The following is a 126,364-nucleotide window of genomic DNA, read 5'->3' as shown; positions in this document are numbered from 1 at the left end:
CTATTATGAAAATTGAATTCAACAATGCCAATGTTTTAAATTCGACTTTTGCTTTCAAAAGCAGCTCAAAAATAGAACATGTAAGAATGAACTCCATAGTGTTATAGGGAAATAAGCTAACATATGGAATTGTTTTAAGATCTTACCAAGGATCATTTAGCTATTTGATTTCGAATTTTAGGACCCCTTTAGGTATAAAAAATAAAATTGATTAAACATTGAATTTGGGCTTACTGCTATTAGCACATAGAAATGCATTGAATAACATAACAGATTCATGGAAAAACAGTGAAAATATACAGTGAGGGAAATAAGAATTTGATCCCCTGCTGATTTTGTACATTTGCCCACTGACAAAGACATGATCAGTTTATAATTTTAATGGTAGGTTTATTTGAACATTGAGAGACAGAATAACAAAAAAATCCAGAAAAACACATGTCAAAAATGTTATAAATTGATTTGCATTTTAATGAGGGAAATAAATATTTGACCCCTCTGCAAAACATGACTTAGTACTTGGTGGCAAAACCCTTGTTGGCAATCACAGAGGTCAGACGTTTCTTGTAGTTGGCCACCAGGTTTGCACACATCTCAGGAGGGATTTTGTTCCACTCCTCTTTGCAGATCTTCTCCAAGTCATTAAGGTTTCGAGGCTGACGTTTGGCAACTCAAACCTTCAGCTCCCTCCACATATTTTCTATGGTATTAAGGTCTGGAGACTGGCTAGGCCACTCCAGGACCTTAATGTGCTTCTTCTTGAGCCACTCCTTTGTTGCCTTGGCCGTGTGTTTTGGGTCATTGTCATGCTGGAATACCCATCCACGACCCATTTTCAATGCCCTGGCTGAGGGAAGGAGGTTCTCACCCAAGATTTGACAGTACATTGCCCCGTCCATCGTCGCTTTGATGCGGTGAAGTTGTCCTGTCCCCTTAGCAGAAAAACACCCCCAAAGCATAATGTTTCCACCTCCATGTTTGACGGTGGGGATGGTGTTCTTGGAGTCATAGGCAGCATTCCTCCTCCTCCAAACATGGCGAGTTGAGTTGATGCCAAAGAGCTCGATTTTGGTCTCATCTGACCACAACACTTTCACCCAGTTCTCCTCTGAATCATTCAGATGTTCATTGGCAAACATCAGACTGCCCTGTATATGTGCTTTCTTGAACAGGGGGACCTTGTGGGCGCTGCAGGATTTCAGTCCTTCACGGCGTAGTGTGTTACCAATTGTTTTCTTGGTGACTATGGTCCCAGCTGCCTTGAGATCATTGACAAGATCCTCCCGTGTAGTTCTGGGCTGATTCCTCACCGTTCTCATGATCATTGCAACTCCACGAGGTGAGATCTTGCATGGAGACCCAGGCCGAGGGAGATTGACAGTTCTTTTGTGTTTCTTCCATTTGCGAATAATCGCACCAACTGTTGTCACCTTCTCACCATGCTGCTTGGCGATGGTCTTGTAGCCCATTCCAGCCTTGTGTAGGTCTACAATCTTGTCCCTGACATCCTTGGAGAGCTCTTTGGTCTTGGCCATGGTGGAGAGTTTGGAATCTGATTGATTGATTGATTGCTTCTGTGGACAGGTGTCTTTTATACAGGTAACAAGCTGAGATTAGGAGCACTCCCTTTAAGAGTGTGCTCCTAATCTCAGCTCGTTACCTGTATAAAAGACACCTGGGAGCCAGAAATCTTTCTGATTGAGAGGGGGTCAAATACTTATTTCCCTCATTAAAATGCAAATCAATTTATAACATTTTTGACATGCGTTTTTCTGGATTTTTTTGTTGTTATTCTGTCTCTCACTGTTCAAATAAACCTACCATTAAAATTATAGACTGATCATTTCTTTGTCAGTGGGCAAACGTACAAAATCAGCAGGGAATCAAATACTTGTTTCCCTCACTGTATATATATCAAAGGGAAGTTTGTTTTGAAGTGTCTGTCCTATATCTGAGACTGGTTTATTCATAGCGGATGAGTTGCTGACCATAAAGCATCACATTCACTTTACATTTTCTAAGGGCCACAACAAGTGTAAAAGTCTTGTCTCGAGACAGCACACATGAAAGGGTCAATAGGGCATAGGGGTGAGAGGAAATTGTGGTTAAAGACAAAAGCGCGCACCAGAGGTGACCAGTCACAGGAAAAACTGAAGATGAAAGGTTGTAATGTTGAGGTGACCGTGTATTCAACTCTCTCTTACTCTCTATGTGCAAAGGGCATGTGGAGGCCAACTCATTAATCAAGCCTTCTTACCTTCAGTAGGTCTACTAAACAACGGGGCAAAGCAAGGCAGAGGGGCTTACATTTAGTTGGTTCATCATGTTAAAAATGTTCAGAGCGATAGGATTTTAGTTTGCATTCTGACTCTCATATGTATCTTATGTTTGAATAGGTTGGAGATGACCACTGTAAGGCGTCCGCATACTTCCAAACGGAAACAGTTCTGTAGAGTTCGTGCATATACAGTATTATGACGGCATTTTGTTTCCGGCTGTTCTGGCACACCAACAATGTTCTGGAGGCAAGCCAAAGTTCGTAGCCGAAGTCTACGCCCCTTCGTCGGTGATTGGTCAACAGTACGGATTCAGTAGCAAGCAGATCCCACACTCCAAATGACCTCAGTGTTGCCACCTCTCCAGCCGACTGTACCCACCACCTTCCTCTCAAAACCCCATACAGAGACCCCCTCGCCTCCTCTCTCACCCGCTCACCTCTGGTCCCTAGTTCACGCAGACCCCCAGTCTCCAGACATAATTTGTACCCAGATGATAAGTGCCCCTATTCTTCATCATCTAGTCCAGTGACTAAACCGCTAACCCCAGTTATCATCCCCTTCTCTTTGGCCAAGCTAACTTGGAACTTAGAAAATTACACTCACTATGAAAAACACAACACACACACAATGTAATGTTTAAATATAAATTTGTATTTACATCAATATTAACATCAAGAAACAAGTAAGAAAAAATGCAACAGTAATTTACATCCTGAAATTATGACCGTATATTTTCCCAAGTGTTTTATATTTTCTACCCCTCTCTTTTCATTGAAATCAAAAGGAGAAATCGAGAGGGATACTTAAAAAAAAAGCAAAAGCACAGAACAGTCATTTTGAATATTCGGTAGGTCAATCTTTTTCAATATATTTAATCAAGACTGAAAATAAAAATTCCCTCTAGGCTATTCCAAGATGTAATGAAGTTTCCATAAAACAACTTAAAAGACATTCTCCATTGTGTTAAAAGATAGATAGCGATCCGTCATCTTCAGCATTGAAGCCATTATAAATCGTTCAGTCCATGGGATAGTTTTGTATCACCACACGATAATCTTCTATCTCAGGTTAGTGCCACTAAAGAACTTCTTCTCTGAGTGGTCAATCTCATGAAATAACCGTTTCCAGCACCACAACTTAGAACTGGCCATAGATTTTAAGAGACAAAACAAGGAAAATAAAAAACAACAATCACAAACAAGATTAAAATCACTTCAGCAGAACCAGACCCCTGTTAACTCTGTTGTGTATGAATGGAAATACATACTTTAAAAAAAACATATTCTATGTAGCGTGCGCAGCAGAGAAATGCACACATGAATAGCTTACTTGCACCATCTAGGACTGGGTTCTAAGCACTGCAGAATGACAAAACAAACATCTTTGGATTGAGCACATCTTAAAAAGATTTCTCACAAAGCTTCACAGAAAATGTTACAAAATAAAGGCAAAATCAACATAAAATCATGTACTGTGCCTTGCAAAAGTATTAATCCCCTTGGCTTTTTCCTGTTTTGTTGCATTACAACCTGTAATTTTAAATTGATTTTTATTTGGATTTCATGTAATGGACATACACAAAATAGTCCAAATTGGTGAAGTGAAATGAAAAAAATAACTTGTTTCAAAAAATTATAAAAAATAAATAACGGAAAAGTGGTGCGTGCATATGTATTCACCCCCTTTGCTATGAAGCCCCTAAATAAGATCTGGTGCAACCAATTCCCTTCAGAAGTCACATAATTAGTCCACCTGTGTGCAATCTAAGTGTCACATGATCTCAGTATATATACACCTGTTCTGAAAGGCCCCAGAGTCTGCAACACCACTAAGCAAGGGGCACCACCAAGCAAGCGGCACCATGAAGACCAAGGAGCTCTCCAAACAGGTCAGGGACAAAGTTGTGGAGAAGTACAGATCAGGGTTGGGTTATAAACAAATATCAGAAACTTTGAACATCCCACGGAGCACCATTAAATCCATTATTCAAAAATGGAAAGAATATGGCACCACAACAAACCTGCCAAGAGAGGGCCGCCCACCAAAACTCACGGACCAGGCAAGGAGGGCATTAATCAGAGAGGCAACAAAGAGAACAAAGATAACCCTGAAGGAGCTGCAAAGCTCCACAGCGGAGATTGGAGTATCTGTCCATAGGACCACTTTAAGCCGTACACTTCACAGAGCTGGGCTTTACGGAAGAGTGGCCAGAAAAAAGCCATTGCTTAAATATTCACCAAAAGGCATGTGGGAGACTCCCCAAACATATGGAAGAAGGTACTCTGGTCAGATGAGACTAAAATTGAGCTTTTTGGCCATCAAGGAAAACGCTATGTCTGGCGCAAACCCATCACCCCGAGATCACCATCCCCACAGTGAAGCATGGTGGTGACAGCATCATGCTGTGGGGATGTTTTTCATCGGCAGGGACTGGGAAACTGGTCAGAATTGAAGGAATGATGGATGGCGCTAAATACAGGGAAATTCTTGAGGGAAACCTGTTTCAGTCTTCCAGAGATTTGAGACTGGGACGGAGGTTCACCTTCCAGCAGGACAATGACCCTAAGCATACTGCTAAAGCAACACTCAAGTGGTTTAAGGGGAAACATTTAAATGTCTTGGAATGGCCTAGTCAAAGCCCAGACCTCAATCCAATTGAGAATCTGTGGTATGACTTAAAGATTGCTGTACACCAGCAGAACCCATCCAACTTGAAGAAGCTGGAGCAGTTTTGCCTTGAAGAATGGGCAAAAATCCCAGTGGCTAGATGTGCCAAGCTTATAGAGACATACCCCAAGAGACTTGCAGCTGTAATTGATGAAAAAGGTGGCTCTATAAAGTATTGACTTTGGGGGGGTGAATAGTTATGCACGCTCAAGTTTTTTTCTTATTTCTTGTTTGTTTCACAATAAAACATATTTTGCATCTTCAAAGTGATTGGCATGTTGTGTAAGTCAAATGATACAAACCCCCAAAAAATCATTTTTAATTCCAGGTTGTAAGGCAACAAAATAGGAAAAATGCCAAGGGGGGTGAATACTTTCGCAAGCCACTGTAAAATGTCCCCAAATAACCTTCAAGGACCAGACAGAGGGAGGGAATCCAAATCACCATCTAGTGTAGCCAGACAGCCTCCCTAAATATGAGCTGACTTCAAAAAGCAAAGCCACAAATAGAACCAACCGCAGTGATCAAGACCGTAACTCAAAAACCTACATACAGTAAAACTGACCACCACAACCCAGTATCTCTGCCCAATGGAAGGGAAGAAAACCAGAAAAGCAGTTTTGATATTGCAATGGCTTTAGGTGGTCTATAATAGCCTATCTGTGAGCACATAGTTGCTGTTAAGTAGCCTAGCCAATAACAGAGTATGGAATTATAAGGAATGGAACTAGAGCCATTGGACTCATAGGGCCCTATCTAAAAATATCAATCCACACACTGGTATGAAACATGGACCCCCCTAAGCCTAACACAATCACGTCACCTCTTTTAGGCATCGTGTGTGTTTGTTTGCTCTTTTGAATTAAACATCTATTGATAGAAAATGACAGGATCACACAAGCACCTCTAAATCTACGCAAATGTCTTTGAAAATGAGAAATGTATGATTTATAGATCACAAATTTAAAAAAGTGCTTTCTGAAAGAACAAAAGTGGCAGTTGTAGCTTTCTGAGAGAAACTGAACCTGAACCAAAGTATTTCAGTATTGATCAAAGAAAGACCCCCTTCCTTTTCGCCCATGGTTGAAGTATTGAAAATAAAAGTTGTTTGACCTATGATAGAATAAGAAAATTATACTTTAAATATCAAGCCTTACAATCTCTGCAAAAACAGTATGTGACCTACAAAAGCATATATATATATAATACATTTGAAGCATATTTACAATTTGTATTCACAGACAAAAGCAAAAATTCCAAACGAGACGAGTCACATCCTAATACTGCAGTACCATCGCTTTGAGTAAATGGTCCTTCACTTTGCCCTCACAGGAGAACCAAGAGGAAGGATTATTGCTAGAAATCTGCATAAACATACACTAAAATCGGGGGAAACACTTTCTTTCACAGTGTGTGGATTAATTTAGGAATCAACTCATTCAATAACTGGCAACAAATTGCTATTAAGTGTTCCATGAGGTAACCAAGACGTAAATCTTACAAATTCCTCCTTAAAAATACAATATACACATTCGTTTTTAAAATGCTCATTTACATTTATGAATAGTTGTATAAATATGAGGGTAACTGTGCACTCTGAAATAGGTCAGTACATTTTAAGGATCTGCTTTAATAATCGGAACCTTTTTCATCCACTAACTTCCCCATAATCAACACACTGCAGAAGAAAGTGTTCTATAAAATCTGTGCTTACTGCCTTTCCATTTGTTAACCATTTAGAATAATGATCGTCACAGTAATCCATTTCCAATCAAAATAATCCCCATCCTTTGACAAACACAAAAACAAAACAAAAACTTAAGAAGATTTGCTGTTCTGCATTAATTATTGGCCAATAAATATTGCCACAATCCTTTTGAGGACAGCCTTTCTGTAAAGTGCAACCACAGCCAACTAGTATTTATTTCTGTCGTACCTTAACCCAGTCTCCTGCAGGACCACTGTGTATGGATGCTGACTCTTAATTACTTACTTCTGAGTTGACTACATGCCATTGACTACATGCCTGCTCATCAGTACAGTAATATACCTTATAGAGGTAGAAGTTGCTCCTAACCACAGATCTAGGATCAGGGTTCCCTAATCTTAACCATTAGGGGGATGTGAAAATAGCTGACCATGTATCTATCAGTGATTACAATCAACTCCCACCTTCTCCAGCAATGGACTATATATGTCATTCATTAAGTGTGGATTCTGAGACTGGATGGGATGCGTGGTCTGCATACACAGTGGTCCTCCAGGACCAGAACTAGGAAACACTGTCTTCTCCCATAGCGTTCCGAAGCAGAGAGAGAATTCCCACGGCCAGGGGTGAACACGGCATGATGGTAGTCACATCCCACGAGATAGAGGATGTCTTCTAATGGCTATCCGTCAGTTTGTGTCTGTGTGTCACAATGTCTCTTTAGATACATGGATGTTTTGGGGTGTGTGCATTGGTGTGTCATAGTGTGTCTCATGTACAGTAAGTGAGAGTAGAATAGTGTATTCTCTGTCTGTTTTCCTCCAGCTGTGAGACTGCCGACACTGGCCTCGAGTCCAGAGGAGCAGCAGCCCCAACTGGTGGGAGTAGAGTGCTACACAGACACACACACACACACACACAGACAAACACACAGACACAATACACACACAGAGCACTGCACTCATCTCTCTGAAAGGATCACAGTGAGTCTGTTTCTGTTCCACCACACGCCTCTGTCTCAGGTTCAGCAATATTTCTGTAAGGAAGAGAGGTAATGGGGTTAGTTGTGCAGACATCGTGTGTGTGTGTGCGTGCGTACATAAATATTGATAACACTCATGCTTACTGTACGTGCCAGCCAGGTTACCCTTGATACAAGTCAGTATTCGACGTCCATCCATGTCTGAGGACGTCAGGAGTTGACATGGAAACCGGCCACTATGGGCAACAATGAGCGCTGTTACCTTCAAGTAGGTTTCAGTTGTGGACGGGGATGGTGGATTGGCATTAGCATCTGCCTCTGATTCCCAAGGTTGCAGGTTCTAATCCAGCTATAGAAAGTTGTTTTTGATATTTTTGATTTAAGCCTATCCCAAACCTTAACCCTTACCTTAACCATTCAGAGTTAATGCCTGAACTTAACCTTAAACACTTCTAAATTTGACTTTTGGAACAACTTTGAAATTTGACGTTTGAGAAACATGGATGAACGTCTAATTCTGATGTGAGACAGAGCTGGTAGGTACGTGCACGCACACACACACACCCCATCTACAACAGCGGTGTACCTGATCAGGCCCCATCGGCATACGTCCCATCACCATGGGGTTCATCCCCATCTGCCCCATATGGCCCCCCCCTCCGTTGGAAGGCATGCCCCCGTTCATCATCATGCCCCCGTACTGTCCTGGGTTGCCCTGCTGGGCAAACTGCTGCTGCCCCGGGTTGCCCTGTTGGGAAAACTGCTGCTGGGGGTACGAGCTGGAGAGACAGGGAGGGAAGGAGGTGGGTTAGTTGGTTACGAATGTTGTCACTGGTTGTTGTAGGTTATTTCTCTCTCCCTCCCTGTTACACACACACCTGTTGCGGGCCATGCCTCCCTGCGACCAGCCCTTCATGTCTGCGCTCTGGTACATGGGTCCACCCTGGGGATGCGGTTGCATCATAGGATTCTGAGGACCCAGGCGGCCTGACATCATGGCGTTGGGGGGGCTGCTGCCCGCAGGGCCGAACGACGGGTCACCCTGCTGAGCCATACCTGAAGGAACATATTACATGAGCAATGGCATGTGAACGCACACACCCACACACTTAAGTGATAATGCCCGAGAAGCCGGTGTTTGGAGGATATATTGGCACAAGTGTTGTTGAGCACCGTCCCAATATATCCTCCAAACACCGGCTTTGAGGACATTATCACTTTTATTCAACGGGTTACCAACATATTCAAATAATGATTGACATATTTTCATTAAAAACTTTTTATGAAAAATGTATTTGTTCTATTGGTTCGGTTGCCAGAGATGCAACCTAGTCGTTCAGTTTTTTGTTCTGCAACCCAGTCGTTCCTTCTAAATGTTCCATTGCCATACTGGCTGGCAACGTTCTTATCCCTTGCTTGCTAGCTAGCCAACTACGGCTAACTTACAGTCACGTCAAACAGTGCAGCCAGAATAACAACAGTAGCTGCATTTGCATTTGTTTAAGCTGTTTTCTAGTGACATTTATTTGTATATATCCATAAAATTAATGCCAGCTGATTCATGATTTTGACTGGCTGAGAAACGCTGCCTGCCTGTCTGTCTCGTCCCGACATGTTTATTACTATGGGACAGCTGGAGATTGAATTTGAATATTGAAACAATGTTGCAAATGTCGGAGAGACAGACAGCAAGGTTTATACAAATCTCCGCTGTTGAAAACTAAATGCTAGTCTAAAATAATCTAGATGCTTTTTATAGTGGAGATCAGTTTTATAAATTGTCTGGGTTTGCTGATGAGATAGTGGATTGCGCAGTCAGATGGAACAGAGTAAATAGGCATTTTAACGTCATAGATTTAGCCGGTGGTATCTTGTGGAATAGACACCGGCTGGAATGCGGTTTTAACCAATCAGCATTCAGGATTAGACCCACCCTTGTTTAACACACACACACTTTCCATGTCCCATTGCAAGTACAAAACTCACCACTAGGGAGCAGAAACACTGTGGCCCTTCAGGTCAAACCAACCCAAACTCACCGTAGTTTCCCCCGTAGCCAAACTGCTGGGGGCCCAGGTTGGGGCCTCCCATAGGGGTGTCCATGCCGACGGGGGCGGTGACGTTGGGAGGGGGGCTGAACCCCCCTGCGGCGGCTGCTGCTGCTGCTGCCTGCTGCTGTTGCTGCTGCATTAGCATCATCATCCTCTGTCTCCTCATCTGCATGGTCACCATCTCCCTGCTACGCTGGGCCATCATCTGGGCATTCAGGAAGCCAGGCTGGGGACAGAGAAGGGGTATAGTGAGTGTGTGTATTTAGAGTTTTGGCTGTGTGTAATGTACAACAAGGAAAGGTTAGGCCTAAGTGGCTCCCATATGCTAGGTTGTGTGTGTGTGTGTGTGTGTGTGTGGAGGAAAGGGGAGTGCCTACCTGTCCCCCCATGCCAGGCTGCATACCCGGCCTCATGCCAGGGTTGCCCGCTCCAGGGTTCTCCATCTTCATGGCCATCCCCTGCCGAGTCTGACTCATAAACTGAGGGAGGAAAGAAGAAGTTGTCAGCATAAAGTCCTGTGTGAGTTTATTGGTCTCTGTGTGTGTGTCTCCTACCTGTTGGCCCTGTAGTCTCTGCGCCAGTTGGAGCCTCATGGGTTTGGTGGCACTCATCATCCTGGGTCTCATCATGTTAGCACGGGGGTGACCCATACCCCCCATGCCTCCCATCCCTGGGAATCTGCCCCCTTGGCCCATCTGGGAGAGCATGGGGCCGAAGCCCCCTTGTTGGGGCTGGCCCTGCATAGGGCTCCCCCGTAGGCTGACTGCATGGCCATTGAGGGGGGTCCGGGGTACCCCTGGCCGTACAGAGGCTTCTGCTCCAGCACTATGGAGGGATCCTGGCCGGGGAAGGGCTCACCATGCTGCTCTGGCCCCTGGCCCTGGCTGACCAAGTCGGGGATGCCCAGGGCCCGGTCGATCTCCTCCAGTGCGATGCCATCCGTGTTGTTGAGCAGAGAGTCCAGCTGGTCCAGCAGCGCCCGCTCGTCACTCTGGCCCTCGCTGGTGGTGGGCGGAGCCAGGAGCTCATCCAGGGCATTCCCAAACTGACGCCTGAAACACGCACAGAGAACCGTTAATTGTATGACATGATAGCATTGGCTGCCAATTGTCCTGGTATAAATCATATTTTATAAAAAATATTATTTAGATATAAGAGCAGGGGTCAGTGTATTTTAATGGAAGGCAAGAGGGTTAGTTTACCTGCTGTGGTTTCCCTCCATACCCATCACACTGTCAGACCAGGACGGAGACTGGTTAGGCTGGCCCTGTTGACTGAACGGACTCATCCCCATCCCCACCTCACCAGAACCTCCTGCACACATACAACACAAAACAAATATTAACCAGAGACTATATATCTCAGAATCAATTACTACAGATTACATACACATATAGACACATGCATACAAACAGACACATGCAAGACATCCCAGAGATTACATCCGCCATCTTCATTTTTTGGACTAACGCACAACCACACACACAGACACGTACCCATGTCCATTAGCTGTTGCTGCAGCATTGATCTGGTGCCAGGAACACTGTTGGACCTGCCCACCATGGGCCCTCCCATCATGCCTTTGGAGTTGTAGTCCATGCCAGGACGGCTCATGGAGGGGTGACCGGCTGAGCCCACGGGGCTGGCGCAGGAGCGAGGCATCCCCCAATCCCCTGACCCCCCCATGGGAGAGCGCTGGGGAACCCCCATGCCCCTGTTCATCGGCCCTGGGGGACACAAAACACACACAGATTAGCTCTTTTTAAAAAGCAGCAATGACATAGACTGAAACCCAGACCTAGATAGTAGGGGAAAGAGCAAGACAGAGGAAAGACAGATGTCAGAGCATGAAAGAAAGTGAAATAACTAAATGAGTTACTTGTTCCAACGCCTCGCGGACACACACCCATGTTCCCTGGGTATCCGTCTGTGCTGCCCATCATGTTCTCCTGTTTGATGAGCATGGGGCGCCTCCCTGCCGCTCCAGGACCCCCAGGAGGCTTGGCGTCTGCTGACATGGCCCTCTGGAAGGGCCCACGTGGGCCAGGGGCCATCCCCGGACTCCCTGAACACACACACAGAGGGACACAACAGATAGAGAAGGTACATGTTAGTCTGGTGTCCAGATTCTCTGAGGTTACTTTGCGGCTAGGGCTAAAACGTTTTTCATCAACACGCTCAATGTGACAGGTCCTACCTTGCAGGTTCTCATCGAGGCAACCCTGGGCCTTGTTCCCTCCTCCTCCCTGCTCGGGGTAGAACTCAGAGCCAGAACCCCTCAAACCTCCCAGGATGGACTCCAGGTTGTCCAACTGGGAAGAGATAGATACACATGTATCAGCAACAACACAGTATCACACAACCTACAGAGGTTAAGCATTTCATAGTAATGAAACTGTTCACAGTGAAGGCCAATGGGCAACGTATGTCAGTAGGTATACTCATGTAATTGTAATAATCTACCAGTAATGTAATGATCTGACCACCACACTGTGTGGTTACCTCATCAGGCGGCTCTGACTTGATCTTGTTCTCTGTGTGTTCAGTTGTGTGGCTGGGTCCAGCGCCAGGTCCTCTGGGTGGGAGGCCGGCAGGTGCTCCTGGGGGCCCCTTTCCCTCCAGCTCCTCAGGCTTGGGCTTCACATCCACTGGCTCTTTAGTGTCATCCTTGTTGAGGAGGTAGTGGAGGAGCGCGTGGGTCTTCTCCTTCTTGGGGCTGTGCTGCTCCTGCTTGGGCTCTGTCACTCCTCCTGCTCCTCCAGCCCCCACCTCCCGTGGGACCTCCTGGCCCCCCAGGGTCACCTTCCCAGTGGCCTCGGCCGTGATCTTGGCCACCTCGTCGGGCGTGTTGCTGTTCTGTAGCAGCTTGTGGAGGATCTTGTGCTTCTCCTGCAGTGACGCCGTGTAGTGGGCAGAGGCCAGAGCATTGGCCAGAGCCGCGCCCGACGCCTGGCCCTGACTGGTGGAGGCTGAGGAAGAGGAGGAGACTGCAGCAGAGGAAGGGCTGGCCATGCCTCCTGTGGGGTCCTTAATGTCGGACCCTGCTGGGGTGTTGCTGCTGCCTGGTGGGGGAGGTATAGAGGGCAAGGCGGGGCCAGTTCCCCCTAACCCCAGCTCCTCAGTGGGGGAGGTCAGCAGCTGCAGCAGCTTCTTATGGCCCTTACTGTCTGGGACTCTCTGGGTGGGTTCTAAGCTGGCCACCCCGGCCTCGCTGGCCCCCTCTCTGGGCTCCTTGCTGCCTGCCATGGCCTGGCTGTCCAACCTGTCTCCGGAGCTCTCGGACTGGGGGTGTGGGTGGTGGTGTTGGTGGAGTGGGTGGTGGTGCACGCCGGGCGCAGGACCCAGGCCTCCTGTTGGACTTTTGGAGCCGTCCGGGCCTGATTTGGCCGGCTGACTGGGCTGAGAGGACTGAGAGGAGGAATGTACGCTGGGGGAGCTGTCTGGTTTGTTGGTCGGGGAGGGGGAGGTGAGGGTGGAGGGGAGGGAGCTCCCGACCCCCTCGCTGATGGCCTGCAGGGCGTTGAGGGAGCTGCTGGAGAAAGAGGTGCTACCTCCTCCCCCACCTCCTCCTCCTCCATGAGGGCCCATGGGGGAGTGCATGCCTGGGACAGAAACAAAACCCACTGTCAGAAACTGTACTACAACTTTTACAAACAAAAAACATTAAACATTTTTCAAAAACCTAAGATTGATCATCTTGTGTTTTATGAAGCACACAGTCGTGGTCAAAAGTTTTGAGAATGACACAAATATTGGTCTTCACAAAGTTTGCTGCTTCAGTGTTATGAGATATTTTTGTCAGATGTTACTATGGTATACTGAAGTATAATTACAAGCATTCCATAAGTGTCAAAGGCTTTTATTGACAATTACATTAAGTTTATGCAAAGAGTCAATATTTGCAGTGTTGACCCTTCTTTTTCAAGACCTCTGCAATCCGCCCTGGCATGCTGTCAATTAACTTCTGGACAACATCCTGACTGATGGCAGCCCATTCTTGCATAATCAATGCTTGGAGTTTGTGGGTTTTTGTTTGTCCACCCGCCTCTTGAGGATTGACCACAAGTTCTCAATGGGATTAAGGTCTGGGGAGTTTCCTGGCCATGGACCCAAAATGTCGATGTTTTGTTCCCCGAGCCACTTAGTTATCACTTTTGCCTTATGGCAAGGTGCTCCATCATGCTGGAAAAGGCATTGGTCGTCACCAAACTGTTCTTGGATGGTTGGGAGAAGTTGCTCTCGGAGGATGTGTTGGTACCATTCTTTATTCATGGCTGTGTTCTTAGGCTAAATTGTGAGTGAGCCCATTCCCTTGGCTGAGAAGCAACCCCACACATGAATGGTCTCAGGATGCTTTACTGTTGGCATGACACAGGACTGATGGTAGCGCTCACCTTGTCTTCTCCGGACAAGCTTTTTTCCGGATGCCCCAAACAATCGGAAAGGGGATTCATCAGAGAAAATGACTTTACCCCAGTCCTCAGCAGTCCAATCCCTGTATCTTTTGCAGAATATCAGTCTGTCCCTGATGTTTTTCCTGGAGAGAAGTGGCTTCCTCTCTGCCCTTCTTGACACCAGCCATCCTCCAAAAGTCTTCGCCTCACTGTGCGTGCAGATGCACTCACACCTGCCTGCTGCCATTCCTGAGCAAGTTCTGCACTGGTGGTGCACAGCTGAATCAACTTTAGGAGACGGTCCTGGCACTTGCTGGACTTTCTTGGGTGCCCTGAATCCTTCTTCACAACAATTGAACCTCTCTTCTTGAAGTTCTTGATGACCCGATAAATGGTTGATTTAGGTGCAATCTTACTTGCAGCAATATCCTTGCCTGTGAAGCACTTTTTGTGCAAAGCAATGATGACGGCACGTGTTTCCTTGCAGGTAACCATGGTTAACAGAGGAAGAACAATGATTTCAAGCACCACCCTCCTTTTAAAGCTTCCAGTATGTTATTCTAACTCAATCAGCATGACAGAGTGATCTCCAGCCTTGTCCTCGTCAACACTCTCACCTGTGTTAACGAGAGCATCACTGACATGATGTCAGCTGGTCCTTTTGTGGCAGGGCTGAAATGCAGTGGAAATGTTTTTGGGGGATTAAGTTCATTTTCATGGCAAAGAGGGACTTTGCAATTAATTGCAATTCATATGATCACTCTTCATAACATTCTGGAGTATATGCAAATTGCCATCATAAAAACTGAGGCAGCAGACTTTGTGAAAATTAATATTTGTGTCATTCTCAAAACTTTTGACCACGACTGTACACCCCTGATTGACGTACCTCCAGGTGAGTACTGACTGGCACCCATCTTGGGGCTGCCTCGGTTTCGGGGGGACATCAGGAGCCCCTGCTGGGGGCCAATCATCCGGGGGCTCCCCAAGGGGCTGTTCATACCCCCCATTCCATACCCCCCACTGCTCTGGAAAGGGGGCTGCTGGGGGTGCTGATGTTGCTGCTGGGGTTGCTGATGTTGCTGCTGGGGTAGCTGATGTTGCTGCATGCCAGGGTGGTTCCCTGGACCTGGGTGGTTCATCTGATGACCCATCTGATTCATTTGGTTCATCTGGCCCATCTGATTCATCTGCATCATTCTGTTGCCCATGCCTCCCCTGCCGCTACCACCACCTCCATTCCCTCCGTACATTGAACCCCCTCCAATCTGTCCCATGTGGCTCTGTTCATTCATGGGCCCGTAGCCCCGGTTCATACCCCCCATGCCTCCACCAGGGGGCATGTTCATCTGGGTGTTGGGGTTGGGGGCCCCCATGCCCTGCTGCCTCATAGGCCCTGGCATCAGGCCCCCGCCCTGGGCAGAGCGATAGCCATGCTGCTCCCTGGAAGAGAGGACGAGGAGGCGAGAAGGAGGAGGAGAAAAGAGCATGTGAGAGAAGTGAGGTTATCATGACATCCTTGGCGCTCTATTCTGGTAAACACTCAGATCCAGTCTAGCAGAAGAGTCTCTTGAATAGTCATAAGATGGAACTGAAGTACATACACACTGAAGAAAGTAATTTAACGAAAAAAAATTAAGAAAAAAAAGTCAATTCACTACTCAACCTTCTAAACCTTACTTCTTCCAAGTGTTCTTTGAGACTTGTCAAGCACAATAATTGTACCTATTCCTCTTACTGAGAATGGAACAAAACCACCAGGTGGCCTGTAGGCATTCTCCACTGTGTGAAACATCAATACAAGCCTTCAGAGCCATCTGCCATAGAGAGGATGTTGTGGATATCAGCAGGCATCAGTTACCTCAGCTGTGTGTGTTTGTGTACTCTGTGTCTTGCAAAGTTAGCAAGAATGTGTGTAACTCGTTTTCTACCTCAGAAGGTGTGTGTGTGTACCTCTGTAGCAGGTGGGTGGATATGAAGCCCTGGGCCTCGTTGCTCATGGGGTGGCGGTAAAGCTTGCTCTTGGTCTGGGCCGTGACAGGGGTGCCGTCCGAGAGAGAGAAACGGTACAGGGGGGTCTCAGCGTGACCCTGTAGGAAGGCTGTGGGGCCAAGGACAAGGGGGCAAATACAATGGGTTCATATCAAGATATGGAAGTGAAATATATATCAAAGATGAGGTATAGGGTTGGTGGTATCATGACAAAAGTGGCTCTTTGTGATGCCATTCATGCGTGTTTTTGGACAGGTATGTGTGTTTTGGGAAAGGTACCGTGTGTGCGACTGCGTGTAACACATGTGTGTATTGGTACAGGTGTGTGTGTGGCGTACCCTCGTGATAGTGGCGTTTGTGGGACCAGGGCTGTCCGTCACTGTGCTGTAGGAACATCTGGATACAGCGCCTCAGCAGGTCCTCCCAGCCAGGACGCATGGACGCACGCAAAGAGTTCTGGTCTATCTGGATCAGCTTACCTGGAGGAAAGAAGAGGAGCTGGAGATTGTGGAGCATGGATTGTATATACAGTGAGGGAAAAAAGTATTTGATCCCCTGCTGATTTTGTACGTTTGCCCACTGACAAAGACATGATCAGTCTATAATTTTAATGGTAGGTTTATTTGAACAGTGAGAGACAGAATAACAACAAAAAAATCTAGAAAAACGCATGTCAAAAATGTTATACATTTATTTGCATTTTAATGAGAGAAATAAGTATTTGACCCCTCTGCAAAACATGAGTACTTGGTGGCAAAACCCTTGTTGGCAATAATATGCCATTTAGCAGACGCTTTTATCCAAAGCGACTTACAGTCATGTGTGCATACATTTTTACATATGGGTGGTCCCGGGGATCGAACCCACTACCATGGCATTACAAGCGCCATACTCTACCAATTGAGCTACAGAGGACCACAATCACAATCACAGAGGTCAGACGTCTCTTGTAGTTGGCCACCAGGTTTGCACACATCTCAGGAGGGATTTTGTTCCACTCCTCTTTGCAGATCTTCTCGAAGTCATTAAGGTTTCGAGGCTGACGTTTGGCAACTCGAACCTTCAGCTCCCTCCACAGACTTTCTATGGGATTAAGGTCTGGAGACTGGCTAGGCCACTCCAGGACCTTAATGTGCTTCTTCTTGAGCCACTCCTTTGTTGCCTTGGCCGTGTGTTTTGGGTCATTGTCATGCTGGAATACCCATCCACGACCCATTTTCAATGCCCTGGCTGAGGGAAGGAGGTTCTCACCCAAGATTTGACGGTACATGGCCCCGTCCATCGTCCCTTTGATGCGGTGAAGTTGTCCTGTCCCCTTAGCAGAAAAACACCCCCAAAGCATAATGTTTCCACCTCCATGTTTGACGGTGGGGATGGTGTTCTTGGGGTCATAGGCAGCATTCCTCCTCCTCCAAACACAGCGAGTTGAGTTGATGCCAAAGAGCTCGATTTTGGTCTCATCTGACCACAACACTTTCATCCAGTTCTCCTCTGAATCATTCAGATGTTCATTGGCTAACTTCAGACGGCCCTGTATATGTGCTTTCTTGAGCAGGGGGACCTTGCGGGCGCTGCAGGATTTCAGTCCTTCACGGCGTAGTGTGTTACCAATTGTTTTCTTGGTGACTATGGTCCCAGCTGCCTTGAGATCATTGACAAGATCCTCCCGTGTAGTTCTGGGCTGATTCCTCACCGTTCATGATCATTGCAACTCCACGAGGTGAGATCTTGCATGGAGCCCCATGCCGAGGGAGATTGACAGTTATTTTGTGTTTCTTCCATTTGCGAATAATCGCACCAACTGTTGTCACCTTCTCACCAAGCTGCTTGGCGATGGTCTTGTAGCCCATTCCAGCCTTGTGTAGGTCTACAATCTTGTCCCTGACATCCTTGGAGAGCTCTTTGGTCTTGGCCATGGTGGAGAGTTTGGAATCTGATTGATTGATTGCTTCTGTGGACAGGTGTCTTTTATACAGGTAACAAGCTGAGATTAGGTGCACTCCCTTTAAGAGTGTGCTCCTAATCTCAGTTCGTTACCTGTATAAAAGACACCTGGGAGCCAGAAATCTTTCTGATTGAGAGGGGGTCAAATACTTATTTCCCTCATTAAAATGCAAATCAATTTATAACATTTTTGACATGCGTTTTTCTGGATTTTGCTGTTCAAATAAACCTACCATTAAAATTATTGACTGCTCATTTCTTTGTCAGTGGGCAAATTTACAAAATCAGCAGGGGATCAAATACTTTTTTCCCTCACTGTACCTATTGAAAGACCTCCATTTTTGTAAAATGTATATACCCATTTAAGGATATTGTACACTTTATGTACACACAAGGCCCTATTAAATCAAACTCTGCAACCAGGTTTGCGGGATATGTCAAAAACATAAATTGTGTTGCGGTCAGTTTCACCTGAAAGCTCGTGCCGGGTGTTGAAGCTCTCTGTTCTCTCCACAGCAGTCACACGACGGGCCACACAGATCATACACGACTGCAGGTCTGAGGAAGAAGGGAAATAGTTAGTTTAGCTACACATACATTACGTTTGGGCTCGTGTGTGTGTGTGATTGTGTGTGTATGTGTGTAAGATTGTGTGTGTGTGTCGTTTGTATGTGAGTGTGTCTGTGTGTGCGTGTGTCCATACCTTCCCCCTCTTCTATCATGGCCTTGGGCTGGGTCAAGGCGAAGCATTGCATGATCTCGTAGCGCGGCCCTCCTGGTCCCTCCTCCACATGTCCGTGGGTGTGGCCAAACTTGACCAGCATGCGGCAGGTGAAGGTGTGGCTCTTCTGACGTGGCGCCTCCCCCCCCCAGGACACCCCATTAACTGTGGAGGACGAGACACCCACATCAATATACATGTAGTACATACAAATATTTTATTTTAACAGGGAGTCCCATTGAGACCAACGTCTCTTTTGCAAGGGAGCCCTGCATGCACACAATTTACAAAATACAATAGAATACAAACACAGTGCCTTCAGAAAGTATTCACACCCCTTGACTTATTTCACATTTTGTTGTGTTACAGCCTGAATTCAAAATGGATTAAATAGATTTTTTTTCTCACCCATCTACACACAATACCCCATAATGACAAAGTGTTTTTAGAAATTTTAGAAATATCTAATCTAATTTACATAAGTATTCATACCCGAGTCAATACTGTAGAAGCGCCTTTGTCAGCGATTACAGCTGTGAGTCTTTCTAGATAAGTCTCTAAGAGCTTTCCAAGGCGGCAGGTAGCTTAGTGGTTAAGAGCGTTGTGCCAGTAACCGAAAGGTCGCTGGTTCTAATCCCCGAGCCGACTAGGTGAAAAATCTGTCGATGTGCCCTTGAGCAAGGCACTTAACCCTAATTGCTCCTGTAAGTCGCTCTGGATAAGAGCGTCTGCTAAATGACTAAAATGTAAATTTTTCCACACCTGGATTGTGCAACATTTGCCCATTATTCTTTAAGCTCTGTTAGACAACCATTTTCAGGTCTTGCCATAGATTTTCAAGTAGATTTAATTAAAAACTAACTCAGCCACTCAGGAACATTCACTGTCTTCTTGGTAAGCAACTCCAGTGTATATTTGGCCTTGTGTTTTAGGTTATTGTCCTGCTGAAAGGTGAATTAATCTCCAAGTGTCTGGTGGAAAACAGACTGAACCAGGTTTTCTTCTAGGATTTTGCCTGTGCTTAACACCATTCCATTTATTTTTTATCCTGAAAAACTCCCCAGTCCTTAACGATTACAAGCATACCCATAACATGATGCAGCCACCACTATGCTTGAAAATATGGAGAGTGGTACTCAGTAATGTGTTGCATTGGATTTGCCCCAAACATAACACTTTGTATTCAGGACAAAACATTAATTGCTTTGCCACATTTTTTTCAGTATTACTTTAGTGCCTTGTAGAAAACAGGATGCATGTTTTGGAATATTTGTATTCTGTACAGGCTTCCTTCTTTTCACTCTGTCAATTAGGTTACTATTGTGGAGTAACTACAATGTTCTTGATCCATCCTCCATTTTCTCCTATCACAGCCATTAAACTCTGTAACTGTTTTAAAGTCACCATTGGCCTCATGGTGAAATCCCTGAGCGTTTTCCTTCCTCTCCGGCAACTGAGTTAGGAAGGACGCCTGTATATTTGTAGTGTCTGGGTATATTGATACACCATCCAAGGTGTAATTAATAAATTCACCATGCTCAAAGGAATATTCAATGTTGTTGTTTTTTACCCATCTACCAATAGGTGCCCTTCTGGTCTTTGTGGTTGAATCTGTGTTTGAAATTCACTGCTCGACTGAGGGACCTTACAGATAATTGTATGTGTGGGGTACAGAGATGACGTAGTCATTCAAAAATCATGTTAAATACTAGTATTGCACACAGAGTGAGTTCATGCAACTTATTATGTGACTTGTTAAGCAAAGTTTTACTCCTGAACTTATTTAGGATTGCCATAAGGGGTTAAATACTTATTGACTCAAGACATTTCAGCTTTAAATGTTTTACTAATTTACTAAATGTTTTACACTTTGACATTATGGGGTATTTGTGTGTAGGCCAGTGACCAAAAATGTTTTTGCAATATAATCCATTATATATTAAGGCTGTAACACAACAAAATGTGGAAAGAGTCAAGGGGTGTGAATACTTTCTGAAGGCACTGTATAAAAAATTACTAACACACTCAAGAAAAACAATCCCATTCCTCATAAAAAAAGAGGTCCCCAATCAACATGTTGAACTGCCTGAGAGGCATCAGTACATCCAGTTGTAGGGAACTTTGTAGATTGTTTCATACATGGGATGGGGTGCAAAGAAACAAAAATATGTATGTACAAACAAACACGGATAGAGAGCCTCAGACCTACAGTATGTACAGTATACGCACAAACATATTTTGTCAGTGTCAAACATAACATTATGTAATTTAGCTAACACTCTTATCCGGAGCGACTTGCAGTCGGAGAATAAAACAAGGACACACGGCACAACCAGAGACAAACATGATATGAGATTAATTCAAGAAAGATGCATTGTATAATCTTCTAAATCGTTCAAATATCGGGACACACACACACACCACACACACATACCACACACACACACCACACACCACACACGCGACAGAGGAACCAGCCCTGCTTGCTAGAGTATTACTACTTTCCTTCTTAAATCTAAAAGCAGAAGTATTCCCTCTCATTCTGATTCCTGGCTAAATGGACCATGGGATTAATGTAGCTGAAGTGTCGATTTCCAATATCCCTCCAGCACTGTGCAGCTGCCGAGGGCAGGGGGGAAGCAGAGCAGCCAGGTAGGCAGGGACACCCAGCCATCTATCCCGATTTGGGCCCTGACTCCTCATCAAAGCACAGCCACCCAAGAGGGTCACCTTCACAAGAAAGGGGATGGGGTGGGGGAGGGGTGCTCAACTAAACTTTACAGAGAGAGATCCTACTGTAGGCCTTGTGAAAATACTTTTAGCATTCATCCTACATTCTCTTGTCTGACACAAACACAATTAAAAAGGTGTTAAAATAGCACAGGTTCCATTACATTGCCTCTCTCCTATTCAGTCATGTGAGATCAATGATTAGGACGTGAGTGAGGAAGGTTTGGAACAGGGCCCCAGTCTCCCCCAAGGTCTGCCTTATCAGGGACCAAGGCCTCCAGTCTGTCTGAAGCCTTTTCAGGGACCAAGGCCTCCATCTGTCTGAAGCCTTATCAGGGACCAAGGCCTCCAGTCTGTCTGAAGCCTTATCAGGGACCAAGGCCTCCAGTCTGTCTGATGCCTTATCAGGGACCAAGGCCTCCAGTCTGTCTGATGCCTTATCAGGGACCAAGGCCTCCAGTCTGTCTGATGCCTTATCAGGGACCAAGGCCTCCAGTCTGTCTGTTTCTGACAGGGCAGGTGGAGGGACTGAGGGAACATGTGTCTGTACAGAGAGGGGGCCCTAGGGCATGGGGGTTTCTAACTGATACTGAGAGATGATTTAAAAAGGTCTTAGACCATTAGGATCCTTTCTCCAGCCTGACAGAGACAACAACACCGCCTGGCCGTGAGGCCCGACATTTCCCCTCAGACACAATTGACCAGCACTTAGGCTGGACAGAGGGGTCGATTCAGGGAGAAAACACACACACACGAGAAACAAAAACATCCCACCCCCTATACACACACAGGGGGTTGTGAAAGTAAGAGAAAATGTGTGTTGTGTGTGTGTGTGTGGTGTGCATATGTGTGTGTGTGTGTGTGTGTGTGTGAAGCCCCAGTTGGCGTGGTCAGTGGTCATCCCACAGGAATGTGCAGAGAGAGCGTATTTCATTCATGGAGTCAGAGATAATGATGGGGGAGAGGCGCGGGGAGGAGAGAGAATAAAAAAGAAATATAGAGAAAGGGAAAGCAAAAGAAAGAAACTAGAGTCCTACCAACCACATTATTCAACACTAAGTTAAGTATAAAAATAGACAAGAGAATAGGTGAAAAAGACAGAAAGTACAAAACAGAGCGAGAGAGAGAGAGAGACGATGACACTTTGGAGCCGCTGCTTAGGAACACTGCTGGGGAGTAAATCAGGGAGCAGGTTCAGCTGAGCACACGTATCCATAATTAATCAGCTTTATAAATAGACACACACACACAGAGAATGAAAGCTGGTGAAGTGCAGCAGTGCATTATTCAGTAGTGAGTAGTTTCCAGATGGCTGCCATGAGATCTGAATAGAGCACAGGTCTGTTTTACACTGTCTGGACCACTGAGTGTGACTGACAGCTCTGCCACGCTCTGTCTGCTTAGAACTAGCTCTTTGTGTGTGAGCAGGTGGGTCACAGTGTGTGTGTGTGTGTGTGTGTGTGTGTGTGGTACCATTGGTCTTGGGCAGGTTCTTGTGGAACTCCTCCCTGTCATCCTCATGGAGGATGTTGTAGACGGAAGTGTTGATGAGCTCCTCCTGTTTGTACTGCAGGTACTGGGTCACGTTGTCAGACACAAACACTATGCTGCCCTCCCGGTTCACCACAAACAGAAAACCATCCAGGGCCTGAGGACAGAGGGAAAACACATGAAGAGTCAGTACAAAGGCCAATAAGAGGCCAGAGTCAGCACAGCCAGCCAATCAAAGAGGAGAGTCGTGACCTTTGACCTCACCTGCAGCAGGAGCGGCCCGAGGTGGTCTTTGTCTATGACCCCCTGTCCCGTGGAGGACACGTCCGACTTCTGTACATCGTCATCGTTGGAGGACGCTTTGCCTGAACGGAGGAGACCGTACAGTCAGATATGCCTCATTCTACAATCAAGTACACAGTAACACACATCTCCTGTACAATCTCCTGTGCAAGTGTGTGTGCAAATAAGAAAACATTTCAAGTATGAAGAGCTGAGCTGTGAAAGGCGTAAACTCTTTAAACACAGATCTGTGTAACTCTACATCCCCATCCACTTATTAGAGCTCCAACAACCACCAGGGGTCAGCGTTTCCCAACCTTCCCTCCACACAAAGCACCAGGTAAAGGGAGCAACATCCATATGCAGGCTTCTCTGTCTGAGGAGCGATGGGGCTGAGACCAGACCAGGGCTGGATGTAGACCAGAGCAGTCTAGTGTATGGTGTGGACTAGGTAACAGCCTGCCTTGCTGCCTCCATGCTTTATATTTAGTGTGAGATTTAAGAGGGACTGGCTGGCTGGCAGAGACCCAGGCAGGCACTAGGCAGCAGCAGTATTAATGCAGAAGCTATCTGGAGCTGGACTACAGGAATCACTCCATCTGATTAGGTCCAAGGGGGGAAAAGATACAGCAAACACAAAGAAAAACAGCCAGGCCTGCTCTGAAGAGAGAGAGAGAGAGAGAGAGAGAGAGAGAGAGAGAGAGAGAGAGAGAGAGAGAGAGAGAGAGAGAGAGAGAGAGAGAGAGAGAGAGAGCTCTGTAGCACGCTGGGTATGTACATAGTCAATGGTAGACTTCAAGGGGACTCCTATGGTAGGTACACATATAGCTCATCTATTGGCAGTAGTACTGTAGACTACTTTATCACTGACCTCAACCCAGAGTCTCTCAGAGCGTTCACAGTCAGCCCACTGACACCCCTATCAGATCACAGCAAAATCACAGTCTACTTGAACAGAGCAATACCCAAATACCCACTATGGTGAATCAATAAAACACAAAAGGAAAAGAAGGAACAGCACGTCAGAAATCAGCTCAATGTATTTGAAGAATCCATAGACTAACCACTTCTGGGAAAATTGGAAAACACTAGAACAACAACACGAAGAGTAATCTATCCAAAACGGAGATGTATGGGTAAACCACTTCTCCAATCTTTTTGGCCCTATAATAATGAACAAACAGCAAAAACATATACATGATCAAATACAAATCTTAGAATCAACTATTAAACACTACCAGAACCCACTGGATTCTCCAATTACATTGAATGAACTACAGGACAAAATACAAACCCTCCAACCCAAAAAGGCCTGTGGTGTTCATGGTATCCTCAATGAAATTATAAAATATACAGACCACAAATTCCAATTGGCTATACTTAAACCCTTTAACATCAACCTTAGCTCTGGCATCTTCCCCAATATTTGGAACCAAGGACTGATCACCTCAATCCACAAAAGTGGAGACAAATTTGACCCCAATAACTACCGTGGGATATGCGTCAACAGCAACCTTGGGAAAATCCTCTGCATTATCATTAACAGCAGACTCGTACATTTCCTCAGTGAAAACAATGTACTGAGCAAATGTCAAATTCGCTTTTTATCAAATTACCGTATGACAGACCACGTATTCACCCTGCACACCCTAATTGACAAACAAACAAACCAAAACAAAGGCAAAGTCTTCTCATGCTTTGTTGATTTCAAAAAAGCGTTTGACTCGATTTGGAATGAGGGTCTGCTATACAAATTGATGGAAAGTGGTGTTGGGGGAAAAACATACAACATTATAAAATCCAACAAATGTGCGGTAAAAATGGGCAAAAAACACACACATTTCTTTCCACAGGGCCGTGGGGTGAGACAGGGATGCAACCTAAGCCCCACCCTATTCAACGAATTGGCGAGGGCACTAGAACAGTCTGCAGCACCCGGCCTCACCCTACTAGAATCTGAAGTCAAATATCTACTGTTTGCTGATGATCTGGTGCTTCTGTCCCCAACCAAGGAGGGCCTACAGCAGCACCTAGATCTTCTGCACAGATTCTGTCAGACCTGGGCCCTGACAGTAAATCACAGTAAGACAAAAATAATGGTGTTTCCAAAAAGGTCCAGTTGCCAGGACCACAAATATAAATTCCATTTAGACACTGTTGCCCTAGAGCACACAAAAAAACTATACATACCTCGGCCTAAACATCAGCGCCACAGGTAACTTCCACAAAGCTGTGAATGATCTGAGAGACAAGGCAAGAAGGGCCTTCTATGCCATCAAAATGAACATAAAATGTGACATACCAATTAGGATCTGGCTAAAAATACTTGAATCAGTTATAGAACCCATTGCCCTTTATGGTTGTGAGGTCTGGGGTCCGCTCACCAACCAAGAATTCACAAAATGGGACAAACAACAAATTGAGACTGCATGCAGAATTCTGCTAAAATATCCTCAGTGTACAACGTAAAACACCAAATAATGCAGGCTGAGCAGAATTAGGCCGATACCTGCTAATGATCAAAATCCAGAAAAGAGCCGTTAAATTCTATAACCACCTAAAAGGAAGCGATTCCCAAACCTTCCATAACAAAACCATCACCTACAGAGAGATTCACTTGGAGAAGAGCCCCCTAAGCAAGCTGGTCCTGGGGCTCTGTTTACAAACACAAAACAAACAGACCCTACAGAGCCCCAGGATAGCAACACAATAAGACCCAACCAAATCATGAGAAAACAAAAAGAGAATTACTTGACACATTGGAAAGAATTTACAAAAAAACAGAGCAAACTAGAATGCTATTTGGCCCTAAACAGAGAGTACACAGTGGCAGAATACCTGACCACTGTGACTGACTCAAACTTAAGGAAAGCTTTGACTATGTACAGACTCAGTGAGCATAGCCTTGCTATTGAGAAAGGCCGCCGTAGGTAGACCTGGCTCTCAAGAGAAGACTGGCTATGTGCACACTGCCCACAAAATGAGGTGGACACTGAGCTGCACTTCCTAACCTCCTGCCAAATGTATGAGCATATTAGAGACCCATATTTCCCTCAGATTACACAGAAACAAACCCAATTTTGATAAACTCCCATATATATATATATATATATATATATATATATATATATATATATATATATTGGGTGAAATACCACAGTGTGCAATCACAGCAGCAAGATTTGTGACCTGTTACCACTAGAAAAGGGAAACCAGTGAAGAACAAACACCATTGTAAATACAAGCTATATTTATGTTTATTAATCTTCACTTTTGTACCTTAACTATTTGCACATAATATGACTTTTGAAATTTCTTTATTCTTTTGGAACTTTTGTGAGTGTAATGTTTACTGTTAATTTATATTGTTTATTTCACTTTTGTTTATTATATACTTCACTTGCTTTGGCAATGTTAACATATGTTTCCCATGCCAATAAAGCCCTTAAATTGAAATTGAATTGAGAGGGGGGTAGACAGAGAAGATGGGTGGGGGCAGAGGGAGAAAGAAAGAAGGGGGTGGAGGAGAGGTAATGACAGAGGGAGGAGGATACGCTCCAGTGGTTCCCTCAATATCTTAAGATGCTAGGAGCAACCTGAGGATGCTGCATTTTATTGGACTGAAATACAGATGAAGCCAAAATGGCAAGCTAGAAAGAGAAGGAAGGAGAGAGTGAACTAGTGAAGAAGAGATACCGAGAAAGAGGAAAGGGGGAGGGTGGGACTGGGAGAGAGACACAGAGAGAAAAAATAAATAGATACAGAGAAATTGAGAGACAGAGAGAAAGTGAAATAGTGTGGGAGCAAGGGAGAGAGAGAAAGAAAGAAAGAAAGAAAGAAAGAAAGAAAGAAAGAAAGAAAGAAAGAAAGAAAGAAAGAAAGAAAGAAAGAAAGAAAGAAAGAAAGAAAGAAAGAAAGAAAGAAAGAAAGAAAGAAAGAAAGAAAGAAAGAAAGAAAGAAAGAAAGAAAGAGAGAGAGAGAGAGAAAGAAAGAAAGAGAGCCAGACAGAGTTGTAAAGAGTGAAATCTAATGCCTTTATTATTCACTTCCGGTAACTATGGCAACCTGTTTCCGGAGAGTCAGTGCCAGCTGTACTTCCCCTTCCTGTCGAGGTGGCAGAGACTAACTGTCACCTCCCCTTGCCTTAGTCTCTGTCTCTGTTCAGACTGACTGTCACCTCCCCCTGCCTCAGTCTCAGTCTCTGTTCAGACTAACTGTCACCTTCCCCTGCCTCAGTCTCTGTTCAGACTAACTGTCACCTTCCCCTGCCTCAGTCTCTGTCTCTGTTCAGACTAACTGTCACCTTCCCCTGCCTCAGTCTCTGTTCAGACTAACTGTCACCTTCCCCTGCCTCAGCCTCTGTTCAGACTAACTGTCACCTCCCCCTGCCTCAGTCTCTGTCTCTGTTCAGACTAAATGTCACCTCCCCCTGCCTCAGTCTCTGTTCAGACTAACTGTCACCTTCCCCTGCCTCAGTCTCTGTTCAGACTAACTGTCACCTTCCCCTGCCTCAGCCTCTGTTCAGACTAACTGTCACCTCCCCCTGCCTCAGTCTCTGTTCAGACTAACGGTCACCTCCCCCTGCCTCAGTCTCGGTCTCTGTTCAGACTAAATGTCACCTCCCCCTGCCTCAGCCTCTGTTCAGACTATACAGTGGGGAAAAAAAGTATTTAGTCAGCCACCAATTGTGCAAGTTCTCCCACTTAAAAAGATGAGAGAGGCCTGTAATTTTCATCATAGGTACACGTCAACTATGACAGACAAAATGAGAAAAAAAAATCCAGAAAATCACATTGTAGAATTTTTAATGAATTTATTGGCATATGATGGTGGAAAATAAGTATTTGGTCAATAACAAAAGTTTCTCAATACTTTGTTATATACCCTTTGTTGGCAATGACACAGGTCAAACATTTTCTGTAAGTCTTCACAAGGTTTTCACACACTGTTGCTGGTATTTTGGCCCATTCCTCCATGCAGATCTCCTCTAGAGCAGTGATGTTTTGGGGCTGTCGCTGGGCAACACAGACTTTCAACTCCCTCCAAAGATTTTCTATGGGGTTGAGATCTGGAGACTGGCTAGGCCACTCCAGGACCTTGAAATGCTTCTTACGAAGCCACTCCTTCGTTGCCCGGGCGGTGTGTTTGGGATCATTGTCATGCTGAAAGACCCAGCCACGTTTCATCATCAATGCCCTTGCTGATGGAAGGAGGGTTTCACTCAAAATCTCACGATACATGGCCCCATTCATTCTTTCCTTTACACGGATCAGTCGTCCTGGTCCCTTTGCAGAAAAACAGCCCCAAAGCATGATGTTTCCAACCCCATGCTTCACAGTAGGTATGGTGTTCTTTGGATGCAACTCAGCATTCTTTGTCCTCCAAACATGACGAGTTGAGTTTTTACCAAAAAGTTATATTTTGGTTTCATCTGACCATATGACATTCTCCCAATCCTCTTCTGGATCATCCAAATGCACTTCAGACGGGCCTGGACATGTACTGGCTTAAGCAGGGGGACACGTCTCGCACTGCAGGATTTGAGTCCCTGGCGGCGTAGTGTGTTACTGATGGTTGGCTTTGTTACTTTGGTCCCAGCTCTCAGCAGGTCATTCACTAGGTACCCCCGTGTGGTTCTGGGATTTTGCTCACCGTTCTTGTGATCATTTTGACCCCACGGGGTGAGATCTTGCGTGGAGCCCCAGATCGAGGGGAGATTATCAGTGGTCTTGTATGTCTTCCATTTCCTAATAATTGCTCCCACAGTTGATTTCTTCAAACCAAGCTGCTTACCTATTGCAGATTCAGTCTTCCCAGCCTGGTGCAGGTCTACAATTTTGTTTTTGGTGTCCTTTGACAGCTCTTTGGTCTTGGCCATTGTGAAGTTTGGAGTGTGACTGTTTGAGGTTGTGGACAGGTGTCTTTTATACTGATAACAAGTTCAAACAGGTGCCATTAATACAGGTAACGAGTGGAGGACAGAGGAGCCTCTTAAAGAAGTTGTTACAGGTCTGTGAGAGCCAGAAATCTTGCTTGTTTGTAGGTGACCAAATACTTATTTTCCACCATAATTTGCAAATAAATTCATTAAAAATCCTACAATGGGATTTTCTGGAATTTTTTTTCTCAATTTGTCTGTCATAGTTGACGTGTACCTATGATGAAAATTACAGGCCTCTCTCATCTTTTTGAGTGGGAGAACTTGCACAATTGGTGGCTGACTAAATACTTTTTTTCCCCACTGTAATCCTCCCACTCCATTAGGCTCAGCTAGATCTAGGACACTAAACTGATCTTAGATCAATGTCTAGGGCCAACTTCAGCCTACTACTCCCTGCCGGTCCCCCTACCAATGCCCATCACAGAAGGCTGCCGAGAGGAGGACTGCTCATAATAATGGCTGGAATGGAGTGAATGGAATGGTATCAAACACATGGAAACCATGAGGTTGATGTGTTCGATACCATTTCATTTATTCCGTTCCAGCCGCTACAATGAGCCCGTCCTCCCCAATTAAGGTACCACCAACCTCTGGTGCCTCCAAGCCATTGTGAACACCAGTGGTGCCCAGCCAAAGGGGGAATGAAACATGCTCAAAAGTACTGTAAAATATTCACAATGTAACACCTAATCTACAACAACTTCCACAAGATCGTACCTGACAATAACGGAGGCTAAGCAGTCCACTTTGATTACCTGTAACGGCAGTTACACAACCAATGACATGCACACAAAGGCAGTGACATGCACACAAAGCCCTGCCAAAGTTCCCCCAAACAATCACCAATAGCCCAGGCTGTGAAATGGTGTGGCGATGAATGAGTGATGGATGAGTCTGTAGCTCTGTGCACCTGGGCCCACAGCTCTCCCTCCCCTACCCTCCTCTCCCTGGCCCAGCTGCTCTGGGGGAAAGACACACAGCCAGGGCTCCAGCCCTCTCACAGACCTGCTCCATACTATCAGCTCTAACTGCCTCCCTTTTAGCCCATCTTGCTTTCCAGTGCCACTCCAGTGCTAATCCAGTGCCACTCCAGTGCTAATCCAGTGCTACTCCAGTGCTAATCCAGTGCTATCTTCACATCTGTTAGGCTATCATCAAGGCCAATAACACTCCAAATGTTTTAGGTGCACTAACAACATTGGGAGCCACAGATTTAAGGGGTGATATGATGAAAGTAATGGTGATGGGTTTACTATTAGTCCTGTCCACAGGCTGACCAAACGTAGTATCCCAAATAGGGAATAGGGTGTCATTTCTGACATAGCCACAGTACTGGTTCTGAGACAGCCATGTCTAGCAGTGGTACTGTGTAGTCAGTGATAAAGTGACAGATATTACTAATGGGTTAGCCACCGCTACAGTGTGTGTGTGTGTCTACTGACCCTGCTCTTTGATCTGTCTGATCTGGCGCACCGTCTCCTTGAGGATGGCACACTTGTCTGGCTTGACGTTGAAGCTGTCGATGTCACCGAGGTTGGCAGAGATCAGTTCGGCCAGCTCCTCTATGTATTTAGTCTCCTGCTCCCGCCGCCTCCGCTCACACCTACAGGGGGTACCACTGTGTGTTATTACCGGTATTCACCATTATTATTTACCGTTGTTTTACCAGGGTTCTATTCATTAGGCACCAAACTGAAGAAAATGGACTGAAACAGGGAGGGACTACCTGAAATTGTACAATAAGAAATTCTTATATTTGTTTTCCATTGCAAAACGCTTTAAAACGTTTTTCATTCCATGCCCGACTGAATATGACCCTGGTAGTTTGACTAGGAAAACACTCAGCATATTCAAGAAAATCAGCCTATTTCCATGTTTAAGGTTAGCGAATCTGCCCAGTGTCTTTAATGTGCCGAATGTCATTTACAGTATAGCATTCTGGGATGTGGCTCAATCACTGTAATAACAACCTTTCATTCTCTAGTTCAGGTACTCTGAGCATTGACTCAACCATGCTTGGACATGCACATTCAACCTTCCATGACTTTGAGGATGCATTTACAGACTATTCAAACAGAAACCGGTTTACAACAGGTCAATGTTGAGCTTAACCCAATATCCCACCCAAATAATCAAATGGTCAAATATTGTGAAACCGGTTTCAAACTGGTTCAAACTGGCTGTGTTTACACAGGCAGCCCAATTCTGATCTTTTTTTTACTAATTGGTCTTTTGACCAATCAGATCAGCTCTGAAAAAGATCTGATGTGAAAAGATCTGATGTGATAGATCAAAAGACCAATACTTTTAAGGTGAATGACTACAGCTACTAGTGATCTCCAGAGTCAGTAGCCAGGGTTGACCTACAGTAGAATACAGTAAAAAGGCTCAACCCTGTTGTAATTCAAAATGTATGATTACAAATGTGTATTATCTCACTTGACAAAATATATGTGTATGTTTTATCACCAGCCCCCTACTCACCCCAGACTGGGCGTGTCGCAGGTGGAGAGCTTGCGTTTTCGGTTTTCCGAGCTCAGAGGCTCCATGGAGTTGTCCCCCAGTCCGCTCATCGTGTACACATATCAGCACCTGACAAGGATAGGAAACACAAACACTTAGACAACAGGTGAGATGATGGGAGGGACGGCTAATAATATGTTAATGTGGCTGGGTGGGGAAGACAAAAACAGGTGTAGGAACCTCCATATACAGTGGGGGGAAAAAGTATTTAGTCAGCCACCAATTGTGCAAGTTCTCCCACTTAAAAAGATGAGAGAGGCCTGTAATTTTCATCATAGGTACACGTCAACTATGACAGACAAAATGAGAAAAAGAAAATCCAGAAAATCACATTGTAGGATTTTTAATGAATTTATTTGCAAATTATGGTGGAAAATAAGTATTTGGTCAATAACAAAAGTTTTGTTATATACCCTTTGTTGGCAATGACACAGGTCAAACGTTTTCTGTAAATCTTCACAAGGGTTTCACACACTGTTGCTGGTATTTTGGCCCATTCCTCCATGCAGATCTCCTCTAGAGCAGTGATGTTTTGGGGCTGTCGCTGGGCAACACAGACTTTCAACTCCCTCCAAATATTTTCTATGGGGTTGAGATCTGGCTAGGCCACTCCAGGACCTTGAAATGCTTCTTACGAAGCCACTCCTTCGTTGCCCGGGCGGTGTGTTTGGGATCATTGTCATGCTGAAAGACCCAGCCACGTTTCATCTTCAATGCCCTTGCTGATGGAAGGAGGTTTTCACTCAAAATCTCACGATACATGGCCCCATTCATTCTTTCCTTTACACGGATCAGTCGTCCTGGTCCCTTTGCAGAAAAACAGCCCCAAAGCATGATGTTTCCACCCCCATGCTTCACAGTAGGTATGGTGTTCTTTGGATGCAACTCAGCATTCTTTGTCCTCCAAACACGACGAGTTGAGTTTTTACCAAAAAGTTCTATTTTGGTTTCATCTGACCATATGACATTCTCCCAATCCTCTTCTGGATCATCCAAATGCACTCTAGCACACTTCAGACGGGCCTGGACATGTACTGGCTTAAGCAGGGGGACACGTCTGGCACTGCAGGATTTGAGTCCCTGGCGGCGTAGTGTGTTACTGATGGTAGGCTTTGTTACTTTGGTCCCAGCTCTCTGCAGGTCATTCACTAGGTCCCCCCGTGTGGTTCTGGGATTTTTGCTCACCGTTCTTGTGATCATTTTGACCCCACAGGGTGAGATCTTGCGTGGAGCCCCAGATCGAGGGAGATTATCAGTGGTCTTGTATGTCTTCCATTTCCTAATAATTGCTCCCACAGTTGATTTCTTCAAACCAAGCTGCTTACCTATTGCAGATTCAGTCTTCCCAGCCTGGTGCAGGTCTACAATTTTGTTTCTGGTGTCCTTTGACAGCTCTTTGGTCTTGGCCATAGTGGAGTTTGGAGTGTGACTGTTTGAGGTTGTGGACAGGTGTCTTTTATACTGATAACAAGTTCAAACAGGTGCCATTAATACAGGTAACGAGTGGAGGACAGAGGAGCCTCTTAAAGAAGAAGTTACAGGTCTGTGAGAGCCAGAAATCTTGCTTGTTTGTAGGTGACCAAATACTTATTTTCCACCATAATTTGCAAATAAATTCATTAAAAATCCTACAATGTGATTTTCTGGAAAAAAAATTCTCAATTTGTCTGTCATAGTTGACATGTACCTATGATGATAATTACAGGCCTCTCTCATCTTTTTAAGTGGGAGAACTTGCACAATTGGTGGCTGACTGAATACGTTTTTCCCCCACTGTATAAACACATCTAACCTTATGGCTATTGTTTAAACCCAGAGACAGACATGTAGGAGAAGCTTTATGTTAAATATACATATACAACCAGGGTACTCTTAAGCTTATATTATGCAAATAAGACACTCTTGGCACAATATGAAGAATCGATATTGCATTTTGCATCGTCTGCTTCTTTCTCTCCTTGGGTAGAGTGTGTTTAGGACCGGGCACACACACACACACACACACACACACACACACACACACACACACACACACATACACACACAGCAGGATTAGCAGTGTCTCTGACAGTAAGCCACGCTGCATGACTAACCCAGTTAAGACAGCCGTCTGTCTCCCACAATGCATCACACTCGGTATACAGGAAGTGGGCTGACAAAGGTGGGGGGGAGAGGAGAGCGAGAAGTCAGCAGCATGAAGTCTGCTGATTAGTTCATTTCTTTACCAGTGATGCTGGGGAAAGGTGAGAGGGGGCAGGGGGAGAGGGAGAGAATGCAAAAGGAGGTAGAGTGAATGAGGTGAGAGACAGAGAAAGGGAGAGGACATAGAGGGGGGAGATGCAGGAAGAGAGGAGGAGGATAAGAGAGGTGAGAGCGGTGGGAGACGGAGGAGAGAGGGATGCAGAGAGGGAGAGGGAAAAGCGTGGTGAAGGGGAGGGAGCAAGGGGGAGAGCAGGAAGAGAGTGAGAGAAGGAGTGGAAGAGAGAGGGAGGAGAGAGGGAGAAGAAAAGGAAGCATGTAGACAGGCCCATGAGCTTTGAGTCTCTGTGGTGCACGATCGGGAGGAGAACCACACTCCAGTGCCCTTCTTAACCTTCACAGCAAGTGCATCATTTTTATTCCATTGATTACATGGTTACCCTCTGACCGACATGCATGAAGCCTCTACTGAATAGAAAAGAAGGCCACCTGAGGGAAAGGAAGCACTGTTGCCATTCTCTCATTCTATCAATTTATTTTACAGATATTTTTAGTTATATTTATTAGGGGTAGCCTAATGTTTATCCATCACTCGGATACATATTTTAATTTCAATCATTTCAAGGACATACGATCGGCTTGACAGAGAGACTGAGTTTGACGCTACATTATCCCAGATATTGCATTTTAACGTTTTAAAGATAGCCCACTAGAACGGCTCATGAACAGACGTTCTACCCAGCCTATGCATTCGATCATGCCTGCTGGTCCGGCAATATCACCTAAATGAAAGTGTCCTCTGGTATAACCAAATAAAATCAATCAAATTGAAAAGCAGCCAATGGAGCTTGATGATGTTGGATGATGGCGTGATGCTCTTCCTCCCTTGGTGTGGACCAGGGTTTCCGTTAGCCGGTAATAGCCATCTTTTGGCCGATAAAAAAATTGAAAAGCTGACAATTATTTAGGTTAATATGCATAATTTAGTTAAATTAAATTGGCGCGTGTACAGTGTATTCGGTATGTACATTTGAAGTCGGAAGTTTACATACACCTTAGCCAAATACATTTAAACTCAGTTTTTCACAATTCCTGACATTTAATCCTAGTAAAAATTCCCTGTTTTAGGTCAGTTAGGATCACCACTTTATTTTAAGAATGTGAAATGTCAGAATATTAGTAGAGAGAATGATTTATTTCAGCTTTTATTTCTTTCATCGCATTCCCAGTGGGTCAGAAGTTTACATACACTCAATTAGTATTTGGTAGCATTGCCTTTAAATTGTTTAACTTGGGTCAAACGTTTCGGGTAGCCTTCCACAAGCTTCCCACAATAAGTTGGGTGAATTTTGGCCCATTCCTCCTGACAGAGCTGGTGTAACTGAGTCAGGTTTGTAGGCCTCCTTGCTTGCACACGCTTTTTCAGTTCTGCCCACACATTTTCTATAGGATTGAGGTCAAGGCTTTGTGATGGCCACTCCAATACCTTGACTTTGTTGTCCTTAAGCCATTTTGCCACAACTTTGGAAGTATGCTTGGGGTCTTGTCCATTTGGAAGACCCATTTGCGACCAAGCTTTAACTTCCTGACTGATGTCTTGAGATGTTGCTTCAAAATATCCACATAATTTTCCTTCCTCATGATGCCATCTATTTTGTGAAGTGCACCAGTCCCTCCTGCAGCAAAGCACCCCCACAGCATGATGCTGCTTCACGGTTGGGATGGTGTTCTTCAGCTTGCAAGCCACCCCCTTTTTCCTCCAAACAAAACGATGGTCATTATGGCCAAACAGTTCTATTTTTGTTTTATCAGACCAGAGGACATTTCTCCAAAAAGTACGATCTTTGTCCCCATGTGCAGTTACAAACCGTAGTCTGGCTTTTATATGGCGGTTTTGGAGCAGTGGCTTCTTCCTTGCTGAGTGGCCTTTCAGGTTATGTTGATATAGGATTCTTTACTGTGGATATAGACACTTTTGAACCTGTTTCCTCCAGCATCTTTACAAGGTCCTTTGCTGTTGTTCTGGGATTGATTTGCACTTTTCGCACCAAAGTACGGTCATCTCTAGGAGACAGAACGTGTCTCCTTCCTGAGCGGTATGACGGCTGCGTGGTCCCATGGTGTTTATACTTGCGTACTATTGTTTGTACAGATGAATGTGGTACCTTCAGGTGTTTGGAAATTGCTCCCAAGGATGAACCAGACTTGTGGAGGTCTACAATTATTTTTCTGAGGTCTTGGCTTATTTCTTTTGATTTTCTCATGAGGCAAGCAAAGAGGCACTGAGTTTGAAGGTAGGCCTTGAAATACATCCACAGGTACACCTCCAATTGACTCAAATGATGTCAATTAGCCTATCAGAAGCTTCTAAAGCCATGACATCATTTTCTGGAATTTTCCAAGCTGTTTAAAGGCACAGTCAACTTAGTGTATGTAAACTTCTGACCCACTGGAATTGTGATACAGTGAATTATAAGTGAAATAATCTGTCTGCAAACAATTGTTGGAAGAATTACTTGTGTTATGCACAAAGTAGATGTCCTAACCGACTTGCCAAAACTATAGTTTGTTAAAAATACATTTGTGGAGTGGTTGAAAAACGGGTTTGAATGACTCCAACCTAAGTGTATGTAAACTTCCCACTTCAACTGTAAATATATGGATGCAGTGTCATTGAATGTACAGCATACAGAGCCTTTGAGCGACAAATCTGTCCGAAAGCGCGAAAGCTGCTGCTACAGCAGCATCTCAAACAGCAAATGCAGAGGCAACGGAAAGCAGGCTTCATCAGCACGTCATACACCACTTTGCAATGAGCTGGAGGCAGTAAGCATTTTATTTAACATATACTTAATTGTTTTAAACTTAAAAGTTTTACTACATATTATGAGGCATGTCTTACCTTACTTCAAAGTAGCCTAGCCAAAATCAGACCATATCCGTGGAGGAAATTATTTTATATGAACTTTCTTTCATTGTCCAGTAGCCAAAGGTACAATCCTAGTCATATTAGCAACCCATGCTAGTTGTTGCATATTAGATCTCCCCTCTTTCAACATTTCTAATAGATATTTTAATCTCTGTCACATGAAACCGCTTGCATGTGCGGTGCGCTTTTGACAACTGTGTTTTTCCGGCAAACTGCATTATGGAACGAACATTCGCGTGTACCTACTGCCTTGTGCGCATTGCTGCGCTTAAAGAAATAATAGTTTATCAACATTTTAAACTAACGTTCTGATCTGTTGCATTTTTAAAATGTGTTTTAAATGAAATACCCCAGGGATCTATTGTCCCACAACTGCCCCAGAGTCTCGAACAAGCTGACCAAAATAATACGTCAACTTTTATACTATAGGGGATATCAGATTGACATAAACTAGTGATTTTGCTGTTCGTTACACATCTTGTTGGCTGAGGAAAAGTAAACGTGGAACGTTATTCTAACAGCTTCAAAGTGTGCATCAGAATTCGATAAGAAGGACGGCACATCATTGCAATCTTCGATTTGCATGTTCTGTTAATATGAATTACCATAATCTAAATGTGATTTCTGTCATTCTGAGCACCGTGGGTGGACGCCCTAATCAGATTACGCACCCAATGCATATGGTTCCTGTAACGTTCTCAAATGTCCGGTAAATTAAAATGCTGCCGATCAAATGTCCTTCGCCACATTTTCCTAACGGAAATCCTGGTGTGGACCCACAGGAGTTTCCACCCGACAACAACACTTAATTGAGAAGCATCATACAGTAGCTCTGTATGTAGGGAAACACACGCAGCTTTTTTTCAAACACGCTCCCTCACTCCCTCTTTCCCTCCCACCCAAACGCGTTTCTTTCAAATCTATCCATCTCTGTCAATCTTTCCTAAGAGTACAATCTCCTGCCTGCTTGTCTGTCTGTACTGTAATTCATCTTTGCATGAAACTACTAGACTACCCTTCCACTGTCTGATGACACCCGCCATTCCAGGGTGGAAAGGGGGAGAGAGAGAAAGACAGAGAGAGAGAGAAAGAGATAGAGAGGGAGAGAGATGGCTCCAGCGCTCTAATTGCAGAGTGAATGAGGCAGCCCCAGAGAATGGCTGATTAGGAGGGCTGCTGAAAACCCCAGGGAAATGGGTCACCTCCAGTTTGGTGCGAGCCACTTCTCCAGCGCAGCGCAGGGTGAAAAGTCAATTACACGCCACAGGCAGTGGGGCCTGGTAGGACACTGGGAGGCAGGGGGGCTGTGGTGGGTACTGGGTACGGTACAGGAGGGGGTAGAGGGTGGGACGAGGAGGGGGTAAGAGGGTGGGACGGGGGGGAGGGAGGGAGGGGAGGGGAGGGGGAGGGGAGGGGAGGGGACGATGTCGCGCCTCCAGAGAGATCTACAATGAGTGTAAGTAAACGTTGATGGAGTTGTGGTCCACCTCTTTCTCTCCGAGTTTTCTTTCTCAATTAACATTCTGCCCACTTCCATTTGCCAAGGGTTGTGACCAATGTTCCCTCTAATATTTTTCGGCACTGAGCAAATTTCTGGTCTGCTGAGTGCAAACTTGAACTTGAAATTTCTGTGCAACTTACTGCGAGCATTTATTGTGAACACTGTGGCTGTACCCGCTTTAATTTACTGTTTTGGTGGCCAAGTAGGCTACTGTGGCTATTTGATCATAATGTAGGCCTACCAGAGTGGCCTACCATAAAAAACGTAACTTAACATGGAAATTGCGGTTCTATCATTCAGCCTACAGTAGCAGCCAATGTGTGGTGTTCAATATAGGCCTACATTCCAAAAAAAACATGCAGGGCTTGACATTAACCTGTTTATCCACTTGTCCTTCAGACAAGGAGATGACTGAACATTTTGTTGTTGTTTGATGCAAGAAACCACTTTACAAAATAAAATGCATTATTATTCCCATTATGCTAACCTATTGGTTACTTAGCTTATTCAATCCTATCTCAAAATACAACACTGCCACTTTAAGACATAAAAAAAAGCTCTTTACCTGATTTGCTTTTCAAAGATGGCTAGAAATGCTCTTGTAGGAAGCAATCACTCCCACATTGCTGAATACAGATGAGCTATAACTGGGCTATAACTCCCTAACTAGCAAAGAATATGAACAAATGTGCACAAGTGGCTACATGCAGCTCTTGCTTTGATCTCAAAACAAGCACATCTACTATTGACGCTCATGCTGTAAAACAGTCTAGTTCAAAGTGAATGGCACAAATCCATATATGGCAATGGTTTATTTGCATATACTGTTGGTCTACTGCAGCTCTGAGTGGTTATGGCGCACCAGTCTGTGTAGAGTACAGCCCTGAGTCGTGCCTGTCAATGCAATAGAATCCTACTCAGATGCGCTCTGCCTACAACTAAATCTCTTGCATAGTTTGTTTTGTTTTGGTATGTTGCATTGAAAGTGGCTAATATTGCGTTGATTCGATCACAATTCCCACAGTAAAAGGAAACGTTGATAGTGTTAACTAATGGGGAAAACTCTAGTAAGTTGAGTGAAGTTCAATCTCGTGCTTCTCTGCGCGGGCTGATATTTCTTCTGCGCGGCAGTCCCTGGGGAGCTGTGCGCAGCTTAGAGGGAACATTGGTTGTGACTCACCAAGGCTAAGAGAGCTCCAGAAATCCCTGAGGTTGAACCACCTCCCTGAACTGCTCTCCAGCATACCAACCAACCAAGTAACCAGCCAGTCTACCAGCTAGTAGCCTAATGGTCCCATAGTACCTACATGAAATCCAACTTCATTCAACTTCACATCCTGCAAGCCAAAAAATTAGAAAATAGTAAAATATGGCATGGAATACATTGATGTACAGCAGCCACAAACTGTTAGGGTATTGATGCAGTTTAGAGACGACATGTTTATGCAGATCAAAAGAGAGAGGAACAGACCGAGAAATACGAGAGACAGACAGACAGAGAAAGGATGCCCAGGGACAGTGTTGGAGATGCAGTCAAAATTGTAATAGCACGGCTGTGTGTGCGTGTGTTTGTGGTATGTGTGTGCGTTGAGAAAATTTGCATGAATTATTTAGGGTGGAGGATGGGAACCAAACGAACAGCTCTCTAATGACTGATGATGCTTGTGTGTTTGAGAGCCATTAGGCAGCTGTTTACAGGCATGACGCTATGCAGGCAGAGGAGGAAGGGATGGGGGAGGGGGCGGGAGAGAGAGAGTAGTGTGTGTCGTGTGCATAGGTAGGTCTGAGTGAACCTTGATCATGTGTCTGTGTATGGGAGCCAAAACGTATTACTGTTTACCCAACCCATGGTATGACACTTAGCAATGAGGACTTTGTACTGAGGGACATTCTCTGACTTTCCACTCAATCAGATCCGTAACATTAGTTGTGTGTGTGTGTGTGTGTGTGTGTGTGTGTGTGTGTGTGTGTGTGTGTGTGTGTGTGTGTGTGTAAGGTAGCACAACAAGTTCAGTCAGAAACAACAACAGAGAAATAGAGAGAGACTATCTCAGTTCTGACTCAAAACAAAACAGCCTCAAACCAGCCTCCCACGATAACATGAGTCATATAAAGAATGCCCCAGTGCAACAAACAAACAAGTGTCTAGAATGGCTTACTGGGCAGAGACAGACAGACAGACAGACAACACACTGAGGCAGAAAATGAATAATAGAAACTAAACTATATATGGAGATTTCTCTTGGCCCGTCTACATTTATGTCTCAACAGTGTCCGACTGATCTCTGTGACTTGATACTGTAATGAGGTATATCTGTACTATACTATATCTGTACTAAAAAGCACTATCAGGTTTTTTTTTATGGAGTCAAGCACTCCACTGATACCACCCATTTTGAATGCATTTCACCAGGAGAAGCACACCATCAATGACCTACCTACCTACACTACTGGTTTACAGGATTTCACTGCAAAAAGTGGGGCTACAGTACATTACCTTTTTAGAGTTCAATTGAGTCTTATCGATATAATCTGAGTTCTGAGTGAAAATGAGAGCCAGTTAACGCAGAGGGACCTGAGCTTGGCAACAAGGAGAGGGTTAATAATGGCCGCTGGTTCCCTGTCCCTTTAACAACTAGCCTAACGCTGGGAGAGACAAACAGACGAGACAGACTGAGGCTTCCTTGTTTCAGATAAGTGTCTCTCTTCTCGTTGTTTTTCAGGTGCGAGAGGGGGTGGGCAGGGGGCGGGGCGGTGGTTTGTGGTGAGCGGGGGCAGGGAGTTGTGAGGCTAGGTGATACAGACAGAGACAGACTGCCCCGGTTTCATAATCTCTGTTGACAAAACAGAAGAGCAGCGCGGCCCGGCCAGATCATGTAAACTCCCAGTAGGAACACAAGACAGACCTGCAGTCTACAGTCATGCTGACGTTTAGCTCACTGCTCTGACAATGACTGGCTGTAGTCAGGTTGGTGTCATCCACTGTAATTAGCCCATTCTGGGACAAAGTTAGGAAAAATACACAATCAATAAATAATGCATTGGGTCGATACTAGAGAATGGTTGATATACAGGACTGACTGAGGCATCATGGGTAGAGGAGTCTTCATGCTGATCTAAGTCATTGTGACACGATGCGGCAGAATCCCAGACTCACCTGCAGATCCCCCACTCCTCTCCTCTACCCTCTCCTTTCCATAACCATCCTTCCCTCCTCCCTATCCCCCTCCTCTCCTCTAAATAACATCATTCTCTCCTCCCCTGATCTACTCATCTCCTCCCCTCCTCTCTCTATACCACCTCTTTACTATAGGCATAATCTCACTCAACCCCACCTCTTCCTATACCACCACTATCCCTCTCTTCTCCATAATCATCCTTCCCCCGCCTCCCCTCCACCTGTGTGTGTGTGTGTGTGTGTGTGTGTGTGTGTGTGTGTGTGTGTGTGTGTGTGTGTGTGTGTGTGTGTGTGTGTGTGTGCTGTCACCTACAGATAAATGCTTTGTTTCTGTCTCTATGGCAGGCAGAGCAGGGGGAATAATTTGATTTCTCCTGCTGTCTCCCCAGCAGCCTCTTTCTCGCTCGCTCTCCACCTTTCCATCTCAGCCTCTCTCAACTCCCTCTCTCTCTACCTCTAAATCTGCTCTCCCTCGCTCTTCCCTCTTTACCTCTCTACCCACTACATCTCTCACCCCCTGCATTCTCTTACTTAAACCTGTACCATCAAAATTCAATATGACAAATTCAAAATGTCTCTCAAAGCAATGGACCTTCGCTCGAAATGACCATGTCTGTTATAGTTGCTCAATTTCTATGGTCTGACCAGGGGGGTCAGAAATAATGTTGTGTTCCAGAACAGATGAGCAAAAAGAAAACATTTGTTCCACAACAGATGAGCAAAAAGTAAAAAAGAGATCCTACTCCATTTTAACTCTGTCTACAACACATTATAGTCCACCAAAACAGGTAACCATACCAACAACCGTGTGATGACATGTGACCCACCTTGTGACGGAGCCTGGAGTGGATGAGACAATTTCTCTCCTGGAGATAATGGTGCTGGACTGGTCTACTGGTCTTCTACCCTGGAGTCTATAGAACACACAGACACAGACACAGACACAGACACACACAGAGAACGATAATAAGCACTTCTGCTGGACATTGCATATTCGTTATATTCATATTGGTGAATAACAGGGCTTGGTATTAATCAAGTTGTTAATGACAGCCCAGGAAAGAGCATTAACATGAAGAGCAGAAGACATGAGGGAGGCTGCCTGGGTCTGGGAACAGGGACATTTCACTGTATGTTTTCAGTTAGAGAATGTGCACATGCTAATGTACGTACACACACACACAACATCCTTATTCTGAAAAAGGATGTTGTGATATGAGTTGGACAGGAAGTCCAGAAGTATTAGAGCTAGACTATGACATGTTGACTAGACCGGCCATGCGCATGTCCGCGTGTGCCATCGCGTGCATGTTGATTTTGTCCAGCCACACCAGACGTGATCATGACACGCAGGTTAAAATATCAAAACCAACTGTGAACTAACTTTCTTAATTTGGGGACAGGTCGAAACACACATGAAACTAGGGCTGACCCCATTTTGCCGACTGTTGGTTTGGTCGATAGGCTGTTGGTCGACCGGTCGAGCAGTGGCAAATATACACTACCGTTCAAAAGTTTGGGGTCACTTAGAAATGTCCTTGTTTTCCTTGAAAACATACAGTTGAAGTCGGAAGTTTACATACACCTTAGCCAAATACATTTAAACTCAGTTTTTCACAATTCCTGACATTTAATCCTAGTAAAAATTCCCTGTCTTAGGTCAGTTAGGATCACCACTTTATTTTAAGAATGTGAAATGTCAGAATAATAGTAGAGAGAATGATTTATTTAAGCTTTTATTTATTTCATCACATTCACTCAATTAGTATTTGGTAGCATTGCCTTTAAATGGTTTAACTTGGGTCAAACGTTTCGGGTAGCCTTCCACAAACTTCCCACAATAAGTTGGGTGAATTTTGGCCCATTCCTCCTGACAGAGCTGGTGTAACTGAGTCAGGTTTGTAGGCCTCCTTGCTTGCACACACTTTTTCAGTTCTACCCACACATTTTCTATAGGATTGAGGTCAGGGCTTTGTGATGGCCACTCCAATACCTTGACTTTGTTGTCCTTAAGCCATTTTGCCACAACTTTGGAAGTATGCTTGGGGTCATTGTCCATTTGGAAGACCCATTTGCGACCAAGCTTTAACTTCCTGACTGATGTCTTGAGATGTTGCTTCAATATATCCACATAATTTTCCTTCCTCATGATGCCATCTATTTTGTGAAGTGCACCAGTCCCTCCTGCAGCAAAGCATCCCCACAGCATGATGCTGCCACCCCCGTGCTTCACGGTTGGGATGGTGTTCTTCGGCTTGCAAGATACCCCCTTTTTCCTCCAAACATAACGATGGCCATTATGGCCAAACAGTTATATTTTTGTTTCATCAGACCAGAGGACATTTCTCAAAAAAGTACAATCTTTGTCCCCATGTGCAGTTGCAAACCGTAGTGTGGCTTTTTTATGGCGGTTTTGGAGCAGTGGCTTCTTCCTTGCTGAGCGGCCTTTCAGGTTATGTCGATATAGGACTCGTTTTACTGTGGATATAGATACCTTTGTACCTGCATCTTCACAAGGTCCTTTGCTGTTGTTCTGGGATTGATTTGCACTTTTCGCACCAAAGTACGTTCATCTCTAGGAGACAGAACGCGTCTCCTTCCTGAGCGGTATGACGGCTGCGTGGTCCCATGGTGTTTATACTTGCGTACTATTGTTTATACAGATGAACGTGGTACCTTCAGGCGTTTGGAAATTGCTCCCAAGGATGAACCAGACTTGTGGAGGTCTACAATTATTTTTCTGAGGTCTTGGCTGATTTATTTTGATTTTCCCATCATGTCAAGCAAAGAGGTACTGAGTTTGAAGGTAGGCCTTGAAATACATCCACATGTACACCTCCAATTGACTCAAATTATGTCAATTAGCCTATCAGAAGCTTCTAAAGCCATGACATCATTTTCTGGAATTTTCCAAGCTGTTTAAAGGCACAGTCAACTTAGTGTCTGTAAACTTCTGACCCACTAGAATTGTGATACTGTGAATTATAAGTGAAATAATCTGTCTGTAAACAATTGTTGGAAGAATTACTTGTGTCATGCACAAAGTGGATGTCCTAACCGACTTTCCAAAACTATAGTTTGTTAACAAGAAATTTGTGGAGTGGTTGAAAAACGAGTTTTAATGACTCCAACCTAAGTGTATGTAAACTTCCGACTTCAACTGTACATTCAATTAATTTGAATTGGAAATATAGCAAAAATGAATAGGAAATGTAGTCATTGACAAGGTTAGAAATAATGATTTTTAATAGAAATAATAATTGTGTCCTTCAAACTTTGCTTTCGTCAAAGAATCCTCCATTTGCAGCAATTACAGCCTTGCAGACCTTTGGCATTCTAGTTGTCAATTTGTTGAGGTAATCTGAAGAGATTTCACCCCATGCTTCCTGAAGCACCTCCAACAAATTGGTTTGGCTTGATGGGCACTTCTTACGTACCATACGGTCAAGCTGCTCCCACAACAGCTCAATAGGGTTGAGATCCGGTGACTGTGCTGGCCACTCCATTATAGACAGAATACCAGCTGACTGCTTCTTCCCTAAATAGTTATTGCATTGTTTGGAGCTGTGCTTTGGGTCATTGTCCTGTTGTAGGAAGAAACAAGCTCTAATCAAGCGCCATCCACAGGGTATGGCATGGCGTTGCAAAATGGAATGATTCAAGATCCCTTTTACCCTGTAAAAATCTCCCACTTTACCACCACCAAAGCACCCCCAGACCATCACATTGCCTCCAACATGCTTGACAGATGGCATCAAGCACTCCTCCAGCATCTTTTCATTCAAATGTTATTCTTTGTGATCCAGTCTGAGATATGGCTTTTTCTTTGCAACTCTGCCTAGGTCAGCATCCCGGAGTCGCCTCTTCACTGTTGACGTTGAGACTGGTGTTTTGTGGGTACTATTTAATGAAGCTGCCAGTTGAGGACCTGTGAGGCGTCTGTTTCTAAAACTAGACACTAATGTATTTTTCCTCTTGCTCAGTTGTGCACCGGGGCCTCCCACTCCTCTTTCTATTCTGGTTAGAGACAGTTTGCGCTGTTCTGTGAAGGGAGTAGTACACAGTGTTGTACGAGATTTTCAGTTTCTTGGCAATTTCTTGCATGGAATAGCCTTCATTTCTCAGAACAAGAATAGACTCACGAGTTTCAGAAGAAAGTTATTTGTTTCTGGCCATTTTGAGCCTGTAATCGAACCCATAATTGCTGATGCTCCAGATACTCAACTAGTCTCAAGAAGGCCAGTTTTCGGCTGTGCTAACATAATTGCAAAAGGGTTTTCTAATGATCAATTAGCCTTTTAAAATGATAAACTTGGATTAGCAAACACAACGTGCCATTGGAACACAGGACTGATGGTTGCTGATAATGGGCCTCTGTACGCCTATGTAGATATTCCATTAAAAATCAGCCGTTTCCAGCTACAATAGCCATTTACAACATTAACAATGTCTACACTGTATTTCTGATCAATTTGACAAAAAAATTGCTTTTCTTTCGAAAACAAGGACATTTCTAAGTGACCCCAAACTTTTGAACGGTAGTGTATACAGTGGGGAGAACAAGTATTTGATACACTGCCGATTTTGCAGGTTTTCCTACTTACAAAGCATGTAGAGGTCTGTAATTGTTATCATAGGTACACTTCCACTGTGAGAGACGGAATCTAAAACAAAAATCCAGAAAATCACATTGTATGATTTTAAGTAATTAATTTGCATTTTATTGCATGACATAAGTATTTGATAAATCAGAAAAGCAGAACTTAATATTTGGTACAGAAACCTTTGTTTGCAATTACAGAGATCATATGTTTCCTGTAGGTCTTGACCAGGTTTGCACACACTGCAGCAGGGATTTTGGCCCACTCCTCCATACAGACCTTCTCCAGATCCTTCAGGTTTCGGGGCTGTCGCTGGGCAATACGGACTTTCAGCTCCCTCCAAATATTTTCTATTGGGTTCAGGTCTGGAGACTGGCTAGGCCACTCCAGGACCTTGAGATGCTTCTTACAGAGCCACTCCTTAGTTGCCCTGGCTGTGTGTTTCGGGTCGTTGTCATGCTGGAAGACTCAGCCACGACCCATCTTCAATGCTCTTACTGAGGGAAGGATCTCGCGATACATGGCCCCATCCATCCTCCCCTCAATACGGTGCAGTTGTCCTGTCCCCTTTGCAGAAAAGCATCCCCAAATAATGATGTTTCCACCTCCATGCTTCACGGTTGGGATGGTGTTCTTGGGGTTGTACTCATCCTTCTTCTTCCTCCAAACACGGCGGGTGGAGTTTAGACCAAAAAGCTATATTTTTGTCTCATCAGACCACATGACCTTCTCCCATTCCTCCTCTGGATCATCCAGATGGTCATTGGCAAACTTCAGACGGGCCTGGACATGCGCTGGCTTGAGCAAGGGGACCTTGCATGCACTGCAGGATTTTAATCTATGACGGCGTAGTGTGTTACTAATGGTTTTCTTTGAGACTGTGGTCCCAGCTCTCTTCAGGTCATTGACCAGGTCCTGCCGTGTAGTTCTGGGCTGATCCCTCACCTTCCTCATGATCATTGATGCCCCACGAGGTGAGATCTTGCATGGAGCCCCAGACCGAGGGTGATTGACCGTCATCTTGAACTTCTTCCATTTTCTAATAATTGCGCCAACAGTTGTTGCCTTCTCACCAAGCTGCTTGCCTATTGTCCTGTAGCCCATCCCAGCCTTGTGCAGGTCTAAAATTGTATCCCTGATGTCCTTACACAGCTCTCTAGTCTCCCGAGTGGCGCAGTGGTCTAAGGCACTGCCTCGCAGTGCTAGCTGTGCCACTAGAGATCCTGGTTTGAATCCAGGCTCTGTCGTAGCCGGCCGTGACCGGGAGACCCATGGGGCGGCGCACAATTGGCCCAGCGTCGTCTAGGGTAGGGGAGGGAATGGCCGGCAGGGGATGTAGCTCAGTTTGTAGAGCATGGCGTTTGCAACGCCAGGGTTATGGGTTTGATTCCCACGGGGGGTATGAAAAATAAATGTAAAAAAATAAAAAATAATAATAATAATGTATGCACTAACTGTAAGTCGCTCTGGATAAGAGCGTCTGCTAAATGACTTAAAATGTCTTGGCCATTGTGGAGAGGTTGGAGTCTGTTTGATTGAGTGTGTGGACAGGTGTCTTTTATACAGGTAACGAGTTCAAACAGGTGCAGTTAATACAGGTAATGAGTGGAGAACAGGAGGGCTTCTTAAAGAAAAACTAACAGGTCTGTGAGAGCCGGAATTCTTACTGGTTGGTAGGTGATCAAATACTTTGCTTAAAAATCATACAATGTGATTTTCTGGATTTTTTTTAGATTCTGTCTCTCACAGTTGAAGTGTACCTATGATAAAAATTACAGACCTCTACATGCTTTGTAAGTAGGAAAACCTGCAAAATCGGCAGTGTATCAAATACTTGTTCTCCCCACTGTATATAAAGATGACAATAGCTGGAATAATTTAATAGCAATAGCTTGTAGTGAATGTGTACAGTAGTGTATTAAAAAAAATTATGGTACATTCACGACTGTCTGAGTGGACTAATCCATTGCGGAGGCCGCGGGGATTGCACATCAGTATCACCAGTAGTACATTTACTGTTAATTCCCATAATTTCTAATCTATGTTTGTTTGGTTATGGTCATTTCTGTTAATGCATTCAATATATTCCTTTTACAGTCTAACCGTTGTCATTGTAGGAGTGGACACGTTGTTTACATTTGGTTTATTTAATTTTGTTTGGAGTGCTCCTGTCAAGCTTGAGTAAGGACACACACTTGATTACACATAGAAGTAGGCCTATAAATGTGCCCATTTGGGGATTAGATAGTATTTCTGATTGTCTTAACTCACCATCACCGTGGAGCTTCTCAAAGTAATTTGTTCTTCGCCTCTAACAGTAAGTAAACAGTCTGTTTTTACATCCTTTGAGAATGACAATAGTTCTTCAATGTAGCCTATTTGGAAAAAAAATCCAGCTCTCTCCCTTTCGATAACCACTCAGCATGAAAGGGGGGAAAAAATGTCATGCTCTGGTCGGTGGAAACGTCATAAAATAGGCCTACCTAATTACTTCTTATCCCTTGCGTTAATAGCCTACAGTTTTGTCTGTCTGGCGCTCACTTGCACAGGAAACTCTGAGGGCCCAGAATATAATAATAATAATAATATTTTATACAATGTTGCAAGTTTGCTAGCAGGAGCTTAGTGTTGACCAAGTTAATAGTTGATACAATGTTTCAAATTCCTTGCAGACAGGCCATGCATAGCCAATATGATTTATATGATATTTTTTTTTTTTTTTTTTTTTTATAATATGTTTATTATTTTCCAATAAAAATAAAGTAAAAGAGACAGCAATACAAACAATGACATTCATTGTACTGTTGGATGGGATGGCCAGTTTAGAGGACAAAACAAAAGTTAACTCACACATACACAAAATAAAACAAAATCCTATTAGGTGGTACGTGTATAAGAAGACAGCATATAGTCATTACAAGCAGTGTAGTTCAGCCAAAAATAAATATTGAGTGGAGTACAGCACAGAGTAGCAGCAGATCGTCAGCCCAGTTATGAAGCGGGACTAGACCATTTATCCAGTATCGGCTGCCATATTTTGTAAAACAATGGACTTCTATTGGAGGTGTTGTATCGAATCTTTTCCATATGGATTACATTCCCTAAATCCCGTAACCACATTTCAAAGGTAGGTACAGTCTCCAATTTCCAAAATTGCAATATGAGCCTTTTGGCTAATAGAGTACAAAGAGAGACAGCTTTCCCCTCCTGGTTATTCCCATCAACTGTACCAAACAGAGCGATCAATGGGTCTGGGGCTAGAACTCTATCAAAGGCCTTAGATAAGTAATCAAAAATGAGAGCCCAGTAAGCCTGTAATTTAGGGCATGTCCAGAATAAGTGGGACAACGTCCCCTCCTCCTGCTTGCACCTCTCACACAGTGGTGAGGTGTCCGGGAATATTTTATGCAGTTTTACTTTTGAGTAGTGTAACCTGTGTATCACCTTAAACTGTACAAGGTTGTGTCTGGCATTCACTGAACTGTGGTTTATATTCCTGAGAGCTTCTATCCAGTCCTCATTTGAGATTTCTGAACCAAGTTCTTGTTCCCAAGCCCTTTTAATGGTGTCTGTGGATACCTCTATGTGGGCCTGTAGCACATCATACAGTCTGGAGACCGACCCTTTTGAATGGGGTTTGACAAGGATCAAGCTATCTAATGTAGGACTATTTGGCTTCATGCCATACTGTGGGATGTGTGTCCTTAAGAAATTCCTGATTTGGAGGTATCTGAAAAAATGTGTTGTTGGCATGTTGAACTTTGCCTGTAGTTGTTGAAATGAAGCTAACTGACCATCTATGTATAGATTACCAATTGTTGTGAGCCCCTTCTCCCTCCACTGTGAAAACACCACATCATCCATTGCAGGGTGGAAAGCATGATTCCGGCTAATCGGGCTGTCTATGTACACAGTGGGTATGTTAAGAAAATCCCTAATCTGTTTCCAGATCCTAAGAGTATGACAAATGACTGGATTGGAGTCATAAGTGGCTTTTTTCACATATGATGGGCTATTAACAAGTGCAGGGAGTGAGGAACGTTGACAGGAGGCCTGCTCAATCAAAAGCCATGAAGGCATATCCTTCCGTCTCATCTCAGGTAAACTTTCCCTCCAGAAAGACACAATGTTCAGATTAGCAGCCCAATAATACAGTTTGAAGTGAGGAAGGCCAAAGCCCCCCTCTATCTTGTACTTGCATAAATGCTTCTTTGCAATTCTGGCTGCCTTGTTATCCCATAAAAATGGAGTTACTATTGAATCCAGTTTCTTAAAATAGCTTTGTGGTATGAAATTGGGTAGACATTGGAAGAGGTAAAGAAACCTGGGTAGGACAACCATTTTAATAGCGTTTATACGACCAACCAAGGAAATAGGCAGAGTTTTCCAGAACTCTATATTTTGTTTAAGCTGATATATTTTCATGTCCCAATTCACTTTCAATAGCTGGTCAAGGTCTCTTGTCACTACAATGCCAAGGCTTGTGAACTTGTCCCTCACTGTTCTAAGCGGGGTAGATTGCAGAAATTGCATATCCACAGGCCGTGATATTGGCATCATCTCACTTTTTTGCCAGTTTATCTTGTAGCCAGAGAAGGAGCCGAATGTGTTTATCAAGTTAAGTAATGGTGGAATAGACGTTTTAGGCTTGGACAAAAACAAAAGAACATCGTCTGCATATAGGGAAATTTTGTGCTGTGTGTCTTTTATTTTAACAGAAGCTATATCGGCACATGCCCGAATGCGCGTAGCAAGGGGTTCCATGGCTATAGCGAAGAGAGCAGGCGAAATAGGGCACCCCTGTCGGCACCCCTTGAACAGGCGGAATGACTGCGACATTTCCTGATTGGTCACCACGGACGCCATTGGGTGTGCATAAATAATTCTTATCCAATTAATAAATTCCTTTCCAAATCCGAAATGCTCCAGAACCGACATCATATACTTCCACTCAATCTGATCAAACGCCTTCTCTGCATCAAGAGCTATTACCACTGCCTCAACTTTATGATCATGATACATTACGTTGAAAAGGCGTCTCAAATTGTAGTATATATGATAAAACCTGTCTGGTCAGGGTGTATGATGTCGGAAATATATTTTTTCAATCGGTTTGCCAATATCTTTGTCAACACCTTGTTTTCTATGGGGAGTAACGACACGGGCGATACGACGACATCTCCATGGAATCTCTATCTTTTTTCAAGATCAGGGCTATTGTAGCCTCATACAGTGTTTGCGGGAGTTTGGTATTTTCTTTGGATTGTTGAAACATTCGCAGCATAAGTGGAGATAGACTAGCGCAGTACTTCTTATAGAATTCTATTACATATCCATCGGGCCCAGGGGCCTTGCTGTTTGGAAATTGTGCTATCGCTGTGTTAATTTCATCTAAGGTTATCCCTGCATCGAGTGCGGCAGCTGCCCCCTGTCTAGTTTAGGAAGTTCACAATCAGCGAGAAAGCGTTCCATAGTTTGTGGATCAGTAGCATCGCATTTTGATTGGTATAGCTCTGAGTAAAACTGTGCAAAGCATTTATTAATGTCCTACGGATCTGTTACTATTTTACCCTTCTTGTCTTTTATTTTGTGAATAGCTCTAGATGCTTGTACATGCCTTAGCTGTCTTGCTAATAATTTATGTGGTTTGTCCCCCAGTTCAAAATAACTTTGTTGCGTTCTAGCAAGTAAAGAGCCCACCCGTTTCGAAAGGATGGTATTGTATTCATACTTTAACTTTGTGATCTTCTCAAGGACTGTATACGAGGAATTTGTCCTAAAACGTTCTCCTGTTCCCCTAACTCTCTTTCAATTTCTCTCAGCCTAGTATTGGCACGTTTCTTCCTCTCTGATGTATAAGAAATAATGTAACCTCTAATCACAGCCTTTAGAGATTCCCAAAGGGTGGAGTCGTCAACATCCCCCGTGTCGTTAGTACTGAGGAAAAAGGCAATCTGCTCCTCCAAATACTGACAAAAAGCCTCATCTTTCAACAGGTATGCGTCTAAGCGCCACGGTCGCCGACCTGTCGACATTGATATTTTTTTTTTATTTTTTTTTTTATATACTTTGTTTATTGAATTTTCAGTACCAGCATTTAGTAAATAATTGCACTTGAAAGTTATATGGTATGAATATGGAACAACAATTTGAAGACAACGATACAGCAAAACATAGAGAGACAGACCTGAAAGAAAAAATAGACATTAAATACATAAATAAGATAAAACACAAAAAAAAAAAAAAAAAAAAAAAAAGAAAAATATCTGTTTTGATCCAGTTGTTATAGGTCAGCTAGCACAGTTATTACCGTCCTTAACATCCGAGATGTCGTATATGCACATACCAGGCTTCTTACATCACCAATATATAAATATACATCACTCTGGAACTGCAGGGAAATGTATTCTTTTAACATAAGAAAAGAAGGGAGCCCACTTTGCATAGAATTTGTCTACAGACCCATTGAGTGTCTGTTTTATTTTCTCCAACTTTATGCAATTCAAAATAGATTTAATCCAAAGAGCATGAGAAGGGGCTGCAGAGGATTTCCATCTAAGTAAAATTAATCGTCTACGCTAACAACGTGACAAAGGCAATTACATCCTTATTCATTTTGGTCAATTGTATTGTGGGTAAGGAAACTCCAAATAATGCAATGAGAGGGTCTGGCTCGATCTGTGTGCCGCTTAATTCTGAGAGTGTGTTAAAGATGTCTTTCCAGAAACAAACAAGAGATGGGCAGCACCAAAACATGTGCACATGATTAGCAGGGGACTGGTTACATCGAACACAATTAGGGTTCACATCCTTGTAAATTTTTGATAGTCTTGCTTTGGTCCAGTGGGCCCTATGAATGAGTTTGCATTGGATGAGGCCGTGTCGGCGCAAATAGAAGAGCTATGTACCCTTTTGAGTGCCCCTTCCCATAGTTCATCAGATATTTCCTCACCCAGTTCCTCCTCCCAAGAGGATTTGATATTGTTTAATGAGATGGCTTGTAGTGAGCAAATTTGACTATAGATTATTGACAATGTGCCTTTCTGATTAGGTAGTGGGGTGAGAAATGTGTCGAACTGTGTTCCACCAGAAAGGTTGGGGAATCCTGGATCTATGCTGCGGACGTAACTCCGGACTTGTAAGAACCTAAAAAAATGATGTCTGGGGAGACCAAATTTAGCTGATAATTGTTGAAACGTACTAAATGTATTGTTAGTATACAGATCTCTGAAACTTTTAATACCGAGATTAGACCATGTTGAGAAAGCACCATCAATCATAGATGGGGGAAAAGCTGGGTTTGAGGCTACCGGAGCCAAGGAAGAGGTTGTTTGAAACCCAAAGTGGCGCCCTAAATTGATTCCAGATCTTCAATGTTGTTTTGACACATGTATTATTGGTGAAGGAGGAGTAAGGGCCTGTAATAGAGGAGTGAGCGAGGGAAGACAGTGATGCCGGTGTAGACGAGGCAGCCTCCATCTCCAGCCAAGTTGGGGGTGGGAATATCACTCTGCTCTGCAACCAGTACTGAATGATCCTAAGGTTAGCGGCCCAATAATAGAATCTGAAATCTGGTAGAGCTAGACCGCCGTCTGGTTTGGGCCTCTGCAAGAGCTGTTTTCGCATCCTAGGAGGCTTTTTGTCCCATATAAAGGGTAGAATTAGGGCCGTCGATCTTTTTGAAAAATGTATTGGGTAGAAATATTGGAAGGCACTGATAGAGGTATAAGAATTTAGGGAGAGTATTCATTTTAATAGAGTTAATTCTAGCAACTAAGGAGAGGTGTAGCAAAGACCACCGTTCCAAATCGTCCTTAGTACGGGTTAAGAGAGGAGCAAAGTTGGCTTGAAAAAGGTTTTCAAACCTAATTGTGACATGTACCCCGAGATAAATAAAACTACTGTGAGCTATTTTAAATGGCAAGTTATGTAAAGGGGATTTTTTGCAGCCATGTTAAGTGGCATCAATTCACTTTTACTGAGATTTAGTTTATACCCTGATAAGTGACCGAAGGATGCGAAAGTGGCAAGGGCAGCAGGGACAGAGACAGAAAGATTGGATGTGTATATTAATAAATCATCTGCATATAAAGACAGTTTGTGTTCGTGCCCGTATCTGACTATGCCTTTGATGAGGGGTTGGAGCGAAGTGCTATTGCAAGTGGCTCTATGGCGAGGGCAAACAGTAAGGGACTTAAAGGGCAACCCTGACGTGTCGATCTTTGCAAAGGGAAGCGATCTGATTGAGTGTTATTAGTCCTGACAGAGGCTTGGGGGGATGAGTACAGAAGTTTTATCCAGGTCATGAATTTGGAGCCAAAGCCAAATTTATTTAGAGTGTAAAAAGGTATTTCCATTCCACCCGATCAAACGCTTTCTCCGCGTCCAGGGATATAATGGCTTCAGAGGTATTGTCGACAGAAGGATTGTATATAATATTAAATAATCTTCGGAGATTGAAGAATGAGTGTCTATTTTTTATAAATCCTGTTTGATCCGGAGAGATAATTGATGGGAGGACTGTTTCTAGCCGCGTTGCCAGAATTTTGGCTAGAATTTTATAGTCCACATTTAGCAGGCTAATTGGACGGTATGATGCACAGTCAAGAGGGTCTTTGTTTTTTTTAGAATAACACAAATGGTTGCTTGAGTGAGAGTATGTGGGAGAGCACCATTTACAAATGCATCATTGTACATTTCAATTAGAATAGGGGCTATTTTGGTGATAAACTTTTTATAAAACTCTGTCGGGTAGCCATCAGGCCCTGGGCTTCTCCCAGATTGAAGGGATTCTAACAGCGTTAGACAGTTCTTCAACAGTGATCGGCTGCTCTAATTTTTTAACCAAATCCCGGCCGACCGAAGGCACAGATAGTGAGTGGAAGAAATTATCCAATTCCAGTGTATCCGCTTTACTTTCAGAGGTATATAGAGACTGGTAAAATCTCTTGAACTCCTCATTGATCCCCCAGGATCTAATGATATCCCAGATGATGTACGAATTTTTGTAATCTGAGATGATGATGATTGTTGACGTAACTTGTGAGCTAATAATTTACTGGCTTTATCTCCTTGTTCATAGTAAGTGCTCCTAGACTTGACAAGCATTTCAGTAACCTGGTCTGTTAATAGTGTGTCAAATTCTGCTTGCAGAGTTAAGCGTTCCTTATAAATATCCGGGGGATGGTGAAAGCGGCATAAATGTCATCTAATTGGGCAATACAGCGTGTTAGCATAGATAACCTATTCCTTTTCAATTTGTTCTCATGTGCGGTGTAGGAGATAATTTCACCTCTGATATAAGCTTTCAAAGTTTCCCAGAGAGTAGACGCAGAGATGTTTGGGGTTCTATTTGTAATCATGAAAAAGTCGATTTGACTCAAAACAAAATTGACAAAGTGTTCATTGCTGAGCAGTTGAGTTTTTAGTCGCCAAGGCGGTCGCTGATTGTCAACATTTTGAAAAGCTACTTCCATAGTAACAGGGGCGTGGTCAGATACAACAATTGGGTTATATGAACATGAAGTTATGGAGTGGAGGAGCCGGTCATCAACAAGGAAGTAGTCTATGCGCGTAAAAGTGTGGTGAACCGATGAGAAAAAAGAGTATGCTTTCCCAGCTGGATTAACCATTCTCCAAGGATCTGAGACTGCGAATTCAGACATAAAGGTTCGAACAACTCTAGCTGAGGTTGATAAGGTGGTAGGTTTAGTGGAGGATCGATCCAATTGTGGGTCTAACCAACAGTTAAAGTCACCTCCTAAAATCAACATATGGGTGGACATATCTGGGAGTGTAGAGAAAACCGATTTGAAAAAATCACCATTGTCCCAATTAGGAGCATAGATATTAACAAGAAGAACCTTTGTATTGAGCAGCCTACCACTGACAATTATATATCTACCATGGGGATCTGCGATCACCTTAGAACATGTAAAAGGTACCGATCTGTGAAGTAAAATAGCCACCCCTCTCGCCTTACTCTGAAATGAGGAATGGAACACCTGACCCACCCATCTGCACCTAAGACTTGAGTGTTGTGATACCTTCAGATGAGTTTCTTGGAGAAAGATGATGTGAGCTTTCAAATGATGAAGATGGTGTAGCACCTTACTACGTTTAACTGGGTTATTTATGCCCCTGCAGTTCCAAGTAAGAAAATTAAAGCCATTCCCTCCAGCAGTATGGGCTACACTAGGCTGAGTCATATCTTAAGAGAGAGAGGATGTGTAAAGGACAAGGTACAATGTAAACTGAAGATCTTAGTTGAACCTAAAAGCGCAAATGTAAAAAACAAAGACAAACGAAGAGGCACAAAAAACATATACAAACTATATACAAATAGAGAGTGAACAAACCCTTCCCTCACACCCGCCCTTGCCGAAGCATCTCCCCAAATGAGATGCAAGCAAAACCCTAAATACGAAGAAAGTTTAGAGCTAAGCATGATAACTCTTACTCTGTGCTACCTAAGATTAGTGACCATTTAACTAGAGTAAGCCAAACATGGATAGAATGGTCCCCAATAGAGTCTAAGGAAAACTATCCTCGATTAAGAGAGGTTTAACCTCGACGCAGATGGTAAATGATCAAACTGAAACAGCCATGCAGACCCCCAGATATTGGCATTAGAGGCGGCAAACCTGGGCTGGAAATAAAGAGATAAAAAGAGAATGACATTCATATGTCGATGAATCCAGCAAAGATGGCTTCGTTAGTCACCCATTCGGCCTGCTAACTAGCCTGCTAGGAAGACCAGCTAGCCAACCATTTGTTACACACCATGTGGTACAACAGCCGCTTTCACGTTCTTGTTGATGAAATCTGCCGCTATAGCCGGGTCCTCGAATCTGTGCATGGAGCCGTCCGGTAAAGTCAGTCTCAAAACCGCAGGGTAGATGAGGCCGAACTTCACGCCCGGGCAGGCGTGTAGTTGGCGTTCACAGCTCCAAAGCTAGCCCGCCTCTTAGCCACAGCTGTTGTGTAGTCCGCAAATATCGAGACTCTTTTACCCTTATGTAGAAGAGGGGATGCTTCTCCCGATCTTCTCAGTATGTCGTTGCGGACGTGAAAGAAATGCACCCTGATGACAAATGGTCGTGGGGGTTCTCCATCCCTGGGTCGGCTCGCAGAGTGCGGTGAGCCCGGTCTAGCAATGGCTTCTCCTCTAGCCCGAGCAGCTCCTGAAGTAGCTGGGCCATGTACTCCGTGGGCCTTGGGCCCTCCACTCCCCTCCGGTATTCCCAGTAGACGAATGTTGTTCCTCCGCATTCTACTTTCCATATCTTCGCATCTATTATCGAGGAATGCCACCCTAGTTGTCAATGAGCCGACGTTAGCCTCTAGCTCGCTAATGCGAGTGCTGTGGTCTGTAGCACCTCGCTCCAAATCCGATAAAGTCACCCCATGTGCGTCGAGCTTATTCTGTATACTCTCGATAGATTTTTTAAGCTCGTCTTTGATCGTTGATATCTCTGACCTGAGATTGGTAGAGAGACAGTCAATTTTTCCGAAAATGTCGGCTTTGAGGGTGCCTATCACGGATTGCAGCATCTCCACAGTCAGTGTTTCCGTGGGGCCGGCATTGGCAGCGTTCGGTGGCGGGGGTGAGTCGGGAGAAGTTGCAGGCTTGTTGCGGTCTGCTCTTGCAGACTCTGTTTTTGGTCGGGTTGATGTCATTACGAATTTAAATTTATTAAACTTGAACTGAGTTGTTTATGGGTCTCTTCAGACGCCTGGGCAAACAGAAATGTATGCAGTTTTGCAAAGTTAAATATATAAATTTGGTCACTAACCCAGGAGCGATAGGGAGACTCGTGCTACATCCTTGGCTTCCAACAGCGCCCCCCTGATATTTATTTTTTAATCAGAATGTTTTTCTACCTGCGGGCTGCAATGGAGATAATGTCTAGATGCTTTTTACAGTGGAGATCAAGTTTATAAATTGTCTGGGTGGGCTGATGAGACAGTGGATTGTGCAGTGCGATGGAACAGAGTAAATAGGCATTTCAACGTCTTGCTTTAGCCGGTGGTAACTTGTGGAATAGACACCGGCTGGAATGCAGTTTTAACCAATCAGCGTCCAGAATTAGACCCACCCGTTGTATAAAGGCTAAATAATAATTTGTTTTATCCGATTGTTGTTTACTTTTATATAAATGCACAATTTGTTTGCTATTCAAAATAAAGTTGTTTGTGAAACAACTCTGACACCGACTCATCATTAATTTTTTTTATGTTCCTGCTTATTGAAAGTGCTGCTGTGGAAGCTTTTGCCCGATTGCCCGTTGCGCAATTCAATGACATTAATAAACACTTTGACAATATTATAAATATTAGTTTATAAGTTTAACTTGTCAAAGTAACATTTACTGCAACTTTTATTGACAGTAGCCTATATGTAGTCCTATTTTACTGGCTGTTTGGGTTGCAAGAAGGGATTTTTCGAAGGCACAATTTATTTTGCGTACACTTTGGTCAAGTAAAGCATAAACGTGCCACGTTTGTTTATACTTTGTATTCGATTAGTGCATCTTGCAATTGTTTGTTCTCTCTCTCTATTCGCAAATAACATTCTGAGATGGGACTCTGTTAGATCTATAGATTCATTCGATGGTTGATCATGAAAGAGTAGGCTATGCCTAGGCGAACAAGTCACATTCAAATCAAATGGGGATTAGGGAAAAGAAGGGGAAATTAAGATTTTAAAACAGTAAGACAGGCAATGGAGTGTCCGCTGCAAAAGACCCATGATCATCCGACATTGGAGAGGAGGGGAAAAAAACACGTTAGGCCTCATCGGACACTTTGCGCTGCTTTGGTGCTCTCTGCTCTTTCTACAATCTACATTGTCCTCTTGCATTAGGTTAATAGTCTAACCACCACAAATGTATTGAAAATGTACGCAATGGCAATTAGGGAATAGTCCATTTGTCATGTCGTCCTGCTGTGTGCTCACTGCGCTGCGCTTTTGTGTACTGCCAGACTCCGGCGGTGCAGTCAAGTTCAAATATACTAAACCATCGTTTGTGTCATCACGATGTCGTCACCATCGACGATGGCTGTCAAACATCGTTGATAGACGATGCAATCGTAAAATCGGCCAACCCTAGAGTGTACGTGTGTGCGTATGTATGTGAGCGCGTGCCTGTGTGATTGTATGTGTGTGTGTGTGTTTGTGAGCGCGTGCCTGTGTGATTGTATGTGTGTGTGTGTGTGTGAGCGCGTGCCTGTGTGCCATGCATCATCCAGCCTGACCGTTGGCTGCACCCCGTGATGAGGACCAGATGGGGGCTGTCAAGGGGTCGCTAGTTTGGGTGATGTATGGGCCCTCACAAACCAACAAAGGCCCTCCTTCAGCCGATGTGTTTCCTACTAATTGAGATGGGAGAAAGAGAGAAAAAGAGCGAGAGAAAGAGCGATTGCTTAAACAGAGTGGATTTATAGCATGTCCGTGACAAGGGGGAACTTCCAGTGAGTGTTTAAGGGGTGGGGCCAGAAAGGGGACAGATAGGCCTTCAGTGGGATCATTAATGCATCATTGTGCTCGAATTAGCAAAGCCATAAAGAACAGTGCTAATAATGCTAGTTAACTGCATGTGGTGCTTGTATAAACATTAGGCCTTGAATATTAGAGCACTGAGAATGAGGTTAAGATGCGTTGAGTATGTGTGTTCAACTCACAGGCACCGAGGCACGCTCTCGCCGAGGCCTGTTCCAGTCCCTCTCTCCTGCCCTCATCTCCTCTTCTCTACACTCTCTGTTTAACTCGCGCTACTCCTCAATTACACCTTGCAGAAAAAAGAGCCTTTGATTTAACTATAAAACAGACTGTGTGTGCGCGCGTATGTGCATGAAGCCGCCGCAGCAGCATATAACCAGACAAATCACTCAATTATTCACATCATCTCACCTTGGTCTCGTTAAACAAACACCATTAAAGTCCAAAGTGATTTGAAGACAGATCAATTATTGTTCCCCTCAATAATGACAGTCTTTATTTCCAGTGGGTCTGCCTGTCATCCACGTCTGGCCTCAACAACACACCCCAAGGCTCAACTAAATAATGGAGAGAATGTGGAAGAGGAGGGAAAGAGGAGAGAGTGATGACTTGGATCTCAGACTGGGACTGAGGGGAAATCTGGAGAGTCAATTGGAAAGTCAGACAGTAAGTGGCAGGCAGGCTACAGATGCAACAGGAAAGCATAGTCTGTCTGCCTGTCTGTCCCTGGAAAGGAGCCAGTGGTAGAATGGGGAGATCAGTCTCAGTCAATGGAAGTCTATGTGCTGTTTACACCTGGGGAGTCTTTCTGGTGTCAGGGAGCTACAGTGCGTATGGAGAGCGAAAGGTGAAGCCTGTGGCATGAAGTCGCATAACGGCAGGCAGGCAGCAGACACACCCTCATTCAAAACACATTCATACCATAACAGTCACTCTGGTCAATGCAACTGCAGCTTTAGGGCAGAGCACATTTGTGTAGAGCGCAAACTACATAGGAAGAGGGGGCAATGATACTCTAGCACATACAGTAACAAACTCACCCATTCTGTCTTTCTGCTAACTCACTGTTTGTTTCTTTTTCTCATTTGCCTTCTACCTCTTTCACAGAGTATTTTTTCCCTGTTCCACTGTCCATCCTTCCCTTTCTGCATTTATCTCTTTCTTCTCTCCTACTCGCCATCTTGTGTCTGTCTTTTATAGTGGAACTCTGTCTTTTTCTCTTTTTGTCAGTCTTTTTGTGTTCTCTCTGTGTTCTGGCCCAGAATAAGGGAGACAGTGTCTGCATCAGCCAGCACACACAAACAGCCCAGTACAGCTACAGTGTGTGTGTGAGTTCTCTGGGTGACTCTTCTTTAGCGGAGCCCCAGTCCCCTCCAACAGAACCGGCACTTACACACTAGCAGAATAGGAAATAATAATAATAATATGCCATTTATCAGACGCTTTTATCCAAAGCGACTTACAGTCATGCGTGCATACATTTTTTTTGTGTATGGGTGGTCCCGGGGATCGAACCCACTACCTTGGCGTTACAAGCACCTCGCCTCCACTTAAAAAAATCACACCACAGAGGCTAATAAAAAAAATGTATCCACAGCCCAGCTCAGCTCCACAAAAGCATTCTTAAAATCAATGCTCTCCCCCGTTCATAAAAAAAAGGAGCTTGTACAAAACGGACCACTGACTCTCAATTCACCACACGAGACGCGGGTGACTGTCTCCATGGTACTGTGTCCCTAATCCCGGCCAATCAGAAAGGGAGTAGCAACATTTGGCGAGACAGTTAGTGCCTTCATTGGATGCTTTCCTTGAGAAGCCTATTCAGTGAGAACAAATGAACACTGCAGAGAGCAAATATTTGGTTCTGACTCTAACTCCAGAAGAGCCACTCCTCAGAGAAAGAGCAGGGGGAGATAAAAGGGACTCAAAACTGGTCCCAGATCTGTATGCGCCTTAGTCAACTTCTCTGACCGTCGTTGCTATGCCATAAGATCTGATCTAGGACCTGGTTAAAATAACTCCTCTCTCCCAGGCGGTCCTGAGAACAGAAATAACTCTGCTAGCAGGCAGCAACCCAGGGTGTCTACTGTGGCTGCCATCAACCATCAATTTACACTGCATTTGGAAAGTATTCCGACCCCTTGACTTTTTCCAACTTTTGATACTTTACACCCTTATTCTAAAATGGATTGTTTCCCCCCCCCTCATCAATCTACACACAATACCCCATAATGACAAAGTAGAAACAGGTCTTTAGAAATGTTAATAAAAAACATTTACATAAATATTCAGACCCTTTACTCAGTACTTTGTTGAAGCAACATTGGCAGCGATTACAAGCTTGGCACACCTGTATTTGGGGAGTTTCTCCCATTCTTCTCTGCAGATCCTCTCAAGCTCTGTCAGGTTGGATGGGGAGCGTCGCTGCACAGCTATTTTCAGGTCTCTCCAGAGATGTTCGATCGGGTTCAAGTCCGGGCTCTGGCTGGGCCACAAGGACATTCAGAGACTTGTCCTGAAGCAACTCCTGTGTTGTCTTGGCTGTGTGCTTAGGGTCGTTGTCCTGTTGGAAGGTGAACCATCGCCCCAGTCGGAGGTCCTGAGCACTCTGGAGCAGGTTTTCACCAAGGATCTCTCTGTACTTTGCTCCATTCAGCTTTCCCTCTATCCTGACTAGTCTCCCAGGCCATGTTGCTGAAAAACATCCACACAGCATGATGCTGCCACCACCATGCTTCACCGTAGGTGCCATGTTTCCTCCAGACGTGACGCTTGGCATTCGGGCCAAAGAGTTCAATCTTGGTTTCATCAGACCAGAGAATCTTGTTTCTCATGGTCTGAGAGTCCTTTAGGTGCCTTTTGGCAAACTCCAAGCGGGCTGTCATGTGCCTTTTACTGAAGAGGGGCTTCCGTCTGGCCACTCTACCATAAAGGCCTGATTGTGGAGTGCTGCAGAGATGGTTGTCCTTCTGGAAGGTTCTCCCATCTCCACAGATGAACTCTGGAGCTCTGTCAGAGTGACCATCGGGTTCTTGGTCACCTCCCTGACCAAGGCCCTTCTCCCCCGATTGCTCAGTTTGGCTGGGCGGCCAGCTCTACGAAGAGTCTTGGTGGTTCCAAACTTCTTCCATTTAAGAATGATGGAGGCCACTGTGTTCTTCGGGACCTTCAATGCTGCGGAATTATTTTGTACCCTTCCCCAGATCTGTTCCAAATCATGTCCAATCAATTGAATTTACAACATATGGACTCCAATCAAGTTGTAGAAACATCTCAAGGATTATCAATAGAAACAGGATACACCGGAGCTCAATTTCGAGTCTCATCGCAAAGGGTCTGAATACTTATGTAAATAAGGTATTTCTGTTATTATCTTTGTATATATACCCCACCAGTCAAAAGTTTGGACACACAGACTCATTCAAGGGTTCTTCTTTATTTTTTACTATATTTCACATTGTAGAATAATAGTGAAGACATCGAAACTATGAAATAACACATATGGAATCATGTAGTAACCAAAAAAGTGTTAAACAAATCAAAATATATTTTATATTTGAGATTCTTCAAATAGCCACCCTTTGCCTTGATGACAGCTTTGCACAATCTTGGCATTCTCTCAACCAGCTTCATGAGGCAGTCACCTGGAATGCATTTCAACTAACAGGTGTGCCTTCTTAAAAGTTCATTTGTGAATTTCTTTCCTTCTTAATGCGTTTGAGCCAATCAGTTGTGTTGTGACAAGGCATACAGAAGATAGCCCTACTTGGTAAAAGACCAAGTCCATATTAATGGCAAGAACAGCTAAAATTATCAAAGAGAAATGACAGTCCATCATTACTTTAAGACATGAAGGTCAGTCAATACGGAACATTTAAAAAACTTTGAACGTTTCTTCAAGTGCAGTCGCAAAAACCATCAAGCGCTATGATGAAACTGGCTCTCATGAGGACCGCCACAGGAATGAAAGACCCAGAGTTACCTCTGCTGCAGAGGATAAGTTCATTAGAGTTACCAGCCTCAGAAATTGCAGGCCAAATAAATGCTTCACAGAGTTCAAGTCACAGACACTTCTCAACATCAACTGTTCAGAGGGGACTGTGTGAATCAGGCCTTCATGGTCGAATTGCTGCAAAGAAACCACTACTAAAGGACACCAATAATAAGAAGAAACCTGCTTGGGCCAAGAAACACGAGCAATGGACATTAGACCGGTGGAAAGTTGTCCTTTGGTCTGGAGTCCAAATTTGAGATTTTTGGTTCCAACTGCCGTGTCTTTGTGAGACGCGGTGTGGGTGAACGGATGATTTCCGCATGTGTAGTTCCCATGGAGGAGGAGGTGTTATGGTGTTGGGGTGCTTTGCTGGTGACACTGTCTGTGATTTATTTAGAATTCAAGGCACACTTAATTCTGCAGCGATACGCCATCCCATCTGGTTTGGGCTTAGTGGGACTATAATTTGTTTTCCAACAGGACAATGACCCAACACACCTCCAGGCTGTGTAAGGGCTATTTGACCAAGAAGGAGTGTGATGGAGTGCTGCATCAGATGACCTGACCTCCACAATCCCCCGACCTCAACCCAATTGAGATGGTTTGGGATGAGTCGGACGGCAGAGTGAAAGAAAAGCAGCCAACAAGTGCTCAGCATATGTGGGAACTCCTTCAAGACTGTTGGAAAAGCATTCCAGGTGAAGCTGGTTGAGAGAATGCCAAGAGTGTGCAAAGCTGTCATCAAGGCAAAGGGTGGCTATTTGAAGAATCTCAAATATAAAATATATTTGGATTTGTTTAACACTTTTTTGGTTACTACATGATTCTATATGTGTTATTTCATAGTTTTTATATCTTCACTATTATTCTACAATGTAGAAAATAGTAAAAAATAAAGAAAAACCCTGGAATTAGTAGGTGTGTCCAAACTTTTGACTGGTACTGTATATTTTGCTTTTTCTCCCCAATTTCAATCTCTGCAACTCCCCAATGGGCTTGGGAGGCGAAGGTCGAGTTATGCGTCCTCTGAAACATGACCCGCCTAACCGCGCTTCTTAACACCCGCCCCCTTAACCCGGAAGCCAGCCGCACCAATGTGTCGGAAGAAACACTGACACTGACGACCCTAACCCAGACGACGCTGGGCCAAATTGTGCACCGCCCTATGGGACTCCCGATCACGGACGGTTGTAATACAGCCCAAGATCGAACCCGGGTCTGTAGTGACGCCTCTAGCACTGCGATGCAGTGCTTTAGACCGCTGCGCCACTCGGGAGGCTACTGTTATACATTTTTTATACATTTGCAAAAATTTCTAAAAACCTGTTTTCACTTTGTCATTATGGGGTATTGTGTGTAGATTGATCAGGAAAAAATGTAATTTAATCCATTTTAGAATAAGGCTGTAACATAACAAAAAATAATCTGAATGCACTGTACATATTCAAAAAAAATGCCCTAACCCTTCCAAGAACATACAGTACCTACTGCAACTCCAACAACCCTAACCCTTCCAAGAACATACAGTACCTACTGCAACTCCAACAGCCCTAACCCTTCCAAGAACATACAGTACCTACTGCAACTCCAACAGCCCTAACCCTTCCAAGAACATACAGTACCTACTGAAACTCCAACAGCCCTAACCCTTCCAAGAACATACAGTACCTACTGCAACTCCAACAGCCCTAACCTAACTCAACAGTCAAGTTTTTTTATACAGTGGGGTCCAAAACTATTAAACCCACCATTGGTGAGCTCTATTTCCATGTCATCTGACCATAGCACTGCCTGGAGTTTGCTGAACGGCATCATGATCTTTACCAAGTAACAGGACATTTTTGCCGAAAACCTGGTTGCCTAAAACTTGGCCGCAAGTGAATCTTCCAGCACATATCAAAATCCACAAAGAAATGGTTAATTGACCACAAAATCAACATTTCTCAATGGCCATCTCAGTCTCCGGACTTGAACCCCATTGAAAACATGTGGTTTGAATTGAAGAGGGCAGTCCATAAGCGCAGACAAAGGTTATCAAGGATCTGGAAAGATTCTGTATGGAGGAATGGTCTAAGATCCCTCACAATGTGTTCTCCAATCTCATAAAACATTTAGGAAAAAGCCTCAGTGTCGTTATCCTTGCAAGCGGAGGGTGATGTATTGAGATTTTCTTGTATTACTTTTTTAACAAAATCTCTTTCTCTGAGCAATTGTATTAATATAACATAATATAATATATAAATGTTTTGAGCATACTATATAGATCAGTATTTGCATTATTTATTGTATAGTCTTTTTTGCTCATCTTTATCAAGGGATCCAAAAATGTTGGACCCCACTGTATATACAGAGAAGACTCCAAGCGTATCTATCAGTCCTAAGTAGCAAAACAGTTTGGTAGTAGAAACTCTTCTGCAGAACTAGAGTAGTTTTGTAGTAAGATATAACTGTTGTCATCCTACACGCCAAAGCAAAAAGGTCTATACACAACAGGATAAGTAAGTAATTGAGCTAATCTACAATCCGATTGGCTAGTTTACCAGCCACCTTGGCTTCCCTATAATGGGCCAACTGGAGTTCAACTGGCACAAGAGTAGCTGAAGCCACTGACTGCGGTCCAAACTAATCCAGTGTGTAGAGTAGTGCAACAATAGAACTGCACTGAGCCAAACCTTAGGCTAGCCATGTGCTGAGCATTTGAATGTGCACAGTGCTGCTAGTGCCAACGCCTGCACTGTTACAAACTGAGGAAGGGGGGAGAGAGAGAGAGAGAGAGAGAGAGAGAGAGAGAGAGAGAGAGAGAGAGAGAGAGAGAGAGAGAGAGAGAGAGAGAGAGAGAGAGAGAGAGAGAGAGAGAGAGAGAGAGAGAGAGAGAGAGAGAGAGAGAGAGAGAGAGAGAGAGATAATAACTGTTGTAAGAAAGGACACATTCCAGTGTGTAATTTGGGACTGTCTGGCTGTAAAGTTGCTCAGGAGCCACAAGCAGAGCCGAGATAAGATAAGGAGGGTAAAAACACACACGTCCTCAGCTGTCACCTTCAGCTGAACCCTGAAGAACATCAACCGAGAGTGTGACGAGACACGTGTGGAGCTTGTGTGATATAACACACATCACCTTTATCACCTGGCTGGAGGTAAGAGACAGACACTTCTATATCATATCATAAACCAAAAGAAAGGGTTATCAAAAAACCAAGTTGAACTTCATGAGTCATGTATACATAATCCTTCCGAACACAATGTCTAAGTGTATTGTGTAGCAGGCCTACAGTAAAGCCTTGACCAGGCAACAGTGTTACACATGGCTTTCCTTTTGCCTGCACATTGAGGGATGGAAGGGAGAAGGTATGAAGAAAGAGGGAGTGGGAGACAGAAAGAGAGCGACTGAACGCTGTAATTTAGGGAGTAAGTTAACGATTTTCAAATGGAGAAAAAAAGGATAATGATATCCCTCCCTGGGAAAATTACCCAGTGTCCAAACATTCTGGTAGGCCTATTAATAATATAATTAAGCATATGCAGGCGGGCGGCTGTTTTATAGCTCCACGGGTGGTGTGTGTGTGCACGCACGCACACACACACACACACACACACACACACACACACACACACACACACACACACACACACACACACACACACACACACACACACACACACACACACACACACACACACACACACACACACACACACACACACACACACACACACACACACACACACACACACACACACAGAGAGAAGGCTACTCAGACCTCATTAATGTAATAGGTCAATCAATAAGCCACCCCCCCCTAACCTTGCCTTGATGGTCCCTCTGCCCTCCATCCCTCTCTCTGTGTATTGTCTTTCTCTCTTATCTTCCACCTAACAGCTAAACCAAACCCAAGTCACAACAACTTTAAGAAATCCACCCTCCAAAATCACACCATTCCCCTACATTCCTTTTACACCTGAGTGAGACGTGAGAGAGAGCATCAGACAGCGTTGTGTAACATTGTTATTTCACTAGCTAAGCATAGTTGTGTCACTGATGAAACCACTTAGGATTTTCCACGATCCAAACTTTCTGAGAATGTGGGTTATTTAAAGAGCAGTGAGCTACACTATATCTTTCTAAAAGGATTAACAGAGCATCCTACCCTGCCTCCTACAGCCTAGCATCATCAAGTGATTAACTTTGACAACAGGACAAACACTGAAAGGTTGATATGCTACCATTGAATGTGATCTGACATGAGGATTCATGGTGAATGTGAAGCTGATCAGACGGGCAGTCTGCCTTTCCACAGACGAATAATCTGCTCCTGTTCACCCTTTGTCCTAACCCGGCAGCCTAACACACACATTCATCATAAAGACGTGGTTTACTTTCCTTAGATTAGAGAATTGAAATGTAAGATGAGGAAACCGGATACTGTTACTATCCAAATACAATAATAAGGCTCCTGATCTGTCAGTGAGATATCATGATATGTCCTGTTTATAACCACAGTCAGTTAAATGTTGGCTAAGGTCCCAAAAAAAGTTGGAACTCACAGTAAAGTTCAGAGAAAGAAAATGAGAGACAGAGCAAGACAGAAGGGTGGAACCGTAAGAGAGAAAAAAAGGGTTCAGGTTGGGTGAACCAGCTCTATTTTAAGCCATATCTGACGAACGTTGAGCGTATCAGATCAGCATACAGAACTCTGAGCCATCCGTTCAGAGACACTGGGTCCACCATATATAGCTTATGTAACTACACTGCATTTTTACATTTGAGTCATTTAGTAGACACTCTTTTCCAGATAAGAGCGACTTAAAGTAGTTAGTGCATACATTTTCGTACTGGTACCCCGTGGGAATCGAACCCACAACTCTGGCGTTGCAAGGGCCATGCTCTACCAACTGAGCCACACAGGACCTGCAATACAACAGTCATATGACATAGGTTGTTAGGAACAGATACTGTCCAGTCAACCAGTCAAGTGCACGTTAGTGCAAACTTTCAGTCCAACAGCTTCAATTGCTCCCGATAACTGTATTGTCCAGTTAAGTGCGCGGTGCACACTGACGACAGAACTACACAACGTTTGGGAACTAGTAATAGTACAATCCTAGAACTTCCTCCAGGTCCAATGCTTAATGCATGACCAGAGACATGGAGGTAATTGTATGCCACCCACAGCCAGAGTTGCTCAGGAGCCAGAGGACGTAAACTGGCTCACAATAACCATCACCAAGGACTTAGAGAGAGCACCGTCCCTCCCTCCTCTGGCAGGCCAGGGAGCAGATTCACCTTTACAAAAACATTCACATCCTCCCTATTTTCTCCACCATCAAAAAACTGCAAAGCACAGTCAAATAAAATGGAGAGAGAGAGGAAAAAGAGAGGGAGGTAGAGGAGGGTGTACATTGCAGATTCAGCTATCTACAGACGTAGGGCAGAAAGCCTTCAACAGCCTGACACACACACACACACACACACACACACACACACACACACACACACACACACACACACACACACAGGCATGCAAGAGGCGTACAGACACACAGTCAGGCGCGCGCACACAACAAACACTTTTCTCCTGGTGGAGCATCCAAATCACATTAGCTTCCTGCCTGCCATCCATCATTACCACAGACAAAAGCACACGCTGCTGGAGAGCCACAAAAACTGCATAGCAACCCGCAAAACCACACATAAGCGTGTACACACAGGCACACACACACTTTTGGAAAATTAATAGCCTATACATCAATACACACACACATCAAGAGAAAAGAACACACACCAATCTGTATTTAAAACACAAATAGCCCACATCTACCCTACCTGCATGCATTTGACTTTTCCCCAGCTCTACCATCTCAGCAGACACACATTAACATCAGAGAAAATAAACAATTCCATGACTGCACAATGGAAAGAAAAATATCATCTTGGCTTTAAATATTTAAACCCGGGCCGAGCTAAGCAAGGGGAGAGAGACATCTTGAGAAATATTTTTTTCTGTCGGTATTAATCTCCTTCCCATTAGAGGGGGGATGGGGCCCTTATCTAACAGGCTGTGTGTGTGTTTGTGTGCATGTGCAATATATGTTTGTGGGGGTGAGCCTTATCTCATGGGGGACACGTGTGTGTGCACACGTGTCGGTGGTGGGGGTGCTGCTTACCTAATGGGATGTGTGTGTTTGTGTTTGCTCCTTATCTAATGGGCTGTGAGGTAATTGGCTGGGAGAGGGGGAGCTGTAGAGAGGTGGAGGAGAGGAAAACAGTCTGGCAAGAGAGAGAGAGAAGAGTGTGAGAGCTTTATACGTTATGACCATATGGTGCCATTGTGCTGGGGGAACAGGAAGAGAAAATATCTCTCTGTCTGTGTCTGTGTGTGAATCCCAAACCACCCCCTCGCCCCTACCAACTTAATCGGTTGTCACATGTTGCTGATGAAACTCTGAGGGTGACTTCCAGAGAATGGCGAGGGGATCAATAAACCCATCAACTTCGGCATAGACTTCTGACTTGAATGATGCAATTCATGTACCACTTTTAAATAATAAAACAAGCATGAAATTCGAATGAACAAATCCCCCGTCGTTTTACAAGATATAAACCTCAGTAACAGTTAAACATTTAATTTGGGAGCTATTTAATCTTTTACATGTGTCAAGTCTCGAAATCTGACAAACAAATGCACGTGACATATAATTAGGCACGCCCCTCCATTCTTTTGTGTGAAATTGCGCAAACTCAAAAATAACGCAGTGCCTTATGGGATTCCACTTCGCTCTGAAGCCGGCAGTGTTGCTGGCTCGGTCGAAGTTGTTATCGGGGGGGGGTCTAATTAGCTACACCCTCCATAATTTTCACTCCCTCAGCTTTGGGACACTTGTGCATATGGCGGAGGCGCGTGTAAACGTGCAAATGGAGGGCCGAGGGGCAAGGGGTTGATTTGGGATTCAGCCTCTCTCATTCTCTCCCTCCGTCTCTCAGATCTGCATCCCTTTTTGTTTCACTCTCCCTCTGTTTAACTCGACATTCCTCTCTGCCCACCAGTATTATTTTCTCCATTCGTCTCGCTCTTTCTCTTCATATTTCCCCCTCACCATCCTTTCCTCTCGTTTCCTCTATAGATACTATCTTCTCACCTGTAACCCTTTCCTCCTTTGGGCTCCCGAGTGGCGCAGCGGTCTAAGGCACTGCATCTCAGTGCTTGAGGCGTCACTACAGACCCCCTGGTTCGATTCCAGGCTGTATCACAACCGGCTGTGATTGGGAGTCCCATAGGGCGGTGCACAATTGGCCCAGCGTCGTCCGGGTTTGGCCGGTGTAGGCCGTCATTGTAAATAAGAATTTGTTCTTAACTGACTTGCCTAGTTAAATAAAAAACCAAATCCCATCCAGCTTGTGCCCCCTCCATCCTCTCTTCATCCCCCCTCTGCCTCTTCATCTACCTGGTCTCCCTCCAGTCTCGCTCATCCCTTTCTCCCACCTGTACCATAGTGAATATCACAACAATTCTCAGCTCATACCACTGCTTCATCCAAACCAAAACGTGCCATCCTCCCTGTGCGAAGAGCAGCAGACAGTTAAAGCCCTCTGCCTGCGTGCCTTACACATGGAATCAAAGCAGCCAGTGAGAGAGAGGGAGGGAGAGGGCTGCTCTTCTAGTTAAATCGGCCGACTCGAGACCCCCTCAAACCGTTTGAGGTGTAATGAGAGAAAACATTAGGAGTAAAAATGTACCCGCTCTGGCGCTCTACTCGCCAGTTCCACTTCTATTTATACATTCATTGCCTTCTCCTCTTCCCTTTAGATTATTTCTGTTTTAATAGGGACCAGTTTGTGTCATTATGGCACATAGTCAAAAAGGCTGCATTCCTCTTCTCTGCCTTGCTCTGTCCTTTCTCCTGTTCTCCCTCGCTCTCCCTCCCCATCCCCCCTCTCCTCCCTCTCTACCCCTCCCCCAGCTCTTTCCTTCTCTCTGTGCCTCTCGCTCCCTCCCTCCCTCTTGCTTGTAGGGCTGCATGCAGCGTGCCACCAATTCATGGAGGAGAGAGGGAGAGAGAGAGAGAAGCCAGAGAGAGAGAGAGAGAGAGAGAGAGAGGGAGACAGAAGGATGGGGGTGACTGGAAAAGAGCAAAGCCAGAGAGAGTGAGACAGACAGACGGTGAATGAGAGAACAGAGAGAGAACAAGGGAGAGGAAGGGACAGAGAGAGAGAGAAGCGCGCTCCCGCTTCAGTGTTGGGCGTTCCTCTCCAGTTCCTGCGCGGTCAAAAGTTTACAGTGGTTTTCATTTCACCTTTCCGCAGCCAATCAGAACACGGCGAAGGCTGCTGGTGAACTTTGATCCATTCCAAGAATTTGACTGTAAAGATCTGAGGCTAGCCTCTCCGTTTCTAGGGTTTTCCCTCTCCTTTTTCCACCTCTTCTCAACATATTTTTTCTTTCTGTCTTTGCATGTCCCTGATCACAAAGGACAAGAACAACAGTGTTGTTGATCTAAGACGGAGTGTGTAGCGCCTTTATTCTGATTTCATTATCCAACTGTCTCTAGATCAGTGAGAAAGAAAGAAAGAAAGAAAGAAAGAAAGAAAGAAAGAAAGAAAGAAAGAAAGAAAGAAAGAAAGAAAGAAAGAAAGAAAGAAAGAAAGAAAGAAAGAAAGAAAGAAAGAAAGAAAGAAAGAAAGAAAGAAAGAAAGAAAGAAAGAAAGAAAGAAAGAAAGAAAGAAAGAAAGAAAGAAAGAAAGAAAGAAAGAAAGAAAGAAAGAAAGAAAGAAAGAAAGAAAGAAAGAAAGAAAGAAAGAAAGAAAGAAAGGAAGGAGAGGGCAGAGAGAGTGGGTCAGAAGCACAAGATCAACAACCCTTCCTCCCTCCCTCTCCTCCTCTCCTCTTCTGCCAGAACACAATACATGCATTGGTATTGACACAGCCCCCAGTCTTCATGTTCCACTTGTGGTTGTAGATCAAAAATACTATGCAGAGCAGTGAAACAGTGTGCGTGTCAGTGTGTGTGTGTGTGAGTAAGAGAGAGTGAGACAGAGAGAGGGAGTAAGAGAGAGAGAGGGCTGGGGGGAAGAGTGTGCGTGGAGGGGGAAGCTGGCTGCAGTTAGATCATAGCCTCAGTTAGGGAAGGGGAAGGGCATCTTGGCAAATAGAGGGAGCACAGCAGAGCATACAGACAGCAGACTGGGAAGAGTGGGTAAAGGCTGGGGCAGAACTATGGAGCGAGATAGCTGTCAAAAGGTTGAACGTACGTATCGTTAGGATTGTAAGAAAATCCATACGTACAGTTGAAGTCGGAAGTTTACATACACTTAGGTTGGAGTCATTAAAACTCGTTTTTCAACCACTCCACAAATTTCTTGTTAACAAACTTTAGTTTTGGCAAGTCGGTTAGGACATCCACTTGTGCATGACACAAGTAATATTTCCAACAATTGTTTACAGACAGATTATTTCACTTATAATTCACTGTATCACAATTCCAGTGGGTCAGAGGTTTACATACACTAAGTTGACTGTGCCTTTAAACAGCTTGGAAAATTCCAGAAAATGATGTCATGGCTTTAGAAGCTTCTGATAGGCTAACTGACATAATTTGTGGATGTATTTCAAGGCCTACCTTCAAACTCAGCACCTCTTTGCTTGACATCATGGGAAAATCAAAAGAAATCAGCCAAGACCTCAGAAAAATAATTGTAGACCTCCACAAGTCTGGTTCATCCTTGGGAGCAATTTCCAAACGCCTGAAGGTACCATGTTCATCTGTACAAACAATAGTACGCAAGTATCAACACCATGGGACCACGCAGCCGTCATACCGCTCAGGAAGGAGACGCGTTCTGTCTCCTAGAGATGAACGTACTTTGGTGCGAAAAGTGCAAATCAATCCCAGAACAACTGGCAAAAGGACCTTGTGAAGATGCTGGAGGAAACGTGTTCAAAAGTATCTATATCCACAGTAACATGAGTCCTATATATCGGCATAACCTGAAAGGCCGCTCAGCAAGGAAGAAGCCACTGCTCCAAAACCGCCATTAAAAAGCCACACTACGGTTTGCAACTGCACATGGGGACAAAGATCATACTTTTTTGAGAAATGTCCTCTGGTCTGATAAAACAAAAATAGAACTGTTTGGCCATAATGACCATCGTTATGTTTGGAGGAAAAAGTGGGGCGGCTTGCAAGCCGAAGAACACCATCCCAACCGTGAAGCACGGGGGTGGCAGCATCATGCTGTGGGGGTGCTTTGCTGCAGGAGGGACTGATGCACTTCACAAAATAGATGGCATCATGAGGAAGGAAAATTATGTGGATATATTGAAGCAACATCTCAAGACATCAGTCAGGAAGTTAAAGCTTGGTCGCAAATGGGTCTTCCAAATGTACAATGACCCCAAGCATACTTCCAAAGTTGTGGGTCCCGTGTAGCTCAGTTGGTAGAGCATGGCGCTTGCAACGCCAGGGTTGTGGGTCCGATTCCTACGGGGGGCCAATATGAAAAAAATATTATGCACTCACTAACTAAGTCGCTCTGGATAAGAGCGTCTGCTAAATTACTAAAATGTAAAAATGTGGCAAAATGGCTTAAGGACAACAAAGTCAAGGTATTGGAGTGGCCATCACAAAGCACTGACCTCAATCCTATAGAACATTTGTGGGCAGAACTGAAAAAGCGTGTGCGAGCAAGGAGGCCTACAAACCTGACTCAGTTACACCAGCTTTGTCAGGAGGAATGGGCCAAAATTCATCCAACTTATTGTGGGAAGCTTGTGGAAGGCTACCTGAAACGTTTGACCCAAGTTAAACAATTTAAAGGCAATGCTATCAAATACTAATTGAGTGTATGTAAACTTCTGACCCACTGGGAATGTGATGAAAGAAATAAAAGCTGAAATAAATCACTCTACTATTATTCTGACATTTCACATTCTTAAAATAAAGTGGTGATCCTAACTGACCTAAGACAGGGAATTTTTACTAGGATTAAATGTCAAGAATTGTGAAAAACTGAGTTTAAATGTATTTGGCTAAGGTGTATGTAAACTTCCAACTTCAACTGTAAATTGTTAGGATCATAAGAAAAGCCATGTGTGAAACATGAAATGCTCACTAAAAGGGATGTAAACAAATTTGTGCACAACATTTGAGAGAAATAAGGTTTTTGTGCATAACGGAACATTTCTGGGATCTTTTATTTCAGCTCATGAAACATGTTGCGTTTATATTTTTGTTATATTTGTTTATCTAATCCAAAATCTAGCTAGCTAGCTAGCTTTCATAATACGCTGGCTACACATTCCAAAGCATATCAATGTAATTAGCCAGCTGCTATCTGGCGATATGATTTGGTTACACATCCTCATGATCTTTCTTCATGTCTTTCCAGGAGACGTGCAGTACAAACAACTCTTCTGCAAGAGGTCGAAGCAGTGGGTGGTGAAGAAAGTGTACGAGAGCCTTTTCCTCCTGGCTGTGGAGTGCAGAAAGGACCAGACGGTTATTCTACAAAGAGCCAGAGTCACAGTAGGCTATGTGTGCTGTTTTTTTATTTATGTAGTTCTGTCCTTGAGCTGTTCTTGTCTATTAATGTTCTGTATTATGTCATGTTTCATGTTTTGTGTGGACCCCAGAAAGAGTAGCTGCTGCTTTCGCAACAGCTAATGGGGATCTTAATAAAATACCAAACCCAACATCCCTGCCAACATCGCCACAGCGCCAAAGCCAGCTAAACCAGCTGCCATTACCCAACACAAGAAGAGGTTCACCAGCTGAAGAACATTCTGGAACCTGCCTGGAACATTCAACCAACACAACATCCATATTCAGTTAGACTGATGTTGTAGTATATTATACAACGGGTGGGTCTAATCCTGAATGCTGATTGGTTAAAACCGCATTCCATCCTGTGTCTATTCCACAACTTACCACTGGCTAAATCTATGACGTTAAAATGCCTATTTACTCTGTTCCATCTGACTACGCAATCCACTGTCTCATCAGCCCAGCCAGGCAATTTATAAACTTCATCTCCACTATAAAAAGCATCTAGACATTATCTTACATTTCTTTTAGACTAACATTTAGTTTTCAACAGCGGAGATTTGTATAAACCTTGCTGTCTGTCTCTCTGACATTTGCAACATTATTTCAATATTCAAATTCGATCTCCAGCTGTCCCATAGTAATGAAACGTGTCGGGAGTCGGAACGAGACTGACAGGCAGGCAGCATTTCTCAGCCAGTTGAAATCATGAATCAGCTGACATCATTTTTATGGATATATACAAAGAAATGCCAATTTAAAAAAGGTAAAACTAAACGAAGTGCAGCTAGTTTGCAGTCTTTCCAGCTTCAGTTTGAAGCGATTGTGTTAGCTGTGTTGTTGGCTAGCTCCTCTGAACAACAGTGTCCTGACGAGTGAGCACATGTTCTATGCTAGGCGAAATCGCGCCTCATTAGCTCATTGTTATGGATGTATCCAAATAAACGTCACTAGAAAACAACTTAAACAAATACTACTTTTTGACATTACTGTAAGTTAGCCGTAGTTGGCTAGCTAGCAAACAAGGGATAAGAATGTTGCCAGCCAGTATGGCAATGGAACATTTAGAACGAACGAGTGGGTCGTGTCTCTGGCAACCGAACCGATAGAACGAATGACGAGCCGGCTTGGGTAGCAACCCTAGATGTGTTGGGACTATATCTTATGGAAGGATGAAATAGTATGAATAAATTCATCAAAATAACATTTTTTATGAAAATATGTCAATCATTATTTGAATATGTTCGTAACCCGTTGTATAAAAGTGATAATGCCCACGAAGCCGGTGTTTGGAGGATATATTGGCACGGTTTGCCGGCCCTCGACTTAGTCTCGGGTCTAACAACACCCGTGCCAATATATCCTCCAAACACCGGCTTCTCAGGCATTATCACTTAAATATAGAATGCCTAGTATGCTCACAACGGCATTGTGGTATAGATATTGCTAGCTGTTGTACATGCTGTATGTATATAACTGTGTTTTATATAAGCTGTACTGACAATTGACTAAATTATTTCAGCTGCATCAGAAACCAATAAAGTGTTCACTTCAACTTATTGATCAATACATATTGAAATGTAATACAATTTATTTGGATAAACTAGCTTCAGTCTTACTGCTAAAACAAATGATGCAGGGAGTTGGTTTATCGTTTAAACTTGAATTTGTTGGAAAGTAAACATGATTTAATAAAACAGTAGATTAGTCCTGTCAATATAGCAAATAAGTAGACATGGCTTGTATTCAATACAGTTTACTTGCTCTGGAGACCGAGGTGAGTTTACACAGCAATCTGCAGGAACAGTTATGGCAATGTATGACATATATACAGTAGAATAACAATATACTACTACCGCTTATAATAAATAATACAGTTCTACAAAGGGAATACTTGCATATGGTGTGTTTGGGTGGTGCAGTGAGGTGTTCGGAGTCACTTTGATACAAGGGGAGATTGTTGTTATGGGACCTTTCACATCTCTACTTGAGAGTCATTATTGTCTGTGAGAGAAAGACGAAAACGCTATTACACATTCATGGGCAATCGTTGTGAACTGTCTGTATTCCTACTGTAGCAGCATGGAGTAGAATATGAGACATCTCACAGACACACGTTAGCTAGCTAGCTACAACACACAGGTGTAGTTACTCCAAGACTAATATAAGTCATCAAGCCAAAGTCATTCCTTTATTATTCACCCTCATCATCAAAACATTTCTCCAGTTTTGCTCCTAATGAGAGGCACTGAGGCTAGCTAGGCTAGTTATCTAGCTAGAGATAATATTAGACTACAGTACATTTTAGGTATAGCAAACACAGCTAGCTAGTTAGCTAGCTAAACTTGGCTAGCTTGGTTTGTAGTGGTATTAGCAAGCCCTGTTATGGCTGAATCGATCACCAATTGGTATTGTACTGAACAACACTGCCTCGTGTAAAAAGAGAGCTCATGCTGAGTGTACAAAACATTAAGAACACCTTCCTAATATCAAGTTCCTCTGTGTCCACATCACTAAGGAATTATCTTGGTCCACACACACCAACACAGTCGTGAAGAGGGCACGACAATGCTCTTTCCCCTCAGGAGGCTGAAAAATGTAGCAGGTTCCCTCAGATCCTTAAAAAGTTACACAGCTGCACCATTAACAGCATCTTGACTGGCTGTATCACCGCTTGGTATGGTAACTGCTTAGCATCCGACCGAAAGGAGCTACAGAGGATAGTGCGTACAACCCAGTACATCACTGGGGCCGAGCTCTCTACCATCCAGGACCTCTATACCAGGCGGTGTCAGAGGAAGGCCCTAAAAATTCTCCAGACTCCAGCCACCCAAGTCATAGACTGTGCTCTCTGCTACCACACGGCAAGTGGTACTGATGCACCAAGTCTGGAACAAACAGGACCCTGAACAGCTTCTAACCCCAAGCCATAAGACTGATAAATAGCTACCCAGACTATTTGCTGTTACTGTTTATTATCTATCCTGTTGCCTAGTCACTTTATCCCTACCTATATGTACATACAGTGCATTCTGAAGGTATTCAGACCCCTTTGACTTTTTCCACATTTTGTTACATTACAGCCTCATTCTAAAATGGTTTAAATGTTGTTGTTGTTTTTTTGGGGGGGGTTCACACAATACCCAATAATGACAAAGCAAAAACTGGTTTTTGGAAATTGTTGCAAATTCATACAAAAATTACAACTGAAATATCACATTTACATAAGTATTCAGACCCTTTACTCAGTACTTTGTTGAAGGACCTTTGGCAGCGCTTACAGCCTCGAGTCTTCTTGGGTATGACGCTACAAGCTTGGCACACCTATATTTGGGGAGTTTCTCCCATTCTTCTCTGCAGATCCTCTCAAGCTGTCAGGTTGGATGGGGAGCGTCACTGCACAGCTATTTTCAGGTCTTTCCAGAGACGTTCGATCGGATTCTAGTCTGGGCTCTGGCTGGGCCACTCAAGGACATTCACAGACTTGTCCTGAAGCAACTCCTACATTGTCTTGGCTGTGTGCTTAGGGTGGTTGTCCTGTTGGAAGGTGAACCTTTGCCCCAGTCTGAGGTCCTGAGAGCTCTGGAGCAGGTTTTCATCAAGGATCTCTCTGTACTTTGTTCCGTTCATCTTTCCCTCGATCCTGACTAGTCTCCCAGTCCCTGCTGCTGAAAAACATCCCCACAGCATGGTGCTGCCACCACCATGCTTCACCATAGGGATGGTGCCTGGTTTCCTCCAGACGTGACGCTTGGCATTCAGGCCAAAGAGTTAAATCTTGGTTTCATCAGACCAGAGAATCTTGTTTCTCATGGTCAGAGTCCTTTAGGTACAAGCGGGCTGTCATGTGCCTTTTACTGAGGAGTGGCTTCTGTCTGGCCACTGTACCATAAAGGCCTGATTGGTGGAGTGCTGCAGAGATGGTTGTCCTTCTGGAAGGTTCTCCCATCTCCACCGAGGAACTATGGAGCTCTGTCAAAGTGACCAACGGGTTCTTGGTCACCTCCCTGAACAAGGCCCTTCTCCTCCGATTGCTCAGTTTGGCCGGGCGGCCAGCTCTAGGAAGAGTTTTGGTGGTTCCAAACTTCTTCGATTTAAGAATGATGGAGGCCACTGTGTTCTTGGGGACCTTCAATGCTGCATAATTTTTTTGGTACCCTTCCCCAGATCTGTGCCTCGACACGATCCTGTCTCTGAGCTCTACGGACAATTCCTTCGACCTCATGGCTTGGTTTTTGCTCTGACATGCACTGTCAACTGTGGGACCTTATATAGACAGGTGTGTGCCTTTCCAAATCATGTCCAATCAATTGAATTTACCACAGGTGGACTCCAATCAAGTTGTAGAAACATCTGAAGGATGATCAATGGAAACAGGATACACCAGAGCTCAATTTCGAGTCTCATAGCAAAGGGTCTGAATACTTATGTAAATAAGGTATTTCAGTTTTCAGTTTTTAATAAATTTGCAAAAATGTCTAAAAACCTGTTTTCGCTTTGTCATTATGGGGTATTGTGTGTAGATTGATGAGGAAAAAATTTAATTTAATCAATTTTAGAATAAGGCTGTAACGTAACAAAATGTGGAAAAGGGGAAGGGGTCTGAATACTTTCCGAATGCACTGTATCTATCTCAATTACCTCATACCCCTGCACATCAACTCGGTACTGGTACCCCGTGTATACAGCAATGTTATCGTCACTCATTGTGTATTTATTCCTTGTGTCATTATTTTTCTATTATTTATCATTTTTTCTCTTTGCATTTTTGGGAAGTAAGCATTTCCCATTGAAGGCGTCCACATGCTTTCCAGCTGAAACATTTAGGATGAGTTTGTGCATATATTATGATGACATTTTGTGAGGTTTTTATTTGTTTTGGACTTCTGCTAGCTTTTTTTGGGCTGTTCTGGCACACAAAAACATTTCTAGAGGCAAGCCGAAGTTCGGAGCCAAAGTCTACGCCCCTTCGTCGGTGATTGGTCAACAGTAGGGATTCTTCAATAGTCTTTGTTGTCATTCAGCAAGATAAGACTCTTTTTCATGCACATTTTTTCATTGAGAAATACTGCACCAAACATCTTAGTCAGATGTAAAATAAATCTCCTTGAGTTATTTTAGATTAATTCAGACTATTTTGACGAAGCGTATACTGGCTACAGCGTCTCAAAATGGACAAACAGTACTATTGCCGCTTTTTTATTGTATTTCAAGTTAAGGTCTTTTAAGGGAGTGTTCGAGCACACTCGTTCCGAACTGAAGCATGCGGACGCCTTTAGTCTACACCTGTTGTTTACGAATAACATTTGATTTCATATGTGTGCCATGTAATTGCTCTCTCTCTCGCTCTAATGTGTGTGCATGATGTACCTCTTGCTAGCTGTCACATATGGTGAGGGGCTGAAGCTCAATGGTTGAACTCAAATTGCTAGGGGGCTGGCCCATGTGGGGGAAGATGTAGGGAAGATGGCGTTGCACAGCTTACAGAAAACAGTTACTTTTAAACTAAGGAATTTGTGGCTAATTGAGGTAAGACCGCAATTCTGCTCATAGATTATGCATGTATGAACTACACATTGAAACATCCAGCCCAGTGGGAGGTTTAAAAAATACTTAGTAGTCACCCAAAGTTTGGGAGCGTGTGTTTTAGGTGGTGGCTCTGCGCATCCCCCTTTTTCACTCCCAGTCCCTCTTTCTTTTTCGCTCTCTTTTTCCCCATTACAGGATAGCCTTTGCCCTACGCTGGGGTCAAGCAGAGTATCTGTGGTTTGTTTTTGTGCCAGTGTCGAGTTTAGAAGAGAAGGAAGGAGGGAGGTGGGGTGAAGGTGTTGTCAGTCCGAGCATATACAAATGAAAGTTTGTAAAGGTGTGTGTGTGTGTGTGTGTGTGTGTGTGTGTTGACATCACTACTCGCCCTACAAACCCACACTAACTCAAAGTCCCTTGACCAGTGTGTTGCCAGTCTGGAAAGAAAGTAATGAGAAACACTTACACATGCACATAGAAAAGGATGACGTACTGAACCCCACAAACATACCCAGAATGACAAACAAAAAAAGTTGTGCTTTTGAACAGGTCTTTGATCTTGAATATGAACACGTAATATCGCCAAACATTCAAGCGTGCAAATACACACACACACACACACACACACACACACAGCACTTCAAAATCTGAAAGCTTCATTGAAAGACATGCCTGAGCAGCCCCACCTCTAGCTGCCAAAATAAAGGGGTGCTTGGCACCTTGCTACCCTGAGGGAGGGAGCGAGAGGGGCTAGAATTACCTCTCAGCTAGGGTTACATGCTAAATGGCCTGTTTGAAAAACACTTTAATTTTAACAATGTCAACTGCATCACTGATTCTTCCTGTCCCTTCTAACTTCAGACCCAAAGCCCTTCCCTACTCCTATAGCCCTAAAACCAATGGCTCCTTCTCTACTTTCCTTCCTTCCATCCCTCCTTCCCTCCCTCCCTCCCTCTCCATTCCCTCCTCCCTCTCTCCCTCCCTCTCTATTCCCTCCTCCCTCTCTCCTCCAAGCAAAGCAGATTAAAGCACAGAGAGTTACTTGTGGAAAATGAGCACCATGGTGTCCCTCACCCTGTGGCCAGCGCCTTGGCTTTGTTCTGTCAGCGACAAGACACCCTGAACACACACACACACACAGAAACTTTTACTCCAACAAGTAGTGCTTGATGTGAGGTTTGCGGGGCTCTGGGCTGTGATATCCCTGTGCAGCGTAACCATGACAGGACAAAGGCCAAAATCAGACCAGCCATAAATTAGGGGTAGAGAAACAAGGTCAAATCCATTTACAAAGATGGAAGGGGTCAACGACGACACATACAGACCAGTGTATCAACAGGTATGGGGACATAAAGTACAAAACACACATGGGCAATTCCACAATAACAGAATGATGCTTAGACTCAGATTTATGACTTTAAAATGTATGCCAGACAAAAAACAATGAATGCAAAGTTAAACAAACCATACAACTCTATGCACAAGGACGACTTTTAACAATTTCCACTGAAAGTTTTACTAAAACACATTTACTTGAAGAACAGTGCAGATGTTTGGTAACAGAAAGCACAAACAGTCATTCTGTTACCAAACTTTGCATCTGCACTGTTCTTCAAGTAAATGTGTTTTAGTAAAACTTTCAGTGAAAATTGTTAAAGGTCGACTTGGGCACAAAGAATGGTCCACCTCCGCCTCTTTTTAAATTTTCTAACAGAAAGGGGGTGTGCCTTTGGCTGTTCATCGATGTGTCATTCTGGTCATTACGTAGCTAGTTCGTTAGCTAAGCTAGCCACTGTAGCTAGCCAGTAACATTTTACATTTACATTTTAGTCATTTAGCAGACGCTCTTATCCAGAGCGACTTACAGTTAGTGAGTGCATACATTATACTTTTTTTTTTTTCATACTGGCCCCCCGTGGAAATTGAACCCACAACCCTGGCGTTGCAAACGCCATGCTCTACCAACTGAGCTACATCCCTGCCGGCCATTCCCTCCCCTACCCTGGACGACGCAGGGCCAATTATGCACCGCCCCAGTAACTCTTCGGGTATGTGTTGATGTCATATCACATAATTCGTTTTTGGACAGAAGCTCAAGAGATTGGTAAGAAATGGCACATCTGTAGCCAAATATCTTATTCATCCATTTTTGCTGTTATTTTGCATTTTTGTCAAACTTTAAAAGTAGTCCTTGTGCATAGAGTTGTATGGTTTGTTTAACTTTGCAATCATAGTTTTTTTGTTTGACATCCATTTTAAAGTAACAAATCTGAGTCTCAGCATCCTTCTGTTATCATGGAATTTCCCACATTTCTATTCAATAAACATCTGTGCCAGGGTTTCCCTTAGCCGGTAATAGGCGGCTTTTGCCCCCCCCCAATTTTTTATTTTTTTACCCAATAAATAAAATTAGCGCCGGTCAATTGTCCGGGAGGGAAAAAAATCCCATTGCGAAATAATGGATTTTAGCTTATTCATTGATTGAAATACCAGTTGATGTAGTGCGAGAGCTGCTGATACAGCTCAAACAGCTGTTTGTTGCTGCTGGAGTGAAACATGTGCTTTAATATTCCCAATCATTGCACAACAATTCTTAAGGCAATCGCGTGTAAAGAACAATGGCCACGATTAAAAATAGCTACTATTTTTATTTCTCAACTTGTAATTGAAGCGTGCTTCCCATTCGCCATTCAAGTGCATAGGCAACTAGGCAGGCTTCAGCACGTCACACACCATTTGCAATGAGCTGGAGGCAGTAGGCATTTTCAAAACATATACTTAATTGTTTGAAACCTGAACGTTTTACTACATATTATGAGGCATGTCTTACCTTGCTTCAAATTAGCTTAACCAAAACCCAACCAAACGTGCAGCCAATTATTTTATAAAGACTGCCATTTGAAACCTTTTTCTCTCATGTTCTATTGGTTTTTAAATCAACTTTCTTTCATTGTCCAGTAGCCAATGGCACAATCCTAGTCATATTAGCAACTCATGCTAGTAGTTGCATATTTAGATCTCCCCTCTTTCTACATTTCTAACGTATATTTTCATCTTTGTCACAAGCAGGTTGGTTTACTTGTTTAGCATAAGGCAGGAGAGCACAGAGGATGATATTACTTCCTGGACATCAGGTCCACAGTCAGGCAGGCTACACAGGAACACACACCAACACAGAGACACACAAACTCCCAAGATGATTGTTTTATGCAGCCTATTTCTACAGTCAGAGCATTAGCAGTCCAAAGAGGACAGTACATTGAGCAGCAGATCTCTGTGGCCAAGCAGAGCTATCCATTGGCTGGAAGGCCCAGGTTTCAGGCTGAACACCAGTGACCAGAACTAAAGGTCAGGTGAATTATAGATGAGTTCTGTTCTTTTCTGTGGACCTCTGGTCCTCTTCCCTCCCCTCCCCCCTCTGTACTCTCTCTGTTCCTTCTCCCTCTCTGATCTCTCCTCTCGCTCCCTTTTCTTGCCTTCTACTCTCTCTCTGCCCTCAGCTCTCATGCGCTCTCGATCCCTCTGCTCTCTCCTTTTCACCTCTGTCTTCTCTCGATCCTCTGTCCTCCCCCTCTCTCGCTCTTCATACCTCTCCCTTCTCACTTTGTTTCACCATCCTTGTCTCTTTATCCCCCATCTCACATCTCCATCTCTCTCTCTCAGACCAGTGAAGAGATGGAGTTATTTTTAGCCCAGTGTGAGAGAGAGGGAGTGAGATCGTGCTGGGCTAGCACATACTCTCCATAAGGGATTTCTGGAGACCTGTCACAGAAGTGTGAGTGACAAATGGTTTATTTTCCTGCTAACATAAGTGTTTGTGTGATTGTGTATGTTTATGTGTGATTATGTGTGTTTGTGTGATTGTGTGTGTTTATGTGTTTTTGTGAGTGTGTGTGAGAGTCAGTAGTAGCAGTAGAAGTGACGTGGTTCTTTCTTTATGTCCCTATCCCTCTCTCCCTGTCTCCCTCTATCCCCCTCTATCCTCTATCCCCCTCTCCCCTGTATCCCTCTCTCCCCTTTATCCCCCTCTCCCCTCTCTCCCCTTTATCCCTCTCTCCCCTTTATCCCCCTCTCCCCTTTATCCCCCTCTCTCCCTTTATCCCCCTCTATCCCCCTCTCCCCTTTATCCCTCTCTCCCCTTTATCCCCCCTCTCCCCTCTCTCCCCTCTATCCCCCTCTCCCCTTTATCCCCTCTATCCCCCTCTCCCCTTTATCCCCTCTCTCCCCTTTATCCCCTCTCTCCCCTTTATCCCTCTCTCCCCCTTTATCCCCCTCTCCCCTCTCTCCCCTTTATCCCCCCTCTCCTCTTTATCCCCCTCTCCCCCCTCACCCCCCTCTCCCCTCTCTCCCTCTCTCTCCCCTCTATCCCTCTCTCCCCTGTATCCCTCTCTCCCCTCTATCCCTCTCTCTCTCTCTCCCTCTCTCCCCTCTATCCCTCTCTCCCCTCTATCCCTCTTCCCTTCTCTCCCCCCTCTATCCCTCTCTCCCTCTCTTCCCCTCTCTCCCTCTCTTCCCCTCTCTCCCTCTCTCCCTGTCTTTCCCCTCTATCCCTCTATCCCTCTCTTTCCCCTCTATCCCTCTCTTTCCCCTCTCTCCCCTTTCTCCCTCTCTCCCCTCTATTCCCCCTCTCATGTAGCTGCATGCTCTTGTGGAAGGCAAGTCAGCATTCTCCACAGCCCATTTCACCTGGGCCACCCTGCCTTCACCAAGCCCGCCAGCCAGTGCTGTGACAGTTAAGAGGCAGGTTGGTTTACTTGGTTAGCATAGTGTTAGAAGCCTGAGAGGCAGGTTGGGTTACTTGTTTAGCATAAGGCAGGAGAGCATTGAGGATGATATTACTTCCTGGACATCAGGTCCACAGTCAGGCAGGCTACACAGGAACACACACCAACACGGAGACACAGACTCCCAAGACGTCTTGGATAGGTGCCATTCCACTGTAACAGAATGACACAGACTGATTTTTCACTTTAAAATACTGCTGAGTGATTAAATGATTATTATACTTTTTTTGGTTATTAAACAACTAATTGACCAACGTCGGTTCAATTACTTGAATTCCATGTAGTTATTTTTTTTGGGTGAGCTCAACGCGCCGTTTCTCTAGATATAAATAAAATCATTCACGAGAGAAATTAAGTCAAGAACTATGTGGGACGCTGGGCTGTAGTAGTTGTAGTTTTCATTAGGCAAATATTCAACCTAGTTCAGCGCAGAAACGTGGAAATTAACTACAATGACCATAATCCATTCCACCTGTACTTTCCGGCAAATGAGACCGCATGAGAAAGGAATGACAACACAACGACGAGAGGGATAGCGACAGTTCGTGAGGTAGCTCTACCCGATTGATAGTTAAAGTAGTTCGTAATAAGCAGTCTTGAAAGCATGCCGTATCTACTTTGAAGAGCTAGTAAAATGATTTATTTAGCCAGCTAGCTACTACTAGCCTAGCTAAACAGGATGACTCGTTCAATAGGAAGCACAGAGATAACTTCAGATGGTTGTCTGCTACTGCCTGAGCAGAGATGAAATGATGACTTTAAGGAATGAAAAATAAAGTTATCAAATAAAATCTAAGTAATTTTACATAACTGAAATATTTTGTTCAAGTAAAGTAAGTAATGTGAATAAATGATGGTTAATAAGTGATAAGCAGTAATGGGCGGTCACTACCATCATGGGGCTCTTATTGTTTTATTCTGTGTTACAGCATTCAACATACAGTGGGGAAAAAAAGTATTTAGTCAGCCACCAATTGTGCAAGTTCTCCCACTTAAAAAGATGAGAGAGGCCTGTAATTTTCATCATAGGTACACGTCAACTATGACAGACAAAATGTGAGAGAAAAAAATCCAGAAAATCACATTGTAGGATTTTTAATGAATTTATTTGCAAATTATGGTGGAAAATAAGTATTTGGTCAATAACAAAAGTTTCTCAATACTTTGTTATATACCCTTTGTTGGCAATGACACAGGTCAAACGTTTTCTGTAAGTCTTCACAAGGTTTTCACACACTGTTGCTGGTATTTTGGCCCATTCCTCCATGCAGATCTCCTCTAGAGCAGTGATGTTTTGGGGCTGTCGCTGGGCAACACGGACTTTCAACTCCCTCCAAAGATGTTCTATGGGGTTGAGATCTGGAGACTGGCTAGGCCACTCCAGGACCTTGAAATGCTTCTTACGAAGCCACTCCTTCGTTGCCCGGGCGGTGTGTTTGGGATCATTGTCATGCTGAAAGACCCAGCCACGTTCCATCTTCATTGCCCTTGCTGATGGAAGGAGGTTTTCACTCAAAATCTCACGATACATGGCCCCATTCATTCTTTCCTTTACACGGATCAGTCGTCCTGGTCCCTTTGCAGAAAAACAGCCCCAAAGCATGATGTTTCCACCCCCATGCTTCACAGTAGGTATGGTGTTCTTTGGATGCAACTCAGCATTCTTTGTCCTCCAAACACGACGAGTTGAGTTTTTACCAAAAAGTTATATTTTGGTTTCATCTGACCATATGACATTCTCCCAATCCTCTTCTGGATCATCCAAATGCACTCTAGCAATCTTCAGACGGGCCTGGACATGTACTGGCTTAAGCAGGGGGACACATCTGGCACTGCAGAATTTGAGTCCCTGGCGGCGTAGTGTGTTACTGATGGTAGGCTTTGTTACTTTGGTCCCAGCTCTCTGCAGGTCATTCACTAGGTCCCCCGTGTGGTTCTGGGATTTTTGCTCACCGTTCTTGTGATCATTTTGACCCCACGGGGTGAGATCTTGCGTGGAGCCCCAGATCGAGGGAGATTATCAGTGGTCTTGTATGTCTTCCATTTCCTAATAATTGCTCCCACAGTTGATTTCTTCAAACCAAGCTGCTTACCTGTTGCAGATTCAGTCTTCCCAGCCTGGTGCAGGTCTACAATTTTGTTTCTGGTGTCCTTTGACAGCTCTTTGGTCTTGGCCATAGTGGAGTTTGGAGTGTGACTGTTTGAGGTTGTGGACAGGTGTCTTTTATACTGATAACAAGTTCAAACAGGTGCCATTAATACAGGTAACGAGTGGAGGACAGAGGAGCCTCTTAAAGAAGAAGTTACAGGTCTGTGAGAGCCAGAAATCTTGCTTGTTTGTAGGTGACCAAATACTTATTTTCCACCATAATTTGCAAATAAATTCATAAAAAATCCTACAATGTGATTTTCTGGATTTTTTTCTCCTCAATTTGTCTGTCATAGTTGACGTGTACCTATGATGAAAATTACAGGCCTCTCTCATATTTTTAAGTGGGAGAACTTGCACAATTGGTGGCTGACTAAATACTTTTTTCCCCCACTGTATAATAATACTTTTAGCAAAAATGTTTATTTTCAATTTACAATCTGTAGAAACAATGAGAATAGAAAGGTTCAGAACTTTTGTTAAACATCACAGCAGAGTTGAAAAATATATGTCAAATATAAATCCAATATGGATGGTGTTAAGAGATAGATGGGAGGGGTTGAATGGAGCTGAAGGTTGGGACAAATAACAACAAGATAACTAATGTAAAGAATACTGTGTCTGTAAAAAGTATATAGGTTATAGGTTAAGAACTTTTGCGAAAGAGCACAGTTTGAAAGATATGGCAAATTGAAATCAAACTGGATGGACATCATAAATAGATGGGAGAGGCTGAGGGTAGAGGAAGGACAGGAGTAAAAACAAACAAAATAGAACTACTGCAAAATAGACTGTGTCCATAAAATGTATATAGTATGTACAAGATGGAAGTAGAGGCGTAAGCGTTGTTGTTCACTAGTTTACTCCAATTAGGGGAGGGGTGGTAGGGTTAGAAACTAATAAAGGACAATATATGAAAAATTAAATAAAGGATATGTCTATATAGTGAGGGAAAAAAGTATTTGATCCCCTGCTGATTTTGTACGTTTGCCCACTGACAAAGAAATGATCAGTCTATAATTTTTATGGTAGGTTTATTTGAACAGTGAAAGACAGAATAACAACAAAATCCAGAAATACGCATGTCAAAAATGTTATAAATTGATTTGCATTTTAATGAGGGAAATAAGTATTTGACCCCCTCTCAATCAGAAAGATTTCTGGCTCCCAGGTGTCTTTTATACAGGTAACGAGCTGAGACTAGGAGCACACTCTTAAAGGGAGTGCTCCTAATCTCAGCTTGTTACCTGTATAAAAGACACCTGTCCACAGAAGCAATCAATCAATCAGATTCCAAACTCTCCACCATGGCCAAGACCAAAGAGCTCTCCAAGGATTTCAGGGACAAGATTGTAGACCTACACAAGGCTGGAATGGGCTACAAGACCATCGCCAAGCAGCATGGTGAGAAGGTGACAACAGTTGGTGCGATTATTCGCAAATGGAAGAAACACAAAATAACTGTCAATCTCCCTCGGGCCTGGGGCTCCATGCAAGATCTCACCTCGTGGAGTTGCAATGATCATGAGAACGGTGAGGAATCAGCCCAGAACTACACGGGAGGATCTTGTCAATGATCTCAAGGCAGCTGGGACCATAGTCACCAAGAAAACAATTGGTAACACACTACGTCGTGAAGGACTGAAATCCTGCAGCGCCCGCAAGGTCCCCCTGCTCAAGAAATCACATATACAGGGCCGTCTGAAGTTTGCCAATGAACATCTGAATGATTCAGAGGAGAACTGGGTGAAAGTGTTGTGGTCAGATGAGACCAGAATCGAGCTCTTTGGCATCAACTCAACTTGCTGTGTTTGGAGGAGGAGGAATGCTGCCTATGACCACAAGAACACCATCCCCACCGTCAAATATGGAGGTGGAAACATTATGCTTTGTGGGTGTTTTTCTGCTAAGGGGACAGGACAACTTCACCGCATCAAAGGGACAATGGACGGGGCCATGTACCATCAGATCTTGGGTGAGAACCTCCTTCCCTCAGCCAGGGCATTGAAAATGGGTCGTGGGTGGGTATTCCAGCATGACAATGACCCAAAACACACAGCCAAAGCAACAAAGGAGTGGCTCAAGAAGAAGCACATTAAGGTCCTGGAGTGGCCTAGCCAGTCTCCAGACCTTAATCCCATAGAAAATTTACCAAACGTCAGCCTAGAAACCTTAATGACTTGGAAAAGATCTGCAAAGAATCAACTACAAGAAACGTCTGACCTCTGTGATTGCCAACAAGGGTTTTGCCACCAAGTACTAAGTCATGTTTTGCAGAGGGGTCAAATACTTATTTCCCTCATTAAAATGTAAATCAATTTATAAAAATTTTTTACATGCGTTTTTCTGGATTTTTTTGTTGTTATTCTGTCTCTCACTGTTCAAATAAACCTACCATTAAAATTATAGACTGATCATGTCTTTGTCAGTGGGCAAACATGCAAAATCAGCAGGGGATCAAATACTTTTTCCCTCACTGTATACAGTACCAGTCAAAAGTTTCGACACACCTACATTCAAGGGTTTTTCTTTATTTTTACTATTTTCTACATTGTAGAATAATAGTGAAGACATCAAAACTATGAAATAACACATATGGAATCATGTAGTAACCAAAAAAAGTGTTAAACAAATCAAAATATATTTCATATTTGAGATTCTTCAAAGTAGCCACCCGTTGCCTTGATGACAGCTTTGCACTCTCTTGGCATTCTCTCAACCAGCTTCATGAGGAATGCTTCTCCAACAGTCTTGAAGGAGTTCCCACATATGCTGAGCACTTGCTGGCTGCTTTTCCTTCACTCTGCGGTACAACTCATCCCAAACTATCTCAATTGGGTTGAGGTCGGGTGATTGTGGAGGCCAGGTCATCTGATGCAGCACTCCATCACTCTCCTTCTTGGTCAAATAGCCCTTACACAGCCTGGAGGTGTGTTTTGGGTCATTGTCCTGTTGAAAAACAAATGATAGTCCCACTAAGCGCAAACCAGAAGGGATGGCGTATCGCTGCAGAATGCTGTGGTAGCCATGCTGGATAAGTGTGCCTTGAATTCTAAATAAATAATTGACAGTGTCACCAGCAAAGCACCCCCACACCATAACACCTCCTCCTCCATGCTTTACGGTGGGAAATACACATGCGGAGGATCCTCCGTTCACCCACACCGCATCTCACAAAGACACAGTGGTTGGAACCAAAAATCTCAAATTTGGACTCATCAGACCAAATGACAAATTTCCAACCATCTAATGTCCATTGCTCGTGTTTCTTGGCCCAAGCAAGTCTCTTCTTATTATTGGTGTCCTTAAGTAGTGGTTTCTTTGCAGCAATTCGACCATGAAGGCCTGATTTACGCAGTCTCCTCTGAACAGTTGATGTTGAGATGTGTCTGTTACTTGAACTCTGTGAAGCATTTATTTGGGCTGCAATCTGAGGTGCAGTTAACTCTAGTGAACTTATCTTCTGCAGCAGAGGTAACTCTGGGTCTTCCTTTCCTGTGGTGGTCCTTATGAGAGCCAGTTTCATCATAGCGCTTGATGGTTTTTGCAACTGCACTTGAAGAAACTTTCAAAGTTCTTGAAATGTTCCGGATTGACTGACCATGTCTTAAAGTAACGATGGACTGTCATTTCTCTTTGCTTATTTGAGCTGTTCTTGCCATAATATGGACTTGGTCATTTACCAAATAGAGCTATCTTCTGTATACCACTCCTACCTTGTCACAACACAACTGATTGGCTCAAATGCATTAAGAAGGAAAGAAATTCCACAAATTAACTTTTACCAAGGCACACCTGTTAATTGAAATGCATTCCAGAGTGTGCAAAGCTGTCATCAAGGCAAAGGGTGGCTACTTTGAAGAATCTCAAATATAAAATATATTTTGATTTGTTTAACACTTTTCTGGTTACTACATGATTCCATATGTGTTATTTCATAGTTTCGATGTCTTCACTATTATTCTACAATGTAGAAAATAGTAAAAATTAAGAAAAACCCGGAGTAGGTGTGTCCACATTTTTGACTGGTACTCTATGTACAGTTGAAGTCGGAAGTTTACATACACCTTAGCCAAATACATTTAAACTCCGTTTTTCACAATTCCTGACTTTTAATCCTAGTCAAAATTCCTGGTTTTAGGTCAGTTAGGACCACCACTTTATTTTAAGAATGTGAAATGTCAGAATAATTGTAGAGAGAATTATTAATTTCAGCTTTTATTTCTTTCATCACATTCCCAGTGGGTCAGAAGTTTACATACATTCAATTAGTATTTGGTAGCATTGCCTTGAAATTGTTTAACTTGGGTCAAACGTTTCGGGTAGCCTTCCACAAGCTTCCCACAATAAGATGGGTGAATTTTGGCCCCTTCTTCCTGACAGAGCTGGTGTAAATGAGTCAGGTTTGTAGGCCTCCTTGCTCGCACACGCTTTTTCAGTTCTGCCCACACATTTTCTATAGGATTGAGGTCAGGGCTTTGTGATGGCCACTCCAATACCTTGACTTTGTTGTCCTTAAGCCATTTTGCCACAACTTTGGAAGTATGCTTGGTTCATTGTCCATTTGGAAGACCCATTTGTGACCAAGCTTTATCTTCCTGACTGATGTCTTGAGATGTTGCTTCAATATATCCACATAATTTTCCTTCCTCATGATGCCATCTATTTTGTTAAGTGCACCAGTCCCTCCTGCAGCAAAGCACCCCCACAACATGATGCTGCCACCCCCGTGCTTCACAGTTGGGATAGTGTTCTTTGGCTTGCAAGGTTCCCCCCTTTTCCTCCAAACATAACGATGGTCATTATGGCCGAAAAGTTATATTTTTGTTTCATCAGACCAGAGCACATTTCTCCAAAAAGTACGATCTTTGTCCCCATGTGCAGTTGCTAACCATAGTCTGTCTTTTTAATGGCGGTTTTGGAGCAGTGGCTTCTTCCTTGCTGAGCGGCCTTTCAGGTTATGTTGATATAGGACTCGTTTTACTGTGGATATAGATACTTTTGTACCGGTTTCCTCCAGCATCTTCACAAGGTCCTTTGCTGTTGTTCTGGGATTGATTTGCACTTTTCGCACCAAAGTACGTTCATCTCTAGGAGACAGAACGCGTCTCCTTCCTGAGCGGTATGACGGCTGCGTGGTCCCATGGTGTTTATACTTGCATACTATTGTTTGTTCAGATGAACGTGGTACCTTAAGGCTTTTGGAAATTGCTCCCAAGGATGAACCAGACTTATGGGGGTCTACATTTTTTTCCTGATGTTTTGGCTGATTTCTTTTGATTTTCCCATGATGTCAAGCAAAGAGGCACTGAGTTTGAAGGTAGGCCTTGAAATACATCCACAAGTACACCTCCAATTGACTCAAATGATGTCAATTAGCCTATCAGAAGCTTCTAAAGCCATGACATCATTTTCTGGAATTTTCCAAGCTGTTTAAAGGCAAAAAACTTCTGACCCACTGGAATTGTGATACAGTGAATTATAAGTGAAATAATCTGTCTGTAAACAATTGTTGGAAAAATTACTTGTGTCATGCACAAAGTAGATGTCCTAACCGACTTTCCAAAACTATAGTTTGTTAACAAGACATTTGTGGAGTGGTTGAAAAACAAGTTTTAATGACTCCAACCTAAGTGTATGTAAACTTCCGACTTCAACTGTCTGTATGTATGTATGTATGTATGTATGTATGTATGTATGTATGTATGTATGTATGTATGTATGTATGTATATATGTATGTATGTATGTACGTATATGTAGTTATATGTATGTATGTACACTACCATTCAAAGGTTTGGGGTCACTTAGAAATGTCCTTGTTTTCGAAAGAAAAGCAATTTTTTTGTCCATTAAAATAACATCAAATTGATCAGAAATACAGTGTAGACATTGTTAATGTTGTAAATGGCTATTGTAACTGGAAACAGCTGATTTTTAATGGAATATCTACATAGGCGTACCGAAGCCCATTATCAGCAACCATCAGTCATGTGTTCCAATGGCACGTTGTGTTTGCTAATCCAAGTTTATAATTTTAAAAGGCTAATTGATCATTAGAAAACCCTTTTGCAATTGTGTTAGCACAGCTGAAAACTGTTGTGCTGATTAAAGAAGCAATAAAACTGGCTTCTTGAGACTAGTTGAGTATCTGGAGCATCAGCAATTATGGGTTTGATTACAGGCTTCGATTACAGGCTCAAAATGGCCAGAAACAAAGAACTTTCTTCTGAAACTCGTCAGTCTATTCTTGTTCTGAGAAATGAAGGCTATTCCATGCGAGAAATTGCCAAGAAACTGAAGATCTCGTACACCGCTGTGTACTACTCCCTTCACAGAACAGCGCAAACTGACTCTAACCAGAATAGAAAGAGGAGTGGGAGGCCCCGGCGCACAACTGAGCAAGAGGACAAATACATTAGAGTGTCTAGTTTGAGAAACAGGCGCCTCACAGGTCATCAACTGGCAGCTTCATTAAATAGTAACCGCAAAACACCAGTCTCAACGTCAAGAGTGAAGAGGCGACTCTGGGATGCTGACCTTCTAGGCAGAGTTGCAAAGAAAAAGCCATATCTCAGACTGGCCAATAAAAAGAAAAGATTAAGATGGGCAGTCTGAGATTTGGCTTTCCAGCTACAATAGCCATTTACAACATTAACAATGTCTACACTGTATTTCTGATCAATTTGATGTTATTTTAATGGCAAAAAAAGATATGGGGGATTGGAAGTGATGCAGACAATTACATTGATGGAAGCTACAATCTATCTGCAATATGAAAGCTAATCTACCCCCCCAAAAGAAAAACACCCCGTAACAGAATGACATCATGGGTCCCTGATCTGTACTATACAGAACTGCATAAATATGAATGTCATTCTCTTCATGGCGATGTATCCTGGATAGGTACACAAAGCTAGAACAATTGAAAATCCTCCTTTGTATGCTTGGGTATTATTCTACACACTGGCAATTATTCTAATGACCTCAGCCCCCAAACAAGACCAAATTTGGTTGGTCCGGACTGGACTAAATCTGTACCAATCATAGACGTCTGTCTCACAAGTTTGGACATCACAATACACCACAGCACTGCACAGTAGAGTTTAGTACAGTATAGCACAGTTCAGTACAGTATAGTTCAGTAAAGTACAGTAAATGTACAATACAGTACATTATACTGTACTCTACTGAGCTTTACTGTACTAAACTCTACAGAACAGTACTGACCTATACTCTACTTTTCTTTTCTTTACTGTACTATACTGTTCTGTACTGTACTACTGTGCTGTCCAAACTTGTGAAACAGACGTCTATGATTGGTTCATATTAGGACTGACAAAATTTCAACTACTTTTCAACATCCATGGACGTCCGGTGTTGGTCAGTGTCAGTGAGTGAGAGGGCTGGTTACAGTAAATGGAAAGAGAGGGGGCTCATGGGTAGGTGTCAGTAAGAGCCGGAAAAGGTGACATTAACTGGAGAGAGCGAGAAGAGAGATGGGGAGAAAGAGAGGGAGGGGTTATCCAGACTGTTCAAACTCTTGCTTTGACCACCATGCGACAGAAAGAGAAAGAAAACAGTTATGAGCTGAACATAACAGTATGTCAGTGGAAGGGAAGACAGTAGCAGGTGACCCGACTGTGGTTTGTGACTACTATGAATGTTCGATTTTTTATTGAATATTAAAACATACAATCTACTTGCAGTGAAGCCGCTCAACATTAACATTACATTCAGTCATCTAACAGACTCCCATCCAGAGCGCCCCACAGAAGCAACCAGGGTCAACGCCCTGCTCAAGGGCACGTCGACATATCTCCCACAAGGTCAAAAACGGGGACCCGAACCAGAATTCATTGTAGCCAATTCAGTTGCAGTCATTCTGTTAGAGATTTTTTGTTCATTCTGTTACCAATTTGGTAACAGAATAACCCATTTTAAATCACTTAATAAATCATAAACCAAATTGTTATCAGTAGAAACATTATAACTATACTGAACAAAAATATCAAACGCAACATGTAAAGTGCTGGTCCCATATTTCATGAGCTGAAATAAAAGACCCCAGAAATTTTCCAGATGCACAAAAAGCTTATTTCTCTCTAATGTTGGCCACAAATTTGTTTACATCCCTGTTAGTGAGCATTTTTCATTTGCCAAGATAATCCATCTACCTGACAGGTGTGGCATATTAAGAAGCTGATTAAACAACATGATCATTACACTGGTGCACCTTGTGCTGGGGACAATAAAAGTCCAATCTAAAAGGGGGGAGTATTTCTGTCTGTAATAATGTCCTTTTGTCGAGAAAAACTCATTCTGATTGGCTGGGCCTGGCTCCCCAGTGGGTCGGCCTTTCTGTTCAGTATATTACCAGTCTCCTGCAGCATAGTAGACTCATAGTGGAAGATATTCGTCGCCACACTGTTGCCAGGGTTGGGTCCAGGTAAACAGCGTTTCTGTAACATCACTACAACATCCAAAGGGGAGGGAACGAGAGAGCCAGTTGGATCATAGAACGCTCTGAGGGTTGATGCCAAGGCAACGAGAGGTGGGGGTGGAGACAAGGTTGAGGAGGGGGGATGGGGGTGTAGGAGCCTGCATAACCTATCTTCTCCCTTCCCTGATGTCACGAGAGATGTACTCTGGGGGGGGGGGAAGACAGGGAGTTGGGGGCAGAAGGGGGCTGCATTAAAGTGAGGAGGACGTGGTCACCTAACAGCCGGTTTCAGGCAGAGTTGAAGCCACTTGCTAGCTGTGCTGCAGCTGGTAACATTTACCTCCGCTCCAATCCCTACAAAAACGTGTGTGTGTGTGTGTGTGTTGAACACATAAACGAGACGCACTATTTTACAATGGAAAGAAAGCAAAAAAACAGAACCCCGTTACACACACCCATCTCTCCAGACCCCTTTAACAAGCATTTATATTACCTTACAGTCCAAAAACGGAGGAGATATGTGAAACTCTGGTTCCCCCCAATAACCCCATACCTTCTCCCTGGGGCTCAAGAGGTGACAGCCATCGCATGCACGCACACACGTCTCTCAGTGCAAAAAAAAAGACAAATGTCCTTAATGTTCTCTCCAATAAACAGTGTGTTATGGTTAGTGAGGATCCAATCCAGCAGGCTGAACTCTCCATGCACCCTACAGGAGGCAGCCAGCACCAATAGAAACACACCCCACATATCACTGACGCTCACAGGCGCACCACTAAGTGGATCTGAATGGAGAAACACACAAAGGAACACACACTCACCTGACTGTGTGGATAACATTTTTAAAAAGCAACCATCCTTGTGTGCCACTGACACATATTTGCATTGTTCACCTTCCTGTGTGTTTGTGTGAGTAGTACACATCACATTTACAGTGTCTCTGACTGTATCACTAGATGTCATATGACATGTCTGTGTTTACATGTGTGAGAATACTTTAACTCAATGTTTCCAAACACACACTTAAAGGAAATATTCAGTTATATAGTTTTTTTGCATCTCTGAGCGTTGTCTATCGATTCCCGAGGTCATTTAATGTTTTCATGTGTATCTGAGCTAATACCTTTCAAGCAGACAGAACCTCGGCCGGTATGATGTTGCATTGCGATAAAGCCGCTCTCACTACACTGGAAGTTAATAGGAATATGACTTTTAGACAGCGAAAACGTCTATCATACACGTCAGATTTCAATACTGGCCGATGTCATAACGTGGGAGGTTGTCTTCTCTCAAATGAACCATTGAGAATATTTTTGAGATATTCCTACCTCGAGAAATTCTTAATTTAACAGAGGCTCCACCACATTTCTCCTATTTGTCTGCCTCTTCAGTCCAGGGTGCATTGCATGGTGTTGACGTTGTGAATGTCAGACTTCACTCCGCGAGGCACATCGATCTGCAGGTTGAACATGGTGAGATTGTAGACTCCTAAATTGATAGTGCAGTTTGTTTAGGCGATTTTACAGCTAAGTAGCTACTTCACATACTGATACGGACTTTGGTATTATTGTGTTTAGCTATATTTGCTAGCTAGCCAGCCAGCCAGCCAATAGAGAGAGCATTGCAAAAGGCTTGGGCGGTATACCGTATTTACCGTATACCGGGGTATTTGGAAAATGCCACTGGATGATTTTTCAATACCGTCAAAACTATTTATTTGAAGTTTTTCAATACATTTGAATATTTGTAGCTACTTTAAGTTATTCCTGGCAGTCAACTTGTGCAATACCTTAGGAGATGAAGCAGATTGTGTTCCTCATTTCACCTGTCACATTATTTTAAATTATGAAGCTTACCGTAGTTCCCCAGAACAGTTGAGCCAGTCATGTTTGTTTGTAAATATCACAACGGGAGAAAGCTAGCTGGTGAGTCCATAGCGTTCTATATCTATCGGCGAGTCTCTGTTGTGCGGCACACATGAGGTGATGAAGTTACACTTGTATGCAATTCACTACTAAATGTTTGCCATCAGATATCTTATAATGGCTTTCTGCCAGAAGTCAAAGAGATCTGGATAAGTTCTGTACAGCTGCCATTTTCCCCCCTGTGCTTCCTACTAGCTTTTTTCTTTCTCCCATCTGCTCCGTGTACAAATGCTGCTCTTCCTTCAGAAAAGCATGCATCACAACTTTATTCATTTGCACAATTTCTCTTGTTCACTTTCAGTTGTAAATGTCCACACTCACCAAGAAAATCGCTATACTTGTATAACTTTATGGGTTGGATTTGCCTGTCTTTGCCTGAATTTGTTTTCACTCGTTAGCATTTAGCTAACAGCATCTATGTGATTTCGCTATTAGTTTGTACTAGTTTTGTTACATGACTGGCTCACTGGCCCTCTGTAGCTCAGTTGGTAGAGCATGGCATTTGCAACGCCAAGGTTGTGGGTTCGATCCCCACGGGGGGCCAGTATGAAAAAAAGTATGAAAATGTATGCACTCACTAACTGTAAGTCGCTCTGGATAAGAGCGTCTGCTAAACGACTAAAATGTAAAATGTAAAATGTTAGCATTCTGGTAATTGAGGCCCAATGTGCTTTTCTTGTGTTTCTAGCGCCCCCTGCTGAGCTATGCCGGTAATACCGCAAATCCCGGTATGAGAGAAGGACGGTATGACAATATGAAAATCTGGACCAACCTTATTATAATGACAAAATGAAACATATGTTCACCAAAAATATTATTCTCACATATTAGTATTATTTAACACTGTACATTATAGGAATTGGTGGTTTTGGGTGGATTTTCCCTTTAATCTCAGGGAGGCTAACAAAGCCATGCGCTTGAGCGAGAGACTGTCTCAAATATCACCCTATCCCCTAATGAATAAAATAGTCTGATGTGGACAGGTCCAGGAGAAGAAGGGCCCAGGTAGCAACATCAGACAGGTAGTAGTCTCAGAAAAATGCAACATGCTCTAGAGAGCACAACACAAACCCAAACTCTCCACCACTCCAGCCACCCACTGCATCTCCCCCTCTCTCTCCCCATTTCTCTCTTCCAATTATGACTCTTTCCATCCCTCCCTCTCTCCTTCTGACCAGCTAAATATTTTATCAGCTGGCAGAAGAACCTACAACCCCCAAGGCCAGGGGTTCTCTTTTGGTTGTTTCTTTATTAAGGAAAGAGGGGGGCAGTGGAGGGAAGGAAGGATGGAGGGAGGGAGAGTTGTTCACCGACCCTAACCCCAGTGAAATGCTTGGTCATTTTGAAGTTGTTCTCTTCTCTCTCGCTGTCTGCCTGTCTCCCTCTCTCCTCCCCTCCGCTCTTGCTCTATCCATATGCATCTTGTGTATGAGTGTATGTAGCACGCTGATCGGTTCAGAACTGGATGAACGACCTTGAGCCGGCGCACAGGGCTGTGTTGCTATGGCGACGAAGCCTTTCGCAACCAGTAACAGCTGGATACAACAGCACTCCCTGAATTTTAGCGGGAGTCACCACGTTAATAAAAACTACACACTCCTCCTCCCCCTCTTCTTTCTCCTTCTATTTCTCCCTCACATATGTGGACCTGTACTCTCAGACAAAAGAAAAAAGCAACACTGTTCAGATCATTGACTGATTGCACACCAGTCAGTTAGATTAGAACATTGGTGGCCAGGACGTCGATCGCAAACTTCTTTCTAGTAGACCGCATAAAAGTTTTCAAAACGTATGCACTAAACATATACAGTGGGGAGAACAAGTATTTGATACACTGCCGATTTTGCAAGTTTTCCTACTTACAAAGCATGTAGAGGTCTGTAATTTTTATCATAGGTACACTTCAACTGTGAGAGACGGAATCTAAAACAAAAATCCAGAAAATCACATTGTATGATTTTTAAGTAATTCATTTGCATTTTATTGCATGACATAAGTATTTGATCACCTACCAACCAGTAAGAATTCCAGCTCTCACAGACCTGTTAGTTTTTCTTTAAGAAGCCCTCCTGTTCTCCACTCATTACCTGTATTAACTGCACCTGTTTGAACTTGTTACCTGTATAAAAGACACCTGTCCACACACTCAATCAAACAGACTCCAACCTCTCCACAATGGCCAAGACCAGAGAGCTGTGTAAGGACATCAGGGATAAAATGGTAGACCTGCACAAGGCTGGGATGGGCTACAGGACAATAGGCAAGCAGCTTGGTGAGAAGGCAACAACTGTTGGCGCAATTATTAGAAAATTGAAGAAGTTCAAGATGACGGTCAATCACCCTCGGTCTGGGGCTCCATGCAAGATCTCACCTCGTGGGGCATCAATGATCATGAGGAAGGTGAGGGATCAGCCCAGAACTACACGGCAGGACCTGGTCAATGACCTGAAAAGAGCTGGGACCACAGACTCAAAGAAAACCATTAGTAACACACTACGCCGTCATGGATTAAAATCCTGCAGCGCATGCAAGGTCCCCTTGCTCAAGCCAGCGCATGTCCAGGCCCGTCTGAAGTTTGCCAATGACCATCTGGATGATCCAGAGGAGGAATGGGAGAAGGTCATGTGGTCTGATGAGACGAAAATATAGCTTTTTGGTCTAAACTCCACTCGCCGTGTTTGGAGGAAGAAGAAGGATGAGTACAACCCCAAGAACACCATCCCAACTGTGAAGCATGGAGGTGGAAACATCATTATTTGGGGATGCTTTTCTGCAAAGGAGACAGGACAACTGCACCGTATTGAGGGGAGGATGGATGGGGCCATGTATCGCGAGATCTTGGCCAACAACCTCCTTCCCTCAGTAAGAGCATTGAAGATGGGTCGTGGCTGGGTCTTCCAGCATGACAACGACCCAAAACACACAGCCAGGGCAACTAAGGAGTGGCTCCGTAAGAAGCATCTCAAGGTCCTGGAGTGGCCTAGCCAGTCTCCAGACCTGAACCCAATAGAAAATCTTTGGAGGGAGCTGAAAGTCCATATTGCCCAGCAACAGCCCCGAAACCTGAAGGATCTGGAGAAGGTCTGTATGGAGGAGTGGGCCAAAATCCCTGCTGCAGTGTATGCAAACCTGGTCAAGACCTACAGGAAACGTATGATCTCTGTAATTGCAAACAAAGGTTTCTGTACCAAATATTAAGTTCTGCTTTTCTGATGTATCAAATACTTATGTCATGCAATAAAATGCAAATTAATTACTTAAAAATCATACAATGTGATTTTCTGGATTTTTGTTTTAGATTCCGTCTCTCACAGTTGAAGTGTACCTATGATACAAATTACAGACCTCTACATGCTTTGTAAGTAGGAAAACCTGCAAAATCGGCAGTGTATCAAATACTTGTTCTCCCCACTGTATATTTTGGCAATTCACAGCGTTACCATCGAGTCTGCTTAAAAATCATGAGGTCCACAGTTCTGAAGCACCGTATGCTTTGCTTACAGGTTAGCTTCTTTGTCGAATATTACTGCACAGCCAAAATATTTTAAAAACTGCTTGATTTACATACAATTGGACCAACCCGCGACACTATAGTTGCTACATTTGTTTTCCAAACTGTCGCTACCATAGCAACTGTCTGCAGTTAGTACGTTTACATTTCCACGCTTGCGAGACCTGTAACAGAATATTATTTGTTGTTCCAGTGGTAGTTGTTTTTTTACTAGGTTTTTTTCTATGAAGTTGCAGTTACATTTTTTTATATGAGTGCTGGACCAAGCAGCAAGAAACCGAAAATCTACCACTTTCACAGTGAGTGGGAGGAAGAATTTCTTCACGACAACAAATTCAAAATGTGTGTGTCTGATTTGCCATTCAAACGTAGCTCTTGCTAAGAAGGGAAATGTCAAGAGGCATTTCAAAACTGTTCACAAGAAATATGAAAGTGACTTTCCAGCTAAAAGTGAACTACGTAAGAGAAAAGTAAAAGAGTTGAAGTCTCAACTAGCTGCCCAACAATAGAGCTTTACAAGGCCCAGCTCAAAATCAAAGGCAGCCACGATTGCATCATTATGGGTGAGTCGCATACTAGCAAAGCACAAGAAACCGTTCCAGGATGGAGAAATGGTAAAAGAGGCCTTTTTAGAGGCAGCAGAATCATTGTTTGATGATTTCAAAAATAAATCCGAAATCATTAGCGCTATTAAGGATGTTCAGCTATCCAGAAATACTGTTACACGGCGCTGTGAAATGATGAATGAGGATTTGAAGGAGCATCTTAAAAAATACTTTGCGATCCTGGAACCTGTGGCAACATTGATGTGCTTTCCGTTTGGTGTGGAAGTTGATGTTGACGAAATTGCAACAAAAATTGCACCATTGTTTCACATGGAGACATCAGCCGTCAAGAGTGAAATTTTGACTCTGCAAAGTGACCTCCAAATCAAATCGAGGGCATCGGGGAACACTTTTGATACCTTATCGTGGAGGATAAATATCCAAACATGAGAAAAGCTGCCATGTACTTGACAGCATTTTTTGGATCTACCTACCTTTGCGAGTCAGCATTTTCAGACATGAAGATCATCAAGTCAAAATACCGGTCCACTCTAACAGATGATCACCTGGACACCTGCTTGAGGCTAGCAATCAGTAGCTACAACCCAGACTATGCAAAGCTTGCTGACAGCATGCAATGCAAATCATCCAATCAATAAGGTGAAATGTTATTTAATATTGGCAGGGGGAGGGGGTAGACCACGTTAGGAAGAGGGTGGAAAAAGTAGATCCTATGTAACTAAAGTCTGGTCACCCCTGGATTAGATGGTAATGCATTGGTCCCTGCGTCTATGGATTGGTTGTATACCATTTTAAAAAATGGTAATACATGCCACTTCTTTACCTCAATTAGGTAGGGGTAGGAAACAAAATAAAGGAAACGTAGGGGGAAGGTAATTAGGTCACGCATATATTAATGAATATTATTGAGTAATTGAATCATTTATTGTAAATCAAAGCGGTCCTACAGCCCTTGGCCATTAATATGCATCATTAGTTAGTGTTGTGAAAGTGTAGCGTTGTTGGTCCGTGGACAGACGACACAGAGCTAACAAAGGAGTTGAGCTGGAGGGAGCAGGAGCAGTGTGGTGGTGGAGGATGTCACAGAGTTGGTTCCCACCAGCTCCATCTGGAAACCATTCCAGCAGAGCTCGCTAGCTAGCATCACACACACACACACACACACACGAGACAATGTCATCCTCTCCACACACAAACATAAGCTCACAAAACACACATCCCTACACGTGAAAACACACACGCACCACTCCCAAAAACACATACGGATGCACAATACACACTCGCAAAAACAAACACCATGCAGTCAAATCCTCTCCTCACCTCCCAGTCATTTAAGAGCAGACTTAACTTATTTAGCCTGAGTGCTGCGATTCAGGGGATTAGGACTTAGAATCAAATTAATTATGAGTAACTAATGAAAGAGAGAGAGGGGGGACGGAGTCTGGCATAAAGAGGGAGAGAAAGAGGTAGAGAAAAAAAAGAGGGAAAGCAAGAGATGGAACAGGTATGAGAGAGGGCGGGAAAAGAGAGAGACCCTCTCCTCTCTCTCCTTTCTCTTCTCTCTCCCTCTTTCTATTCATCCATCTCTTCACTAGAGAGGCTTCTTAAAGGGATACTTTGGGATTTTGGCAATCTACTTCCCCAGAGTCCGATGAACTCGTGGATACCATTTTTATGTCTCTGTGTCCAGTATGAAGGAAGTTAGAGGTAGTTTCGGGAGCCAATGCTAACTAGTGTTAATGCAATGACTGGAAGTCTATGGGTATCTGCTAGCATGCTAGACATTTTTCTGTTTTTATTAAATAAGCTACTTCTATACAAATGTTGTTGATCAGTACAATAAAATAAGTCCCAAATGGAACGGATTGTTATCTGTAACCCCATGAAATCTGCCAAACAAGCTCAATAACTCAATGCATGCACACTCTCCTATTGAATATGCATTCACCTGTATTGTGGATAGGCCTAGGCTACATCTTGATTCACCCAGTTTATCAATAGAGATTTACCATTCAAATAAATGATTACCATTATGTAGTTAGATTGTTTTCACCAGAGTCAAATTGATTGTATAATTGATTCATTAATGCATACATGGCTCTTTGAAAAATGTTATGTAATAAAATGCTAATGTAATGATATTGATCTCAAAAGATGTCCAACGATTGAACAGAGCAGTAGCTGAATTTATCTGTCTGGATCTAGTACCATTCTGTGACTTTGGCTAATATGCATTATTTTTTGGCCGTGGTATCGTTTGGGTATCGTTTTGGTAGAGTATCGTGATGGTATAGAGTGTTGTGATACTAAACCTGGTATCAAAGTCAAAATTCTGGTATCATGACAACACTACTTAGGAAGTGAATGACTTGGCAGTGAGTGAAGCAACAAGTAGTCTTTCCTCCTCTGTGCTAGTAGACAGACAGGGAAATAAGGTCTGCCCAGGCCACTACTAAAGATACAGTATAGACCTCCCAAAGACAAGTCAACTTTCTGCACCGCGACTAAAGAGTCAGCTGCAACTGTCACATGTCACTCACGCTGTGCAGCCCAGACTAAGCTGTATTGGAGATTAGAGGTCCAAGTGACAGGATGACCCACACTTCCAGCAGGTTACTCAACCTGTCCTGAGACTCTTCCCTAAGGTACTCCAGGTACACACACACACACACACTCATCTCAGGCTAGTTTGTGAGGTCATGACTCCCCTCTTAGCACTGCCTAGTGCCTACCCATTGCCTTCACCCCTCCACCAACACAGCCCGACCCAGTCACCAACACCCCCACTGCCCTCGACCCCCCTTATTCTGTTCAGCAAACACCTTGCATCACTCCTCATCCATCCATCCATCCATCCATCCATTAGGGCTGGCACAATTAGCGTATAATCGTGTAACTGATGGGCAACAACCGTGAACTAAATAAGATAATTGTCATAATCATCTTGATACTTTTAATACATTTATTTGGGGGGATTGAACTTTATTTTCAAGTAGATATAGTTTACCCAATAGAAGTTTCTTATTTTTATATGAAGTGGCTTAAGTTGGTATCATAATCATTTTACAAGCAGAACGACACCGTTGGGAGAAGAAGCTTCATTTCCAAAAGTTCCCAGCAGTCAAAACCATTAGTTTGAGACAATGGTGTCACCAAAGCTGTGTTGTATTCATTAGGCATTACAAGCACAAATCCCCCCCACCCCCCCACCGTAGCCATTTGCCAGTTAATTAATCATTACCCAAAATCCCACCCCCATCCGCTGACCCTCCCTGACCCCATGTGGGGGCCTATAGGCCCAGCAGCATGCCCATGTCCAGCCTCCCTGTTTCCCCTCGATTTAGGAGCCCTCTGGAAGCCCCCGTGGAGGGGAGAGGTGGGGTAAGTCTGAGTGTGTGTCTGCGAGGGTGTGAGCGTGTGAGCGTGTGTGTGTGTGTTAATTGACAGTTTGGCCACAGAAAGACATGGCTGTAAATCTGCCAGTAGGGCGCTGGGGAATAAAACGCTGTCTGCCAGGCCACCACACCCCTCTACACACCCATCTACTCGACCCTCTATTAGGGCAACACACAGCCAGGTCATCCGGGAACAAAGCCAGAGACATAGAGCTACATTTAAACTGTGGCTTTTATCATTAACTAAATCTCATGGCCCAGGCCCTGCAACACACTTCTCACACTTCCTCTCTTAGACACATGGACACACTACATTAACAAGCAGCAGCACACAATAATATATTTGTTTCTTTTTTTATGCATCATGTAACAGAACTATGTAACAGGACGGTTATATATGAAGAGGGAGGGGTGGAGGGGTGCATAAAAGACAGGTCCTTTAGAGTAGTTCTTTAACTCAATTTCACACACACACACACACACACACACAGTCTTGTATAAGTAACTTTGTGGGGACACATTCAAAATCCTATTTTCCCTAACCCCTAACCCTAATTCTAACCTTAACCCTAAACCCCCTAGAAATAGCATTTGACCTTGTGGTGATTGACAAAACGTCCCCAGTTGGTCAAGTTTTTGTTTGTTTACTATAGTTAAACATGTCCACACACAGCAGCAACATCTAAAGCAGTTAACATCTAAAATGACACTTTGACATACGTGAGACTGGCAATCAAATGAACTGAGTTGGGCACAGTTAAGGGAATATTAATAGTATCTGCACATATAGCCTACTGTATTATGGGAAAGCACTGTCTGTCTTGCACAGCGCACGTCCGTCCACTATTGGTGGTCGGACCAATCCCCTGTACCGTTCTCATGTAACTAGAATAACATTTCTGCACAGTGCACGCCGCCTAAACGTATCCATGTACGGGGTCATGGCCTATGGTCATTTCCATGTAAAAGGATCCATGAGCACCAACATGTGAAGTTTATAGGAGCATGTCAAATGAAAAGCTAAGAGTTTATATTTTTGGGAAATTGAGGCATAGATGTGTTTTTCAACCATTTTCCATCCTAAAAAAATTGAATAAGCAAAGGCTTTGATTTCTGGTCACACAGATGGAAAAGGGGGCTTAAAAAACATTACTAGAAAAAGTATTGAAAAAGGTATTAGAAACAGGAGCTGGAATGAACCAAAATTATTTTCCAATATTTTTTTGTTTCGTTCCACTGTTCCGACCAGCAACATAAAGTTCCGAACCGGTCCAAAAAAAGTAACAGTTTACATCGTTCCTTTCTCTTCCTTTTTTAACCTGTGAAATAAACAAAAAATTACATTTAGCTCATTAAATTACTTCACCAATCAGTGCGGGTAGAGCAGGCAAGGTAGTTGTTTACATGCGTGATGGACAGACAAGTAGCCTAAGGCACAAGATGCAACTGAAATTTTGCAGGTGGGGAGAGAGCGAGAGAAGGTTGAAGGAGGCTTGAAGCGCTGGGCATCTTGTTATGACATGCATTATATGAATTAGGTCCACAGAACTATACCTAGGAGGAGCGGCTTCTATGGAGGAACTTTGAATGTCCTTTGAGCTAGCTAGCTAACAAGTGTGAGCTAGCAAGCGAATAAGCTTGCGTGTGCGCAGAGTGGCACCAGAATTACAAACACGTCTTACCTGTTTGTAGTTAATAAATTCAAAGTGAAATGTGATAACTAGGCCTATAGTATCCTTAACTAGCATTGAAAAAGTTAATCCATTCTTCTCTAGCTAATTAAAAATCTCTCCCTACCTTCTGAATCAAGCTTGTAACATCAGTACAGTAGCCTATGCTTTGGAGGGGGGAGGGGCAAGTAGCCTAAACACGCACAGGCAAAGATTTTCAGCTTGCAGGCAGACACTGGAATACGTTTCTGAGTGACAGAGTGAGGGCTTTGCATATGCGCTTTGTTGCGTTTTGTTGAGGAACTAAAAAAAGATACAGTAGAGTCCAGTACAGAAAAGAAAAGAAGAGTATAGTTCAGTAGAGTACATTACAGTAGTGCACACTATAATATACAGTTCCTTCGGAAAGTATTCAGACCCCTTTTACTGACTTTTTCCACATTTTGTTAGGTTACAGCCTTATTCTAAAATGTATTAAATAGTTTTTTTCCCCCTCATCAATCTACACACAGTACCCCATAATGAGAAAGCAAAAACAGGTTTGTAGAAATGTTTGCTAATTTATTACAAATAAAAAACATAAATATTACATGTACATACACTACCGTTCAAAAGTTTGGAGTCACTTAGAAATGTCCTTGTTTTCCATGAAAACATACATGAAATGAGTTTGAATAGGAAATATACCAAACTGAATAGGAAATGTAGTAATTGACAAGGTTAGAAATAATGATTTTCAATATAAATAATAATTGTGTCCTTCAAACTTTGCTTTTGTCAAAGAATCCTCCATTTGCAGCAATTACAGCCTTGCAGACCTTTGGCATTCTAGTTGTCAATTTGTTGAGGTAATCTGAAGAGATTTCAACCCATGCTTCCTGAAGCACCTTCCACAAATTGGATTGGCTTGATGGGCACTTCTTGATGGTCAAGCTGCTCCCACAACAGCTCAATAGGGTTGAGAACCGGTGACTGTGCTGGCCACTCCATTGACGCTACAAGCTTGGCACACCTGTATTTGGGGAGAATACCAGCTGACTGCTTCTTCCCTAAAAAGTTCTTGCATAGTTTGGAGCTGTGCTTTGGGTCATTGTCCTATTGTAGGAGGAAATTGGCTCCAATCAAGCGCCATGTTGCAAAATGGAGTGATAGCCTTCCTTCTTCAAGATCCCTTTTACCCTGTACAAATCTCCCACTTTACCACCACCAAAGAACCCCCAGACCATCACATTGCCTCCACCATGCTTGACAGATGGCATCATGCACTCCTCCAGCCTCTTTTCATTTGGTCTGTGTCTCACAAATGTTCTTCTATGTGATCCGAACACCTCAAACTTCGATTCGTCTGTCCATAACACTTTTTTCCAATCTTCCTCTGTCCAGTGTCTGTGTTCTTATGCCCATCTTAATCTTTTATTTTTATTGGCCAGTCTGAGATATGGCTTTTTCTTTGCAACTCTGCCTAGAAGGTCAGCATCCCGGAGTCGCCTCTTCACTGTTGACGTTGAGACTGGTGTTTTGCGGGTACTATTTAATGAAGCTGCCAGTTTCTCAAACTAGACACTAATGTATTTGTCCTCTTGCTCAGTTGTGCACCGGGGCCTCCCACTCCTCTTTCTATTTCTAAGTGACCCCAAACTTTTGAACGGTAGTGTAAGTATTCAGACCCTTTACTCAGTACTTTGTTGAAGCACCTTTGGCAGCTATTACAGCCTCGAGTATTCTTGGGTATGACGCTACAAGCTTGGCACACCTGTATTTGGGGAGTTTCTCTCATTCTTCTCTGCAGATTCTCTCAAGGTCTGTCAGGTTGGATGGGGAGCATTGCTGCACAAGGACATTCAGAGACTTGTCCCGAAGTCACTCCTGCGTTGTCTTGGCTGTGTGCTTAGGGTTGTTGTCCTGTTGGACTGTGAACCATCGCCCCAGTCTGAGGTCCTGAGAGCTCTGGAGCAGGTTTTCATCAATGATCTCTCTGTACTTTGCTCCGTTCATCTTTGCTTCGATCCTGACTAGTCTCCCAGTCCCTGCCGCTGAAAAACATCCCTACAGCATGATTCTGCCACCACCATGCTTCACCATTGGGATGGTGCAGGTTTCCTCCAGACGTGACGCTTGGCCAAAGAGTTCAATCTTGCTTTCATCAGACCAGAGAATCTTGTTTCTCATGGTCTGAGAGTCTTTAGGTGCCCTTTGGCAAACTCCAAGCGGGCTGTCATGTGCCTTTTACTGAGGAGTGGCTTCCGTCTGGCCACTCTACCATAAAGGCCTGATTGGTGGAGTGCTGCAGAGATGGTTGTCCTTCTGCAAGGTTCAGGAACTCTAGAGCTCTGTCAGAGTGACCATCGGGTTCTTGGTCCCCTCCCTGACCAAGGCCCTTCTCCCCCGATTGCTCAATTTGGCCAGGTACACAGCTCTCTGTCAACTGTGGGACCTTATATAGACAAGTGTGCGCCTTTCCAAATCATGTCCAATCAATTGAATTTACCACAGGTGGACTCCAATCAAGTTGTAGAAACATCTCAAGGATGATCAATGCAAACAGGATGCACCTGTGCTCAATTTCGAGTCTCATAGCAAAGGGTCTGAATACTGTACTAAGGCATTTCTGTATATAATTTTTTTATACATTTGCAAAAATTTCTAAAAACCGGTTTTCGCCTTTTCATTATGGGGTATTGTGTGTAGATTTATTTTATTTTTTAAATCCTCTGCAAATTCAGAACAAGGCTGTAATGTAACAAAATGTGATAAAAGTCAAGGGGTCTGAATACTTTCCGAAGGCACTCTACTGAAGTGTACCCATCTATACCCTACTTTACATTTCTTTACTGTACTGTCCTCTACTGTACTGTATTGTACTGAACTCTACAAAACGGTACTGTGCTGTGCAATGCTCTACTGTGCTGTACTGTCCTAACTTGTGAAACATAGACTTCTATGATTGGTTCAGATTTGGTCAGGTCTGGACCAACTAAATTTGGTCTTGTTTGGGGGCGGAGCTCATTAGAATAATTGTCAGCGTATAATAATACCCAAACATGCACCTAGCTACCTTTGTGTATCTATTCCGGATACATCACCATGAAGAGAATGGCACTCATAACTATACATTTCTGTATAGTACAGATCAAGGACCCAAGATGTCATTCTGTTACCGTCATTCTGTTACCGGGTGTTGATCCACTTCAAACTTAAGGTGTCATATCATAGCTGACACCCCATTCTTTCTGCAGACATCTTTGAATCTTAATTCAGAATAGATATTTAAAATAGTTTTTGGAAAACATGGTCACACAAAAAAAACTGAGGGAGATTTTACTGTCATTCTGTTACAAAACTTTGCATCTGCACTGTTCCTCAAGTAAATGTGTTTTAGTAAAATATTATGTGGCAATTGTTAAAAGTAGACTTCTACATATAGGTGTATGGTTTGTTGAACTTTGCAATCAATGGTTTTTGCTTGGCATTCATTTTAATGTGAAAAAGTCTCGGTGTCACTATTTTTAGGTAGTGGGCCGTAGCAAACTATCTGCTTTAGTTTTCGAGATGATCGATCTCGGTCGAATGAGGAGCTGGTTTTTACATAGTGTGCATTTATTTATTCAAAACACATTTCTGTTTCTTGGCAATGTCACTTCTTGAAAATATTTTCAAAATACTTACTTTTATGTTTGCTAGTTGGACAGGCAACACCGCCGAGTACTAAAGTGGAAACCAATCAAAAGTTGTGTACTATCTCTGCTGATCACGTCTGCCAATACCGTTATCCGTATCTAATATAAGGTAGTAGACAGCTATGACATCTCGAGAGAGATCTCCATCCGACAAACTGCTACCAGGTAATGCATTGTTTGTATATTTGTAATCTAACTATTTAGTTATAAAAACGTCATACCATTAACGCAAGCTGTAAAATGACTCCCAACTTAGAACACAGCAACCTTAGTAATGTAGCTAGCTTGCTAGTTAGCTAGCTAGCTAGTTACAGCAAGTAGATCTGTTACTATTGTGATGCCAACTTAGCAATTTTGTTGCTAGATTTAGCAACTTTTCAGACTACCCTGGCAACTTTTTTTTCAAACAGCACCTAGCAACAAATTTAGCTACTTTTAAAAAGTGACTCAAACGCTAAAATACACGCATTTTCCGTCTAAATGACACAAAAACGATTTTCTCTGTCACACATTCAGTCACAACACACGTGCCTGGCTGCAAAAGTGCATTGTGAGTGATGTCAGCAGCAGGCGCTCAGCTCGTGCACAGGCAGCAGCAGGCCAGCCAAGCAGCACAACAACCTAGAGAGAGCTGGAGAGAGATGCCTAGCGCACACATCATTATTTGCGTTAAGTAGCATATATACCTTGTTATTAGCTTGTACCTATAATTTTTGATCAGTTAGGTAGCATGTTAACTAACTACCAATACACTGCTGAAAACTATACTTGTTCAGAATGTGTAGGTTTACTAGTTAATAAGAAAATAAATAAAATGTAATTGTTCAATAATGTGTCATGTGTAATTGTTCAATAATTCAATGTGTTGTGTTTAAAAATAAAAATATCTGATCATATAAAATGTGTTGTGTTTATATTACTTTTACAAATAAAAATATGTGATAATAAACTAACAAATCTAAACTAACAAATGTCAAATCATATTTGTCGCCGAGATGGCCAGTCAATTTGAGTAACGTTATTGTGTATTCTACGTAATGACGCAGTTTTACATTACATAATGACGTCATCACGCAATGACATCACAACGTCATTTAGCAACTTTTAGCAACAAATCGACCTGCCTCTAGCAACTTCCCCTGAAAATTAGTTGGCAACACTGACTGTAGCTAGCAGGAGCAGATAACTTTATCACTAGCTAGCATGTCATTCCAGGACAAGGAGCGTTTTAGCTATCCATTTTTTCCAAGTAATAATTGAAGACTACAAAAATCTATAGGACAAGTAGTGTAAATCTAATACAGTCATCAAGGCAAGACCCATTAATTTCATTCATACTGACAAATACAAATGCCACATTATCCCAGTCAATAGTAGGATGAGTGCAGAGCAGCCTGCCTCAGACTGTCAGGATGTTCATTTTCTAGCTCACAAACTACATTCCTTTGTTGTGATGATTTATTTTATATATTCTTGTCTCATTATCTATTCAGCTCTCCTGTGTCCTGCTCCCAGAGATCAACCAAGTGCTATCCACCAAGCATGGGCTGATTCACTCACCTGTGAGGAGAACCATCCTACTGCAGTTTGAACTAACCCTGCCGTCACTATTAAAAAATTGTGACCACATATACATTTGCCTTTTGTCTTTTCTTTGTGGGTTGTGTCTTACACAGTGTAGTGCATTTTAGAGTTGAATAACAACTACAGATACACGTGCTTGTTTGAGCATCTCAAAGACTACATTTAATGTAGAATCAGTATAACAGGGGACAAACAGATTATTTTACTATTGTAACCTGCAGTGGGGAGAATTCAATGGTCCCCGTCAGGAGCCCAGGCTTTTGCCATATGTTTTTTTTTTAAAACCTTTATTTAACGAGGAAAGTCAGCTAAGAACAAATTCTTATTTACAATGACGGCCTACACCTGCCAAACCCAGACGACGCTGGGCCAATTGTGCGCCGCTCTCAAGCATAGATGGTGGAGTCCTCGTCTCTGCACCACACAAGCTTTAGATTGCATTCTACTAAGGCACTTCTCTCTCTCTACATCAGTCAGCTACATTGGTGACTAGGGTGGGATCCTTTCGATACGCCTATGGGGCCTGGGCCCACAAATGCCCCTAAAGAGAAGCATGTGTTAATAACAGTTCTACAGTCTCCATCAGAAGCCCAGGCTTTTGGCATAGATGGTAAAGTTCTCATTTCTGGACTCCAACATTGTAAGATTGTGCCCTCCACGACACTTGATATACAGTACATTGATTTGTAGGTTACACTATATTTAAATACTTCAAATACTGCCTGAGACACCTTTGCTATTTGTCTCCGTACTCAATAAATGGTGAAACATTATTTGTGACAGTGTTCTTTGTTCGAATGTATATGCATGGGACATACATTATGGAAAACATGTATCACACTCCGTCATAGTTAGTAAAATAATGATTTTGGCACTGTCAACTTTTAGAAGGTTCGTAGGAAAGTTAATAACTTAAACCACCTAAATATACTGACATTCACTGAACATTTAGTATTTGAAACTCAAACATTCATTTCTCAACTGCTTTTTTTTTTTTTATCCTACAGGCTCTTTATCATTCTCCATACCTTATATTCCAATGCGTCCAACATTATTCTTGCCGACTATGGTATTGGGCAGCTACTATTTGAGAACTCATCTGGTTTAAAAATCAAGCAGAGAAAATGTGCAAGAATTGAAGGTGCCAACACATTTTTTACTCATCATAAGAATGTTTTACCGTCCTATACAAAAAAAAGTGCTCCTCCCTCGACGGGGACTGGTCAACTTCACTCTTTTCGGCTTCGGCCCACCACCTTTTTAACGTGGGATTGTCCCTATATCATTCAGGGATAGGACAATCTCCTTTCATGGGCTAAATGATTGAGCAGCGATAGACTACAGGGGCGGACTGGGCCCAGAAATCGGCCCTGGCATTTCTAACACAAAGGCCAATTTTTTCAAACCCTCTCCTTGTATCGAACACAAACATACAAGAACAACATTTGCATCTGGCTACAATGTATCAGTAGTAGCCTATCACATTATCGATATAAACTGACATTGTCACAAGCTAGAGCAGCAATGCAAATATAAGACTGGAGCAACACGTAGCTACTAGCTAGGCTTCGCTGCAAAGTCACATTTATTTTGCTGAAGTAAAATATAGAAGTGTGTGTGGGTGTGTGAGAGAATGAGTGAGAGAGGGGTATTTAAATTTGAGCTGGTTAGACTTTACCCCTGCACCGCCGGGCGACATGAACTTACTGAATGAAAGTGTGTCCTAAAGTAGGCTAGCCTACGAGTCAGAAAAATACTAGAATGTATTATGTGTTGTCTGCGCCAAAGGTACCAGGCACATACACACTTTTTAAAACATTATCTTCTTAGTAAATTAGAAAAAACCTTCCCTCAAAGTTCGAGGTCCAAACGAAAGGGCACTTTATTTTTAATTCCTCAGCTATGACAAATCCATTCAACCGCACTATGTCAGAAACCATTTATATAGGGAGCTATACCTACACCTAAATCCATGACCTTGGCTTGGAGCGCCTCCTCAAACAACAAACACTTTTGCTGTCAAAATAAACGGTCATGCACGGTGTCCGTGCACCGTAGCGTATATTATTGTGTTACGACGAGTATATAGAGTCCTACTACACATCAGTGGAAAACGATATCGGGGCATTTCCGTCCAACCGAACGAGGAACAATGCCGTCGTGCATAAAACCGAGTTTGATTAGAAGGAACGCGTAAAGGGAAAATGTTGTAAACTCACCAAATAGATATTTATCTGTGAGCGCACCAATAGCTTCTTCTTTTCCCTATTAACTCTCCGCCATCTTCAGCACTGTGTTTGTTTAAATGGGAAACACTCTCGAAGAGCAAGAAGCCAGCTTTTGCTGAGCGGTGGGGTTGCTGGGTTGAGTAGTTATTCACGTCGAACGCTGTTCTTTTAGCTAGGGCAGACCTCCCGGATACGGACTACAACTACATGTATGCCCCAAGAGGAGATCTTGGGTTCTGGCGTAGACGGCTGACAGCGACGATATTAGAACAGAAAAATGCCACAGTGTTTATTTTTAGTTAACCTGAGGAGCACTTGAAAAGCCAACATTGACTTGTGTGCAAATGCCTGTAATACTTAATAGGCTGTTCAGCAATCATCTGATCTAACATGGTAATGATGGTTTACAGAAGGGGTGTGGCTTGGACATTTATGTCTAAGTAAACTTAACATTTACAGTATTCTAGTGTAGGCAGGCTATTCAGTATTCAAATCTTATCTCAGTATGTGTTCATTAGCCTGATATAGATGGTGATAAGAAATACATTTATACTAATTGTATTTTTTTGCATTTTTATGAAATTCTAGATTGAATCAACTGAATTAACAGGGTGCCATATTCAATCAAAACCCTTGCGAGTTTGATTGAACTGCGTATAAATTAGATTATGCTTTGCTTTGTTATAAATAATGTATAGTCCTAAGACTTATTGTGACATAACTCTAAAATGCTAGCCCTAATGATATTTTCTGTACCTGGAGAGGGCTGCGTGTTTTGGTTCTGTATCTGTAGAACAGTGGGACCTCAAGGCCTGTATGTCTTATAGATGAGGCCCATATGTGGGCTCCATATGGTGGAGCTGGCATGGTCAGTGTGGACTGTTGGCGTCAGAGCCTATTGGCCTGGGGACTAGGGCACATTCGGCCCAGAACCAGTACCCTTGCCAAGAAGAGACGAGGTAAGATAGCACCAACCCGTCACCATGGTGATACCAGGCAGGCAGGGAAGTAGGCACACACACACTGGCAGAGCAGACAGTAGGGTTTCAGCTGTGTCAGGGAAGGGTAGAAGTGGAGGGAGGGAGAGAGAGAGAGAGAGGAAGAAAGTGAGAATCAGGTAGAGAGAATGAGAGAGTGTAAAGGCAGAGATTGAGCGACAGAAAGGCTGGAAGACACAGGTAAAGAGGGACAACAGATGTATTGATATAGTGATTGTGAGAGCAGCGGTAGAAACATAGCTGAAATACAGTTGACAGGGCAAGGAGGAAGATGAGAGAAAAGGAGAGAAAGTGCAAGAGAAAGAGAGGAAGAGATGGTGAGTAATGTGAATCTGCAGAGTAAGTAAAGATGAGGAGGGAGAGAGTGATAGAAAACATTAGGTAGAGCCAGTCAGAGAATTACCTGGAGAGAAAGAGAGAGCGAGTGCTGAAGGAAAGAGAGAGGCGACAGAGGGGGAAGGGGGAGGAATGAGGAGGAGGAGAACAGGACTTTGCAATTAGCCTGGCCTGGGTAAAATCCACCCAAGTCAAGGAACACGACCAGAGGAAAAGAAAGAAGGATATGACCTGAGTTACAACTGTGCTTGGATTATGTGTCCTTTCAAAACATTTTAGGGAGAGAGAGAGACAGAGGGGGGAGGGTGTGTGACACTGCAGAAGTTAAATAAAGTTAGGGTGAGAAAATGTGGAAAACTGCAGCTCTAGCAGGAGCAGCAGGAGCAGCAGGCTGGCAGGCAGCACATTTCCCAAACAGCCTTGACAAACAAGACACACTATTTATACCACTGGAGAAAGGCCTTCTATTATGACATTAGTTTTTGGAAGCAGTGTCAGCACAAACAGACTGGAACTTGACAGCATTGATGATTAAGTTGTGCTGCAAAAAGTGCTGCAAGAATATCCTGAATCTAAAGTTTGTTTTTCTTTAGATTTACCTTTTTCTTTAGATTTAATCTGTATATGTGAACATATCAATGCTGGTACAAAGTTATTTGATGACCCATCAAGCCTAATAGCATCTTTAATTGGATTTGCATTGATAGTGTTTGTTGTCTGTTTATGTGTATAACTGTGTATGTCCTCTAAAGATCTAAGGGTGGGCTTGAGTCCATCTCTCCCCCCTCCCCCATCACCACACAATGCGTAGAGCCAAACCACTATCACTGCTTTTGTCCATACTTCCCCATTAAAGAAGAGGAGAGAGAGTGGAGGTTGAAAAGGAGAGTGAGGAGGAGGGTGAAAAGAAGAGAGAGGTGAAAAATGAGTAATCTGTCATGAATAACATTACATGTGAGAGAGGTTGAAAAATACCTCCTTTCTCCAAACACACACACACACACACACACACACACACACACACACACACACACACACACACACACACACACACACACACACACACACACACACACACACACACACACACACACACACACACACACACACACACACACACACACACACACACACACACACAGTGGTGGAAAACAGTCCTATAACCCCATAGGCACATTAAAACTGAGCAGGCAGGGAGCCTGGCAAACTTTCAGATGGTTCTGTATCACACAGATGTAGAGCAGATTAAGCCATAGAGCAGTAATTGGCTAGAGATTGATGATGTGATGTCTAACGGATATGACTGAGACAGAATCCTAGAAGTTTTCAGTACTGCGGTGACAATGAGAGTGAGGGAGGGAGGGAGAGAGAGAGAGAGACGGAAAGGGAGCTGTTTAACATTCCAAACGGGTAGAGAGAATTCAAGAGCAGCAGAGCAGCCATCGGCACACAGGTATAATGCACAGGCCTCAGAGGGAGAGAGAGAGGGGGAGGCAGAGAGAGAGAAAGAGAACGAGAGGGAGAGTGCAGAGGAGAGGGATGGGTTTGGAAATGTCCACTTGCACACAGGTGTAGTGCAGGGAAAAGACGGGGAGGGGGTAGAGAGTAATGGGAGATTGGTAGAGAGAGGGACAGGTAGAGGCAGAGAGAGAGAAAGAGAGAGAGCATGGGGTGAATAGAGAAGCTCGCCAGCACTCAGGTGTATCAAACAGCATTTTGAGGGAGGGAGTGAGAGAAGGGGAGAGAGAGGGGAGATGAGTAAAGACACAAAAGGGAGATGAAAAGAGATACACAAAGAGGGGGATAGGATAGATAAGGGAGTGGAAAGAAGCACAGACGCCTTAAAAGAAAAAGAGAGACTGACAGCAGAGACAAAAAGATGGATGGAAGAATGCTGACCACCTCTATGCTTAATATTGGCCATCTCTTTATAGCCTAAGCTACCATCCCACTCCTGCAGCCACCTCTTACTGCAGCCACCTCTCATTGCAGCCTGTGGAGGTCCCATCAGTATAACCACCCAATGCAAAATCAATAGGACATGATGATATACTGTAGGTTACAGGAGATAAACCAGATGAATGTTGCTCTCGGACCATCCTCAGAAAAAGCTTTTAGGGACTCTTATGTGGTTGTTCTCTGTGAAAACATACTTAACTAAGGTATGAGAGCAATGTTCCCTCTAAGCTGTGCGCAGGCGCACAGCTCCCCTGGAACTTCCATGCAGAATAAATATCAGCCAGCGCAGAGAAGCACGAGATTGAACTTCACTCAACTTTCTAGTTTTCCCCTTTAGTTAACACTATCAAAGTTTCCCTCTACTGTGGGATATGCCAATATTAGCCACTTTCAATGCAACATACCGAAACAAAACGAACTATGCAAGACTTAGTACGCAAAACTAACTATGCAAAATATTTTCTTGTAGTCACCGGAGTAGGATTCTATTGCAATGACAGGCACGACTCAGCCCGTACCAATCAGAGCTGCAGTATCCCTATATGCAACTGGACTGTGTTTACAGCATGAGTGGTTGCGAGTAGATGCGCTTGTTTTGAGAGCAAAGCCAGAGCTGCATGTAGCCAAGTGTATAAATGTGTTCATATTCTTTGCTAGTAAGGGAGTTATTAGCCCAGTTATAGCTCATTTCTAGTCAGCAATAGGGGAGTGGTTGCTTACTACAAGAGCACAAAACGTGTGCATGTCTAGCCATCATTGAAAAGCGAGTCAGGTAAAGAGCATTTTTTCTGTCTTAAATATTTTCTAGGTAGTTTAAATATTGACTGGCTTTCATCAAGCTGCCCACTCAAGAAAACGCTTCAAACTGTAACCAGTGCCTGCAACCTGGTTCAGGTTATCAGTCAACCTACCAGGGTAGTTACAAACAGCACAGGAATGAAATCATCAACATGTATTGATCACATCTTTACTAATGCTGCAGAAATGTGCTTGAAAGCAGTATCTAGATCCATCGGATGTAGTGATCACAATATAGTAGCCATATCTAGGAAGTCCAAAGTTCCAAAGGCTGGGCCTAATATAGTGTATAACAGGCCATACAATAAGTTTTGTAGTGATTCCTATGTTGTTGATGTAAAGAATATCTGTTGGTCCGTGGTGTGTAATGAGGAGCAAACAGACGTTGCACTTGGCACATTTATGAAATTGCTTATCCCAGTTACTAATAAGCATGCACCCATTAAGAAAATGACTGTAAAAACTGTTAAATCCCCATGGATTGATGAGGAATTGAAAAATTGTATGGTTGAGAAGGATGAGGCAAAAGGAACTGCAAATAAGTCTGACTGCACAACTGATTGGCAAACGTATTGCAAATTGAGAAATCATGTGACTAAACTGAATAAAAAGAAGAAGAAACGACACTATGAAACAAAGATAAATGACATAAAGAATGATAGTAAAACGCTTTGGAGCACCTTTAATTAAATTTAGGGGAAAAAGGTAAACTCAGCTCCATCATTCATTGAATCAGATGGCTCATTCATTACAAAACCGACTGATATTGCCATCTGCTTCAATTATTTTTTCATTGGCAAGATTAGCAAATTTAGGCATGACATGCCAGCAACAAACGCTGACATCCAAGTATATCTGACCAAATTATGGAAGACAAGAATTGTAATTTTGAATTCCGTAAAGTGAGTGTGGAAGAGTTGAAAAAATGATTGTTGTCTATAAAAACAATGACAAGCCACCGGGGTCTGACAACTTGGATGGAAAATGACTGAGGATAATAGCGGACGATATTACCACTCCTATTTGCCATATCTTCAATTTCAGCCTACTAGAAAGTGTGTACCCTCAGGCCTGGAGGGAAGCTAAAGTCATTCCGCTACCTAAGAATAGTAAAGCCCCCTTTATTGGCTCAAATAGCCGACCAATCAGCCTGTTACCAACTCTTAGTAAAGTTTTGGAAAAAATTGTGTTTGACCAGATACAATGCTATTTTACAGTAAACAAATTGAAAACAGACTTTCAGCATGCTTATAGGGAAGGACATTCAACAAGCACAGCACTTACACAAATTACTGATGATTGGCTGAGAGAAATTCATGATAAAAAGATTGTAGGGGCTATTTTGTTAGACTTCAGTGCGGCTTTTGACATTATCGATCATAGTCTGCTGCTGGAAAAAACGTATGTGTTATGGCTTTATATCCCCTGCTATATTGTGGCTAAAGAGTTACCTGTCTAATAGAACACAGAGGGTGTTCTTTAATGGAAGCCTCTCCAACATCATCCAGGTAGACTCAGGAAAACATAGGCGCAGACACATGCATTTTTCTATTTCATTTTATTTCACCTTTATTTAACCAGGTAAGCCTGTTGAGAACAAGTTCTCATTTACAACTGCGACCTGGCCAAGATAAAGCAAAGCAGTGCGATAAAAACAACAACACAGAGTTACATATGGAATAAACAAAACGTACAGTCAATAACACAATAGAACATCTATATACAGTGTGTGCAAATGTAGTAAGTTATGGAGGTAAGGCAATAAATAGGCCATAGTGCAAAATAATTACAATTTAGTATTAACACTGGAGTGATAGATGTGCAGAAGATGATGTGCAAATAGAGATACTGGGGTGCAAATGAGAAAAATAAATAACAATGTAAATAACAATATGGGGATGAGGTAGTTGGTTGGGCTAATTACAGATGGGCTGTGTACAGGTGCAGTGATCGGTAAGCTACTCTGACAACTGATGCTTAAAGTTAGTGAGGGAGAAAAGTGTCTCCAGCTTCAGAGATTTTTGCAGTTCGTTCCAGTCATTGGAAGCAAAGAACTGGAAGGAAGGGCGGCCAAAGGAGGTGTTGGCTTTGGGGATGACCAGTGAGATATACCTGCTGGAACACATACTACGGGTGGGTGTTACTATGGTGACCAATGAGCTAAGATAAGGCGGGGATTTGCCTAGAAGTGATTTATAGATGGAGCGAGTAGGTTTGGCGACGAATATGTAGTGAGGGCCAACCAACGAGAGCGTACAGGTCACAGTGGTGGGTAGTATATGGGGCTTTGGTGACAAAACGGATGGCACTGTGATAGACTACATCCAATTTGCTGAATAGAGTGTTGGAGGCTATTTTGTAAATGACATCGCCGAAGTCAAGGATCGGTAGGATAGTCAGTTTTACGAGGGCATGTTTGGCAGCATGAGTGAAGGAGGCTTTGTTGCGAAATAGGAAGCCGATTCTAGATTTAACTTTGGATTGGAGATGCTTAACGTGAGTCTGGAAGGAGAGTTTACGGTCTAACCAGACACCTAGGTATTTGTAGTTGTCCACATATTCTAAGTCAGACCCGCCGAGAGTAGTGATTCTAGTCGTGGGGGCGGGTGCAAGCAGCGTTCGATTGAAGAGCATGCGTTTAGTTTTACTAGCGTTTAAGAGCAGTTGGAGGCCACGGAAGGAGTGTTGTATGGTATTGAAGCTCGTTTGGAGGTTTGTTAACACAGTGTCCAATGAAGGGCCAGATGTATGCCAGATGCATACACACACATGATAACATACGCACTATACACACAGGTACACATGGATTTTGTGTTGTAGATATGTGGTAGTGGAGTATGGGCCTGAGGGCACACACTTAGTGTGTTGTGAATTCTGTAATAAATGTATTGTAATGTTTTTAAAATTGTATAACTGCCTTAATTTTGCCGGACCCCAGGAAGAGTAGCTGCTGCCTTGGCAGCAGCTAATGGGGATCCATAATAAATACAAATACAAATACAAATGGGCAGTGTGGTATTTTGAGATAGGCTTGAATAAGCTAAGTAGCCAACAGGCAGAGGTAGCATAATTTGTATGATTCTCTATAATAATGGTATGGGAATTATAATGAACTTTATTTTGTAACATGGTTTCTTGCATCAAACAACACATTTTCAGTCACCTCCTTGTCTGAAGGACAAATGGATAAACAGGTTAATGTCAAGCCCTGCATATTTTTTCCAAAAGTCTCACGGAATGTAGGCCTACATTGAACACCACACATTAGCTGCTACTGTAGGCTGAATGATAGAACAGCTATTTCCATGTTAAAATGTGATGGGATGCCTTTTCTCCATTGTTTTTGATGGTATGCCACTCTGGCAGGCCTACATTATGATCAAATAGCCACAGTAGCCTACTTGGCCACTGTTATAACTGTAACTTAAAGCGGGTACAGCCTCAGTATTCACAATAAACGCGCACCAGAAGTTGCACAGAACTTTCAGAACTTTCAAGTTTGCTGTCAGCAGACCTGAAATTTGCTCAGTGCTGAAAAAATGTGAGGGAACATTGTATGTGAGCAATAGCGTGTGAAGAGCAGATAGGAGTTGGCTGAGTTGGATTCAAGGTTCATCATTGTGAATGGATCTAATCATACACCACCGTTCAAAAGTTTGGGGTCACTTAGAAATGTCCTTTATTTTTTTTGTCCATTAAAATAACATCAAATTGATCAGAAATACAGTGTAGACATTGTTAATGTTGTAAATGGCTATTGTAGCTGGAAACGGCTGATTTTTTATGGAATATCTACATTGGCGTACAGAGGCCCATTATCAGCAACCATCAGTCCTGTGTTCCAATGGCACGTTGTGTTTGCTAATCCAAGTTTATAATTTTAAAAGGCTAATTGATCATTAGAAAACCCTTTGCAATTATGTTAGCACAGCTGAAAACTGTTGTGCTGATTAAAGAAGCAATAAAACTGGCCTTCATGAGACTAGTTGAGTATCTGGAGCATCAGCAATTGTGGGTTCGATTATAGGCTCAAAATGGCCAGAAACTCATCAGTCTATTCTTGTTCTGAGAAATGAAGGCTATTCCATGCGAGAAATTGCCAAGAAACTGAAGATCTCGTACAACGGTGTGTACTACTCCCTTCACAGAACAGCGCAAACTGTCTCTAACCAGAATAGAAAGAGGAGTGGGAGGCCCTGGTGCACAACGGACCAAGAGGACAAATACATTACAGTGTCTAGTTTGAGAAACAGATGCCTCACAGGTCCTCAACTGGCAGCTTCATTAAATAGTACCCGCAAAACACCAGTCTCAACGTCAACAGTGAAGAGGCGACTCCGGGATGCTGACCTTCTAGGCAGAGTTGCAAAGAAAAAGCCATATCTCAGACTGGCCAATAAAAAGAAAAGATTAAGATGGGCAAAAGAACACAGACACTGCCATCACTCCTTGGTTTACCTTGGTTTCACCAAGCTTTGGGCTGCAGTGTCTATGGTTTACCTTAGTATTATTGATTTGCTGATACAAGTATCAAATATGAAACTGACAGCCACATACAAATACATTTATGAACACAAGTTTGTGTAAAAAAAAATGTCATGGAAATTATTCCAGTGGGTGTACCAAGCAAGAAGGCAGTAACTGCCATCTAGGGTCAAAGGTCATGTCGGAGGTCAGGGTCAATATGAATAAAACATTACCTCATAGTAAGACAACAGTGATCTGCCTACAACTCATTTGGCTGGACAATGAAAAAACGTTAAGCCATTTTTCTCAGTTACAATGAGCAGTTACTGTCCTTTTACTTGGCAGTAGAGTAGAGGTACATGGAGAACATTTTTAGTGGCCTAGGGTCTGGGGAAAATGTGGCCTTTTATAAACGCATTTCATGCAATATAATTTTACATGACTGGAGACTTTGGCATATGTCACGATCGTAGAACGGAGTAGACCAAGGCGCAGCGTTGAAGGCAAACATACTTTATTTTCCAAAGTGATAACACGAACAAAACAATAAACGATAACGTGACGTCCTAGGTTAAACACAACCAACACGGAACAAACCAAAAGGAACAAGATCCCACAACTACTGTGGGAAAACAGCCTGTTTAAATGTGGTTCCCAATCAGAGACAACCAGCCACAGCTGACACTCGTTGCCTCTGATTGAGAACCACACTGGCCAACATAGAAATAGAACACATAGAATATAACACAGAACACAAACACATGGAATCTACACACCCTGGCTCAACATATAGAGTCCCCAGAGCCAGGGTGTGACAGCATAACCTTTTTTAATGCTTCTTTCAAAACATGGGAACTCGGAACTGGGAAATCTCCGACTTCCGACTTCAGTGCGTTCAAGACACTCGGGGAAAAAACGAGCTCCAACTGGTAAAATTAGTTTAGAACAGTCATCCAACTCGGAATTCCAAGTTGGGAACTCAGGCCTCTTTCTAGAGCTCCGACTTTCCGACCTGAAGATCACTGACGTCATGATTAGACCTAGTTTTTTTCAGAGTTCCCCGTTGTCATGAAAGCACCATAATACCGCACAAATGATTGAAATGACAGGCTCCTTTGACACTGACAAACTGAGAATATGAGATCAATAAAAACGACCTTGTCTTGAATCCATCAATAGCCTAGGCCAAGGTGTGTGGAGACACATATTGTAGGCTACAATATGAGGAGGAAATTATAGTCCTAAAAATGCTTTCCAATTTCACTGACTCACCCAATGATGTGCAGCTTACTCGCTGGTGATGGCCGATGCGCTCGTGCCAAAAGCCTCTCTCTCTCTTGTTTTACTTTGTAAAACAATAGGCCTATTTGGAAGTTGATCAAATATTTTGGTAGGCCACAGCAGACAGATTAGAGTCTTCTCTTTTCAGCAGGAGCCATTTGCTTTCCAACCTGTGTTTTCCAGCTATTTTATTTGAAGTATTGCGAAAGGGCCTGTTTTGTCTGCATGCTGTTTGTTCACTGACAGATTTGCCACATGTTCCCCGACTGTAGGCTATGCTCCACAGCTAGGCAAACATTTTTTTTAAAGAAGCTGTTGATCCTCTGTGGCTAAATTATATGCTTTTTCATGGTGTAGTAGGCTATTCTGAATTTTTTTCATTTATTTCTGAACAGACAGCAGTAACTCTATAACTTTGGCAAATGTATTTCAATTTATCAGGGGTGCTGCAGCTCCTCCAATAGAAGATTTATACCAGGACATTTGTCCCAAGATCCAGACCCAGTGAGTTGAGACCATGACAAGTTAAAGCTTGAATTTATGTGGTCTTGAGTGATCTCAAGACCAAGACCACAAGATCAAGAGTCCATGGGCCCTTTCTTGAATTGTAAGAAATGCAAGTAGAGTAAACTTGAGTACAGTACAGTAAAGTACATTAGAGCACAGTAAAGTAGAGTACAGTACAGTAGAGTAGGGTACAGTACAGTATAGTAGAGCACAGTAGAGTAGAGTAGAGTAGAGTAGAGTAGAGTACAGTAGAGTACAGTAGAGCATAGTACAGTAGGGTACAGTAAAGTAGAGTGCAGTACAATACATTACGGTACAGTACAGTACATTATAGCACATTATAGACGTCTATGTTTTGGCCAAATAGATGTCAATGTTTGGGCTCTTGGAGGTTTGGAGCCTCCCTGCTGGCTATGCATCTCAATACTATTTTTCCTGAAGTGTGCACTAGTCCACTACACACATGGTGGTCCTCGGTAGCTCAGTTGGTAGAGCATGACGCATGCAACTTTAAAATGGAGATAGCCTCAATGGCGCTGCCCGTGCTGTCACAGACACCGTAATGGCACAGATTCAAAGATGAGATCTCTATATATCTCTATGGTGTCAATTGTTTCGGTTGTGACCGTTTCGGTTTGGACAATTTGTAATTATTTTGGACACGTACACAGACAAAGAATCCCCATAGCTAACATATGGCTGGCTATCTTTCATTTGGACATATGTATATCCCAGCAAACATATATTTTACATATTTATTGATATATTAGCTGTTTGGTAGTGACACCTCTTAAAAATACATGAAGATGTAATAACTTGCTCACTCATTTTCTCCAAAATGTTTGCAGACAGACTACTCACCATGTAGCCATGCTGAAGAGGGGTGCAATCCCATCACCTGGTGATATTTGTAGGGGTGTGATTTAAGGCACATTCATTCTACAGTCTTTTAATGTGTGTGTTTTGGTAGTGACACCAAAAGATGGGACAAAACTAGTAATTAGATCAGTATCTTTAAATGTAATAATAGAACAACTTAAGTTGTTCTATTGAAATAATAGTGTTAAAAGAAGTCAGGGTTTGGGACAACCACCTCTCAATAGAAATAGGTGTACAAACAATGACTTTGTACTATATTAATTAAACAATATGTTTGTAATTGCCTTGGATTGAATTAGAACATAGCATGATGTAAATAAATGTCCTAAGTTTGGAGAAGTAATTTCAATCGTTTTTTGGGGGTGTGAGTTAAATTTGCACCACTTCTGTAGAATCACCCATATCGGGAAAAGCCAAACCAAACAGTACACATACATGCGTCTCAGGAGTGAGACTGGTCTAAATAAACATGCAGCTGGCCACCCCCCTGTTGTGTGTGTTGTGTGTGTTTGTTTGTGTGTGTGCATATGTGTGTAAATA

At 43.3% G+C, this 126,364-nt stretch overlaps 1 protein-coding gene across 1 annotated transcript; it reads right to left on the bottom strand.

Annotated features, from left to right (window-relative positions):
- Positions 1 to 5,266: 5,266 nt before the first annotated feature.
- On the bottom strand, positions 5,267 to 114,717 carry LOC121545431 (nuclear receptor coactivator 3-like). Its single transcript, XM_041855961.2, is given in 23 exon segments — positions 5,267 to 7,690; positions 8,223 to 8,415; positions 8,515 to 8,692; positions 9,676 to 9,913; positions 10,065 to 10,166; positions 10,242 to 10,435; positions 10,438 to 10,739; positions 10,890 to 11,001; positions 11,184 to 11,414; positions 11,567 to 11,752; positions 11,885 to 11,999; positions 12,190 to 13,289; positions 14,971 to 15,524; positions 16,035 to 16,182; positions 16,412 to 16,552; positions 18,489 to 18,575; positions 18,721 to 18,903; positions 22,942 to 23,116; positions 23,224 to 23,324; positions 30,625 to 30,785; positions 31,667 to 31,774; positions 42,340 to 42,426; positions 114,591 to 114,717. Coding segments are annotated over 21 exon segments (4,602 nt in total). The 5' UTR covers positions 31,756 to 31,774; positions 42,340 to 42,426; positions 114,591 to 114,717; the 3' UTR covers positions 5,267 to 7,678.
- Between the last annotated feature and the right edge of the window lie 11,647 nt (positions 114,718 to 126,364).

This window comes from Coregonus clupeaformis, unplaced genomic scaffold, assembly GCF_020615455.1.
Source record: "Coregonus clupeaformis isolate EN_2021a unplaced genomic scaffold, ASM2061545v1 scaf0012, whole genome shotgun sequence".
NCBI lineage: Eukaryota > Metazoa > Chordata > Actinopteri > Salmoniformes > Salmonidae > Coregonus > Coregonus clupeaformis.
The sequence above is the reverse complement of the archived record's forward strand: the minus strand, read 5'-3'. Positions and strand labels throughout refer to the sequence as shown.